Source organism: Vulpes vulpes, chromosome X, assembly GCF_048418805.1.
Source record: "Vulpes vulpes isolate BD-2025 chromosome X, VulVul3, whole genome shotgun sequence".
Taxonomy (NCBI): Eukaryota; Metazoa; Chordata; class Mammalia; order Carnivora; family Canidae; genus Vulpes; species Vulpes vulpes.
In genome coordinates, this window is record NC_132796.1 from 9,980,073 (window position 1) to 10,101,968 (window position 121,896).

The following is a 121,896-nucleotide window of genomic DNA, read 5'->3' on the forward strand; positions in this document are numbered from 1 at the left end:
CTGCCCTGCGCTGCACCCGCCGCCCTGCGCTCCCTCCGCGCCCCGCGCTGCACCCCCAGGCCTGCGCTGCTCCCCCAGCCCTGCGCTGCTCCTTCTGGCCTTTGCGCCTCCCTCTCCCCTCCACCCCTCCCTCCGGCCTGTGCTGCTCCCTCCGCGGCCCGCGCTGCACCCGCAGGCCTGTGCTGCTCCCTATGCCCCGCGCTGCCCCCTTCTTCCCGCGCTGCTGCCTCACGCCTGCGCTGCTCCCCCTGTCCTGCGCTGCACCCACCGCCCTGCGCTCCCTCCGCGCCCCGCGCTGCACCCCCAGGCCTGCGCTGCTCCCCCAGCCCTGCGCTGCTCCCTATGCCCTGCGCTGCTCCTTCTGGCCTTTGCAGCTCCCTCTCCCCTCCACCCTGTCCCTCAGGCCTGTGTTGCTCCCTCTCGTGTGCGCTGCTCCTTCCACTGCTCCCTGCGGCCTGTGCTGCTCGCCTGCGCTGCTCGCTCTGCCCTGCGCTGCTCCCTCTGGCCTTTGCTCCTCCCTCTCCCCCGCTCTCCTCTCTGTGGCGTGCGCCGCTCCCTCCGGCCCGTGCTGCTCCGTCCGTCCTGCCCTGTTCTCTCCCGCCTGCGCTGCCTCTGGTCTCCGCTTCACCCCCTGGCCGCCTCTGCTGCCTAAGGTCGGTGCTGCTCCGACCGCATGTGCTGCTCCCACTGCCTGTTGTCCTCCACTGCCCGCTGCGGGCCCGCAGCCCGCTGTGCGCCCACTGCCTGCGCGGCGCCGACGACATGCTCTGCGCCCGAGGCCTGCACTGCCACCACAGACTGTGTTGCGCCCGCTGCCTTCGCTGCCCGTCTGGCCACCGCTGCACCCTATGGCCTGAGCTGCTCCGTCCGACCTGCGTTGCACACACTCCCCTGCGCCGCTCTGACTGGCCCGGGCTGCTTCCTCAAGCCACCAGAGCTCCATCGGCCTGCGCTGCTCCCTCTGGCCACCGCTGCTCCCTAGGGTCCGTGCTGCTCTGACCGACGTGCGCCGCTCCCACCGGCCCGTGCTGCTTCCTCAGGCCGCCATGCTCCCCTGGCCCGCCGTGCTCCCGTTGGCCGACGCTGCTGCCGAGGATCTGCGTTTCTCTGACCGGCCTCTGCTGCTCCCACTGCCTGTTGTGCTGCCACGGCTTGTTGCCTCCCCACTGCCGGTTGCGAGCCCAACGCCTGCTGTCCTCTCACTGCCTGCTGTGCTCCCGCCGCCTGTCGCGCGCACCGCTGCCTGCCGTGCTCCCGAGGCCGGCTGCACGCCCACTGCGTGCGCTGCGCCGCGCCACTGCCTGCGCTCGCCAACGGCCCTGGACGGCTTCCTCCTGGCACCCCTGCTGCCTCGGATCTGTGCTGCTCTGACCGGCCTGTGCTGCTCCCACAGCCTGTTGTCCCCCCCACAGACAGCCTGTTGTCGCCCCGCAGCCTGTTGTGCCCCCCCACAGGCTGTGGTGCCCCCACTGCCTGTTGTGCCCCGACAGCCCGTTGCGGCCCCCCCCCACAGCCTGTTGTGCCCCCCCCAGCCTGTTGTGCCCCCCGCAGCCTGTTGTCCCCCCACAGCCTGTGGTGCCCCCCCAGTTGTACCCCACCCCCCGCCTGTTGTACTCATACTGCCTGCCGTATTCCCGCAGCCTGCGCTGTGCCCACTGCCTGCAATACTCCCTGAGGCCACTGCTGCTGCCTGTGCCCTGTGCTGCTCCCCAACCTGCTCACCCCACGGCGACCTGTGCTGCTCCCACTGGCCTGTGCTGGTTCGTCGGCCACCGCAGCCCTTTGGCCTGCACTGCATCCTCTGGCCTGCGCCGTGCCCTCCGGGCACCGCTGCTCCCTCTGGCCACCGCTGCTGCCTCCGGTCTACGCTGCTCTGACCGACCTGCGCTACGCACAGTGACGTGCGCTGCTCTGCCTGGCCTGGGCTGCTTCCTTAAGCCCCCGCCGCTCCATTGGCCTGCGCTGCTCCCTCTCGCCTGCGCTGCTCCCTCCGGCCACCACCGCTCCCTGTGATCCTCGCTGCTCTGATCGACCTGCGCTGCTCCCACTGGCCCGTGCTGCTTCCTCAGGCCACCATGCTCCGTTCGCCTGCCGCGCTCCCGTTGGCCACCGCTGCTGCCGATGCTGCGTGCTGCTCTGCCCGGCCTGTGCTGCTCCCACTGCCTGTCGGGCTCCCACTGCCTTTTGAAGATCCCCCTGCCCGTTGCGTGCCCGCTGCCCTTTGTGCGCCCGCTGGCTTCCGAGCTCCCGCGGCCTGTTGAGCGTCCGCTGCGCGCTGTGGGCCCGCTGCCTGCGCTGCGCCCGCGATCTCTCCTGCGCCCACCGCCTTCGCTGACCGTCTGGCCACCGCCGCGCTCTATGGCCTGTGCTGCTCCATCCGACCTGCGTTGCACACGCTCACGTGCGCTGCTCCGATTGGCCTGGGCTGCTGCTGCCTTAAGCCACGGGGGCTCGGTTGGCCTGCGCTGCTCCCCGTGGCCACCGCTGCACCCTCAGCCAGCACGTCTCCCTCTGGCCACCGCTGCTTCCTGTCGTCTCTGCTGCTCTGAGCAGCCTGCGTTGCGCACAGCTGCCCTGCTCTGTTCCCGCTGGCCTGGGCGGCTTCCGTGGGCCACCGTGCTCCATTGGCCTGCCCTGCCCTCGCTGGCCACCGCCGCTGCCGGTGGTGTGCGCTGCTCGACCGGCCTGGGCCGCTCCCCCTGGCTGCTGCGCGCCCGCTGCCTGCGCTCGCCAACGGCCCTGCACTGCTTCCTCCTGGCACTCCTGCTGCCTGTCATCTGTGCTGCTCTGACTGGCCTGTGCTGCTCCCACTGCCTGTTGTCCCCCCCACTGCCTGTTGTCTCCCCCACTGCCTGTTGTCCCCCCACTGCCTGTCGTGCTCCCCCTTCCTGCTGTCCTCCCACACTGCCTGCCGTCCTCCCACTGCCTGCAGTCCTCCCTGAGGCCACTGCTGCTGCCTGTGCTCTGTGCTGCTCCCCAGCCTGGTCTCCCCGCAGCGGCCTGTGCTGGTCCCTTCGGCCACCATTGTCGGTTGGCCTGCGCTGTTCCCTCTGGTCACCGCTGCTGCCTGTTACCTGTGCTGCTCTGAGCAGCCCGTAGTGCTGCCACTGCCTGCTGTGCCCCCACTGCCCGGCGTCGTCACTGCCTGCTGTGCGCCCACTGCCGGCTGAGGTCCCACAGCCCGCTGTGCTCCCACTGCCCGCTGTGCGCCCGCTGCCCGCGCCGGGCCCCTGCCCGCGCCGCGCCCTCTGCCTGTGCTACGCCGCTGCCTGCGCTCCTCCTTCCGGGCCCCGCTGCTCCCTCCGCTACTGCCATCAGCCTGCGCTACTCCTAACGCCCTGCGCTGCTCCCACCACCCTGCCCGGCTCCGGTGGGATGCACTCCTCCCTCTGGCTTGCGCCGCTCCCTTTGCTCTGCGCTGCTCCCTCTGCTCTGCGCTGCTGCTGCTCCGCGTGGCCTTCCTCCTCCCTCTCACCTCCGCTGTAGCCCCGGTCTGCGCCGAACCCCCAAGGCTGCGCTGCTCGCTGCAGCCGGTCCGCTCGCCCCGCCTGCGCTGCTTCTTGACTCCGCTTCTCTCTCTGTCTGCCTCTCTCTGTCTCTCTTTCTCCCTCTCTGTCTCTCTGTCTCTCTGTCTCTCTCTCTCTCTCTCTCTGTCTCTCCTGTGCTGCTCCCACTGACCTGCGCTGCTCCCAGGGACCTCTGTTGCTCCCTCTGTCTTGGGCTCCTTCCGCAGGCGTGCGCTTCCACCTGCGGGCTGAGCTGCTTCCTCTGGCCCGCGCTGCTCCCTCCGGCCTGCGCTGCTCCCACCGCCCTGCGCTGCACCCCCAGGCCCGCGCTGCTCCCCCTGCCCTGCGCTGCACCCACCGCGCTGCGCTCCCTCCCAGGCCGCGCTGCACCCGCGGGCCTGTGCTGCTCCCTTCGTCCCGCGCTGCTGCCTCACGCCTGCCCTGCTACCCCTGCCCTGCGCTGCACCCGCCGCCCTGCGCTCCCTCCGCGCCCCGCGCTGCACCCCCAGGCCTGCGCTGCTCCCCCAGCCCTGCGCTGCTCCTTCTGGCCTTTGCGCCTCCCTCTCCCCTCCACCCCTCCCTCCGGCCTGTGCTGCTCCCTCCGCGGCCCGCGCTGCACCCGCAGGCCTGTGCTGCTCCCTATGCCCCGCGCTGCCCCCTTCTTCCCGCGCTGCTGCCTCACGCCTGCGCTGCTCCCCCTGTCCTGCGCTGCACCCACCGCCCTGCGCTCCCTCCGCGCCCCGCGCTGCACCCCCAGGCCTGCGCTGCTCCCCCAGCCCTGCGCTGCTCCCTATGCCCTGCGCTGCTCCTTCTGGCCTTTGCAGCTCCCTCTCCCCTCCACCCTGTCCCTCAGGCCTGTGTTGCTCCCTCTCGTGTGCGCTGCTCCTTCCACTGCTCCCTGCGGCCTGTGCTGCTCGCCTGCGCTGCTCGCTCTGCCCTGCGCTGCTCCCTCTGGCCTTTGCTCCTCCCTCTCCCCCGCTCTCCTCTCTGTGGCGTGCGCCGCTCCCTCCGGCCCGTGCTGCTCCGTCCGTCCTGCCCTGTTCTCTCCCGCCTGCGCTGCCTCTGGTCTCCGCTTCACCCCCTGGCCGCCTCTGCTGCCTAAGGTCGGTGCTGCTCCGACCGCATGTGCTGCTCCCACTGCCTGTTGTCCTCCACTGCCCGCTGCGGGCCCGCAGCCCGCTGTGCGCCCACTGCCTGCGCGGCGCCGACGACATGCTCTGCGCCCGAGGCCTGCACTGCCACCACAGACTGTGTTGCGCCCGCTGCCTTCGCTGCCCGTCTGGCCACCGCTGCACCCTATGGCCTGAGCTGCTCCGTCCGACCTGCGTTGCACACACTCCCCTGCGCCGCTCTGACTGGCCCGGGCTGCTTCCTCAAGCCACCAGAGCTCCATCGGCCTGCGCTGCTCCCTCTGGCCACCGCTGCTCCCTAGGGTCCGTGCTGCTCTGACCGACGTGCGCCGCTCCCACCGGCCCGTGCTGCTTCCTCAGGCCGCCATGCTCCCCTGGCCCGCCGTGCTCCCGTTGGCCGACGCTGCTGCCGAGGATCTGCGTTTCTCTGACCGGCCTCTGCTGCTCCCACTGCCTGTTGTGCTGCCACGGCTTGTTGCCTCCCCACTGCCGGTTGCGAGCCCAACGCCTGCTGTCCTCTCACTGCCTGCTGTGCTCCCGCCGCCTGTCGCGCGCCCGCTGCCTGCCGTGCTCCCGAGGCCGGCTGCACGCCCACTGCGTGCGCTGCGCCGCGCCACTGCCTGCGCTCGCCAACGGCCCTGGACGGCTTCCTCCTGGCACCCCTGCTGCCTCGGATCTGTGCTGCTCTGACCGGCCTGTGCTGCTCCCACAGCCTGTTGTCCCCCCCACAGACAGCCTGTTGTCGCCCCGCAGCCTGTTGTGCCCCCCCACAGGCTGTGGTGCCCCCACTGCCTGTTGTGCCCCGACAGCCCGTTGCGGCCCCCCCCCACAGCCTGTTGTGCCCCCCCCAGCCTGTTGTGCCCCCCGCAGCCTGTTGTCCCCCCACAGCCTGTGGTGCCCCCCCAGTTGTACCCCACCCCCCGCCTGTTGTACTCATACTGCCTGCCGTATTCCCGCAGCCTGCGCTGTGCCCACTGCCTGCAATACTCCCTGAGGCCACTGCTGCTGCCTGTGCCCTGTGCTGCTCCCCAACCTGCTCACCCCACGGCGACCTGTGCTGCTCCCACTGGCCTGTGCTGGTTCGTCGGCCACCGCAGCCCTTTGGCCTGCACTGCATCCTCTGGCCTGCGCCGTGCCCTCCGGGCACCGCTGCTCCCTCTGGCCACCGCTGCTGCCTCCGGTCTACGCTGCTCTGACCGACCTGCGCTACGCACAGTGACGTGCGCTGCTCTGCCTGGCCTGGGCTGCTTCCTTAAGCCCCCGCCGCTCCATTGGCCTGCGCTGCTCCCTCTCGCCTGCGCTGCTCCCTCCGGCCACCACCGCTCCCTGTGATCCTCGCTGCTCTGATCGACCTGCGCTGCTCCCACTGGCCCGTGCTGCTTCCTCAGGCCACCATGCTCCGTTCGCCTGCCGCGCTCCCGTTGGCCACCGCTGCTGCCGATGCTGCGTGCTGCTCTGCCCGGCCTGTGCTGCTCCCACTGCCTGTCGGGCTCCCACTGCCTTTTGAAGATCCCCCTGCCCGTTGCGTGCCCGCTGCCCTTTGTGCGCCCGCTGGCTTCCGAGCTCCCGCGGCCTGTTGAGCGTCCGCTGCGCGCTGTGGGCCCGCTGCCTGCGCTGCGCCCGCGATCTCTCCTGCGCCCACCGCCTTCGCTGACCGTCTGGCCACCGCCGCGCTCTATGGCCTGTGCTGCTCCATCCGACCTGCGTTGCACACGCTCACGTGCGCTGCTCCGATTGGCCTGGGCTGCTGCTGCCTTAAGCCACGGGGGCTCGGTTGGCCTGCGCTGCTCCCCGTGGCCACCGCTGCACCCTCAGCCAGCACGTCTCCCTCTGGCCACCGCTGCTTCCTGTCGTCTCTGCTGCTCTGAGCAGCCTGCGTTGCGCACAGCTGCCCTGCTCTGTTCCCGCTGGCCTGGGCGGCTTCCGTGGGCCACCGTGCTCCATTGGCCTGCCCTGCCCTCGCTGGCCACCGCCGCTGCCGGTGGTGTGCGCTGCTCGACCGGCCTGGGCCGCTCCCCCTGGCTGCTGCGCGCCCGCTGCCTGCGCTCGCCAACGGCCCTGCACTGCTTCCTCCTGGCACTCCTGCTGCCTGTCATCTGTGCTGCTCTGACTGGCCTGTGCTGCTCCCACTGCCTGTTGTCCCCCCCACTGCCTGTTGTCTCCCCCACTGCCTGTTGTCCCCCCACTGCCTGTCGTGCTCCCCCTTCCTGCTGTCCTCCCACACTGCCTGCCGTCCTCCCACTGCCTGCAGTCCTCCCTGAGGCCACTGCTGCTGCCTGTGCTCTGTGCTGCTCCCCAGCCTGGTCTCCCCGCAGCGGCCTGTGCTGGTCCCTTCGGCCACCATTGTCGGTTGGCCTGCGCTGTTCCCTCTGGTCACCGCTGCTGCCTGTTACCTGTGCTGCTCTGAGCAGCCCGTAGTGCTGCCACTGCCTGCTGTGCCCCCACTGCCCGGCGTCGTCACTGCCTGCTGTGCGCCCACTGCCGGCTGAGGTCCCACAGCCCGCTGTGCTCCCACTGCCCGCTGTGCGCCCGCTGCCCGCGCCGGGCCCCTGCCCGCGCCGCGCCCTCTGCCTGTGCTACGCCGCTGCCTGCGCTCCTCCTTCCGGGCCCCGCTGCTCCCTCCGCTACTGCCATCAGCCTGCGCTACTCCTAACGCCCTGCGCTGCTCCCACCACCCTGCCCGGCTCCGGTGGGATGCACTCCTCCCTCTGGCTTGCGCCGCTCCCTTTGCTCTGCGCTGCTCCCTCTGCTCTGCGCTGCTGCTGCTCCGCGTGGCCTTCCTCCTCCCTCTCACCTCCGCTGTAGCCCCGGTCTGCGCCGAACCCCCAAGGCTGCGCTGCTCGCTGCAGCCGGTCCGCTCGCCCCGCCTGCGCTGCTTCTTGACTCCGCTTCTCTCTCTGTCTGCCTCTCTCTGTCTCTCTTTCTCCCTCTCTCTGTCTCTCTGTCTCTCTGTCTCTCTCTCTCTCTCTCTGTCTCTCCTGTGCTGCTCCCACTGACCTGCGCTGCTCCCAGGGACCTCTGTTGCTCCCTCTGTCTTGGGCTCCTTCCGCAGGCGTGCGCTTCCACCTGCGGGCTGAGCTGCTTCCTCTGGCCCGCGCTGCTCCCTCCGGCCTGCGCTGCTCCCACCGCCCTGCGCTGCACCCCCAGGCCCGCGCTGCTCCCCCTGCCCTGCGCTGCACCCACCGCGCTGCGCTCCCTCCCAGGCCGCGCTGCACCCGCGGGCCTGTGCTGCTCCCTTCGTCCCGCGCTGCTGCCTCACGCCTGCCCTGCTACCCCTGCCCTGCGCTGCACCCGCCGCCCTGCGCTCCCTCCGCGCCCCGCGCTGCACCCCCAGGCCTGCGCTGCTCCCCCAGCCCTGCGCTGCTCCTTCTGGCCTTTGCGCCTCCCTCTCCCCTCCACCCCTCCCTCCGGCCTGTGCTGCTCCCTCCGCGGCCCGCGCTGCACCCGCAGGCCTGTGCTGCTCCCTATGCCCCGCGCTGCCCCCTTCTTCCCGCGCTGCTGCCTCACGCCTGCGCTGCTCCCCCTGTCCTGCGCTGCACCCACCGCCCTGCGCTCCCTCCGCGCCCCGCGCTGCACCCCCAGGCCTGCGCTGCTCCCCCAGCCCTGCGCTGCTCCCTATGCCCTGCGCTGCTCCTTCTGGCCTTTGCAGCTCCCTCTCCCCTCCACCCTGTCCCTCAGGCCTGTGTTGCTCCCTCTCGTGTGCGCTGCTCCTTCCACTGCTCCCTGCGGCCTGTGCTGCTCGCCTGCGCTGCTCGCTCTGCCCTGCGCTGCTCCCTCTGGCCTTTGCTCCTCCCTCTCCCCCGCTCTCCTCTCTGTGGCGTGCGCCGCTCCCTCCGGCCCGTGCTGCTCCGTCCGTCCTGCCCTGTTCTCTCCCGCCTGCGCTGCCTCTGGTCTCCGCTTCACCCCCTGGCCGCCTCTGCTGCCTAAGGTCGGTGCTGCTCCGACCGCATGTGCTGCTCCCACTGCCTGTTGTCCTCCACTGCCCGCTGCGGGCCCGCAGCCCGCTGTGCGCCCACTGCCTGCGCGGCGCCGACGACATGCTCTGCGCCCGAGGCCTGCACTGCCACCACAGACTGTGTTGCGCCCGCTGCCTTCGCTGCCCGTCTGGCCACCGCTGCACCCTATGGCCTGAGCTGCTCCGTCCGACCTGCGTTGCACACACTCCCCTGCGCCGCTCTGACTGGCCCGGGCTGCTTCCTCAAGCCACCAGAGCTCCATCGGCCTGCGCTGCTCCCTCTGGCCACCGCTGCTCCCTAGGGTCCGTGCTGCTCTGACCGACGTGCGCCGCTCCCACCGGCCCGTGCTGCTTCCTCAGGCCGCCATGCTCCCCTGGCCCGCCGTGCTCCCGTTGGCCGACGCTGCTGCCGAGGATCTGCGTTTCTCTGACCGGCCTCTGCTGCTCCCACTGCCTGTTGTGCTGCCACGGCTTGTTGCCTCCCCACTGCCGGTTGCGAGCCCAACGCCTGCTGTCCTCTCACTGCCTGCTGTGCTCCCGCCGCCTGTCGCGCGCCCGCTGCCTGCCGTGCTCCCGAGGCCGGCTGCACGCCCACTGCGTGCGCTGCGCCGCGCCACTGCCTGCGCTCGCCAACGGCCCTGGACGGCTTCCTCCTGGCACCCCTGCTGCCTCGGATCTGTGCTGCTCTGACCGGCCTGTGCTGCTCCCACAGCCTGTTGTCCCCCCCACAGACAGCCTGTTGTCGCCCCGCAGCCTGTTGTGCCCCCCCACAGGCTGTGGTGCCCCCACTGCCTGTTGTGCCCCGACAGCCCGTTGCGGCCCCCCCCCACAGCCTGTTGTGCCCCCCCCAGCCTGTTGTGCCCCCCGCAGCCTGTTGTCCCCCCACAGCCTGTGGTGCCCCCCCAGTTGTACCCCACCCCCCGCCTGTTGTACTCATACTGCCTGCCGTATTCCCGCAGCCTGCGCTGTGCCCACTGCCTGCAATACTCCCTGAGGCCACTGCTGCTGCCTGTGCCCTGTGCTGCTCCCCAACCTGCTCACCCCACGGCGACCTGTGCTGCTCCCACTGGCCTGTGCTGGTTCGTCGGCCACCGCAGCCCTTTGGCCTGCACTGCATCCTCTGGCCTGCGCCGTGCCCTCCGGGCACCGCTGCTCCCTCTGGCCACCGCTGCTGCCTCCGGTCTACGCTGCTCTGACCGACCTGCGCTACGCACAGTGACGTGCGCTGCTCTGCCTGGCCTGGGCTGCTTCCTTAAGCCCCCGCCGCTCCATTGGCCTGCGCTGCTCCCTCTCGCCTGCGCTGCTCCCTCCGGCCACCACCGCTCCCTGTGATCCTCGCTGCTCTGATCGACCTGCGCTGCTCCCACTGGCCCGTGCTGCTTCCTCAGGCCACCATGCTCCGTTCGCCTGCCGCGCTCCCGTTGGCCACCGCTGCTGCCGATGCTGCGTGCTGCTCTGCCCGGCCTGTGCTGCTCCCACTGCCTGTCGGGCTCCCACTGCCTTTTGAAGATCCCCCTGCCCGTTGCGTGCCCGCTGCCCTTTGTGCGCCCGCTGGCTTCCGAGCTCCCGCGGCCTGTTGAGCGTCCGCTGCGCGCTGTGGGCCCGCTGCCTGCGCTGCGCCCGCGATCTCTCCTGCGCCCACCGCCTTCGCTGACCGTCTGGCCACCGCCGCGCTCTATGGCCTGTGCTGCTCCATCCGACCTGCGTTGCACACGCTCACGTGCGCTGCTCCGATTGGCCTGGGCTGCTGCTGCCTTAAGCCACGGGGGCTCGGTTGGCCTGCGCTGCTCCCCGTGGCCACCGCTGCACCCTCAGCCAGCACGTCTCCCTCTGGCCACCGCTGCTTCCTGTCGTCTCTGCTGCTCTGAGCAGCCTGCGTTGCGCACAGCTGCCCTGCTCTGTTCCCGCTGGCCTGGGCGGCTTCCGTGGGCCACCGTGCTCCATTGGCCTGCCCTGCCCTCGCTGGCCACCGCCGCTGCCGGTGGTGTGCGCTGCTCGACCGGCCTGGGCCGCTCCCCCTGGCTGCTGCGCGCCCGCTGCCTGCGCTCGCCAACGGCCCTGCACTGCTTCCTCCTGGCACTCCTGCTGCCTGTCATCTGTGCTGCTCTGACTGGCCTGTGCTGCTCCCACTGCCTGTTGTCCCCCCCACTGCCTGTTGTCTCCCCCACTGCCTGTTGTCCCCCCACTGCCTGTCGTGCTCCCCCTTCCTGCTGTCCTCCCACACTGCCTGCCGTCCTCCCACTGCCTGCAGTCCTCCCTGAGGCCACTGCTGCTGCCTGTGCTCTGTGCTGCTCCCCAGCCTGGTCTCCCCGCAGCGGCCTGTGCTGGTCCCTTCGGCCACCATTGTCGGTTGGCCTGCGCTGTTCCCTCTGGTCACCGCTGCTGCCTGTTACCTGTGCTGCTCTGAGCAGCCCGTAGTGCTGCCACTGCCTGCTGTGCCCCCACTGCCCGGCGTCGTCACTGCCTGCTGTGCGCCCACTGCCGGCTGAGGTCCCACAGCCCGCTGTGCTCCCACTGCCCGCTGTGCGCCCGCTGCCCGCGCCGGGCCCCTGCCCGCGCCGCGCCCTCTGCCTGTGCTACGCCGCTGCCTGCGCTCCTCCTTCCGGGCCCCGCTGCTCCCTCCGCTACTGCCATCAGCCTGCGCTACTCCTAACGCCCTGCGCTGCTCCCACCACCCTGCCCGGCTCCGGTGGGATGCACTCCTCCCTCTGGCTTGCGCCGCTCCCTTTGCTCTGCGCTGCTCCCTCTGCTCTGCGCTGCTGCTGCTCCGCGTGGCCTTCCTCCTCCCTCTCACCTCCGCTGTAGCCCCGGTCTGCGCCGAACCCCCAAGGCTGCGCTGCTCGCTGCAGCCGGTCCGCTCGCCCCGCCTGCGCTGCTTCTTGACTCCGCTTCTCTCTCTGTCTGCCTCTCTCTGTCTCTCTTTCTCCCTCTCTCTGTCTCTCTGTCTCTCTGTCTCTCTCTCTCTCTCTCTGTCTCTCCTGTGCTGCTCCCACTGACCTGCGCTGCTCCCAGGGACCTCTGTTGCTCCCTCTGTCTTGCGCTCCTTCCGCAGGCGTGCGCTTCCACCTGCGGGCTGAGCTGCTTCCCCTGGCCCGCGCTGCTCCCTCCGGCCTGCGCTGCTCCCACCGCCCTGCGCTGCACCCCCAGGCCCGCGCTGCTCCCCCTGCCCTGCGCTGCACCCACCGCGCTGCGCTCCCTCCCAGGCCGCGCTGCACCCGCGGGCCTGTGCTGCTCCCTTCGTCCCGCGCTGCTGCCTCACGCCTGCCCTGCTACCCCTGCCCTGCGCTGCACCCGCCGCCCTGCGCTCCCTCCGCGCCCCGCGCTGCACCCCCAGGCCTGCGCTGCTCCCCCAGCCCTGCGCTGCTCCTTCTGGCCTTTGCGCCTCCCTCTCCCCTCCACCCCTCCCTCCGGCCTGTGCTGCTCCCTCCGCGGCCCGCGCTGCACCCGCAGGCCTGTGCTGCTCCCTATGCCCCGCGCTGCCCCCTTCTTCCCGCGCTGCTGCCTCACGCCTGCGCTGCTCCCCCTGTCCTGCGCTGCACCCACCGCCCTGCGCTCCCTCCGCGCCCCGCGCTGCACCCCCAGGCCTGCGCTGCTCCCCCAGCCCTGCGCTGCTCCCTATGCCCTGCGCTGCTCCTTCTGGCCTTTGCAGCTCCCTCTCCCCTCCACCCTGTCCCTCAGGCCTGTGTTGCTCCCTCTCGTGTGCGCTGCTCCTTCCACTGCTCCCTGCGGCCTGTGCTGCTCGCCTGCGCTGCTCGCTCTGCCCTGCGCTGCTCCCTCTGGCCTTTGCTCCTCCCTCTCCCCCGCTCTCCTCTCTGTGGCGTGCGCCGCTCCCTCCGGCCCGTGCTGCTCCGTCCGTCCTGCCCTGTTCTCTCCCGCCTGCGCTGCCTCTGGTCTCCGCTTCACCCCCTGGCCGCCTCTGCTGCCTAAGGTCGGTGCTGCTCCGACCGCATGTGCTGCTCCCACTGCCTGTTGTCCTCCACTGCCCGCTGCGGGCCCGCAGCCCGCTGTGCGCCCACTGCCTGCGCGGCGCCGACGACATGCTCTGCGCCCGAGGCCTGCACTGCCACCACAGACTGTGTTGCGCCCGCTGCCTTCGCTGCCCGTCTGGCCACCGCTGCACCCTATGGCCTGAGCTGCTCCGTCCGACCTGCGTTGCACACACTCCCCTGCGCCGCTCTGACTGGCCCGGGCTGCTTCCTCAAGCCACCAGAGCTCCATCGGCCTGCGCTGCTCCCTCTGGCCACCGCTGCTCCCTAGGGTCCGTGCTGCTCTGACCGACGTGCGCCGCTCCCACCGGCCCGTGCTGCTTCCTCAGGCCGCCATGCTCCCCTGGCCCGCCGTGCTCCCGTTGGCCGACGCTGCTGCCGAGGATCTGCGTTTCTCTGACCGGCCTCTGCTGCTCCCACTGCCTGTTGTGCTGCCACGGCTTGTTGCCTCCCCACTGCCGGTTGCGAGCCCAACGCCTGCTGTCCTCTCACTGCCTGCTGTGCTCCCGCCGCCTGTCGCGCGCCCGCTGCCTGCCGTGCTCCCGAGGCCGGCTGCACGCCCACTGCGTGCGCTGCGCCGCGCCACTGCCTGCGCTCGCCAACGGCCCTGGACGGCTTCCTCCTGGCACCCCTGCTGCCTCGGATCTGTGCTGCTCTGACCGGCCTGTGCTGCTCCCACAGCCTGTTGTCCCCCCCACAGACAGCCTGTTGTCGCCCCGCAGCCTGTTGTGCCCCCCCACAGGCTGTGGTGCCCCCACTGCCTGTTGTGCCCCGACAGCCCGTTGCGGCCCCCCCCACAGCCTGTTGTGCCCCCCCCAGCCTGTTGTGCCCCCCGCAGCCTGTTGTCCCCCCACAGCCTGTGGTGCCCCCCCAGTTGTACCCCACCCCCCGCCTGTTGTACTCATACTGCCTGCCGTATTCCCGCAGCCTGCGCTGTGCCCACTGCCTGCAATACTCCCTGAGGCCACTGCTGCTGCCTGTGCCCTGTGCTGCTCCCCAACCTGCTCACCCCACGGCGACCTGTGCTGCTCCCACTGGCCTGTGCTGGTTCGTCGGCCACCGCAGCCCTTTGGCCTGCACTGCATCCTCTGGCCTGCGCCGTGCCCTCCGGGCACCGCTGCTCCCTCTGGCCACCGCTGCTGCCTCCGGTCTACGCTGCTCTGACCGACCTGCGCTACGCACAGTGACGTGCGCTGCTCTGCCTGGCCTGGGCTGCTTCCTTAAGCCCCCGCCGCTCCATTGGCCTGCGCTGCTCCCTCTCGCCTGCGCTGCTCCCTCCTGCCACCACCGCTCCCTGTGATCCTCGCTGCTCTGATCGACCTGCGCTGCTCCCACTGGCCCGTGCTGCTTCCTCAGGCCACCATGCTCCGTTCGCCTGCCGCGCTCCCGTTGGCCACCGCTGCTGCCGATGCTGCGTGCTGCTCTGCCCGGCCTGTGCTGCTCCCACTGCCTGTCGGGCTCCCACTGCCTTTTGAAGATCCCCCTGCCCGTTGCGTGCCCGCTGCCCTTTGTGCGCCCGCTGGCTTCCGAGCTCCCGCGGCCTGTTGAGCGTCCGCTGCGCGCTGTGGGCCCGCTGCCTGCGCTGCGCCCGCGATCTCTCCTGCGCCCACCGCCTTCGCTGACCGTCTGGCCACCGCCGCGCTCTATGGCCTGTGCTGCTCCATCCGACCTGCGTTGCACACGCTCACGTGCGCTGCTCCGATTGGCCTGGGCTGCTGCTGCCTTAAGCCACGGGGGCTCGGTTGGCCTGCGCTGCTCCCCGTGGCCACCGCTGCACCCTCAGCCAGCACGTCTCCCTCTGGCCACCGCTGCTTCCTGTCGTCTCTGCTGCTCTGAGCAGCCTGCGTTGCGCACAGCTGCCCTGCTCTGTTCCCGCTGGCCTGGGCGGCTTCCGTGGGCCACCGTGCTCCATTGGCCTGCCCTGCCCTCGCTGGCCACCGCCGCTGCCGGTGGTGTGCGCTGCTCGACCGGCCTGGGCCGCTCCCCCTGGCTGCTGCGCGCCCGCTGCCTGCGCTCGCCAACGGCCCTGCACTGCTTCCTCCTGGCACTCCTGCTGCCTGTCATCTGTGCTGCTCTGACTGGCCTGTGCTGCTCCCACTGCCTGTTGTCCCCCCCACTGCCTGTTGTCTCCCCCACTGCCTGTTGTCCCCCCACTGCCTGTCGTGCTCCCCCTTCCTGCTGTCCTCCCACACTGCCTGCCGTCCTCCCACTGCCTGCAGTCCTCCCTGAGGCCACTGCTGCTGCCTGTGCTCTGTGCTGCTCCCCAGCCTGGTCTCCCCGCAGCGGCCTGTGCTGGTCCCTTCGGCCACCATTGTCGGTTGGCCTGCGCTGTTCCCTCTGGTCACCGCTGCTGCCTGTTACCTGTGCTGCTCTGAGCAGCCCGTAGTGCTGCCACTGCCTGCTGTGCCCCCACTGCCCGGCGTCGTCACTGCCTGCTGTGCGCCCACTGCCGGCTGAGGTCCCACAGCCCGCTGTGCTCCCACTGCCCGCTGTGCGCCCGCTGCCCGCGCCGGGCCCCTGCCCGCGCCGCGCCCTCTGCCTGTGCTACGCCGCTGCCTGCGCTCCTCCTTCCGGGCCCCGCTGCTCCCTCCGCTACTGCCATCAGCCTGCGCTACTCCTAACGCCCTGCGCTGCTCCCACCACCCTGCCCTGCTCCCGTGGGATGCACTCCTCCCTCTGGCTTGCGCCGCTCCCTTTGCTCTGCGCTGCTCCCTCTGCTCTGCGCTGCTGCTGCTCCGCGTGGCCTTCCTCCTCCCTCTCACCTCCGCTGTAGCCCCGGTCTGCGCCGAACCCCCAAGGCTGCGCGGCTCGCTGCAGCCGGTCCGCTCGTCCCGCCTGCGCTGCTTCTTGACTCCGCTTCTCTCTCTGTCTGTCTCTCTCTGTCTCTGTCTCTCTCTCTCTCTGTCTCTGTCTCTAGCCTGTGCTGCTCTTGTGCTCCTTCTGCAGGCGTGCGCTTCCACCTCCTGGCTGAGCTGCTCCCTCCTGCCTGTTGTGCAGGCTCCTTCCTGTGCTGCTTCTTGTCTCTGCTTGTCCCTCTTGCCTGGGCTGCTGCCTCCTGTGTGGGTTGCTGTCTCTGGCCTGTGCTGCTCCCTGCGTCCTGCGCTGCTCCCCCTGCCCTCCTTCGGTTGCTCTTTTGCCTGGTCTTATTGCCTTTGTTCTGAGCTGCTGCCTCCTGCCTGAGATGCTCCCTATAGCCTGCGCTTCTCCCTCAGGCCTGCCCTGTTCTCTCTGCCTTCGCTGCTCCCCCTGCCCTGTGCTGCTCTCCCTGCCCTGCTTTGCTCCCTCAGGCCTGCGCTGCTCCCTCTGCCAGGCCTTTTTCCCTTTGTCCTGTGCTGGTTCCTCCCTCCTATGCTGCTCCCTCTGCCCTGTGCTTCTTCCTTCAGCCTGCACTGCTCCCTCCACTGCTCCCACTGGCCTGCGCAGCTCTCACTGGTCTGTGCTCCTCCCTCCAGCCTACCCTGCTCCCTCCCCCTGTGCTGCTCCCTTGGCTTGTGTTGCTCCCTCAGTCCTTGAGGCTCTCTCTGTCCTGCACTGCTCCGTCTGACCAGTGTTGCTTTCCCCACCCTGACTGCTCTTTCTGTGTGGTGCTACTCCCTCTGGCCTGTGCTGCTCTCTCCCGCCTGCACTGCTCCTTCTCATCACCGCTGCTCCCTTTGGCCATGCTGCTTGCTCTGGCCTCCACTGCTGCTTTTTGTCTCTGTTGTTCCTACTCCCCACTGCTGTTCCCTCTGGCTCTGCTGTTCCCTCTGTCCTGCCCTGCTCCCTCTGCCCTGCCCTGCTCCCACTGGCCTTGGCTATTCCCATTGGCCTGTGGAGCTCCCTCCGGTCTCTGCTACTCCCTGTGGCCTCCACTACTCCCTCAGGCCAGTGCTGCTCTTACCAGCCTGCACTGCTCCAACCGGCCTGCGCTGCTTCCTCAGGCTACTGCTGCTGCCTCAGGCCCGTGATGCCTCAGGTTGGCACTGCTGCCTCTTGCCTGCCTTCTTTCCTAAGGTCTCCTTTGTTCCCTCTGGCCTACACTCTTCCCACTGGTGTCTGCTTCTCCTATTGGCCTGCCCTTCTCTCTCTGGCCTCCAGTACTCTCTCAGGCCTGCAACCCTCCCTCAGACTCCCTCTGCTCCCTCAGACCACCCCTGCTCCCTCTGGCCTGGCCTGTGCGCCTCTCTATGGCCTGTGCCTCTACCTCAGTCCCCTGCTGCTCCCACTGGCCTCTGTTGCTGCCTGTCACCTCTGCTGATACCTTGGTCTCCACTGCTGCTTCTGGCCTCCACTGTTGCCATGGGCCTCTGTTGCTGCTGCTGGTCCTCCCTACTGCCAGGACCTTCTGGTGCCGCTGCCTAACTGCCCTTTTCCTCAGTATTCTACATTGTCTCCAAATTTTTTGTTGTTGTTTCTGATAATGTCCTATTGTCGCATTTCTCTTCTACATACCACTCCCTTGTTCCGGTGTCTCCCACAGTCCCCCCTTCTTTCTCCACTAGACTCTCTGCTTACTCCTGAGCGGAAGGCTGGACTCCCTCCCCCAACCCTAAGATCATGTGCTGAGCTGTAATCAATAGGCAGACGCTTAACTGACTGAGCCTCCCAGTTACCCCTGAAGCTTGGGGATATCTTTTTTTTTTTTTTTTTTTTTTTTTTTTTTTATGATAGTCACAGAGAGAGAGAGAGAGAGAGAGAGGCAGAGACACAGGCAGAGGGAGAAGCAGGCTCCATGCACCGGGAGCCCGACGTGGGATTCGATCCCAGGTCTCCAGGATCGCGCCCTGGGCCAAAGGCAGGCGCCGAACCGCTGCGCCACCCAGGGATCCCTTTTTTTTTTTAATAATAAATTTATTTTTTATTGTTTTTCATTTTGCCAACATACAGAATAACACCCAGTGCTCATCGCTTGGGGATATCTTAATCTAATGTTCTCTGCATCAGTGCTAGTAACAATGCAGATTACCCACAGTTGCTAGTTCACACTGTTCTCTCTGTGATGAGGAAAGAACCCTGTGCCACAAGAGAAAGCAATTTACTTCATCAAGAAAGTTGCTATGAAAAAGTCTTACAAACTAAGTCCTGCCTGGTAACATCAGATTTATGTTCTATTACAAGGTTCTTATCCCAGTTTCGACTTGCACTTGAGTCGCTCTGCCCTTAACTCACAGTCTAGATCCTGTTATATAATGAAGCAGTTGCTGAGTCAGTAGCAGGTACTAAAGGGATACAGGAATTAATGACCTGAAAAACCTCATTTACCCAAAAAATTGCTTGAAGAAAGCGAAACAAGTAGTTTGACAGAGATGGAGGATAGTACTGCTGCTCTAGGTGTGGCTGTGTGGTTTGCATCTCCTGGGAGCTTGTTAGAAATGCAGAATCTCCTCACACCCAGCCCCCCAACCCCCTGAACCAGAGTCCAAGTCTGAGTTGTAACGGATCTGTGTGCACAGTACAGATTGAGGGCTTTGGATACAGCCTTAATGTGGTTGTCAGGAAAGACTTCTCCAAGGAGGTGACATTTGAATGTTGAGCAGGACCCAGCCATGTAAATATCGGGACAAAGAGTCGTCCAAACAATGGGACCAGCAAAGGATGTCTTTCCACCATCAGAGTGAAGAAGACCAGTGGAGCCCTCGCAGAGTGTGGCCTGAGACACAGCCAGGTACCGCTTGCCCCACCCACCCTGCTTCTAGTCCAGGGATCCCTACTCACCGGGGCCCACCCTCTGCACTCAGAGGCCCTGTGTGTCTACATCACATCTCTATCGAGGACTGGGCTGCCTCACTCATTGATATAAATGCTACAAATCACACCCTCCCAGAGGTTATGTTTATTTAGTATTTTCAATAGTATAGCAACTGCAGAGCATATGCTATTGCTAATCCCATTTTTTGTGCTTTCTAATGATAGTCTTCTCAAATTCCTAGAAAAATTAATTTTCACTTGCTGTACCATTCAAAGAATGCTCTAAGATTGTGGATAACTATCTTTTAATTTAGATCAGCCCCAACTTAGTATCTGAACTCCAGCTTCATGCTTCTAGATGTTCACAGGACATCACCTGTTGAATGTTTCTCTAACTTAGAGCTGAACCCCTTTAGGACTAGACTCTATTTCTCTTACAAATACAATGCCTTTTTTTTTTTTTTCAGGCTTATTTTTTTGTGGGACGTTTCCAAAAGAAAAGTTTAAAATCACCTTTGACTTTTCCTACTCTTTTATCATTTATACCCATTATGTTATCAACTCTTACTGGGTTGGTTTTTTATTTTTCTTTGTTGTTGGGTTTTTTGCCTCCTTTGACCCTTTCCCTTCAATTCCTACCGCCAAAACCCTGAATCCTTCATTTTTCCAACAAGGTCTAGGCTCTCCACACTCATAGATTATAGTCCCTGGGACTCCCATTTCTAGGAATGAACAGGACACCTTGATGCTGTCTTAAAATGATTATTGCCTCTTAGACTTCAGGGTGAAATGGTCTGTCTCATATTTCTCCAGAAGTAAAATGCAGCCAGGGCACCTGGCTGGCTCAATTGGTAGAATATGTGACTCATGATCTTGGGGTTTTGAGTTCAAGTCTCACATGGAATGTAGAGATTATAAAGACACACTTTAATGAAAAACAGAAAACAGCTCTAAACTCAGGATAGCATCTCCACAACATAGAAATCATGGGATGCTGTCAAAATGTGTTTTTTTATTTCAAATACCAGTCCAACCTCCATCAGCTCTAATCTTCCCACCCAAAAACAAAACAAAACAAAACAAAAATAAAAACCTTTAAGCTCTCTAAAGTCTAACATTCCTGCCACTAGGTTTCTCTCCAAATAAAACTGCTTTCTGGCAACTTAAATGCCAAAGGCTCATATCAGCTACTTTCAGCAGCATAAAAAAAATCATTTAAGATTTTATTTATTTGACAGCACAAGGAGAGGGAACAGTAGACAGAGGGAGAGGGAGAAGCAGGTTCTCCATAGAGCATAGAGCAGAGAGCCTAACATAGGGCTCAATCCCAGGATCCTGGGATCACAACCCGAGCTGAAGACAGACACCCAACCGACTGAGCCACCCAGGTGCCCCTAAATGATTGATTTTTGAGTGTCAACATTTATGATCCTTAGAAGCCAACATTTGCAAAACCTTTGTATCTGTGTCCTATACAAATGACCAGGACCCTTGAGACATTTTAACATGACTCCTTTTTCTTATACATTAAGGACGGAGTGTTTACTAAAATGACAATCCTTTATCCTGACTATACAGTGGGAAAGGCATTTTAACAGGAAATAAAACCTTGTGATCCCTGATGAGGCCCTCACACCAAAATGCTTATCAGCCAGTTAAAAGTTTGGAACTCACACTTTAGAGTAACTACTGTGTTCTGTGTTTGAGGACTTTCCACAGATAAATATGAAGCAGTTTTGGTGTTTCCCCTAACTTCTTTCCCCCAAAAACTCAGACCAAATGGGATCCTTATTCACTTAAGCTTCAGTTCCCATTATATTGTGTTCTGTTTCAAGTTGAGAAAAATGTGTCTGTGTATTAAGAATGGCTTCCGGATCCCTGGGTGGCACAGCGGTTTGGCGCTTGCCTTTGGCCCAGGGCGCGATCCTGGAGACCCGGGATCGAATCCCACATCAGGCTCCCAGTGCATGGAGCCTGCTTCTCCCTCTGCCTGTGTCTCTGCCTCTCTCTCTCTCTCTCTTTGACTATCATAAATAAATAAAAATTAAAAAAAAAAAAAAAAAGAATGGCTTCCTTAAACCTTTGGAAAGCTCTTTGCAGTGTAATATTTAAAATTTTTAAATTTAACTTTAATTTAATTTAACTTTGCAGGAGACTTAAGTCTCTTCCAACTCTTACTCCAAGAGAGAGAGACCTGTCATAGCGGTGGACGAAATCATTTTCGGATTGCACGTCAAGGTTGGTTTGCTAAGACGTGGAAATGTGTAATGGCAGAAATAAAAGCATATGTAAATCTAACTGAGTGGGGTCAGTGGGTGATCTTCTGAAGCAGGATCAGCAAACTATGGTCCATGGGCCATATCCTGCCCACAATCTGTTTTTGTGCATTCTGGGAACTAAATGGTTTTTACATTTTTAAACAGTTGAAAAACCAAATATTTCTCAATACATAAAAATTACATGAAACAGAAATTTCTAGGTCCATAAATCTAGTTTTATTGGCACAGGACCTCATTCATTCATTTATATATAACCTGTGACTGCTTTTGTTCTACATCTGCAAAGTTGAGTAGTTAGGACAAAGACCACGGGACCTGCAAAGCCTGAATTATTTATTCTTTGGTCCGTTGCCAACAAGTTTGCCAACCCTATTACATAGGGTCATCTTTCTATTATCCTCTTCTCTTTGAGCTGCTGTGGCCAGAGCCCTGGGTTGTCTCCTGCTCGGAAGGTACGAATAGCATGTTCGCCTTCGTGGTTAAGTTGTGTAGATCTGCAGTAGCCTAGATCTTAAGCAAAAGAGTTCTTGAGGATTGTGTATATCCTAGACCAGGGTAGGAGTAGCGCCAGTGATGATGAGACAGAGCATGGATATTTGTCGGAGATGCTTAGCGTACTCCATTCCTCTCCAGACACATGCCAGGGTGAGGGGTTGGGCTGGGGTAGGGCAGTCATGGCAGGAACATGTTTGAAGATTTGCGGGCTTCTCATCTTTGTTGAGCACAATCAGCGGCCGAGCTGAGCCCACGGGTGATAAACAGAACCTCCCTGGAAGAATCTGTTCGATCAGGGTGGGTTTAGCCACCGTGTTGTGGAAAGCCCATGTGGGCAGGAGGCTGTGCAGCAGGCTCCTTCAGCATTGTGGTGGAGATACTGTGGGATATGGAGCGGGTGGTGAGACGGGGGGATGCTACAGTCAGCCTGTTGGACGGTGTGTGCATCTGTTTCTCTAGCCCCAATGTGTCTAGGTTCTCCAGCTTTCAGAGAGAACTCTTCATTTTCCAAATTATGGAAGCTCTCGGCCTCCTCAAATGGTGCAGTCCTGTCTTCCCAGTTCCCTTCCCAGTGCGTGGGAGCTTGGGCGTTGTGGAAGAGGCCTGTGCACCCCACCCCGCCCCTGCGCCCCTTTTGTCTGGGCCGCTGCTTATCTCTTTCACTGGAGCATAGCTTCAGGCTCCCTGCACCTCTCACCTTGTGACTTGCAGATCCTGCAGGCCGTTACTGACCTCACACCTCTCTGCCCTGGTCCCAGACGACTCTGTCCCACCTGGTGGGAGACACCGACTGTGCTCCGTGCATGTGCCCTTGGCGCCCTTGGCACCCTTTACATTTGGGGGGCACACCCTTTACATTTAATGTTTGCGGTGTGTGTCCCCTCTCAGTAGCACCTGCAATTCTTTGTGGGCAGAGCAGCAAGGGGCTCCGGTCCCGCCAGCTCTGTTTCCAGCACTAGCACTGAGTTTCCAGAAGAGTGGCTTCCTCTCTGAAGACCATCACACTTGCTCACAGATAGCATTTGGGCGGGGGGGGGGGGGGGGGGGGGGAGTGGAGCAAGAAGGTATAGAGGAAAATACGGAGGTAAGACTTGGAAGTATAATCTATAGGATTAAAAAAAAAGTCAATCTGTAAAGAGGAAATTAACACAAATTACTCTGGAAAGTAAATTGGTGGTAGACAAGTCTCCCCTCCTGACCATCAATATGACTGTCTCTCTCTCTCTCTCTCTCTCTCTCTCTCTCTCTCTCTCTGTCTGATAGCCTGAAAATAACTTAATTTGTATTTACCAAGCTGCCGGGGTGGGGGGCGGAGGTTGATCCTGATTTCTCTGCTTAACCACAAGGTGATTTGTGCAAGGTCTGGATCTCTTCAGACCTCAGTGTCCTACTGGGGGAAATGAGGATGATCAGAGTTCTTATGTCATAGGCTGTTCTGCTGGTCAAGTGCAAACGTGTGTGCCAAGGGCTTAGAGTCTGGCCCTTAGAAGGAGCTCACAGGGTAGCCATTGTTATCCTTCAGATGTCTTTCCCCTTCCTTTAAACCTATTTACAGACTTGTAATTTTACACTCACTCCTTCCCAAGCCATTGCACTTACTAAACTCAGTGGTACCTTAATATGTTGAATCACCCCAGGGGCTTTTCTAGAAATACTGATACCAGTATTATTATTATTATTATTATTATTTCTAATATTTTCTAGAAATACCAGGAAACCAGTGATCCACCTCCAACCAATTTAATCAGAATCTCTAGAGATAAATCCTAGGGTTTAACTCCCATTTTTGGTAGAGTTTGCCAGATGGTTCTAACGGACCGGCAGGATAGAGGAGCTGCTGTAACTGTAAGCAGGGTTCCTCCCCCCAGCCCCCTGGAACTGCATGGGAAAGCCTTCAGGGGCCTGCCTGCCTGCCCACCAATGGCCTTTTCCCCATCATCCTTGATCTCCTCGAATTTGTCAGCATAGTAGCCCTAGTTCTGACCTCTTGCGAGCCTGCAACTTGCAACTCTAGCCGCCCGTTAGACACCCTAGTGGTCCATCCAATTTAACCCGGCCTATCTCCTGATAAGAACCTTGGCTCTATGGGATCCCTGGGTGGCGCAGCGGTTTGGCGCCTGCCTTTGGCCCAGGGCGCGATCCTGGAGATCCGGGATCGAATCCCACATCGGGCTCCCGGTGCATGGAGCCTGCTTCTCCCTCTGCCTGTGTCTCTGCCTCTCTCTCTCTCTCTCTCTCTGTCTGTGACTGTGACTATCATAAATAAATAAAAATTAAAAAAAAAAAAAAAAGAACCTTGGCTCTGCCATTTATCAGCAGCGAGACCTTGGGCAGATCACGTAACCTCTCTGTGCCTCAGATTCCTTACCTGTAAAATGGAGCTAACGGCAATGTTTACTTCTTAGGTTTGCGTGAGGAATGAGGATTGAATTCGTTAATTCAGGGGTAAATTTAGACCAGTACCTGGCCCACAGGACTCCACAAACGGGAACAGGCTGTTGGTCTTTGTTACATTGGTAATGTGATGTGGATAACCATGTCCCAGTGCCCTGCACCTCCCGCCCCAGCACCACCAGCCCTATCTGTGAGCCACATACGCAGCAAGCTTGCTGTGGCACGAACGTCTTGGGAGGTTGTGTGTTAAGTCTCACAACCATCTTGGGAGTCAAGTAATATTATCCTCATTAACCTGGGCACCAGAGAGGTTGAGTAATTTGCCTAAGGCCACACAGCTGGTAAGATGCATGGCCAAAATTTGAGCCCAAGTTAGATTCCAAAGCCTATACTTTTTCTACTATAATATAAAGATGATTGAAAATTTAATATAATTATATTCAATATAGTTAGCTTTTTTTGGTAGCTCCTACCCAAGGTGACCAGTTCAGGTGACCCTGAACTCAGGGTTTTCCTAGGATGAAGGATTCTCAGTGCTAAACCAAAAAGCTCCAGGCAAACAGACAAATTGGTCCCCCTTATAATCAAACCTAAGCCCTCTCCCACACACTTCCAAAGAAGTTGATCTTGATCTAAATTACCTACAAAATGCCTTGACTCTGTCCACAAAGATAAAATGGTAGTATGATACTGTGACTCATAGTAAGAAATATATATTTGGTCTTCCATCTGAGTTCCTACATGATGAGAGCGATAAAAAGTATCGTTTGCTAAGTTAATGAGGTGACTTTGAGAAAGTTTTCAGGGATGGGGGCTCGTTGCTGGGGGATCCAATCAAGTGAGGAGAGGACTGGAACTCTCATTCCCACCTCCTGATCTCAGGAGGGGAGAGAGGCTAGAGATTGAGTTCAATCACCAATGGTTATTGATTTAATCAACCAAGCCTATGTAGCAGAGCCTCCATAAAAACCCAAGAGGGCAGGGTTTGGAGAGCTTCTGGGTTGGTGAACACATGTGGTTGCAGGGAGTGACCTGCTCAGCATAGAAGCTCTGAGCCCTTTCCCCACGCCTTGTCCTGTGCGTCTCTTTCACCCGGCTGTTCCACAGTTATATTTTTTTATGATACACTGGTGATGTAGTAAGGAAAATGCCTCTGAGCTCTGGGAGCTTGCTGTAGCAAGTTAATCAAACCCAACGAAGGGATCGTTGAAACCTCCGATCTACAGCTTATTGATCAGAAGCCCAGGCAACAACCTGGACTTGGGACTGGTGTGTGACATTGGTAGGGGCCGTCTTGTAGGACTGAGCCCTTAACCTGTGGAACTGGATGATATCTCTGGGTAGATTGTGTCAGAATCGAGTTGAATTTGTGGGACACTTGGTCAGTGTCCTTGGAGAACTGAGTGAATTGTTTGGTGGTATTGGGGGGAAAACACACACACGAGAGGTTTAATAACAGCTAGCCATATTATGTTAGTCTTTTTTTCACTTCTCTGCTGAGAAATCAATCTTCTCCTATCTTGTCATTTTATTTTTAAGTAATCTCTGTACCCAATGTGGGGCTCAAACTCACAACCTAGAGATCAAGAGTCCACTGTTCTATGGACTGAGCCAGCCAGGTACCCCTAAAATGTATTTCTATTTGAGTGAATTTGGGTGGGGGAGATACTTTGTTTTATTCAAATTTAAGAATTCTATCAGAGATAAGTGGAAATAAATCGTGATTTTTTTAAATAAACTGGTTTGGAAATCCCAGTTGATGAAAGTAATCAAGACTAAGTAGCAGCAACTGGGAATATTTAAAAAAATAAGATTAATTAAAGGAAATTTTTCAAAAAGTAAAATTATGACTCTGAAAAAAATGTAAGATGAGGGTCACCTGGATGGCTCCTTTGGTTGGGCTTCTGCCTTTGGCTCAGGTTATGATCCTGGGGTTCTGGGATCGAGCCCTGCATTGGGGCTCCATGTTCAGCAGGAGTCTGCTTCTCCCTCTCCCTTTGCCACTCCCCATGCCTGTGGTCTCTTTCTGTCAAATAAAATCTTTTTTAAAAATGTAAGACGAACACATGTTAAAGATCTTACTTAACTCATCACTGTGGGAACTAGAAGATATTACAGCTAATTCAAAGGAGAAACCAAAGAATAGACACATAGATCAGGAATGTTGAAACGAACTTGGAGGCAAAACTGGCGTCTTCCAGCATGGGGGAGGGAAGCCACTTGACCTTCAGGGCACAGGATGTACATGTCTATAGATATAAATGATTTTGCATTGTTAACAGTCATCTACAGCAGTAAAATAGCTCAAAGACTGAAAGCCAGAGTCAGAAAACCAGGAAGGGTGCAGTGTAAACAGCACGTTGCTTGCCATTGAAGCACAAATGGTTCTTTATGCCACCATATGAGAAAACATTTTTTGACTGAGTTTTCCCGCTGGCATGGCCATGAGTGTTGGGGACCTTATGTAGCTAAAGAATAAAACCTTAGTGGATTTATTCTGGGAAACGGGAGTTGTTTAATAAACTCTTTATGTTAGAAAGCATTACCAGAATTTTTGCAATAAATCCTGGCTTCCTATTTGTCAGGCTGCAGAAAATGAGCTCTCCCAAGATGCATACTTCTTTGGTATGCTAACCAATAGTTTAGCTGGGAGATTAATTCCTGTTTGACCCCAAACTCCAAAGCCACTGTTGATTTTGAAGATGGGCTGTAGTGCGGTGGTATGGAAAGAGCTGGTTGGCGCTCTCCAGTTGTGGGCTTTGGACACATCTCATAAAATACCATTCTAACTCTGATGACCTCTAACACTTGATGGGTTCTTACCTTGTACCAGGTACCACTCTAAGGTCTGAGTTTGTATTAACACGCTTAGCTGTACAATGACCCTGGGAGGTATCTTCTTCCTATTTCCCAGCTGAGGAAATGAAGAAACAAATTTAACTCTCTCCATCGCACCCCACCCCACCATGAGATACAGCTAGTAAGAGGTGGGGCCTTAACTTCAGTTTTTTGTGGGATTTTTCTTTTAAGATTTTATTTATTTATTCATGAGAGAGAGAGAGAGAGAGAGGCAGAGACATAGGCAGAGGGAGAGGCAGGCTCCCTGTGGGGAGCCTGATGTGGGACTTAATCCCAGATCATGTCCTGAGCCGCAGGCAGATGCTCAACCACTGAGCTACTTGGGCTTTCCCTGGGGGAAACCTTTGAACCAAAGAGCAAATAAAATGAATTTTTAATTATTATTATTATTTTTAAATATTTTATTTATTCATGAGAGACACACAGAGAGAGAGAGGAAGCAGGGACACAGGCAGAGGGTGAAGCAGGCTCCTCGAAGGGAGCCCGATGTGTGGAACTCGATCCCGGGACTCCGAGGATCACACCCTGAGCCAAAGGCAGACACTCAACTGCTAAGCCACCCAGGCGTCCCCAAAAATGAACTTTTTAAAAGTAAGCTTCATGTACAAACATTTCCATCAAACCCGTGTTGCATTATTAATTCCTGAATATATGCAAACATCTATAATGTTTTAGTAATTATCTTAATGGAGCCTGGTAGCAAACATGGGATATCTTATTTCCATAATATGGAGATTAACATCAATAAAATTTTAATACATATTTTTCTATTTAGCAAAGATATCTATGAATATATGATAATTATCATATTGTGTTTCTACCATAAGCTTTCAGTTGCATAAATTCTCTGGCATCCAAGCAGATTCAGGAGTTTGACAAAAGAAGGAAATACTAGAATTTACAGATACCATAAATCTGTCATTTAGGAAACTTATAGTGTACTTTATTATAGTGAGAAAAAAAATCTTTTAAGATTTTATTTTTTCATTCATGAGAGACAGAGACACTCAGAGAGAGAAGCAGGCTCTCTGCAGGGAACCCAATGCAAGACTTGATCCTTGGACTCCAGGATCATGCCCTGGCCAAAGGCAGGCACTCAACCACTGAGCCACCCAGGCGTCCCAAGAACAAAAAATTTTGTTTAGATTTTACTTATTTGACAGTGTGCACAAGCAAGGGGAACAGTAAGCAGAGGGAGAGGGAGAAGCAGGGAGTCCGATGCAGGGCTCCATCCCAGGACCCTGGGATCATGACCTGAACCGAGGGCAGACACTCAACCTCTGAGCCACCCAGGTGCCCCTGAGGACAAATTTTAAAAGATACATTTTCTTCACTTTGACACTATACAAATATTACACAGTACCAAAAACATGTTTGTAAGTTCAGTGAAGTGGAAGGTATGGGGCCATGCAGTGAACTCAGGATTAGATTTATGGACTTTTATGGGTTTTATAGTTTTGTTGGTTATAGTCAGACTAGGTTAAATAGAGTTGTATCAAAATGGCCACTTACAATCTAAAAAAAGACCAAAGTACCTCACAGTTCTGAAATTGGCCATGGGGAGCCTCAGAGTTCAAATGTACAATAGTTTATGTTAAATAGACTTAAAAGGAGATCCTCTAAGTTCAGATGGAAACTTTCTATTAGAATATACATAGGTGTCTTGGGGGTCTCCCCAGAGGCAAGGAGGTGAAGGCAAGGAGGTTATTTGGAAGGTGATCCCAGGAAATGTTAGCAAGGGAATGGGGAAGTTCGATGGGGAGGAGAAGGAAGCCAATAAAGAGTGAATTAGCAAGCCACTTTCCACACTAGGCATCTAGAGCTTCCATCCCCTGGGGAACACTGGGAGACCACGTAGAGTTCTCCCAACCAAGAGGTGAGGTGGTGGGGTGTAGAGTCACCAAATCCCTGTCCATCACATGACTAAAAGTCCTCCGATGAAGAGTGGTAAGTGTTCAAGATGAGCAGCCTTTGTCAATCAGTGGAGAAGCCAGAAAGCTAGGGGTGATGCCCTTGTAGCATCTGCTGCAATAGATTCTGAAAATTCAACTGATGAAACTGTCTTTCAGTTCTTCAGCGCATTTCCTTTTCCCAGTGAAAATAAACGAGTGGCAAGAAGAACGCCAATCAGGTGCCCTCATTCAATCCCCATTTTTATATCTTACTGCCTCTAACTTCTTAAGGCCAACTCCAGGCTGGAGCTCTCTGTACCCATTTACTCATCTGTAAAACAGAAGTCCTGTACGCCATGATCTTGAGCATCTCTTCCATCTTAAGATTCTGTGTTTGATGCAAATGGACCTCTTCTTTTCTTTACTTGAAAGGGTCAGTGCAGGCTGGCCAGACTGGGCAAAAGGTAGAAGGTGGGATGTAATAGTGCTTTAGTCAGGACTCCTCTGGATGCAGGAGATAAAAACGGACTATCTCAAGTTCAAAGAAAGTATATGAGAAGGATCCAGGAACTCCTAGAGATGGAGGGCAGCAGGTAGGTCTAGTCCTTAAAGGAAGAGAAGAATCCTCAAACTAGTTTGAGATAGTGATCTGATATAGACTGTGATAGAGAAACAGATGGTTATAAGTATAATTGTAGAAACAGAGATGTAGGGGCGCCTTGGTGGCTCAGTGGGTTAAGTGCCTGCCTTTAGTTCCGGTCATGATCCTGAGGTCGTGGGATGGAGCCTCACATCAAGCTCCCTGCTCGGCGGGGAGCCTACCCTTCCCTCTGCTCCCCCCCCTCCCCCCCCCGTCAAATTAACCTAAAAAGAGAGATTAAATATATACAAGTACTGTGATAACTATAGAGATATATAGTGAGAGAGGTATAGTGATAGTTATAGACATGTAGTTACAGATACAATATTAGTTATGGATATATAGAGAAATAAGCATACACGGATTGAGAGTGATAGACGTATATTTAGGGATGTATAGGTATAGGCAGGCATGGATATAATTACAGTTGTAGAGCAAGAGATACTGTGATACAGGTTTATATATGTGTAGCTAGATACATAGATTGTGTATAGATAGATACAGATATGGATGCAGATATACATGTAGATGCAGGTAAAGACTGATACAGGACCACCTAGTACCTAAGCATTTGCTCCCTTTCTACTCAGTAGCCTTGTTGCTCCTGCTCCTCCATCAGTCCCCTGCCCTAACTTCAGCTTGGACACGCCTTGACTTGTCCCACTGCAGTTCTCCAGCCCCTATTGTTGATTGATTAATGACCTTCGTGTCCCAGATCCACAGAGGAAAAGCATGGTGTTTATATCCACCCTGATCCAATCAGCTATGGCTGAGGACTGGTGAGTCACAGGGCACGACCACTGAGCCTACCATGTTAGTAAGATTGTAGGAGCTAGTTTTAAAATTTGGGGAACGTGGGGTATCTGGGCAGCTCAGTCAGTTGAGTGCCTGATTCTTAATTTTGTTTTCTTTATTGATTGATTGATTGATTCTTAATTTTGGCTCAGGTCATGATCTCAGGGTTGTCAGATCGAGCCCCACATTGGGCTCCATGCTCAGCAGGGAGTCTGCTTGAGATTTTCTCCCTCTGCCCCTCTCCCTGTTGGCTCACTCTCTCTCTCTAAAATAAAATGAATGAATAAAACCTTCAAGAAAACTAAAATTTGGGGAGGGAATGCTAAGATGTTCAAGCACCCAAAATATGTCTTATTACTCCTGAGGAGTGCTAGAGGCACTTAAAGAGGTACTTAAAGAGGATGAAGATGCTTGGGCTGCCAACGATTCAAGGAAAGTATTTTTAACTTTAATTCCAGTAAGGTAACATACAGTGTGATAGTAGTTTCAGGTGTACAACGTAGCGATTCACCAATCCTATACATTACTCGATACGCACCATGATCAGTACCATGATCGGTGTATGCTTAATCTGCTTCACCTATTTCACCCCATCCCCCTACCTACCTCCCTCCCTTCTGGCAACGAAGTTTGTTTTCTATAGATAAGAGTCTGATTTTATGTTTGTCTCTCTTGTTCTTTGTTCATTTGTTTTCCTTAAACTCCACATGAGTGAAATCCTATGCTGTTTGTCTTTCTCTGACTTATTTCACATAGCATTATCCTCTAGATCTATCCATGTTGCTACAATGGCAAAATTTCATTCTTTTTATGGCGGAGTAATATTCTATTGTGTATATATACCACATCTTCTTTATCCATTCATCTCTCGATGGATAGGCTGCTTCCATAGTTTGGCTATTATAAATAATACTGCAGTAAACATAAGATATATATATCTTTTCAAATTAGTGTTTTTGTATTCTTTGGGTAAATACCCAGTAATGGAATTACTGGATCTTATGGTAAATTCTATTTTTAATTTTTTTTAAACAGGAACTCTAAATTCTACACCCAACATGGGGCTCAAACACCCTGAGATCAAGAGTTCCATGCTCTAATGACTGAGCCAGCCAGGCACCCCTCTATTTTTAACTTTTTGGGGAACCTCCATACTATTTTCCACAGTGGCTGCACCAGTTTGCATTCCCACCAATAGTACATGACTTCTTTTTTCTCCACATCCTCAGCAACACTTGTGTCTTGTATTTTTTATTTTAGCCATCCTGATGACAGGTGTGAAAGGATATCTCATTGTGGTTTTTTTTAAAGATTTTATTTATTCAAAAAAAAAGATTTTATTTATTCATGAGAGGCAGAGACCTACTAGAGGGAGAAGTAGGCTCCTCCCAGGGAGCCTGATGTGGGACTCCTCCCTGACCCTGGGATCATAGGATCACGGGGATCACGCCTTGAGCATTAGGCAGACACTCAACTGCTGAGCCACCCTGGCGTCCCTCATTGTGCTTTTGGTTTGTATTTCAAGGAAAGTATTTTAAAGCAGCAGGAAAGTAATACTGAAAGGTGTATCTACCCATAATAAAAGCAAAGGAAAAAGAGGCAACCTATGCTAGACAAGGGGCTACAAGGCCCAGAGAATTTAAGAGAGAGAGCTTGGGATGCCATATCCCACCCCTTGCCCTAAGAAAGTGTATGTCTTCCAGAAGCAGACCCTGAGACATAAATATGAGACTAAGAGTGAAAATACCTTAGTTGCAGGTGATTCAAGGGAACAGTGGTAGGTAGGTAAGACAAGAAGGAAGCCATAAGCAGAGGGTGTATTTGGTGAGTTCTCCCTGTGGTCCCTGTCATGCTAGGCCAGCAGTTCTCAATAGGACCGGACCACCCTCATCTCATGATGGTGTACTGGAAGTGTATGAGTGTTTAGGTAGACATGACTGGGGGAACTAATGCCAGCCAATGCTAGACATCCTGAACTATGTTACCAACCCCTAGTGTTGTGCCTGGCACCAAGTGGGTACTAATTAAATTAATGCATATGTGCTAAAGATCTCACAGAATGTGTGGAATAAAGGCCAGAAGCAAAGCAGAATGAATGTTAGCCACGATGGAAGAGAAATTTCATTCACTCCTTTATCCATCCATTTATTCGTTGAATTAAGATCTCTTCCTTGCTGAAATTAGCCCAGCTTTTCAATTTCAAATACAGTCTTTTGGGTCATAGTTGATTTTTCTTCCCCCCTTTCCACAAAAGAAAATGTTAGAGTCATGGTACTTTAGAGAGAGACACTTAAAGATCCAGAATTTTTTGCAAACATGATACAGAAAGTGAAGCCCAAAGATATGAACTGGCTTGCCCAGGTTGAGGAAATTAGTAGAACCCTGAACTAAATCCTGATTCTTCTGATTTCCAACCCTGAGTTCTTTTTACCAAACTCACTCTTCCTCACTCTAGAGGAGCAGCACTCCTGTGGGTCTGGGGCCAGTTATTATCCGAGCAGACAATTTTTCAAGATTTCCTAATTTATAAAAATCTTGCTATTTGAAAATTGTTTAAGTAAACAATTCATGAACGTAGGGGATAATCCAGGAGCAGCATTTATACGTGTAGAACCTAAAGAATTTATATTCTTCCTTCCTTGTTTCCACAGCACCCCAAAGTACTTCTGTTAACACTTACACCATTAATTCTAATGTATTTACATGTCTGTCACCCAGGGCAAAGGATTATCTCTTAATCATCTTTACATCCCATCTGGGCACAGTGTCCACCCCATGATTGGCAAGAGGACAATAAGTGTTTGTTAAAGGAATAAGTCTATAAAGGATATGGAACTTTTTGCAAATAGGGAGGGGCATATGTAAAAAAAAGAAAAGCAATATTTTGTTCTGGCAAATTTTGCTACTTTTATCTTAAAGGAGGAATCACAAATATAGTTCCAATTTTACAGTCCACAGAACATTTCCCAACCAAGCTTTTTCAAGTCAAGTCGGAGTGGCTTTGAGTAAGCATCTGTACTTTTAAGGCCCATCTAAATGGAGTTGCCTGGCTTTCATTCTCAGAAATCATTGTATAGGATTTCTGTAGGACAAAATAAATAGACAAGCCCTGCAGGGGTATGCCAAGTTAATACATTCAATTGTGAACAGGAAAATAGCAAAGGATATTTACACGTGGAACAGGAAGGAAGTATACAGGGTGGACTCCAGCTGTACCACCTCCCAAGAAAGACAAAAAGAAAAGCCCTCGATGATTGAGTGCCTTCAGTTGGGAAGTCAAGGGCACTAACATTCAAACAATGAAATTTCATTCACTTGTAGACAAGGAGATTTTTCTATATAGTAGTGACATTTAAAGGGTCATAGATCATAGATTGGTCACTTAAAAATTAGACGAAAGCCATGCTGATCCTCACCGACATATAAAATTTTCACTGTTTCTGGTGGCAAACTGACCTTATCCCCCGCCCCCCACCAGGCCATGAATCCCTGCTGTGAAGAAGGAGGTCTGCCAGCAAAATGAACCACCAGTGAGCTCTGGCTCCCAAATCCACGTTTTTTCTGTTCCATTGACAGATGACCATATACGAGATGTAACTGCTCTAAACTTCACGAGCCTCATCTGTAAAACGGCGTGGTAATATCTTCCTTGTTGTCAGGAGTAGATAATCATTCTGAAATATCTAGCATATAACAATCCATAAATAAGTTTCTCTTCAATTATCAAGCAGGAGGTTTTTAGAGCTGGCAACACTTGAGGGGAAATGAATCATGGTGTTATTGTTTTTCCTCTTTTAATCTCACCTTCATTTTTTTCTGTTCCCCAAGAAGTGTGGTCCAGATGTTCTAAGAACCACAGGTTAGCTGGCCAGCCCAGGTCACCAGGGAGAAAAAAGCTAGAGACCATGCAGCGGACACATTTCTATCAAGCGGTCCCCACCGGGCCTGGCACTTTGTAGGTTACAGATAAACGTTTGAGCAAGAATGAGGGGAGAGGACAAAGAAGGAAGGAAGGAAGGAGGAGAGGTGGGGAAAAGAAAAGATTTTTTTTCTTCTACCATGGAGCTCCCAAGAACAGGGACTTTGACAGGCACAAAATGAAGAAAAGCAGTATGTACCCGAAGACACACCTTCCCACATAGAATTTAGCCGTGTCCCCTTCAAGAAGCTTACACGTCCTCGTTGACTCCTTTCGTGGAATAGTGAGAGAAAAACAGACTGGGAAAACCCATCCAATTTCTAGAACATGTCACTGCAATTAACATAAAAGAAGAATTAAGAGGTACCATTTTCTTCTTCAGAAGGAATGATGATCAAGAAAACGTGAAGTTTGGGGTGCCTGGGTGGCTCAGTCGGTTAAGTGGCCGACTCTTGATTTCTGCTTAGGTCATGAGCTCAGGGTCCTGGAATCCAGCTCCATAACGGCCTCCATGCTCAGTGGGGAGTCTACTTGAAAATTCTCTCTGGCCCTCCCCCAACTCGCACATGCTTGTGCTCTCTCTTAAATAATCTTTTTTTAAAAAAAAATGAAGTTTTAGGGGAAGGCCATGTGATGGAAACAAAGGTGTGAACTCACATCCTGTGTTGTGGCTTTGGGCAAGGTGCTTCACACATTGGAGCTTTTTCTCCACTTGTAAAATGTTAGAGTTGGTCCAAACAATGGTTCTCAAGCTTGGCTTGCCATTAGAACCACCAGGGAAAAAAAAAAAAAAAAAAAAGAACCACCAGGGAACTTTCTAAACTTTCTACAGGTCCCCACACTCAACCCATTGTTCGTACATTAGAAACTCTGGAGGTGGGGCTGGGGCACCAGGAGTTTCAAAGCTTCCCAGATGATCTCAGTGTGCAGCTGAACTTGAGAACTGCTCCTCCAGGGGATCTCTAGACTCTCACTACCCTAAGAGGTTCTCAGACAAGCACCATAGGCATCTTGAGATCTTTTTAGTAATCAAGACGCAGGTCTTACTCGAGAGCTATGCAATCAGAATCTGCATTTTAACAAGACCCTCAGCTAATTTGTAATGACCATAAAGTCTGAAAACTCTTCCCTTAGGCTCTCTTCCGTCCAGCCGTTTCATCTGCTAATGCTTTGCTTCTGATGCTGCTGTTTTGACGTAATTTTGGATCTCAGCGCCAGGCACAATGTAAGAAAAGTTCTCTATGTGTTACAGGTATATATTCAGAAGGCACAAAAATATCCTGTCACACCTGTACCACGCAGGGGGCTCAGTGAAACTAGATTGAAAACAAAAGTAGCACTGTAAAAGGTGCGGATGATTTTATGAGATTCTGATCAAAGATTGCTTTTCCTTTGTAGAATGCAGTGTGGGCCCCCTAAAGAGCGGTGCTCTTCAAAGTCAGCAACGCCACAGTGTTATTAAAAACACCTGCCTCTACATGGCAGTTCGTATCCAGTGTCTTCTCACCTGGCAACACATCACTTCCAGGTTCCTTCCCTTCATCATGCTCCCTGACGGCGCCTTGGTTCACAGCTCCCCTCAGGAAATAATAAGTGGGTCGGCCGAGGGGAGTTTGAACACCCGGGATGTTCATCACCTCTCTTAAGCCTACAGAAGAGAAGTCTGCTCTGATAAAAGCAAAAACCAGAAACTGCACCACTTTAGAACTTAGGGCTAAGAAGGCAGGATGGCCCCCACATGTTAGGCTACTCATGTTTTATTGGGACTTTTTGGAGTAATGGTTTATTTAAAGGAGAGAGTGGTCTGGATTTGCGTGTTTAGGGAGAAGTGGCATGGCCAAAAACTCATAATTGCGGATCGAATTCAGCCTCTAGAAATGAGGTAGCAGCCAATGTGGTGCCCGGCCCCTGCCCCCCCTGGGCCTGACCATTCCAGTAGGACATTGGTAGTCAGCATCTGCAACGCTGGGGGCTGCCTTTGGCTGTCAGCCCCCAGTCTGCCCTCACCATACCCCGCCAAAGTCCTAGGATCGGTTCCCTGCTAGGGCCTCCAGCAGTGACTGAATGCAAGTGCCTTTTGGATGAGCTCATGCAGAGACAGCTGGCTCTGGGAGATGCTCAGCAGCTCAGAGCTCCTGTTGCCCCCAGCCATGACCCCATGATCCATACTTGCTAGTTCCCTTCCTGACTTACTCCTCACTCCCCTGCCAAGGTCGTCTGCACCTCCAGAGAAAATTGCTTCCACTCCGCTCCTTGCTCCCATGGTCAGCTTGTGGGGAAAGCCACACTAAGATTTTAGATTCCATTTGCTTTAAGGTATTTGCAAGCACATGGTTCATCCCTTCTGTTCTTTCCTTTCAATTTTAGTATTTTCAGTAAACCAAACCGGTTTTGGGATGAAGAGTAATGGCCTTGAAGAGGTCATCTAATCGATTACCTTATTCATGAGACTCATTTGACATCTGAAGCCACCCGGGAGTAAGAAGACCAGCAAAAGGATTTCTCTATCAGCAGAGCCCCGGGGACAGGGGCCCTCCTTTCCAGTTCTACACTTGTTAGTTGCATGAGCTCGGGTGAGTCGCTTACCCTGACTCCGTTTCTTGACACTTCAGAAATGGGGGAACTAATAATCACTATCTATAGAATTGTGGGTGTTGAGCAAGATGATACACGCACAGTGTTTAGGACAGGGCCTGTCGCTATCATCTAGAAACAGCTCAGTGGTCTAGCTGGTTACTAACCAAGGACACCGAATCCATTAGGATACCTTCAACCATAAAACCAAAGATCCAGCATGACTTAGACAGGTAAGGAGATCTACTATGGTGTAAATGAAGAATCTGTGGCAAGAATCTTCCCCTTATCTCCACTCCTCACATTTTATTGGCTAGAATTAAGGCATATACTGACTACATAACCGGGAATTGAGCTTGTCAAGACAAACTTTCTTCATATTCTCCATTTAGTTTAAACTATTCTCCATCTAAAACTAGGTCACGGGGGGTGTTGAGAGCTATTGCTGAGTAACAGATTGTCACAGTAAGGCTTCCGCTTGGCTGACACTGCTGACCGTGACTGAGCTCATTCGTGGATCTGTGGGCTGGGCAACTCTAGGGTTGAGTAGATAGCTCTGTTCCACCTGTTCCTCCTTCTCCTTGGGTTGCCGTGCTGGCTGGGGCTTGGTCTCCTTGTGCCCATGAGAGAGTCTCGGGTGTCTCATGGCCTAGGCTTGGAACTGGCAACTCGTTAACCTCTGTGCGTATGCCATGGGTCAAAGCAAGTCACAGCCGAGTCCCGAGGGACAATGTGGGGTCATAGGTTCTGCCCACTGTGAAACCAAACGGTATAGAGGCAGGGAAGGGGTAGAGGAGGGACCAGTTGTGTTTCTGCACAGGTTACTATATCACAATATCGTCTTGTGGCCCCATGTGAGCAGGCTGTTGCAAATGAGCATGGGAGGTCACCTGTCAAATGAAGGGGTTGCACAGGACCTGGTGACCTTCCAGCTCTAGCAGCCCACGATTTGCAGTTTGTGGAAGAAAGCCTAGCAGAGTATGAAAACCTAAACAAAAGTCGTAAAGGAGTGTTCTGAACCAGCATCCTTGGTTCCCGCTTTGACTTAACCAAATTCTGAAATCCGAGCGCAGGTATCCCCGAAACCTGCCGCAAGCAGCTGTCTGAAACCTGGCACGACGGGGGACTCTGACCGGAGTGAAGTGAACCGAGTCGGGGGAAGGTTCCCCGGCGAGCGCGAGCGCGAGCGGGGAGGATGCGCGGGTCGGGCTGGAGGCGGGTCCCAGCCAGATGTGCACGGCCCGCCCCGCCCGCCCGCCAGCAGCACCCCGAGCCCGAGCCGAGCCGCGCCGGCGCCCCCACCGCCTGCTGGGACCGCGCGGGAGGAGCGGAGGAGCGGAGGCCCCGAGGGGACAGAGGACACGCAGCGGGAGGCCCCAGCCGAAGATGCCGCCGCCCTGGGCCCTGGCGTTCCCGCTGCTACTCCCCTGGGTGGCAGGTGGCTTAGGGAACGCGGCCAGGTGAGTGTGTGCTCTCGCCCGGCCCGAGCTCCTCGCGGCGGCGGCGGCCCTCCTCGGTCCCTCCTCGGCCCCTCCAGGCACCCCTGCCCGGGTGGGGGGCTGCCGCGCGCTGCGACGCCGTTTCCCCGGGTGCCGGCCCAGGGCGCGCGGGCTCTGCTCCCCGCGCCCCTTTGGCCGAGGCTTGCCCCCAGTCCCACTGCCCCAGCTGCACCCCACCTGGCGGCGGGCGGGTTGCGGGAGGAGGGCGGCCCTGGCTTGGTGGCCCCGCGCGAGCTGCTGTGCCGGCGGGGGTGCGAGTGCCAGTGGGTGGGTGGCATCCGTGCCCAGGGGGGGGTTTGTGCTTTCCCTTCTATCTGAAGGGCACCCACTGACGGTCAGTCGCTCTCTTTGCTGGGGGAGGAGGGGGAGAAACGGGAGCACAGAGGAAGCGTTTGCTGTGCTTGGGCTGAGCCGGCTGGGAAGGGGGCTCCTCTACTCAGTGCCTTTCTGATGGAGGTTAATGAACTGGAAAGAAAGGAAGCGGTTATCACATGAAATCGACTGATTTTTCTTGCCGTGGCAATTTAGAATCTGAAGCCGTGTCTCTACTGTTGATAAACTTCTCGAAGTCCCGAAACTTACTTTTCCTGAGATCAGCAAAACCACTTAGGAAGTACCTGCATCCTGTCCTGGCACTATTCTAAACACTTTAGGACTATTAACCCAGTGAAAAACCCATAAGTGTTCTGTATGAGAAGTACTATTATTGTAATCCTCGTGTGGCAGAGAAGAAAAACGAGGCACGGAGAAGTTGAAGGACTTGCCCAAGGAGGCACAGCCAGTGAGTGATGGAGCTGGCATTCGGACCCAGGCAGTCTGGCTCAGATCCCTGCCTTTCTCCCGTGCGCTAGGGCAGCCTTGTAGGAATCAGTCACTGGAAAAGCTTTCCTGGTTCTTTGGCTGCGGTATCTTGTTTTCTGAGGTGTCCACTAGAGCAGGGTTTCTCCTCCATGGCACTGTCAACCTTTTGGGCTGGGCTGGATAATTATTGGTTGGGGCTGGTTGGAAAGCTGTCCTGTGCGTTATAGGATTTTGAGCATTATCTGTGGCATCTACCCACTAGATGCCAGGAGCAATCTCTCCACCCAGAATGTCACCAGACGTTGCCCAAGGTAGGGGTGGAGGAGCAGTGGTTTGCAGAATCCCTGCCTTGTGGAGATTTTTCTAGTCGACAGTTCCTGGGGAGAGCCGCCTCAGAGCCTTGGTTTGGAACAGGCTTCTGAAAGGTGAGCCTGTCTATCTTTGTTTGACTTACAGAAAAAAAAAATCTTTCATCAGTCAGCCACAGTATTAAGGGATTTTGAAGTTCAAACAGAACAAACCTCAAACCAGGTTCTGAGAATGTATGATCGTAAGTTTCAATTTCCTTTCCACAATAAAAATGTAAGCAGATGCAATTTGCTCATAATCACTTTCTCCTTGAGCGTTGGAGGTTCTTGTATTGCTAGAAAGCCCACTTAAGAAAGACCAAATGCTTTTGGGAGATGAGATTAGCAGTTCCTTAGCAGCCGGCAAACGGACCTCCAAGAGCCTCACTTTCAAAGTGCCACCAAATTAAATTAAAAGCCGAAAAGCCCCCCAATAAACCAAGGAATATTAAAATGAAGAATCCGTGTCAGGATTCTGCAGTTTTGTGGTTTTCAAGATGTGAAATGTGCTTTCTTTGCACAATGTCAGGTTCACACGCTGGTGTGTTTATTATCTGCTCAACAGGCTTGGCAATGTCAAGTGGTCAGCTCTTCGGGAGCTGCCCAGACGCCGTGTTTCATCAACTCCAGCCTCCACATGAGGCTTTTCTCTGAGCCACCCAGGCTCCCCAGGGTTTTTTTTTTATTATTATTACTTAATTACTACATCATAATTTTAGTGATCCAGAGAATTGCATGCCACCTCAATGGTGCTTAGTGCATTGTAGATAGTTAACACTCATCAAATGAATAAACCATTAGCAGCATATATTTTCCTGATCATAAGCATTAGAATTTGGCTTGAACCCTATACTTTTTGTTTTTATTTCTATTTATTTGTTTATTTATTTACTAGACAAAGAACCTGATTAACCTTGTTTCAAACTTTATTCCCAGGCTTCGTCAGCTTAATTAGCTGCAAAGAATGAATTGTGTCTAAGCAAAAAGCTGAAAAAGAGCTACAGTGTCCAAAGCCAAGTACAGGCTTGGCTTTAAAAATATTTAGAGATCTAGGGGCACCTGGGTGGCTCAGTCACTTAAGTGTCTACCTTCGGCTTGGGTCATGATCCCAGGGTCGTGGGAGTGAGCCCCACATCAGGCTCTCTGTTCAGCAGGGAGTCTTGCTTCTCTCTCTCCCTTTGCCCCTTTCCCTGTTTGTGCTCTCTCTCTCTCTCTCTCTCTAATACATAAATAAAGTATTTTTTTAAAAAGTTTAAAAAACATTAGGGATCTAGATCTTATCAGAGCCATGAACAAAATTTTAGAAAAACACTCATAAAAATAACAGCTCCCAGTCACTTCTTCAAGTTCTCTCTTCTGCAGAGGTTGATACAATTCAACTTGCTTCATTCTTAGAAGCTTCGTCAAAATTCTCCCGAGGATCTGAGACTTCGCCGTCCTCCTCCCCGGTGGGCAGCGAGTGGTGCTTTCCCATCCACAGGGTGTGTGGGCAGAGCTTCAGCCAGTCTTCTTAAACTAGCCAGAGCGTCTGCACCCAGCTGGTGTAGGATCCTGGGGAGCATTTCTGTGGGCTGCTCTGTCTCAGTGCCGCCTGGAATGGACAAAGCGTCCGTCGCCGGGAACACCTGCACTTCAAGGTTGGGAAAGTGGATCCTAGTTCCCGGCTTTGTGAACATGTTCACTTCTCCAATACCAGAAGGTATTGTCTACCCCTAACTTCTTTCAGGAGAACTGAAGCTTTTTATCCCGTACTGTAGCGCTTCGGATGAACCACCTTCTTTCAGTGGCGGTTCCTTCCCCACCAATGCGCACCAGTGCTTGCATTTTGACGAGTTTCTCCTGGTTTGTGATAGTTTCTTCATCTTGCTGGAACAGAAATGGGGCTGCGCGGGGGACTAGGGTTGGCACACAGGGGTGTCGGGTGGATCAGCTGAGATTAAGTCGAACCTAGACTTTTTTTTTTAATTTTTAAAATTTTTGCACTTGAATTCAATTATTTATTTATTTTTATTTTTACATTTTTATTTAAATTCAATTTGCGAACGTATAGTATAATACCCAGTGCTCATCACACTACATGCCCTCCTTAGTGGCATAGGGTGGTCACCCCATTCCCCCTCCATCCTCCTCTTCCATAACCATTTGTTTGTTTCCCAGAGTTAGGAGTCTCTCATGGTTTGTCCTCCTCTCTAATTTTTTTTCAAACTGTATCCAGCTTTATTAAAGATACTTTTCATAAACAATCATAGTATTTCAGGCAGGAAATGGGCGGACGATCGTTAACAGTATACAACAACTTTCAAACTCCCTTCTTCAATGGATTACCAAAATCAGAAAGCCACCATAAAACCCAATGAAGTCTTCATGTGATGCTCTGAACAGGGAAAGTTTAGAGTGAGGGTTGACAGTTCACATTTAGCATGTTGTTTAACAACTTTTCACAAGCCGACCCTGACTTTCAGGAAATGAAATGAAAATGGCAGGATTATCAATCTGAAGATCCACAAGCTAAAAAAAAGGAACTCTTTTGAAGGACGCCATCTCAGTGGTGACACTGTAAAGTCCAGATTGCCTGACATATGGGAACCATTTCATGGGGTCAGGCTCCAACAGGTCTCTGGGTTTAAGGGAGTCAAGTCTATGTTGAAGGCGGAGAGGGAGAAGAGGACATAACTGAATTTTAGTTTTTCCACACCACCAAGGTGGCCCATGTGTGTCAACATCAAGGAATCCCTCCTCCTGGGAGCCAAGAGGAAGTTTCTCAAAACTAGAAGGGAAAGGTGTTTTCCCCCCTGTTACCAATCTAGCTTCCAAGATATTCTATTAGTGACATATACCCTTCCCCCAAAACAACAATGAAGTGTTCCATGTGCTAACAACATAGATTTAAAAAAAAGTAAAAGTAAAAAAAAAAGTCTGCATTTTTATAAAACTTGATAAAAAATAGTATTTCAAACTGTACAGTCACCAGAAGTACACAGTTATCAAAAATGCACACACTTCACTTGGCATCTCCAGCACCTTCAGCTTTCTGTGCCTGGTCTGTTTGGGCATCTCCATTTTCTGCAGGGTTATTTCCATCCTTGCCAACATCAGCTTTCCCCTTTTTCCCTTTGGGTGCTTCTCTCCCTTCTTTGCAGGGGCCTTTTTAGGCTTGGGCTCTTGCTTTGGAGGAGCGGATTTAGCAGATAACCTTGCAGATCTTCTCTGGGGCTCATCCTTCACCTTGGCTTCATCTCCTTTAGCATCCCCTTCAGCCTTTCTCTTGGGCATGGTGGCAACGGTGGCGGGACATTAAGTGCTGGATGTAGGGATGGAGCGGCACACAGGCTTTGGCTGGTCCGGGGGTCGTTCTCACCTCTTCTCCTCCTCCTCTCTAATTTTTTGCCACTCAGTTTCCCCCCCTTCCCTTATGGTCCCTTTCACTATTTCTTATATTCCACTTACGAGTGGAAGCATGTGATGATTGTCTTTCTCTGAATGACTTATTTCACTCAGCATAATACCCTCCAGTTCCATCCACGTTGATGTAAGTGGTAGGCATTCATCCTTTCTGATGGCTGAGTAGTATTCCGTTGTGTAGATATAGACCACATCTTTACCCATTCATCTGTCGAAGCACATCATGGCTCCTTCTGCAGTTTGGCTATTGTGGACATTGCTGCTGTGGACATTGCGGTGCAGGTGTCCCATCGCTTCACTACATCTGTATCTTTGGGGTAAATCCCCAGTAGTGTGATTGCTGGGTCATGGGGCAGATCTATTTTTAACTCTTTGAGGAACCTCCACAGGGTTTTCCAGAGTGGCTGCACCAGTTTGCATGCCCACCAGCAGTGCAAGAGGAACCCTAGGCTTTTTAAATGCCTTTTGGGCATTGGGGCTGTTTGCCAGTCTAGAGCATTTATTGATCTGAATTCCGTCTCCACAGGGTTCCAGGATCTAACACTGACATCTTTTGGCCTTGAGCATATAGGATAAATATTAATTTTGCTATTCTTTTCAAATTTCAGGTGATTCCCTATTTATAACATATTTCTGCTATACATTCTTTTCTCTCTATTGAAATCAAATTATATGAGATGAAGGAATGACTGGGTTTATGCTGAGGGTCTGCACTCAGGGAGAGATTCCTGCTTTCTATAAATCACACCTTTGTTGAGAACAGATTCTTCTCATAGCCCTGTTAAGGAAGTGCCACTGTAATAATTTTCCATGAGCTTTGTGGCTTTTAAAAAACACAGGTGGCAAGTGAGTATTAAGGGGCTAAAATTAAGGTGTTGGCAGAGCTGTTTCTTCTTGGAGGCTCCCGGGGAGAATCTGTTCCTTGTCTCTTATAGCTTCTAGAGACTTCCAACAATCTTAGGCTAGCAGCAACATCACTTCAGTCTCTTCTTTGTCACCTGGCCTTTTTATCCTCTTTCCTTTCCTCCCTTATCTATGAAGAAACCTGTGATTATACCAGGCCCACCGAGATAATCCAGGATGGTCTCCCTATCATAAGATCCTTAATTTGATCACATCTGCAGAGTCCCTTTTGCCATATAAGGTAGCGTTTACAGGTTCTGAGGATTAGGACCTGGACATCCTTGGGGAGGCCATTATTAAGCCTTGCACAAGAAGCGTGAACTGTGAGTCGGTTGCTCTTGGTTTTATGGGTTGAATCTTATTTTGAAACATGATTCTAGTGATTTGTGAGTGGTTGAGGTATCGCTCATCTCTTATTCTTAAAACTAAAATTTGTGAGAATATACCCAAATGTTCAGTTACAACATAGAAATAACTTCTGAGCAACTTTATTTCAATAGTTTCATAGGTTTAGAAGATATTATGGTCCTATTTATATGTGATTTATGTGCATAACCCAAGGTTGCATGAACATTAAAATGAAAATATTATCTAGTCTTCATAAATCAGATTGACGTTCAGCAAATATTCGTGAGCCTCTACTATGTGTCAACACTTTTCAGCATGATTTCAATCACTTTTCTCAACCCTAAGAAATAGATATTGTGCCTATTTGACAGACCTTGGGATGAAGAAACTTGAAGAAATTCAATGAATTTCCAAGAATTTTATTTGATTTTCTGCTTTAAGAGCAGTGACATTCCAGTGTTTCAAATTTATTTCTCGAAAGTATCGGATACTTAAAAAGCTGACATTTTTTCAAAATGCCTTCTCATACGTTATCACCAGTGATCTTGTTTAGCTTGACTCTTGCCCAGTATGATCCAGGGATGTGTGTAGAATAAGTGATGAATATCCGAGGCTCCACCCTCCCCAGTACCACCTCCTTCCTCTAAATTACATTCTCTCAGAACAGACCCTGAGATCAGGATTTGAGTGTACCTGGTTTGTTTGTGAAATGACCCCAGAAAGTTCTAGTAGGAAAAGAAATGTTATGGAAAGAAGTTATCACTGTGATTCAATCCTTCTGGGGAATTCCAGAAGACAGTAGGACACAAGCCTTAGAGCTATCTCTCCCGAAAGCAAGGGAACTGGGGTATTTATACTCTCATCAGTCATTGGTTGAGAGCTTTTGAGGAGGGGCCATGTAATAGGGATCTTATTACTTAGAAGGGGAGAACAGGTATTGAGGTACCACTTGCAATGTCAGCCATGTGTAAATTACACATCATATCCAATTTACGGATGAATAAACTAAGTTTCAAAAGAATAAAAGATTAAATGATTTGCCTAAAATATCACAGCGAACAGGTGGCAGATTGAGAAGCCATGATTCTCTCTTAAGGATAATTAGATCACTTTCCATGGGGTGTTTTGTTTAGTTTAATCAGCCGTACTCCCAGTTTCATCAGTTAACTTGCTGGGTCTCAACAGGTTTTAATAACCTGTTTTAAATCTGAAGATCTTGCTTTTGGAAACAAAAAGTGAGGCAGCCGGGGTGGCTCAGAGGTTTAGCGCCACCTTCAGCTCAGGACGTGATCCTGGAGCCCCAAGATCGAGTCCCACATTGGGCTCCCTGCATGGAGCCTGCTTCTCCCTCTGCCTGTGCCTCTGCCTCTCTCTCTCTCTCCTCTCTGTGTTTCTCATGAATAAATAAATAAAATCTTTTTTTTAAAAAAAGAAAACAAACAAAAAGCAAAAAAGCAATACTCCAAAAGTAGTTAAAGTTAATCTGCTTTAGTTCAACATTAATAGAACAAATGACATGCCCAAACATTCTCATGAATGCCAGAGATACATACCTTCCTGCTGCCCCCACTAGACAATGTTGTAGGGCAGGCAAACTATCTGTTGTTTTTGGTGAGTGGGGTGCAGAGTCAAGGTTGTAACTCTAGGTTCTAGCCCAGTTCCTGGCACATAGTAGGTGTTGAATAAAAAAATTGATGCATTAGTGAATGACCACAGGACTATGGTGGAGAGGCAAATAATGTTATTTACATACAAATAACATATGTTTATACTTCTATGTATATGAGCATTCAAAAGAATGAGTATGTATATTTATGTTTTTACATATTACAGTTGACCTATAACAGAGGTTTGAACTACAGAGGTCCACTTACACATCGATTCTTTTTACAGTATAGCACAGTAAATGTATTTTTTTCTTCCTTATGATTTCCTTAATAACATTTTCTTTTCTCTAGCTTCCTTTATTGGAAGAATACCATATAGAATACATAAACAAAATATGTGTTGATCAGCTGTTTTATGTTATTGGTAAGGTTCAGTCAACAGTAAGCTTTTTTTTTTTTTTGATGTTTTATTTATTTAACAAAGCGCACTAGCAGAGAAAGTGGCAGGCAGGTGGAGAGGGAGAAGCAGACACCCCGCTGAGCAAGGAGCCCAAAAGGGGCTCAACCCCAGGACCTTGGGATCATGACCTGAGCAGAAGGCAGACACTTAACCGACTGAGCCACCCAGGCGCCCCCAACAGTAAGCTTTTAGTAGTTAAATTTTGGGGGAGTCAAAAGTTAAACAAGGATCTTTGACTGCACCAGGGGTTGGCACCCCTAGCTCCCACGTTGTTCACAGATCAACTGTGTATATACACACATGTAAAACTATGTGTGTGTGTGTAGAGAGAGAGAGAGCGAGCATATAGAACATATGAAACATTCCATAGAAATCAGATAAGAGGACTGTAGTTCGCATGAGTCAGGGAAAGTGGAAGACAGGGGATGACATTTAGTTTGTTCTTGTGGAATGAACGTGAGCCCACCTGATAAAAAAAACAGAGGAGAAGATGATAATTGCAGTACTTACTTCATAATAGGTATTGCATAGGAATGAGTAAATGGCTGGCAGGACTGATACGTACCTGCAAACCGAATGTAAAAAGACTGGCTCCAGCTGGGAAGTGGACTGGCCAGCGCTGGGGGCATGAGCCAAGTGTTGGCAGAGAAGGCGGGCTGGAAATAGGCTGCAAGGAGCCCTGTGTGCTGAGCCAAGGAGCTCAGACTTTGCTGTGAGAGCCAAAAGCACTGCGGGCTCTGTTCTGTAAAGATGACCCCATCGTGACCAAAGCACGCTCAGAATGATCACCTGGTTGCACAGAATTATCTTTAAGGTAATGAACCATTGTTTAGTGGAATTGGCAGCATTTTTCCTTTCCAAATGCACATAATAGTGGTGCTTACAATCCACAGCATCTCGGATTTGATGAATAGAAATGCAAAATTAAAAAGCAACATACCAGAGCAGCAAACCTCTTTTCAAAGCTCACCCCCTTTACTCTTCCAGTATCCCCTTTGCTTGGTTTCTGCACCACGTGGATTAGTCATCTATTGCTATTCAGCAAAATATTCCAAAACTCAAGAGGTTTAAAACCACATTCAGGGAGCTCTGGAGCACTGTAGCTGGGTGAGGCTTGGGGCTTTTCAGGAGGGTGGGCCAGTGCTGGAGACCTCGAAGGGCTTGAGTCCAGAGGGGGCTCTGCTTGCAAGGTGGCTGCTCACCTGGCTCCCTAATGCAGGAGACCTGAGCTCCTCCCTGGCTGGTGGCAGGAAACCACAGCTCCTCGCCCCTTGAGTGTCCTCGGGCCCGGCAGCGGGCTTCCACATTGCAAGAAATCTGAGAGAGAAGGCCAGAGTTGCTCTCCCTTCTGTGCCCTCATCTGGGAGTTGCCCCCCATCACTCCCGCTGTGACCCCTTCGCATGAAGCCAGGCAGCAAGTCAGTCTAGGCCCACAGAAGGGGAGGGGAATTAGGCTTCACCTCTTGGAAGGTGGAATAGCAAAGAATTTGTGGGAGTATTTCAAAACATCAGGCTTTCTGGTTTTCCTTCTAAGTGTCTTTTACCAGCCTCTCTTTCCACAGAGCTCCGTCTCTAACCTGATTTCCTTCCTTGTCTCTACTTTCTCCAGGTGATCTTTCCAGTCCTGGCTTTTTCACCACCATGTGTATGTAGATGACTTGGAAATGTGAATCTCAAGTGCCAGGCTCTCTCTGCTGCATTTTTTTTTAAAGATTTTATTCGTGAGAGGGATCCCTGGGTGGCGCAGCGGTTTGGCGCCTGCCTTTGGCCCAGGGCGCGATCCTGGAGACCCGGGATCGAATCCCACATCGGGCTCCTGGTGCATGGAGCCTGCTTTCTCCCTCTGCCTGTGTCTCTGCCTCTCTCTCTCTCTCTGTGACTATCATAAATAAATAAAAATTAAAAAAAAAAAAAGATTTTATTCGTGAGAGACACAGAGAGGCAGAGACCTAGGCAGAAGGAGAAACAGGACTCAACCCCAGGATCACAATCTGAGCCAAAGGCAGATGCTCACACACTGAGCCATCCAGACTCCCTCTCTGTGTTGCATTCTTCACCTAGCCATTGGGATGTCCCGTTATGCTTAAGACATCCCAAACAGAGCTCCAGATCAGCTCTCAGAACTCACTGCCCCCATCTCCCCCATTCTCCCAATTCTGGAACAAACAGTATCCAGACTCTGGGGCAAGCCGAAAACCTGGGTGTCGTTCCTGACCACTCACTCTTGTCCCCACTTGTATTCAGTCTGGTACTAAATCCTGTCACAGACCGTGTCTTGAACCCATCTGCTCTCTCCCCTGCCTGTCCCCACCCCGCCACACACCATCTCTTTCACCTGAAGCCCGCAAGAGCTGCCCTTTGCTGCTGCTTTTGCCTCCTCTCGCTCACGGCCCAAAGTGCTCCTCTTAAAATTTAAATCATCGCATTAGCCCGTCTCCTTAAAGCCTTTCAGAGACTTTCCATTGGATTCAGAGTAAAATCTGTCCTATTTAAGATGGCATGCAGGGCCCCATGGATCTGGCGTTGCCTGTTTCTCCGACGCCCCATCCTGTGTCATTCTCCACCAGGCTTGCTGTGGGTGGAAGCTGAAGGAACTGTCTGGAGGACACCTGCTTCGTCGGCTACCTTCTCCTCCTCGTCTTGCTTCCGCACTCCCCTGCCTGCCTTTACCTTGTACACAAACCACTTGCACACACATCTTTGTCTCAGGCTGCGGCTGAGGGAACCCAAACCCAGACCCTCCCCATGCCCAATTCCACCTAGCTCCTGAGCCCAGAAGGTAAGGGAGAGAAATAGAGGAAGCAGCGAAGGCGTTGAGTTTGGCTCAAGCGTTCATGACATGGTACACAGCTGATAGCCAGGCATTTGTTGACGAGGCTCTTAAATGCCTACCCATCGGGGAAGGTGACATGCTTTGGGCATCGCTGGGCCCTTTGGGTTTGGACTCCGTATGTTGAAGATGGGCAGAGAAACCAGAATTCAGTCTTAACTGGTTCGGTACAGTGGACTTGCCGCACTGGGCGCTCTGATGAAAACAAAAGGAAATAGGACAAAGAACCCTCATGGCTGGACCTTATGGTCCCTATTCTGAAAAAAAAAAAATTACTTCATTCGTTTAGCCATATTTAAACATCAGCCAAAGAAGTTTTAACTTCTCAACTTGTCTTGGAGAAAGAATATCCTAAAGTTTCCTGGAACCTGACCGTAAACAACCACACTGAGAATTCTGGCACCGTATAGTTTTGCAGAAAATAAGGAACCCCATGAAGAAACACTACACTACTTACACAATCCCTGGAATGTTTTTAAATTAACTTCAGCTGTGCAGACGGCAATTCGTGATTAATTTGGTCAGTGTAGACAGCAAGCTGAGTAATGCAGTAGAGGAACTGGGACAATTCAGCATTCAGCGCAGACTCCCGCAGCTCTGGGCATCCTCTGCCAGAGACTTGCTCATCTACACGGACACCTCCGTGCCTCAGGACCAGGCTCCCTGGGCCTTCCGTGTGCCGAATGGTGCTTGGCAAGAGAGATGGGAGAAAGTGAGCTGCTGGCCGGCCCAGCCAGACCTCCTGAGATGGCAGGTGATGTGGCTGAGGTCATTTCGTTCCAAGATTAGGAGTTCTCTTTCTAGGTTCATAAATTCCTTTTGATTGATTACTTCATGTTTATCGGGTCCCATGAGGTTAGGTCAGTCCAGCTAAATGCACACTAGCTCGTTCTACTCAGACATCTACTCTATTCCAGTGACTGATACTATGCCAGAACCCTGCCTCCTTGATATCTTGGAATGCACTGCTCCAATTTTAAAAAATACGTGCTTTGCTAAATATGGAACTAAGTGCAATTCATATTGATAGTTTTATAAGATATTTATTTTTATTTTTTAGAGAGGGGGTAGTGCAGAGGAGAAGGAGAGAGAATCCCAAGCAGCCTCCACGCCCAGTGCGGAGCTCAATGCGGGGCTCGATCTCACAACCCTGAGATCATGGCCTGAGCCAAAATCAAGAGTTGGACACCCAACCGGCTAAGCCACCAGGGCGCCCCTTATAAACTTTTTTTTGGATGAATAAATTCACGTATGAGGAAAAAATCGTGTGCAGTAGACTTTAGGAAAAGAAATGATTTCTTGAAATTCTACTCTTTTGATCAGACTAGGCTAATTTCTACATCAAACCATCTCAAAATTGCGGTGGCTGGACACAGTAAAGTTTCCTTGCCTGCCTTCACGTCCAAGGCCTGTTTGGGAGAGTCTGCTGCATGCTTTCACACAGGGCCAGGCTCCGTCTTAAAGTGCCATTTCCTCCAGGTCAGCAGAGTCCTTTTTATTCAGTGAGCTGATAGAAAAGGAGCGTGTCAGAGATCCCACGGGAGGTTTTGTGAACAGGCTTGGAGGTGGTCTGCCCACTTTCCATTGGCCAACTGGTCATGTGGCCCCCCCTAACTGGCAGGCTGGCTGGGGAGCATAGTGCAGCTTTTGTGCCCAGGAGACACAGAAATGGATTTGCTGAGCACTAAACCTTCTCTTCCGTGATCACTAAATGGTAACATGAAATTACCGACATTTGGCCACTTTTAACTTCTAAAAGTTTCATGTAGTTTAATCGTTTATGCCCCTTATCCAGAATGCTCAACAAGCAGATATTAAAGTAAAAGAATAATTGAATTAATGACTGGGAAAGTTAATGATTGGGCAGGAATTAGAGCAAAGGACAGGGAGGAGGAGAGGGTGCCGGGGAAGTAATCTGAATAATTTGTTAACACTAACTTACAATGCGGTGTGAGGAGTATGTATGGAACTATAGGTTAAAGTTTTTAAAGCAGTTTTTAAAAGATTTTATAAGATAGTGTGCCCTGCTATTATTATCAATATCATGCTTGCCTGTGCTGGATTCCTTTCCTTCCCTCAATAATACTGTTTCAACTTAAACAGAACTAACTATTTTAATATTTACTTTTCTTTTTTATCCATAATTTTAAATGGCTGCATATGTGCATTAAAAAACTGGCAAGCTTAGACTGCAAAGCAGGATTCTTGGTGTAATAAATCAGTTTCCTCTGGCGTCTACAAATCAGCAAGTGATTATTAGCCATTTTATCCACCAGAGATTTTCCCCCCTTTAAACTGTTTTTTCCATTTTCATGACCAGATGTAGAATATGATGTTTAAACCACTAAAATCCCATTTGTGGCTGTCCCTTTGAAGCATCTCTCAAAACTGGGTGAATACAGGGTTGGCACACCCATTAATTACAAGGCATGTTGCTCATTTATGGACTTGCATGGTTCTCTGATGGTTTTTCCTACGATGTTGTTTCAAGCAGCTTGGTCTTCTCTAGGAAATATGCACAGAACATGTCCCTGCATCTACAGAGCAGCTGTGGGCTGAACTGGTGTTTTCTGGTTTTTGTGCAGTTGCCCAAACATCAGAATCCACTTTATGGTTCTAAGTCATGAGCTGATTCTTTACCATTGTTTCCTTTTTTTTTTTTTTTTTTTTTTAACAAATGAGAATAAGGCTAGATTCAATAACAAATTTCAGTTACTTTCTAACAAAACTGGAATACTAAGATGCCTTTGTGATGAGGAAGGGAATTCTTTATAGCAGATAAGAAATCTTAAAAAAAAAAAAAGATAAGAAATCTTACTCGATTAACACGTTTTTGATGGCCCAAGTGTTAGTCATTAACATTCTGAAGAGCTTTACAAGTGATACTTTGTACACTGTCAAAAATGATGACTTGGGAGAAATTGATACACCTCAGATTTCTCAGTTTCACCTTTTCACCTAAAGACAAGCATGTGAAAGCAATAAAACTCGAGAAAGAGGATTTCTCTGGAGGGCTGTGGTAGTGCACAAACAGTACATGAATTTCATCTTCTGGTAACTTTCTCCTGCTCCTTAACCCCAGCCAGTGTTCTTCACAATCAAAAGTAATTGGCTTTGACCAATACATGTGAAATGGGCTTGCCCACCTGTACAGAGCACCCTGGGCTCTTTCACCAAAGTTTTTAATTAGGCCTTTTAAAAAATATTGTATTTCAACCAATTTCAATTTTTTTTTTAATAGTAATTGCTCTTCATCTGAGAGCAATTTTTTTTTTAATTTTTTTTTTTTTTTTTTTATGATAGTCACAGAGAGAGAGAGAGAGAGAGAGGCAGAGACACAGGCAGAGGGAGAAGCAGGCTCCATGCACCGGGAGCCCGATGTGGGATTCGATCCCGGGTCTCCAGGATCGCGCCCTGGGCCAAAGGCAGGCGCCAAACCGCTGTGCCACCCAGGGATCAATTTCAATTTTTTTGTTGTGATTTCACATCCAACATTTTCGACGATCTTTTTTTTTTTTTTTGAGGTGTAACTGACATGTAACATTGTATTAGTTACAGGCGTACAACATAATGATTCATAATGATTCAATGAATATTCAATATTCAATATTCAATATTCATATATATTGCCACATGATCACAGTAGGTCAAGTTACTATCTGTCACCATACATTGTTACAAATTTTTTTCTTTTCCTTTTTTTTTAAGATTTTATTTATTTATTAATGAGAGACAGGGGCGGGGGCAGAGACACAGGCAGAGGGAGAAGCAGGCTTCACGCAGGGAGCCTGACGTGGGACTCGATCCCGCGACTCCAGGATCAGGCCCTGGGCTGAAGGCGGTGCCAAACCGCTGAGCCACCCAGGGATCCTCAAATTTTTTTCTTATGAGAACTTTTAAGTTTTATTCTCTTAGCATACTAAAAAATAAAAAGATTTATTCTCTTAGCAACTTTCAAATACACAAAATAGTATTGTTAACTACGGTCAGCATTTGTATCCCTATGACTTATTTTATAACTGGAAGTTTATACCTTTTGACCCATTTCACCCTCAACACCGCCCCCCCCACCTCCCTGTTTCTGGCAACTTACCAGTCTGTTCTCTGTATGTATGAGCTTGCTTTTAATTGTTCTTTGTTTTTTAGATTCCACATGTAAGTGAGCTCATATGATATTTGTCTTTCTCTGATTTATTTCACTTAGCATAACGCCCTCAAGGTCCATCCATGTTTTCATAAATGGCAAGATTTCTTTTTTTTTTTATGACTGAATAGTGTTCCATTGTGTATATATACCACATTTTCTTTATCCATCCAGCAGTGGACACTTAGGTTGTTTCCAGTTCTTGGCTACTGCATATGATGCTGCAGTGAACGTGGGGCGTGCGTGTATCTTTTCAAGCTAATGGCTTCATTTTCTTTGGATAAATATCCATAAGTGGGATTACAGGCAAATGGTAGTAAATTTTTGAAAAACCGCCATACTGTTTTCCATAGTGGAAAAGACATAGGCAGAGGGAGAAGCAGGCTCCATGCAGGGAGCCCGACGCGGGACTCGATCCTGGGCCTCCAGGATCACACCTTGGGCTGAAGGCAAAGATGCTCAACCGCCGAGCCACCCAGGTGTCCCCTTTTCCTATTTTTTAATCAGATTGGTCTTTTTGTTATTGAGTTGTATGAGTTCTTTCTATATTTTGGGCCTTACCTCTTGCCAGATATATGATGAGCAAATACTTTCTCCCCTTCAGTAAGATTGCCTTTTCATTTTATTGATGGCTTCCTTTGCTGCACAGAAGTTTTTAAGGTTGATATCCCACTTGTTAATTTTTGCTGTTGCTTTTGGTGTCAAGTTTCAGTAATGTCGCTGCTTATGGAATGCACCCCACTCCTATGGAGGCTGCTTTTGTTTTGCAATATCCCTGATGTTTCCAGCTGCTTAAAATCCTTCTATAACTCTCCAGAACCGTCAAGATGGACAAAATGTTTTGCATGGTCATAGGCCTTTACCTTGTGGCCTCTGCATATCTCCCTGCTATGTTCTCCTCCCCTCTATTTCCTATTCTCTCCACTTCCCTTCCCATCCCCTGCCCTAAACACACACCGCTTTCTATGCTCTAGTTTACAGGCCATGTCCTTAGTGGCTCCCTCCTTGGCACAGGCTGTTTTCTCTGCCTGGGACACGTTCCCCACCAAACAGCCTCCTCTCATTTTACCAAGGTAAGTTCTACCAGTGTCCAGAATTCATTATCAGGCCCCATTTCCTCCAGAAAACCCCTCACCCACTCCTCCATCCTAACAACTCCTACATCTTCCCCTCGCTCCTAAGACCTCCTCCTTCATGAGATTTGTCATGTTGCACTATAATTATCTGTTCACTTGCCCAGTTTCATCCCTAGACTGTAAGTTCTTTGTGGGCAGGGGCTGTTCTCATATATGTCTGCAGTCTCCATGCCTACTACAGTGCCTACCGTGTGTACTTACCTAATACATTTTGGGTGAACAAATGAAATGGATAGATGGATGAATGAATAATGCAGGGGAGGAAAAATAATTTTCCTTCTACCCTTCTAGGTCTTTGGCTGAGACCCCCCTATAATAAGAGACAAATTAATAGGAGAAAACTAAACAGAAGTAAATAACTTCCATACCTGCTGTACACCTGGGAGATACCCAGGAAAACCGAGTAACTCAGAATGGCACAAGCCACCCCCTTAATACCATCTCCAGCTAAAGAGAAAAGAGGTTGTTAGGGTTTAGGGGAGCAGGTTATGGGAGGTGACCAGGCAAAACACGGTAAATAAGGGTAAGATTGTTACACAGATTTAAGTCCTGGCCTTCTCTATCGATAAGTTTCTTGAGATTTAAAGTCGTCTCTCCCTGGCACAGAGAGGGAGGCACCCTTACAGATGGAGATTTCCCTTATAAATGAAAATGTCTCTTATCCAAGGGTAACTTCTACTCAGGTTTCAGAGCTGCTCGTGTGTCTGCTATTTCTTAAAAATTATCAGTCCCAAATCTGTATGCCAAAGAAGCATGTTTTGAGGTGGCAAGTCCTGTTCCTCTTCCATACTTTGGTAAAGCGTGTTCCCATCTGACTTCTTGTACCAAATGTAAAGTCACCTGGTCTTTTTCCTGGCCCTGGTTTCTTCGTGTGTAAAGTGATAGATTAGAACTGGCTAATGTCTAAGGACACTTTGTTTGAGGTGAAATTCTACAACAAGCTCCCCTTACAGCGAAAACTGATTCCTACATACATCAGCAAGTAAGGTCACGTGGAAACTGTGGCAGCCACCAGAATGTGCCTTGCAGACTTCCAACTGCCGGGAGTGTAATTAAGCCCGGGCCCCAGCTACAGTGCTCTTGGAAATCCATCACTGCATTTGAGCAAGGCCATGCTCCCACAGCTGCTCCTGCCAGGCCACCTTCCAGAAAGAGCATGGCAGGGATACTAAGGCACCACCTTTTGCAGAAGCTCCCACTGTGCTCTGAAGGTTACTTGTGGCTCCAGGACTCCCCTCAGTGTTGCCAGACCTTCCTTAGACTTCGCAGCAGCCTTGGACACTTCCTCCCAACCTGCCTTCCATCTTCCCTTCACTCGGGTTCAGACTTCCGTGGTAGTAGGATGGCTCTCCCCAGCCCTCCCCAGCTCTCTTGCCATTTTCTCTCACAGGTGTTTCCTGTAATAACATCCTTGCACATTTAATCCCCTCGTGACTTCTGCTTCTCAGGGGATGCAGACTAAAGCAGAAACCTAGTTCAAACTGAGATTCATTGATTATGAGTCAATGACAGTGTTTTTTTTCCTAAGATTTTATTTATCCATTCATGGGAAACACACACACACACAGAGAGAGAGGCAGAGACAGGCAGAGGGAGAAGCAGGCTCCCCATGTGGAGCCCAATATGGGACTCGATCCCAGGATCCTAGGATCACACCCTGAGCCCAAGGTAGACACTCAATCCTTGAGCCACCCAGGTGCCCCCCTCCTTTTTTATTTAAAGGTCAATGGCAGTTTTAAACTTTATACCTTACCCAACACATCTAATAACAATCTTAAAAAAGGATTAAAAAGGATTAAAAAAGTGACGAGTTAGGGAACATTTACTGTGTTACTCACTGTTCCAAGCCCTTTATGTATATTATGCCCTTTCATTGTCACAAAAACCCTTAAAGGAAAGACCCTTTTTGTCCCCATTTTACAGATGAGCTAGCTGAGGCATAGGAAGGTGAAGTAACTTGCTGAAAATCACAGGTTCATATATAATAAAGCCAAGATTCAGACTCAGGAAGGAGACCATAGTCCTAACCATCATATTTTACAGCCATTCAACATCAGAGCTGATCCTGCTTTTTCTAGAAACACTCCTCTGCATTTGACTTTCCTGACACTATTAACCTGGTGTTCCTTTTACCTTTCTGAGCATTGCCTGTGTCTCTTTCTGGACCTTTCTCTTCCTTGGCCCACCTCTTACATACCAGTTTCCTTAGGCCTGTACCCTAAGCCTTATTTTTCTTACACTATATACATTCCCATAGATTCAGTAACCAACTGCCTGAGGATAACTCCCAAATCCAGTCCTGCTTCCTGGACTTCCGGCCCAAATATCCAGCTTCCTACTCAGTATCTTCTCTTGGCTGTCTCTCTAATGAACTCTCAAAATTAACACGGCCCCAAGAGGACTCCTCATTTATCCTCTTCCTGAACATGGTCCTCCATCTGTATTCCCCATTCCAGAAATAACAGCACTGCTGTCCACCCAATTTTGCATCCCTCTCACACTCCAGATCAAATGACCAGAATATGACCTCCATGAGGGCAGAGATCTTAGGTTCCACATGGTTGCTGCTGAGCCTCTAGAGATTAACCCAATGCCTGATACATTGGAGGTTTTCAGCAAGTAAGGAATGAATGAATGAATGAATGAATGAATGCTGTAATCCTTTACCAAGTCTTTTGGTTCCACCTTGAATCTATCCATTTTTCCCCACTGCCCCTGCTACTGCTCCAGTCCAAAAGACCAGAATCTTCCAAGCCAACTGTATCCCTGCTTCCATTCTGCCTCCATCTCATCCATTTTCCAGACTGCTGCCATGATAATATTTTTCTAAGGAAAATGTTATCAAATAACCTTCCCTATTCAAAATCCCTCTGTGCTGCCCTATTACCATTCAGCTATCAGGCCTCATGACCCTAGCTTGACCAGCACGGCACACTGTCCTGTAACACATTCCTCTCCCTCTCTTTAGTCCACTCCTCTGGTCTTCTATTGGTTCTGTGATGTCTGCTTGGCTTTACCTCATTTCATGTGGTTGACTTCTGTTCATCTTCCGTTACGCTTGAAGTTTGCACCCTCTGAGAGGACATCTTGGATCCCTTCAGCCAGAGCATGTTTCTTTGTTTTAAGCCTCTCTCGCTGACTAAATATGTTTAGTCCTTCTGTTACCCTCACCCTCTTGTCTAAAAGCTCATTTTCATCACCGTGTCATCTGGGTATTCCCAGTACCTAGCACAGTGCTCCATACATAATCACGTTCCATTGACTAAACGGGGGTTTGGGGGACTAGGAAATAGGTAAGGCCTTCCCTCGCAAACCTACAGTCAAGAAGTTGGCAGGTCATCCTCAACGTTTTGGTAGATTGAAATTTAATTAAATCAACCCCACATTCCTTATAAAAATATGGAATTAAGGGCAGCCTGGGTGGTTCAGTCAGTTAAGTGTCTGCCATCAGCTCAGGTCATGATCTCAGGGTCCTGGGATTGAGCCCTGCATTGATCCTCTCCCTCTGCCCCCCCCCCACCTCCGCTCATGCTCGTTTGTTCTCTCAAATAAATAAATAAAACGTTTAAAAAGAAATATGGAATTAAAACCCCAGAGGCAGAATTGTCCCGCATATAGCTTTCCTATTTATCATGTTTTCTTTTTAAATCCAACTCCAATGTCAACATCCATTGTTAAACCTTCCTCTTCTTTCCCAGGCAGAGTTAGTTCCAAGCTCCACTCTGCTCCCCAGGCATCAGCTCTATGTTGTTAAAGAAGGAGAAAGTAAATGTGGGTGCTTTGTCAATGTTTGTTGTAGGCATGTGTAGCCAGGAAACGAACTCTGAAGATCTAGGTGGAAGAGTTTTTGCAGGGTGAGACAAAGCTACATCACCTTATTCACCAAGGTTTGGGGATAGCTGTTTTTACTGACTAGTTTCAGACCTGGTCTTCACATCTTAAGGACCTCAAGACAAATGATCCAATTTAAAAACGCACAAAGGACCAGAATAGATCTTTCTCCAAAGAAGATACACAAATGGCCAATCAACACATGAAAGATGCTCAACACCATTAGCCATCAGGGAAATGCAAATCCAAATTGCAGTAAGACACCACTTCCTACCCACTAGGATGGCTGTGATTTAAAAAATGGACACTAAACTAGTACTGGTGAGAATGGAGCAATCAGAACCCTCGTACACTGCTGGTGGGAATGAAAATGGAACAGTCATCTTGGAAAACAGTCTGGCAGTTCCTCAAAAAGTTAAGCATGGTTACCATAGGACTAACAATTCCACTCCTAGATATATATACCAAAGGGAAATGAAAACATATGTCCATACAAAAACTTGTACACTAATGTTCAGAGCAGCATTATTCAAAATAGCCAAAACATGGAAACCACCCAAATGTCCATCAGCTGACGACTGGATAAATGAACGTGGTCCATCCATACAATGCAAGGTTATTCATCCATAAAAAGGAATGGGGTCCTATACTATTAGATGCCACAGCATGGGCAGAACCTTGAAAGCATATCAAGCGAAAGAAGCCGGACCCAAAAATCCCATAGTGTATGATTACATTTCAGTGAAATGTCCAGAATAGGCAACTCCAGAGCCAAAAAGTAGATTTGTGGTGGCCAGGGATCGGAGGAAGGGGGAGATTGGGACTAACTGGTAATGGTATGGGGTTTCTTTGTGGAGGAATGGAAATGTTCTGCAATTAGATAATGGTGATGGTTGCATACTAAAGCCACTGCATTTTATTGTGTGAATTATATAATTTTTAAAATGCTAAACAAAGATTCCTACGTACATCATTCTGTGTGGACCGACTAGCACTTGTTTACTCAACACACTTTATGTTCAGTTGTCTGTGGTTTCTTGTTTGGGAATTGTTAGTTAGGTGCAGACTGGGTCAAGATTGTGGTATCCCCTACACAATTGTTGGTAATGCCCAGATTAGATTGTGACAGGGGACTGTATGATTTCTCAGTCAAAGCTCTGAGAGCATTGTAATGATACTTGCCATGCTATCCTCTCTGTAGTTTATCTGTTTATAATTGGGAGTTAAAGAAGAGAAAAAGATTGGGTCTTTTTCATCACTCTACATGTCTAAGTACTTTGAATAGCTCAAGTGCTGAATAAATGTTTCACTTGCAGTCGTACTTAACAGGGGACAGTCTAGCCCCCAGGGGACATTTGGCAATGCCTATAGGCCTTTTTGCCTGCCCTGACTGGAGAAGTGGGTGCTTCTGGCTCCTATGGGTAGAGGCCAGGGATGCTGGTGCATGTCCTATGATGCACAGGTGCTTGGTGTTCTCCATGAAATGTCCCAGACCTTATCTTTGTGGCTCTTAACTGAAGAACCACATTGGTGGGAGAGGCAGACCACAGGGGAAAACTGCAAGGCTGTGTCACTTCCTGACCTTGACTAAGGTATTATTAACTTGCAGAGAATTCAGTCTTTGCAGCAGAAGCACGTGTCTGGTAAAGAGCCCAGGGAATGTTTTACATCGTATTTAACATGGAGGAAACAACCCCAGCCCCCCACAAAATACACAAGTCTTTTCTTCCAGAAGCTGGGTAGCAACCTTGGCCAAACCCTAGGTCACTAAATACCTGTGAAGCGAGCTTCAGCTGTGGCCGGGCTCACTCCTTCAGGGCGGCAAGCTGCAGGCCGCAGGTCAAGGCTGGTGGCCCTCTGTTTTTATGTGACCAGTGAGCTGAGCGTGGTTTTTGCTTTTTAACTGATTAAAGCTAAACCAAAGGAAGAATGCTATTATGTGACATGTGAAAAGTATATTAAATTCAAATTTCGGTGTCCATAAAGAAGAGTCTTCCTGAACCCAGTTATGCCCATCTGTTTGCTGTTGACTACTATTGCCCATCTGGCTGCTCTTGTGCTTAGAGACCATCCGACCGTATTTATGGCAAAGCCTAAAATATTTACCATCTGACCCTTGATGCAAAGCATTTGCCAACTCCTGCCCTGCGGTTAAAGAGTTTAGCAGATGGTCTTCCTAGGAGGCAGTGAGGAAGGGGAACCCACCCTGGGCTGGAATCCCTGACACCTGGCTCTGCTGGGGACGTGGCTGTACCCGGTCGGGCTGGAGCCTCATCTGTGGCACAAGGGCTTCGCTGGAGGGTCTCTTGAGCCCTTCCAGCTCTTAACTGTCTACAGCGTGTGGAGATTCCAGTTTGTTTAGTGGGTCCCAGGTGGCCAAGGAGGTAAAAGGGTAGCATTCTTGCCTGGGACAAAGCCACAGGGCCCGGGCATCACAGCACCACACTCAGCACCGACACAGACTCAGACGCGGATCGCCACCATCTGTACAGAGCAGGTTGGAAAGTTGTCACTCTGCGGGGCTCGGAGACCAACTTCTGGCCACTCTCATGCACCCTCGTTTTATATGATTATGTAACCTGATTCTTTTAACCCCCGGGGGGAAAAAGAACCCACAAGGCTAATGACTGGGGAAGGCTGGGACCCAAAGTTCAGGCTTTCAGAATCTAATTTAGCCCTTGGGGCAGGTGTATTGAAATTCACCAGGTAATTGTCATCTCTCATTTATTGGCAGGAGCCAGTAAATTTATTTTTATTTATTAAAATAAATTATATAATTTAATAAATAAAAATAAAATAAATAAATAATATTTAATTTATATTATTTAATTTATAATATTATTTAATAAATAATAAATAAAATAAATAAATTTATTTATTAATTTATCCTGCTCATTTATTGGCAGGAGCGAGTCTCTGTTGCCCTTTCTGTGTTCTCAGTACTAACATGCATCTCTCTATCCACAGTCCCAAGGATCGTGGACTCTCGACGTTTGCACTGCAGCCTGGGCTCTGTCGCTATGGGGCTAAGCTGGCCTGCTGCTATGGCTGGAGAAGGAACAGCAAGGGAGCCTGTGAAGGTAATTGTGTAAAAACTCAGACCACCCTGTGCTCGAGTAGTAGGCCAGTGTCCTTAGTTTTTAATCTGTGACACCATAAACTGTCACCGAATTATTCACCGACAGTCACCAGATCCCTTAATCTGTTAAATAGGGTAAACACGCAACTGCATGTCCCATACACGTTAGGTATTGGTGTGGATCATGCTGGATTATAAACAGTAAAGCACAAAAATATTAGCTTTTTTTTTTTTTTAAAGAATTAACAGTACTACCTTCTTTCTGTCTCTGCCTCCAACTCCTCCTCTCTACCTGGTCCAAAAATATCGATATACCACAGGTGAAGACAGAACTTGAAAATATCTCGAATCTATAAACATCAAAAGGCACCACTAACGCTCTTACATGCACAATATCACACAAAACCTCCCACCATTAGTTTCCTTGTGACAAGATGACAAGAGTGTCGAGATACTAGAAAAAAAATATTTGCAGATCATTATTGCCTACTAGATAAAGTTAGAACATTCCCCTGGGGCTTTGTCAATTAAAAAAGAGGGTGGGTCCTCACACTGATTGGATTTGTAGTGTCACGATCAAGTCAGAATGATGTGCGTAGCCCTGGGCAACGCAGGTAAGCCAGCTGAGGCTCCGCTTCCTCTGCACTGTGGAGAGATTCATCCCTACTTCAGAGGGGGAGGTGTGTAAGCATTAAAGGGTAAGCTTGTCAGGCAGCCCGGTGGCTCTGCAGTTGAGCATCTGCCTTTGGCTCAGGGCATGGTCCTGGGGTCCTGGGATCAAGTCCCACGTTGGGCTCCCTGCATGGAGCCTGCTTTTCCCTCTGCCTGTGTCTCTGCCTCTCTCTCTCTCTCTCTCTCTCTCTCTCTCTCTCTCTCTCTCCTGTGTTTCTCATGAATAAGTAAATAAAATCTTAAAAAAAAAAGGGTATGCTTGTTACCTGGCATGCATAGAAAATATCTCCTAAATCACCCTTGATTTGAAAAGACCCATAAATCCCATCCCTTAAAGTGCACGTGATGCAGAAATTAAATGTTGCTGTATTCTTTTTCTAGACCTAGCACATTGTTATTTGAAGTCACTCAGGTGGAAAGGGGCAAAACCACTCGGAACGCATGATTTGGAATCCTACATTTGCATGAACCTCAGCACCTACTGCCGTAAAACTTACATGTCTCTGGTGAATAAATGAGGGCAAGCTTGGCTTTCTGTAAGGTCTACGCTGTAACTAAATCAGAGCAATTTGGCCTTGATGCAGACGGCCAGTCACATTCTTGATGTTTTTGTGGACAATATAATACCATAGGCAGGAAAGAATTTAAAGCAAGATGCTAAAAGACCAGGTGCAGGGACACCTGATGGCTCAGTAGTTGAGCATCTGCCTTGGGCCCAGGGTGTGATCCTGGGGTCCCGGGATCAGACTCCCCACAGGGAGCCTGCTTCTCCCTCTGCCTGTGTCTCTGCTTCTCTCTCTGTATCTCTCATGAATAAATAAATAAAACCTGAAAAAAATAAAGAGATAAAATAAAAGAGCACATGCAGAGGCTTCGAGCACAATGCTCAGTATGCACGGTTGGCAGGCTGAATTGCTCATCAGCACCCCTGCCGCCCCAGTGAGATGTTCAGGTATTAAATTGTAATGATTTTTATATCTAAAATCTATATTGTATTCTATCCGATTTGTATGGTCCTTCTTGACCGTAGAGTCATCTGCTCCCTTAGAAGCACAAAGTAACAGAGTGATTAGCCCCTGGCTACCGGATCTCTGACTCCCAAGCCAGAGTGTGGGCTACGTGGTCATGAGTTGAGAACTTGTGTCCACCTGCCCAAACAAGCAGAGTCACATCCCAGCCTGTGAGGTCCCAGTCTGCCTGGACTTCCCTTCCATCTGTCTGTTCACCCTTCATTCCTCCAGAGGCCCTGACTCCATGCTGGAGCTTTCTAGATCTTGGCCCCTGCCCCACCTAAATCTGCTCCCCAGTGCAGGATGGCTCGGCTCTGAATCATTAACCTTGGAGTGTATGTCACTTAGCAAGAGGAGGTAAAGAGTTATCTGTGAACAAATCCCACTGAAGGGCTGCAGATGGAGGATTTGGAGGGAGAATTGAACAAGAACTTTAGCTAAAATGCACTTAAATCTCAGGCCATTTTAGACATAAACTAAATTTCCCTGTGTTGTAGACTGGCCATTCAAGTCACAGATCCAAAAGCTCTGTAAATTGAAAACATCTTGCTGGAGCTTTGACCTGATAGCAGCAAGGGTATTATTCACCATTTCTCTTATGTTCTATTTGGCATTGATCCTGGCTTTCCTATCTGGCCCACATTAAAAATAACTTTCCAGGGAGCAATCAAAGGTATTCAAGGCTTAAAAAAGTAAAAAATTTATTTTTCTAACATCTAAACTTAAAGCTGCATCTCTAAGAGCATATCCATAACAAAATAGACACTGGAAAGCAAAATCCTCTTTTGTCTCCAGAAGGGAAAGAATTTTGCCGAGAAACATTTTTTCCTTACCTCGTCACTTATGATTTATCCAGAGCCATAAAATGTTTTTCTGTCAGAAGTTCTACACCTATGACTTTATTTATTATTTAAAACTATTTGAGTGTCTATGTGTCTACAACACTACCAAATGCAACAGGAGAAACAAAGATGAATGTTTATTTATTTATTTTTAAGATTTAATTTATTTATTCATGAGAGACACAGAGAGAGAGAGAGGCAGAGACACAGGCAGAGGGAGAAGCAGGCTCCATGCAGGGAGCCCGACGTGGGACTCAATCCCGGGTCTCCAGGATCAGGCCCTGGGCTGAAGGTGGCACCTAAACCACTGAGCCACCCGGGCTGCCCAAGATGAATGTTTAAATCCCTATTCTGAAGGTGCTGGGAATCTGATAGTAGACAGAAGTGAAGGATTGAAACCAAATATACGTCTAATTATTTAATAAGATGGAGCCTGATCAACTTCATGGGAGAGGCCTACCCAAGTTCTGTGGAACTCTCAAAGTTGAGTGGACGTTCTGACGTGGTGGGAGAAATCATTGAAGGCTTCTGGAAGGAGGGCTCATGCAAAATAGTTCTTGAAGGATCAGTAGGATGTTAACCATGGGAGAGTGGGGAAGGGGTGGCCAGAGTGAGGATAACAAAGGAAGAGGCAGAGAGGGCCGATTGAGAGAACAGCAAGCAATCTAGTTTGATCATAGTGTTGCCTATGGCTAGGGAACAGAGTAGGCCAAGGGCACAAACTAAGATGGAAGCCAGGTCATGGTGCTGATACCTGCACTATATTCAAAAGGCAATAAAGACTATTTGGTGCAAGGCATGATCAGAGCGTGCTTTTGGAATATCAGTTTCATGTCATATTTGACATCAGATTTCTTAGGAGCAGAGCCTATAAGTGGGAGTCTTGGGTCAATAATCTGTTGAGGGGTGCTCTCCAGAGAAATCTGTAAGGGAGTAAGGAAGCAGAGGAAGGAGCCAGGCAAAAATGTGGTTTCAAGAGAAGTCTAGCTTTGGCCTAATCCCACAGGGAGCTCTGGGGGTGTTAATTGCATCACAGAGTTGAGTTTGTCCCGCCTGGAAAACAGGGGCTGGGCCCTTAGACCCCGTATCAGTTAAGCACTGGGTCACAGGCTGTGACGGGGAGAAGGGGGAGAGGAAGAGGTGCACTGTAATCTCCCAGATATCTATGGGCAGCATGATTCCCATTAGCTAGATGAGTAGCTGTTCAGTGAATGACTTGGGTGGTAGAAGCAGGGATAGGATATTGTCACTGATTGGTTTGGGGACAAGAGAAGATAGAGATGATGGGGGTTTTGAGTCCAAGTGACTGGAAGATAAATGCTGACATAACAAAGAATAGGGTGTGGGGTCGAGGGAGCAGCTGCTGGGGTCTTTGGGAATAGGCTTGCATGGAGGTAGACCTACAGTGAGCCAGGGACTCCAGGGGAAGGGAAGTAGGCAGCATTCCTGGGCCATTGCGGAGTCATCCTTTCCGGTCCTGGCTAGTTCCTGAGCTCCTACTAGATCCAGAAGCTGCTGAGGGCTCCTGACTCCCTACAGACCTCCTTTCTCCCTCATTCATTGTTCTTTTGTCCTCTGCCCTTCTTCTCTTTGGATTTTCCCATATTCCTTTTGTCCCATCTACTGCCTTTTCTCCCTACCTCCTCCCTGTGAGCCAGACTCAGACTTCCCATCATTTTTTACTATTTTTTTCTTGCCCACCCCCCAACCCAGTCAAATATTCTGTCTTTGGTGTTTCTCCAACCATTTCTTTCATCAAGCAAATATTGATGGGGTGCTGAATTTGTGTCAGTTGTCTGGATACAGAAGAGAAAAAAAACAACAAAAAACAAATTCTGCCTTTATCATGCCACCATTCTCCTCCTCCTTCTCCTCATGATACTTCTAGTTCCCATCCTTAGGGCTGGAAGTTGCACCTCCCTGCCTTCAGTCTGTGGGTTGATCATTTTGACTGATGATACACAGCTTTAAAAATAGAATTTGATCATTTAGAAGAAAAATAGAAAAGAAAATATAGAAGACAAAAAAAGAGGCCAGTGACAGAAGGAAGGAGCACTTGATCCAGGATTATTCTGGAGTCTCTTCCAGCTCCCACATCTACTTCTTTTATTAAATATTTTTGTTTTATATGCAAACTAGCTGATGATGGTCTGGGATGCTTTGTTTTTCTTTGAATGCCACTTCGGGGCACGACAGTACTAAGCAAAGTTATAAACTCACACTCTTTGGGGCGGAAGGCTGTGGGGAGTGATCTAGTTCACAAGGAAAACACTGTCCAGTATCCCAAAGAGGAAAACAAAGGCTAGAGGGGAAGCAGATCATCCCTTCTCTGCCCCCATGAATTTCTCCCCCATAAGGAAGGCTGCTGAGTTGGACATACATGCATTTTCTGTGCTGACTACTCCTGTTCTTTTATCAACAAAACACCTTTCCTTTCCACAGCTACCTGCGAACCTGGATGCAAGTTCGGGGAGTGTGTGGGACCAAACAAATGTAGATGCTTTCCAGGATACACTGGGAAAACCTGCGGTCAAGGTCAGTACTACAGGCCAGCATCCTAGTACGGACGGACGGATGGACGGACCCCCGAGCTTTCCGAAGCCAAGGCGATCATTGCGGCAGGGTTTTTGATACACTACAGTGCCCGAGATATTGTCGATTTTAAGTTGAATCTTCAAATGAAAGTGGTTTCAGAATTAGATTTTTCCATCAATCTCTTCAAGAAAAATATAAAAGTCATTCAGATGTTTTCGTTAAGGTGCCAGATAAAAGGCCTTTTTTTCCTCCTCTAAAATAACTTTTTTCCCTAAAATATTGTCATTGTGTTTTTATGCTACCAAAGTAATGCATATTTTTTACTGGAAAAAAAACCCCAATGACATAAAAGGATTTAAATTAGAAATGGGAGTGTCCCCCCGACCCCCAGTCCATGCTCAAACCAGCATGAACAATTTGTCCCTGACCCCTGAAGTCAGGACAGTGCTCCTCTGCGTTGTTCCAGTTTTCCAGCGTGCACTGCCCAGGCGAGCACCTCGTGGTCTTTTTTCTGTGACGCTACAGACAGAAATGCTTCTCCTGGGCAGTTTTGCATGTCAGCACATACAGAGCTGGCTTATGCTTTTTAAGGCTGTATCCTTGGCCCTGATGCAAATGATGCAATATCATTTGTGTAAAAAATACTTTGTTGAACCATTCTCATCTGCCTGTCTCCAGTGTCTCACCATTATAGACAGGTGCTAAGTCAGACATCATTCTACACATATCCCTGCATCCTTGAGTATTTTTATAGGCTAAATGTCTAAAAATTGAATTTTGGGGTTGAATGACATGCATATTTTATGATAATTGACATATTTTAGAAGATACTTTATGACTTGTCATGAGCTGTTTATCTGAAGATCTTAAAGAGGGTATTTATACTATTGACAACAGTGGTTCTCAGCTTGGGCAGTTTTACTCCCCATTTACTTGCCAGAGAAAATACAGATCTCAAGTTAGATTTAAACTGCTGATAAACAACAGATAATTTTATAGGGTACATAGGTTTTAAATATTGCATAAGACATATGTCTCCTAAAGAAGTATTAGTCAATTATCTAAAATTCAAATTTAACTGGGCATTTTTATTTGCTCAATCTGGGAACCTTACCCCAGGGGACATCTGGCAGTGTCTTGAAGACGTTTGGGGGCTGCTACTGGCATCTAGTGGGTAGAGCCCAGAGATGCTGCTGAGCCTCTTACGGTGCACAGGGCAGCCCCATAACAGAATGATCTGACCCAGATGTTAGCAGTGCTAAGGCCAAGAGACCCTGGCTTGAGGAAACCTGCCATAATTAAGAAAGTGTCCCCAGTCCTATAATGCAGTTGAGCAAAGGGCAGCACATCAAGTTCAGCTGTCCTTAGGGCTGCCAGGGTTCCGGAGGGACAGATGGAGTCCCAGAGATGGGCAGGCAGTCCCTCCACTCTGCTCACCGCCCCCCGGGGCCTTGCTGCCAAGCCCAGAGGTTAGCTACCTAAACTGAAATAGCTGCCAGCCCTGCAGCCTCAGAGGGGAACTTGTGAATCTCTGATGTCCCAACACCAGCACAGAGGCCAGCGCCCTAAGGTGCTTCTTAGAAGCACATCCACCTGCTTGAGAGAAGTGCCAAGAATCGTGCTCTCCTAAGTAATAATCCAGCTGTATCCCTTACCCAGCAGGGTTCACACCAGAAAAACTGCTTCTCCATATTGTCTTGGATTCTGTACCAAGATGCCTTCTGCAGCGGTTTGGAATAGAGAAGATATTTTTCGTGTTGGCTTTCAATTCCCAGTAAAATATTAGTGTTGAGGGAGCAGTCTAGTTGGCTCGGGTTCTGGACTGTCTGTCTCCTCCCACAGCTTTCCTGGCCCTCTGGTGGCCTGATCAAAGTCCATGTAGATCTATTAATGGTGACAGGCCTCAGCCCTCCACTGTGCTGTCTTTCCCCCAAATGCTTCTTCCAAGCGACGAGTGGATCACCTCTGATTTAGGGCCAAGTGATGGGGTATTTATGGGTTTCCCATTAATGTCCAATCAGCTTTTTCCAGTTCCTCTTTTTGAACAAGTTAGAATCCACGCAGGACAAGGTAGAGTAGAGGGGATAAGCAATGGAGAAGGGCTTTCAAATATCCCACTAGGATGTCAAAAAATTCCTGTATAAGGTTCTTGTCAGAGGTGAAAGCAGCCACTTCTTTATTTTCAAGAAAGACATGCTTTGCCTGTCACCCTGCTGAATTTTGGGCTTGCGTAGAATTTGGTTCTTTGCTCCTTTCTGTGTTTTCCTTGAAGGAGTTAAGCCAAGAGGCATCCACATGACCACATTTCCAAAGATAAGCTCCTCTACCCATGATCGCTTTTGAAGTTTTATTTTCCTTCTATATCATTTTTTCTTTTAATAAAAAAGTAACTCTTTTTTGTTTTGTTTTGTTTTGTTTTTGAGAGAGAGAGAGAGGAGGGGCAGAAGGAGAGGGAGATATTCTCAAGCAGACTCCCCACTAAACGCAGAGCTCATTGCAGGGCTTGATCCCAGGACCTTGGGACCACCACCTGAGCCAAAATTAGGAGTCAGATGCTTAACTTGTGACCACCCAGGCACCCCAAAAAGGCATTCATTCTTAGTATTTAAACTCGTTTTAGAAAAAAAATTTAAAATAAAAAAATAAATTCGTTTTAGGGAATACTGTAAAGCTCAGAGAAGAAAGTCACCCTCAATCTTACCACCTGGAAATAACCATTATTGGCATTTAGAGCAGAGCCTCCCAGGCTTCCATGTTGTCCTGCAGCCTCACCATCCATAGCTGCCTGCCAGGGTCCCCTCTGTAAGGGTGTGAGCCAACACAAGTTCGCCCAGAACAGTTAACTGCTGAATGGAGGTGTTGCCGTGGGCGCCTGTCCTGGGCTGCCCGGGACAGTACTAAAGGCTAACGTGTCTACGTTGTATTGCTAGCTTTTATTCAAGTCTTACACACAGAGAATTGTGCATATATCAACAGCGTACTGCCCAATGAATTTTCAAATACATCCATGTAAGCAACGTGGAAGAAACGTAATAGCCTTCCTGAAGACCCCTCCCTCTCCCCTGCAGCGGCTTGCCCCCCACCCCCAATAAGGAACTCTATCTTGACCTTTTACATCACAGATTAGTTGGTCCTGACTTTTTTTTTTAAGATTTTATTTATTTATTTATTTATTTATTCATTCATTCATTCATTCATTCATTCATTCATTTATTAAAGTGAGCACAAGTAGAGGGGAAGGAGCAGAAGGAGAGGGAGGAGCAGGTTCCCCGCTGAGCAGGGAACCCAACACAGGACTCGATCCCAGGACCCTGAGATCATAACCTGAGCTGACAGCAGACAGTTAACCGACTAAGCCCCCCAGGCACCCCTGTGTCTGACCTTTTTCTAAAGATTTTATTTTTAAGTCCTCTGTATACCCAACGTGGGGCTCAGACTCACAACCCTGAGACCAAGAGCCACATGCTCCACTGACTGAGCCAGCCAGACATCCCTTGCCTGACTTTTTTTAAAGATTTTATTTATTTATTCATGAGAGACACAGAGAGAGAGAGAGAGAGGCAGAGACACAGGCAGAGGGAGAAGCAGGCTCCATGCAGGGAGCCCGACGTGGGACTCGATCCCAGGTCTCCAGGATCACGCCCTGGGCCAAAGGCGGCAGTAAACTGCTGGGCCACCCGGGCTGCCTCCTTGCCTGATTTTTAATGTACTCTTTCATCTCCAGCTTCTTCTACTCACTCTCCCAGTCTTGAGCTTCATGCATTGTTGCTTGGAGCTAGAGTTTGTCCAGCCTCGTTGCTATATCGTATTCCTTTGCACGAGTATACAAGTCCTCTATCCCGCCTCCTGTCCGGAGGTGTTTGGCTCCTCTCTAGCATGGGGCTATTAAGAACAGTGCTACAGTGATCATTTTAGTCCATGTTTTTTTTTGGTGGGGGCATATCCATGCCGCTGTTGGGGATCGACCCGGGAGCGGAATTGCTAGGTCATGGGTGTACGTGTCTCTAGCTAGAGCAGGTTCTACAAACAGTTTTCCAAAGTGGCTGTGGCCGTTTGCCTCCCCTGACAGTGCACTGTCCTTCGGTTTGCTCCACAGCTTCACTAGACCTTCAGAGTGGTACTTTTACTGGCGATTGGAGAGGAGGCGAGTCATTGCCCCCACGTAACCACCCCCCACCAGCAGGGGTGCAGGGAGGCCAACATAACTCTACATCTTGATATTATCTGATCCAGTTTGCCTTTCTTCTTTTCTGCCTCTCCCCTGCAGATGTGAACGAGTGTGGCATAAAGCCCCGGCCGTGCCAGCACAGATGTGTGAATACGCATGGGAGCTATAAGTGCTTTTGCCTCAGCGGCCACATGCTCATGCCGGATGCCACATGTGCAAGTGAGTTTCAACAGCCAGGCGGCTCATGGTCATCCTTGGAGACTTGATTGTTTGTCATACGAACAATCTTTTTTTAAAAAGGAACATCATGGTAAAATACATATAACATGAAATTCACCATTTTAAACTGTACAATTCAGTGGTGTTTAGTACACTTACAGTGTTGTACGAATATCACCACTATCTAATTCTAGAACATCCTCATCACCCCAAAAGAAAACCCTGTGCCCGTTAGCAATCACTCCCCATGCTTCCTCCCCAGCACCACCACCGCCACCCCCACCCCGAGACCACTAACCTACTATCTGTCTCTGGATTTGCCTGTCCTGGACACCTGCTTTTTAAAGAAAGGCTAATTGGGGAGAAAAGTAAATGCTGTACATCTCTCTGTATACAGGGTTGTATGGGGTTTCCTCATGAAAATAAGCGTATTGTTTTAGGAAGGTGATACATTTAAATTCCATCTCGGGACATCAGTTCTTCCCACCAACTGCCTTTCTCACGCCCCTTGCCCCATGCTCAAAGATCAGTGACTCCTGTTGGAAATACATTCCGATTCACATTCCTGAAAAGAAAAGCCCTTCTGTGATAAAGAGAAACCCATGTCCTGTGGGAGGTAAGAGTATATCCATTCATTTATCCAGAGGGAAGGCTTTTCAGGTTTTCTGTTGCAGCTGAAAGACAAACCCATCCTCCCTGCCTGTCTCCCTTCCTCCCCTCCTCCGTTCCTCCCTTCTTCTTTCCTCCCCCCTTCCATCTGTCTTTCCTCTGTAATACACCTCCCAACAAACCTGGACCTTACGGCCTCTGCTAGCTTCCTCTGGTTAGAGTTATGGACTCCCTAGGCCATCTGGGGCTTTGCTGCAGTTAGACAGTCTTGGCTGGTGCCCAGCTTGCTGCTCCCCGGGTTTGTCCTTATGCTTTCCATCCTTCGCAAAAGGCCCCAACACCACCAGTCACCTAGATCCTCTGTTGGCAGGAGGCTTAAGAGATAAAGCAGACATTCAAAGTCTTTTTAAAAAGACTTAATTTATTCTTATAAATTAAACAGAAACCTACAGGAGACAAATACACATATAATAGATATTATATATAACATAATACACAGTTGAACAAACTCTTATAAGGTGAGCACCCATGTAACCACTACCAAGAGAACTTTGCCAGAACCTCCCTCACTACCCCATCACGGGAACCACTATCTAGGTTTTTACAGTCATCACTTAACATTTTTAAAAAGATCTATGCTAGTGGACGTTTTGAAACATTCCATGAAAGGCTAATCAGTGCCCCAAAAAGGGTATGTGATCCCAAATGGAAGGATAGAATTAGGTAAATTTTAAAAGAAGACAAAGAGAAAAGAGAATAAATGAGAAATGTTACCATTGGTAGGTGTTTGGTACCTTACGTTGACCTGTGTATCTATCCTTATTCCCTCTTTGCCTATAGCTGTATGTGGAAGGGTTGCCCAGGCCTCCCTGTTTATAGCTCCAAGTGTCCCGGGAGCCCTGGATATCTCTCCTGATTTTAATACACCTGGTCCCTGGCAGTCTCTTCTGCCCACTGGGTGATGGACATGTTACGGATGGCGCTGGATAAAGGAAGTGTACTCACTGCACTTGCCTGTTGGAGATACTTGTGATCCATATATAGCAGACTTCTGCTAAGGAAGTGCATTTTTGTGGGAAAAGTTGTGTTTGGCAACAAGTGACAGAAAAATCCACCTAAATTATCTCATTTATGAAAAAAGCTGGAGGCAGGCTGTTCCCGCCTGCACGGCTCAGCAAGGACTCACTGCCTGCCATCCTCAGGGTACTGATTTTATTCTCATGTTTGTTGCCTCATTGTCACAAGATGGCTGCCCCAGCTCCAGATTATCACACATACATTTAAGGGACGCCTGACAAAGGGGAAAGGAACAATGCCAAGGAATGAATGAATGACTCTTTCACGCTTCTCCCTTTCATCACGCAGCAGCATCTTTTCCAGAAGCCCCACTCCCTCCAGCAGACTTATTTTTATATCTCTTCGGCCACAGCTGCGTCCTGTGGCCACCCTTTGTTGCTGCAAGGGAAGCTGGGATGAAGACTAGTAATTGGCATTCTAGCTTCAATGATGGTTGTGACGAGAGGACAAGGGGTCCTGGATGGCTTTTGGGCAGTCAGTCGGTCATACTTGCCGCATGTTTTAATACAGGCATGTAAACGACCAGGTCCCATGGCTTGAGTGACTCTCACTGAGGCTAGGTATGTATGGAGAGATCTGTAGGATGGATTTTTTTGACCCTAATTACTCAGATTGATCATCTCCATCAGAGGTTGCATTTCCCCCGAGAGAGGCCACCCAGGTAACATCAAGGTGTGATGAGAGAATATATGAGAGAAAAATGAGTCTTTGATAGCCAAGGGGTGCAGGCCCCGCTTAAAGACAGGCAAATTTAACACACCAGCCAATAAAACAGACCGTGGGGCTCCCAAGACACCACCCTTGCCCGGGTTCCATGTGGGTCTTAGGCAATGACGCTTATCCAATACATCCCACGTATTGCCCCCGAATGTCCTAGAATGCAGAGATCATTTGTCAGTGAGTGCTTTTGTACCAGCTCGGGAGGAAAAGGCTAATGCTTGCCTACATTTTCAGACTCCAGGACGTGTGCCATGACAAACTGCCAGTACAGCTGCGAAGACACGGAGGAAGGGCCGCGCTGTCTCTGTCCATCCTCGGGCCTCCTCCTGGCTCCAAATGGAAGAGTTTGCATAGGTAGGGCAGCAGGACTCACCTCTCCTCCTCCTTCCCCCTCCACTGAATTCCTTCTTTGCCATTCAGCACAATCTGCTTGTTATCTATACTGAAAGTTCCTGAAAGTTCCGATTTATGCCCATTTCTGAGACGAGTAGCAACATCGACTCTAGACACACTTTGGGATGCCAGAAAGAATACTTCTCTGTCCCTTTGGGATTGACTAGTGCCATAGTGGAAAAGGGGTTTTATTTTAGTATATTTACCCTGCATGTTTTACTTCAGTTACCACAGAAACCTGCTACTTACTGTCATCTGTCATTCAGTGAATAAAGTCCCAAGGGCCATTGGGGCTCATTTTGGGTTCTAGCTAATATCTTCCTACAAAAATGCATTCACTTATTATTTTTTTTTAGATCTAAGACTATAGAGAATATCTATATCCTTTCTACATTGTTTATGTTAGCAAGTAACTAATTTCCCATTGTCTTTAAAGGTTGCTCTAAGAGATAAGAACTAAGTATTCTAAAATCATTTCTGCTTGGAGGGATGAGCAGATTAAATCCATGATATTCAAGGAGGAGACAGAACCATCCTTTATAACTTTGAATTTAGTTAAATCAGTGGATTAGAATTTGGTCTCTTGCTCTCCCCTGTCTTATTTTGGGTCTTAGTTTTGAGTCCCACAGAAGTGATCCTGAGCAAGTAGTTGATTTGGGAGGTGAACCCAGGGAATGCTGGTTGAGGAGGAGGTGAGGGAAGGCTCCACCAGGGAGTGAATTGAAGGAGCAGGTTGAGCATCTATGCCCCTCTAGGAGACAGGGTGGAGGTGGGAGGGGGATGGTGTGGGAGGGGGATGGGGGGTAGCTACCACCAGGTTTCCTCCTGGGTCAAGGGCACTGGGGATTTATGCACCAACTCCTGTTTATTGTGGGGAAGAGGGGTATGTGGCAGTGTTGGGGGGGGGGGCAGGGGCCTCAATCCTCAGTGACTAAGGCAACACTTTCTGCCTTAGTTCCCTTGTGGATTTGCATTCTGTTCAGGAACCAAACTGTATATACTCGTAGCTCTGTGCTTATATGCAAGTGGGCCAATAGCATCAGTAAAGGATAGCAAATCAAATCAGAATGTTGGAAGAGTTCTTACTCTTTTTTGCTTAAATAAGCAAATATCACTGCAATTTCATATTCTTATTTATTCACTGCAATAGAAATATTTCTCAAAAAAAAATATTTCTCAGTCAAGGTGCTGGACATTTATTTATCCCAAATGAATTGTGTATCTGTTTCATACCTTGATAAGCTGCATTTAGAAAGTTCAGCCAGATAGGTCCTAAATCAGTGAAATACTTTTAAAAAATCCCTGTAAAATTAAAATTTTGGCCCTGCTCTTCTGAGAGTAATCAGATTTCATTAGATTCACAGGGTTCTTCGGTGAAATAAGATTTCTATGACAAGGCTCATGCTTGACCAAACTGAATCCAGTTTTTATCTGCACGAAAGTGGTCACTGCAGAATTATTTTGGTCAATCCAGCACGTATTTAGGATTTTAAGAATGCAAAGAGAACAGTAAGCCAGCACCAACTTGCATGTTTAACCACAGGTCCGAATTAACAACATACAACATCTATTCGATTTGTCATCTTAAAGTGAAAGCAAAGCCTGAGTCTGGATATTTTGGCCAACGTAGCTGCCAGCCCCCTGGTAACCTGACTCTCAAGGAAAGCAAGGAAGCCTATTGTCTGCTAAGTTACATCATGGCATCATTACACTTGACCCACCCTTTATGTTTAAGTGCCGACGTAGGAAACTACCTCTCGGGTACTTGGGTCAGTATTGTAGGAGCCTTGGGGAGCTTGCTAATAATTCTTCCGTAGAAGATAGTATTTAAGGTGTGTATCTGTTTGCTTAACATGTAGTTCAAAAATTGTGCACACTATACAATATTTATAGCTGGAAAAATATTACTTCCATCAACAAGCATGTAATGTCTCCGTACCAAGTGCCAGACATGTGCTCCCAGCCCCAAAAGAGCCAGGGCCTACCAGATGTGAATGTGAGTAGTGACAGGACAGTGAGACAATGTCTCTAAAACGAGATGTACAACGCCATGGAAACACATAAAAGGAGGAGCTGTGAGTGTGCTGAGGGCATCTAGAATGCTTTCCAGAGGGTACACGTTGGCAAGCAGAATAATCAGAATTTTCTACCAAAGAAACTGCGTGTGTGTGTTTGTGTGTGTGCGCACACGCATGTGTTTTGGGGGGAGAACACTTTTCTTGCTATCACTGACACCTTCTGGTTCTACATCCTAGACGTTGATGAATGTGCCTCCAGTAAAGCCGTCTGCCCTTATAATCGGAGATGTGTGAACACGTTCGGAAGCTACTACTGCAAATGTCATGTTGGTTTTGAACTGAAATATGTCAGGGGCCGATACGACTGTGTAGGTGAGTCGGTGACACCCTCTCCTTTTTCCCTCTCCCCACCAAACCTGTAGGCTTTGTCTACAGCTATCTTGAGGTCGATTCAGTCTAGTAGTTGAACAGTCTACTGTACTCACTAGTTTAACAATACGAGAAAAGTCACTTTTTTTGTTTCTGGCTTTTAAAAAATTTTTTTAATATTTTATTTATTTATTCATGAGAGACACACAGAGAGGCAGAGACACAGGCAGAGGGAGAAGCAGGCTCCCTGCAGGGAGCCCAATGTGGATCACAGGATCACGTCTGGAGCCGAAGGCAGATGCTCAACCACTAAGCCACCCAGGCATTCCATGTTTCTGGCTTTTAGGGAACTCTGGTGAGATGAATTGGATGACACCAGACCAGTAAAGGTCTAAAGTAAGGAACTGCAGTGGATATAGTTTTGTTATGTGGGCAGATATCTTGAGATGATTTTTGTGGGTTTTTTAAAAAAAATTGGTTGGTTTTATTTTTTGATTCTCCAGATATGTAGCTAAAAATGAGAAAAATACACAAAAGGAGGGGGAAAAAGGCCTATTTGATCTTGATCTCAGTGATCTGTTCATAGCCATTTCTTTTAGGAGAGGCTTTAGAAAAATGTGTGAGGGAGATGAAGGCACATGCCCCTTCCTCTTTTGGCCCTTTCATGGTTCCAGCTCCAGATCCCCTAAAATGTTCCCTTTCTGGGTCCCTGAAGCCACTCTCTGAGTCTGGTCTGTCAGCTATTGGCCTGATCTGTGTGAAATAAAATATTTTGGCCCTTAGTGAAGGGATTCCAAGCCTGAACGAGCAAATGAAGTGGCGTGTTTGGGAGCCCTTGGGATGCATTCACTCTGCTCTTGATGGAACGTGGGATGGGGCTTGCACTACGGTGAAGGGAGATCCAGGCTCCCTGTTATTCATGTTACACTTATAGCAAATGTTTATACAATGAGGAAAGCTAATGGGTTGGGGGCCAAGTAGGATTTCTCTCACGTTCCATCCAGAGCATCCCAGGAGGTGTCCTGTGTAACTGCTTTGTGGCAACAGTTGGTTCCAGCATCTTGGACCATCTTGTGAACCCTCTGTAGCTCTTCACTCAGATATTTTTAAACACAAAGGCCAACCTAAGCAGGCTGGTAAAAATCCATGTTTCTTGTGGGCTTGGACCCATCCAGCTCATAACCCACTGATGCTGTGTCACAGAGAAGAAGCCTGTTTCCTGATCCCTAGGAAGTTCCACTGGGCAGGGTGGGAATGCACGGGGTGAGCTTCTAAGAGAAACACATCTTGTGATTCTAAGTGAATCAGATTAGCATCTGAGCTCCTTTGGTGGCTAAATTAAAAACAATGGGCTCTTTTGTCTGCATGTGTCTCCCAAAGCATAGAGAGCAGGTGAGATGGAAAGGAGGGCTAATGAACTTCTCACTTGGGTAGGATTCGGCAAACTTTCCTGGTCTCCATCCAGCAGACCAGCTCAGACCAGCCTGACCCCGCTCCTGGCAGCCTTTGAACAAAATGCCTATGAATTCAGATGATGTCAATGGGTCATAGCCCACCTCATCCTCTGCTGGTTAGGAGTGTTAAGCCCTTCCACGTGTAGAATTTATTTTCTGATAGTGTTATTTAATTTTGGATTAGACGGATGAAAAAGTAAAGAAACTGAAATGTCTTACGGATGTCAGTAGTATTGATAAGCAGTCAAGATTGCCGTGGGGTGGTGAGCTGCAGGGAGCTCCCCCACTCCCTGTGTCCTGGTGTCAGACAAAGACCGGGCTCGGAGCCAAGGCGTCGGGCTTGGAACACCTCTCAGTTCTCAGGCCCCACTCGGATTGTTGGCAGTGTTGAGTGGTTGGTCTGGGAGTTGCTCAAGCGTAAGGGATACTCTTTTTGTTCATGGGAAACCTTCACGTTTTCAGATATAAATGAATGTGCCGTGAATACCCACACATGCAGCCTCCATGCCAATTGCCTCAATACCCCAGGATCCTTCAAGTGTAAATGCAAGCAGGGATACAAAGGCAGTGGACTTCAGTGTTCTGGTAAGTAGCATTTGCTCACGGGGTCATAGTAGAACATTCTCGCATATCTATTTCCTTCTTCCTTTCACTTCTCTCTCTCTCTCTCTCTCTCTGCGTCTTTTTGTGTGTGCACGTATGATAGCGTGTGTGTGCAATCTTTGAAAATTTTAACTCTGCCTCAGTCCTGTCTTCTCTGCTAATCGGTCCACATCTTCATTAACTCACTAAAGTTTTAGGCACTAAAGCTTCAACACTGGCAAAGGTTCTGGATATTTATCTGGTCACAACTTACTCTCAAATACCGAAAATAAGATTTAAGGACAAATGGCACTGTGTGAATGCTATCTGTCAGGATAGGGTAGGTTACTGTGCAGTAACAAACAATCCTAAAGTGGCAGTGGCTTAGGACCACAAACTCTTCAACCACACAAATCAGAACTCTTTCCAGAGTACACAACGTAAAGAATACGGTGAAGCTGATGTCACTTTATCTGTCATCACCAAACCTAGATTGACAATATTTTTTAAAGATTTTATTTATTTATTCATGAGAGACACAAAGAGAGAGGCAGAGACACAGGCAGAGGGAGAAGCAGGCTCCATGCAGGGAGCCTGACGTGGGGCTCAATCCCGGGACCCCAGGATCACACCCTGGGCCGAAGGCAGGCGCTAAACCACTGAGCCACCCAGGGATCCCCTAGATCGACAATTTTTTAAAGATTTTATTTATTTATTTGAGAGAGAGAACATGAGCAGGGGGAGGGGCAGAGGAAGAGGAAGAAGCAGACTCCTCACTGAGCAGGGAACCTGCCATGGGGCTTGATCCCAGCACCCTGGGGTCATAACCTGAACTGAAGGCAGACGCTTTACCAACGGAACTACCCAGGTGCCCCGGATTCACATTTTTAGCAAAGATTCTCATTGTTCTTGTTGGTGAATTCTTTAATGTTTAGGTGATTAAAAAAGTTTAAATTGATAAACCAAATATTTAACCAGAAAATGCCCCTGCTGTGGAGCTATGACAACAACAGTAGCTTATTTCTCATTCATACTGTGTCTAAAGAGAGTCATCAGGTGTTTATTCTCATTGCGGTCACTGAGGGAGCCACGTGGCAGAAGCTCCATCATCTTAATGATACCCCAATATCAGTCTGAGGCCTTAGGGTTTGTCACAGCAGGGAAAGAAGCATGGACAACCACACAGCAGCTCTCAGTTCAGTTAGCTTGAAAGTAGGGGCAAAAAATACATCATCCTGCTGCATGTACGAAAAGAGCTAGAAATCCTGATGAGTATTGGAATGTCTACCGAGGCGAGTCAACAGTGATTTCAGTACATTCACTCTCCAATGTTCAAAGTCATGCAGGTTTATCCTTCTGCTCTTGAGCCTTTTAGCCCTGGCTCATCGTGTGCCTAGATTTGTTTGCTGCCCCAACTCCACTCTCCTGTATACCCCTTAGCAGAGCTCCCACATCCTCCCACGCCTTGTGGCTGCAGGTAGTGCCTTGACCTGTCCCAAGTCCTCGTGTGGCCAGTACTCCTGATGACACAGCACAGCGGCCCCCCTGATGGCAAAAAGAAAGTGTCCACCCCGTGAGAGACACTGAGCAGCACAGCCGTAAAAGGTCACAGTATCCCAGTGGCTGTGCTTGAGTGCCACTGGACGAGAGTGCGTACAAAAGGAAGAGGAGTCTGGAAGTCAAGCTCTCTGAAGAGGTGCCAAAAGTACTGGGCAGCGTTTCATCTGGAAGAAACTGTGGAAGAGTATAAATGACGCCTGTAGATCTTTTAAGGAACGGGAAAGAAAAGTGACTTCCCAAAGCAGACTCGGAGCAGTGGGTGGAGGCTCCATCCCTTCACAAATGCCAGCCAGGTGGCCGAGAGTGGGGTCGGGAGCCCTGCCAGGGGCACATTCCACCACGCGCGGCCCTCGGCGAGACCCCTGCGTTGGGCTGAACGTGGGATTACAGAGCCACTCAGTCTCTGGCAACTCTGTGCTGTGGTTTCTATCCCACTGAGCGCTGTGCTCCTTCTAGAACTTTATTCAAAGACAGAGAAAGAGAGATTGGCTGCCTGCGCAGGGCTGTGCATGCATGGATCGGAAGGGGGGATGCCATAACCTGGAGAGGCCCCTGCAGAGAAAACTGAGTGAATCAGCTTTCTGTATTGGATGATGGTCAAGGGCTCCTTCTCGCCACCGGGTTCAGCTCAGCTGTTGGTCATTACCCCAAATGGCCCAAGACAAGTGAGGCTGGGATATACACGTTCAGATTTGGTAGCAGAAGGGAGCCCCTTGACCATCAGATTCAGTCTGAGCTCTGCCCCTTACTGCCTGTGACCTAATAAGGTTTTTATAAACTTCTAAGCTCCATTTTCAGGGCGCCTGGGTGGCTCAGTGGTTGAGCATCTGCCTTCGGCTCAGGTTATGACCCTGGGGTCCTGGGATAGAGTCCCACACCGGGCTCCCCATAGGGAGCCTGCTTCTCCCTCTGCCTGTGTCTCTGTTCCTCTCTCTGAGTTGCTTATGAATAACTAAATAAAATCTTTAAAAATAAATAAATAAATAAACAAACAAACAAACAAACTCCGTTGTCTCCTGTGCAGCTTGTGATGAGCCAGGCCCCAGTCCCTGGGCACTCCCTAATTTCAGCAAGGCAGGGTAAACAGTTCCCTGCAGATCCTTATCTCCAGTGAGGCGGGCTCCCTGCAGGTGGCCATGCACTTTCTCTAGAATGCTGCTCAGCCCCTTTGAAAAGACAGCCCTCAACCGCTGGATGGTGGGTGCCAGGAGTCTGGTTAAGGACCGCAAATGGTCGCAGGATGGGATAGTTTCAAGGTCTGTTCTGCATTGGTTCCCAGATGTCCCCAACAGGATGGAGCCTGTTACCCACAGTGATTACCTGCCCATTGAGGCACCATCTTTAGCTTTTCTCCCTTCCTGTCTTGCTCTCCTCCTTCCACCACCCCCGCCTCCTGGGATCACCTCCCAGATAAACCCTCTGTACCCAAATCCTTGTTTCAGATTTCTGCTTGGGGGAACCCTCATTAAAACAGGTACCTCTCAAGTACATTGTAAGGTTTGAATGGAGGTAATAGAGGTAGAGAGCTTAGTTCAACTGAGCACATAGTAGATGCTCAATAAAGTTACAATAAAGTTACTTATGGTTATTAATCGTGCCATTTCAAAGAACTGTTTCTAAAGGCCAGCTACTCCTTAATCTGAAATTCTGTAAAGGTAGATGCACAAATGCTATTGCATGCAAAAGAGATGCCTCAGGAAAACACTTGTTTCAACAAGTGGACAGCTCACCTCCACATACCCATCCCTGGCCTCAGGCCTAAGAATCAAAGTAAAAACTGCCCAGAATAAACCTGGAGTCACTTTCCTTCCTGATCATTTAACGCCCTCGAAACCCCAATGTGTCATTTTTTAAAAAGATTTTACTTATTTATTTTAGGAAGAGAACGTGTGAGTGGGTGGAGGGGCAGAGGGAGAAAGAATCGCAAGCAGACTCCTTGCTGAGCGTGGAGCCCAATGTGGGGCTCAATCTCACGACCCCAAGATCATGACCTGAGCCAAGATCAAGAGTCAGACACTTAACCAACTGAGCCACCCAGGGACCCTCATAGTGTGTTATTAATGTCCGAATGAAGGCAGCACCCCTAAGCATGCAGCAGAATAGCTGTTTGCAGCTCACATTTTCTGTATTGTCCTCCAGCATTTTTAAATTCTAAATCCCACATCAACACAAACACTTCTTATGTCAAGAGGACTTCTGTTTTAGTCTGGCCATCCAGCTTTAGGCATATTCTTGGGTAAAACAAATTTTTCTTTATTCTCTGAGACCTCAAACTCATCACAATGTTCTGTTTGATACCCTGAAACCATTTTGTTTCTGTCCATTCTGCAACTGAATTTTTTCTTTCATCTTTCACCAGTGTTTATTTAAAAGAGAAAATGATCTTTGGGTCATTCACTGTAGTACTTGCCCAGCCCTTTCCGGTCTGCTTTGATTCTCTGTAAAATAAATAGCCATGTCTCTGTTGAAAATTGATCCTAACAGACTCCTAACCACACTGCTTAAAGGATGGCCCAAAATTCACTCTTCTGTGCATAGGAAAGTCATACAAAAAAAACTGAGAGACTCGCATCTAATTACCATACAGCATCATAAAATGTTATGTTGTAAAATACATTTGTATGCACATAAATTGTTATAATTTATAATATACGGCATAATATATGGTATAATATACGGCATTAATATACCAACTTTTGAGTTCGTTTTTTTTTTTTTTCAAAGATTTTATTTATTTATTCATGAGAGACACAGAGAGAGAGAGAGAGGCAGAGACACAGGCAGAGGGAGAAGCAGGGTCCATGCAGGGAGCCCGATGTGGGACTCGATCCTGGAACTCCAAGATCACGCCCTGGGCCAAAGGCAGGCACTAAACCGCTGAGCCACCCAGGGATCCCCCGAGTTCATTGTTTTTGCAAAAGTCCAGACTCTGTGTTACAATACAGAGGAGGAGTTAGGGCCTGGGTGGCTGTCAGGTAAGCAACCAACTCTTGATTTCGGCTCAGGTCATTGATCTCAGGGTGGTTAGATGGAGCCCCACATTGGGCTCTGCGCTAGGCATTGAGCTTGCTTAAGATTTTTTCTCTCCCTCTCATCCTCCCTCAAACAAGAAAAAAAAAGAGGAGTTAGTAAGATTGTCCTTATGCACATATGTACCCAGGGGAAGGAGTTCCCTAAATGTAGACATGTATGGATTTTTCCTGGTCTAATATATGTGAGTGTTAACAATACACTGTTAGATAATTTGGTCTTAATTTGACAGTAGCTCTACTTATTCTAAGCAAATCAAAACTTTGATAATTATCTGACTTGAGTAGTAGGTCAATTTAGGAAAGGAAACTGTCATTTTTTTACTAGCATGGCTTCTAGAATCCCATTACCTTGGCTTAACTCTTGGCTCCCTGGCATACTATCTGTGGGCTGTAAACAATTTAACCTTTAGTGCTTTGGTTCCCACATCTGAAAAATAAATATAATAGTATCTGGCCCTTAATATTCTTTTGATGATTACATGAAATAGTCCATACAAAATAAATAAATGTTCATATAAAGGGCTTAGTTCCAGCCCAGAATATATTAAATACTCAATAATTGTGCGCTAGTAGTAAGAGTAATAGTGGTAATGGCTTCTTTACCAGAATTCAACAGTTGTTCCCATTGAAAAAAAAAAAAAAGGTGGGAGGCAGCCCCGGTGGCCCAGCGGTTTAGTGCCTGCCTTTGGCCCAGGGCCTGATCCTGGAGACCGGGGATTGAGTCCCACGTCAGGCTCTCTGCATGGGGCCTGCTTCTCACTCTGCCTGTGTCTCTGCCTCTCTCTCTCTCTCTCTCATGAATAAATAAATAAATAAAATCTTTAAAAAAAAAAAAAAACAATTTCCTTAGTCATTAGAAAGGTGCTTCTTTTTTTTAATAATAAATTTATTTTTTATTGGTGTTCAATTTACCAACATACAGAATAACACCCAGTGCTCATCCCTCAAGTGCCCCCCTCAGTGCCCGTCACCCTTTCACCCCCACCCCCCGCCCTCCTCCCCTTCCATCACCCCTAGTTCGTTTCCCATAGTTAGGAGTCTTTATGTTCTGTCTCCCTTTCTGATATTTCCCACACATTAGAAATGTGCTTCTGATTTAATTCAATTTATAGACTGCATATTCAAGATCATAGGCATTGCTACAAAGGGCCATTCCAATTTTCTTCTTTCAATTATGATATAAACATTAGAAGTTTGGGTGTATGTCCTAGAAAAGATATCTTTTTAACTCACAGATTTTAAATATTCTGGTGGTGAATTTTAAAAAGTAATAGCAAACGGGCATTTTGGTGGCTCAGTCGGTTAAGCATCTGACTCTTGGTTTTGGTTCAGGTCATGATCTCAGCGTCATAGGATCGAGTCCCACATTGGGTTCTGTGCTCAGCTCAGAGTCTGCCTCAGATTCTCTCTTCTTCTCCCTCCAGCTCACACAGACACCCTCTCTCAAATAAAATCTTTTAAAAATAAATTAATAAAAATAATAGCAAACAGGCCAAAACTATGTTGGGCACTCATTGTAGTAATTGACGTGTATTTGCTCATTTATTTTATTTTTAAAAGATTTTATTTATTTATTCATGAGAGACACACTGAGAGAGAGAGGCAGAGACACAGGCAAGAGGGAGAAGCCAGCTCCCTGGGGGAGCCCAATGTGGGACTCGATCCCAGGACCCTGGAATCACGACCTGAGCGGAAGGCAGACACTCAACCACTGAGCCACCCAGGTGCTCCTAATCGAGAAACTTTTAAGAAAAACAATCACCAATTAAGTCAAGTTGGAACCACCAATACCTAGATAAAGCCACATCTATCCATTGATAGTCATGCACATGCCTAGCTTTTATCCCTTGCCCCAGCTCTTTTTACATACTACAGGAGTAAAATTGTTGACACCACAAGGGTTGCAATGGTTTGATTTTTTTTTTCAATAGGAAAAATCAAAACTTCAAAGCAGAAACTGCAAGCAGATGTTTAGGTTTGCCTGATGTGGGTTGAAACCCTCTTCCTATTTATTTAGTAAAGGCCCTTAGTTTTATGTTACTGATTGCATGAAGGAAATTTCCAGGGAATGAATGTTTCCTGTTAATTTTTCATGCGAGGACTCCGGAAAAGATTCAGGGAACTGTCGACAAAATCACATAATGGGACCTCCAGAGGAAGGTCCATATGATCAGCACCAGTCAAAACTTAACATGCAACCTCTTGCAGAGAAGCTGAAACAGGCCATCTGAAGGTCAGGAAAATGAGTAATGATGCGTTACTTGTAGTACTAGGCGTTGGTTTCCAACCCGTATCTACTGCCACACTGATAAATAGCTAGACGGTTTCATTGAAAAGGGAAATGTACTTCTTGCCATAACAGCTTTAGGTTGATTTCAAAGTAAAAGCAATGTATTAAGAGCTATATATATATTTTTAAAGCATCGTTCTTTCTTCTTTTGATTTTCCAAAATAGTATAGACTTTGCCTCATTTATTTTTCTACCCCTTTGGTAGAGATTGAATCAGCCAAACGATGGAGAAGGAACTGAGTGGGAGAAGAGACTAGAAGATTGCCAAGAAAAATATTCCAATAAAATCCCAATCCAATTTATTTTTCTAGCATTCTTTGTAGGCACTGAACTTAATGTCTCCTCCCTTATATCGTTTTCCTCTTTAACTATGTCCAAGTAGTAGAATTGAGTGAACTGGTTCGGGTGTCGTTAGACCCTTTCTTGCCTAGTCTTAGACTGGCATATGCCTAGATATTTTATAAAAGGACAATATATCTGATGTTAAAGATCAGTGTTTTTAATTCTTTTTTTAAAGATTTTATTTATGTATTCATGAGAGAGACAGAGAGAGGCAGAGACACAGGCAAAGGGAGAAGCAAGCTCCATGCGGGGAGCCCGATGTGGGACTCGATTCCGGGTCTCCAGGATCACGCCCTGGGCTGAAAGCGGTGCTAAACCGCTGAGCCACCCGGGCTGCCCAATTCTTTAAAAATTACTTTTTTTTTTTACATCAGTTCTTAATTATCATGAGTAGATCCCTGGAAAGGAGACATGCATCTTTGAACTCTAGATCTCAAGGAATTTGAACCAGTCTAGAGAAAAGTAACCCTTAACCTTAAAGCAGGAATAAACCATTGGGCTGGAAAAGGAGTCATTCATCTTCTTGACACCTCAAATTCTAACTCTGCCCCAGGTAGCTGAGTGACTTTAGGCAAGTGACTCAACATCACCCAGTTGTCTCATCTACAAAACAAAGGTGCTGGGCTAAATGACCATTCTTCTACCTCTTGTATTCATCTACATTCTGTGTCCCTCTCCCCACCCCCCCACATTGGTCCACTAGAGGGTAAGAGGAATCAACCTAGAAGTGCATTATTTTATTTTATTTTTTTAGCAGTGCATTTAAAAAAAAAATATTTTACTTATTTATTCATGAGAAACACAGAGGCAAAGACACAGGCAGAGGGAGAAGCAGGCTCCCTGCAGGGAGCCTAATGTGGGACTCCATCCTGGGACTCCCGGGATCACGCCCTGAGCCAAAGGCAGATGCTCAACCACGGAGCCACCGAGGTGTCCCAGAAGTGTATTTTTAAAAGCAACTTAATTTAGTGGTGAGAAATAAAAAATGAGTATAAGATAGTAAATACAGCAGTCTCTCTAAATATTCAATAAATAAAATCATTTAGTTTTAGATAGTAGTTGATTGAGATGAAGAGATTCAAAGGGGAGAGAGAATAGGGAAGAACAATTGGATATGTATACATTGAACCATAAGCCCCCATTTATGTATTACAAGTGGTCCATTATTGGCAACTTATATGGTCCGACCTATTGCTAGAGCTATAATCTTGGTACGTCAAATTTGGACAAATCAGTAGGGTTGCTGGACAACACCAGCATTGAAGAATACCAGTGTGAACACAGAAATAGTAGAGGACCCTGGAAAATCCATCACTGTGGAATCTGTAGCCCACCCTGGGGCAAGCAGGTATTCATTTGATTTTCGTGATCTCTGAGGCAAAACAAAACTGTGTCCTGTAATGAAAGATATGGAAGATACTACCATAACATTGGAACTGCTTTAAATATAGTTCTTCCTAAAATATCAAGTGGTGGCGGAGTGCCTGGCTGGCTCAGTTGGTAAAGCGCATGACTCTCGGCCTCAGGGTTGTGAGTTCACACCCTATGTTGGATGGGAGCCAACTTCAAAAAAATTAAGATACTGAGTGATAGAGCCTCATGTGGGTTGATTCTGGAAGCATTCATCGACCGCACTTTAAATGCTCCTTTTTTCATGAGTGACCTAATTAACAGCCAAATGGAAACTTCTCACCTTTCTTATTTATTTTAGTAATCCCTGAAAATTCTGTGAAGGAAGTCCTCAGAGCACCTGGTACCATCAAAGACAGAATCAAGAAGTTGCTGGCTCACAAAAACAGCATGAAAAAGAAGGTAAAAATTAAAAATGTCATCACAGAACCTTCTGGAACCCCTGCGCCAAAGGTTAACTTGTGGCCCCTCAACCCTGAAGAGACTGTTTCCAGAGCTAGGACCTCTAATGGAGGAAAGAAACAGAAAGAAGAGAGAAAGAAAGGGGGGCTTGAGGAAGAGGAAAAAAATGAGAAAGCCCTGAAGAACCACGTGGAGCAAGAGCAAAGCCTTCGAGGCGATGTGTTCTGTGAGTAACACTTTTGTTATTTTACACATTTTATGAAAAATGAATTGTGATTTCTCCTGACAAGTGAAAGAAGATGAGACAGCTCCATGCCTGAAGTAAAATTGGGTTCGGTGCTGATGCTTAAGAAGCAGGGTTCTCTGTAAGGTCTGGAAATTAACATCTTCTGCAGATCCCAAATCAAATTTGCTGCTGTGGGAAACAAGGAGGATAGAAGTCCTTCCCCTTCCCCCGGGGGGTTTCCTATTTGATGCAGACCCTCTTTCTGCTCTCAGCCAAGCACAGTTGCTTGCCCCATGAACACAGTTGTCTGACTCCCCACCTCCCCACACAGCACACCCCCAAACCAGAGAGACCCCGGATCCAGGTGGATCTGCCAAGCTCCACCTTTTTACTTTTTTTTTTTTTTTTAAGATTTTATTTATTTATCCATGAGAGACCCAGAGGGAGAGGCAGAGACATAGGCAGAGGGAGAAGCAGGCTCCATGCAGGGAGCCCGATGTGGGACTCGATCCTGTGACTCCAGGATCACACCCTAAGTGGAAGACAGACACTCAGCCGCTGAGCCACCCAGGCATCCCCGCCTTTTTACTTCTTGAAGGCACTTTTGACAGGTCCACTGGTGCAAGGGGAATTTCACAGTTGTGTGACTACACTTTAAATAGCCCAAATCAGGGCAGCCCCGGTGGCTCAGCAGTTTAGCGCCGCCTTCGGCCCAGGGCCTGATCCTGGAGACCCGGATCGAGTCTCATATTGGGCTCCCTGCATATGGCCTGCTTCTCCCCCTGCCTGTGTCTCTGCCTCTCTCTCGTTCTCTCTGTGTCTCTCATAAATAAATGAAATCTTTAAAAATAAGTAGCCCAAATGACTGTTGTAGGGAGGAACATTCTATAGAAGAGCTTAAGTTTTCTCCATGAATTGGCTGACTGCCCTTCTCACTGGCTGCTCTGTGGAACCCACCATAAGTCTCAGCCCCTCCAGGGTACTTTCCATATTAACCCCTCAACGTCCCCACGCTGAGACTTTGCATTTCTTTCTCACTGGGCATTTGTTGCTGCCTCTGGGGTGTTTTTGCCTTGTCTGTCCTTGGCTCCATAGCTGTTCGATTGAACCAAATGAACGGTTTACCCAGGCCCACCTCTGCAAGAACTAGCATACCAATGGCATCATCTCCTCTAACAGAGAGTGAAAATCTCGAGAAAGCACACTTCCAAACCTGGAGAGAAGGGACACGTTACTAGTGTAGGTGTTTAGGACATCTTGGAAAATGATGTTCTAGACGAGGAAACTGGAACCAATGTGAATGCTTTGGGAATGTTAAGGGAACTGCCCTTCCATATTCTATAATTAGAATACATGATAAAACTCTCTCCATTCATTCATTCATTCATTCATTCATTCTTAGCATGTGAGGGTTCAGGGTTTTTCTTAACTGATCAAATGTTGTTTATTAGCCCCTAAGGTGAATGAAGCGGGTGAATTGGGTCTCGTTCTGGCCCACGGAAAACCTGTAACATCCAGACTGGAACACAAAGGTAAATAATCCTTTGTCTCAAGAGTATGCCCTTCTGCAGCATCCCACATCGTTTTTAATTTCTTTGTACAATGAGATCATTATTTAGGAATCACTGCTTCATTCCTAAAGACCCAAGGGAAAAGTCACTACACCTTGACACACCGTGCCCGTCTGAAAATAGTGGGTCCTTACGTGATTTGTAAGGTTGATATGGGAAGGCTGTCTTCTCTCCGCCGCTCTTGCCTGACACCTAGAGCGATGGGTTGAGGCAGATGGTATATATTTGAAGATGGGAGGGATCCCTGGGTGGCTCAGCGGTTTGGTGCCTGCCTTCGACCCAGGGCGTGATCCTGGAGTCCTGGGATCAAATCCCACATCAGGCTCCTGTGTGGAGCCTGCTTCTCCCCCTGCCTGTGTCTCTGCCTCTCTCTGTCTCTCTGTGTGTCTCTCATGAATAAATAAAATCTTTAAAAAAAAAAAAAAAGAAGAAGATGAGAGAAAAGGACTCATTTGCTTCAACCTCCACACCTGAGGGCCCACTGAAAATTACCATGGACTAAATTCCAAGCCCAAGTGCCTGTGTCTGTTACCTACTGTCACAGTAGCGCTGCATAATAAACAACCACAGACCCTCAGACCTACAGTATTAAATGTTTATTTTTACTTATGAGTCTGTGGATCAGCTGGGTAGTTCTGGTCCGAGTTGGTCTGGGTGGGTCTGGGTAGGGCTTACCCATGTGTCTGCAGTCAGCTGTGGACCTACTCAGTGACTTTGCTGATCTGAGCTGTGCTCTTGCATGTGCCTAGGGCCTTAGTTGGGACAACAGGGTGACTCGGCTGTGCTCTATGTAGTGTCTCATTCTCCAGCAGGCCAGCCAAGATGGTGGCAGGGTTCCAAGAAAGAGCAGTAGCACACAGGCCTTTTGAGGTCTAGGCTCAGAAGTGGCACAGCATCACTTCCATATTCTGTTGGCCAAGGCAAGTCACAAGGCCGGGTTGGATTCAAGAGCCAGGGAAGGTGCTACAAAGTCATATTGCAAAGAGCATGGATACTGGGAGTAATTTTTTTTAAGATCACAACAGAATTTGTCCAGAATGACCTCACAGATTTAAACCGAAACACAGTATCTGCTATGACATTATCCTGAAGGCCATTTCATTTGCCATGATCTGTACTCCATGCAGTTGTTCTGACTTTGTTAGATTAATAATGGTTTAAAAAGGCCACAAGAGAGATTGAGAGAGAGATATTTGTTACTCACGGGGCCTGGAGGATCACAGCACACTTTGAGCACTACACAGGGAAGTTGAGGCAGGGTGCTTAAAGAGAGAGACAGACAGGACCTAGGGCACACACCCTTATTAATGTTCATGTGCGGAGTACTTTGGGGTTCTGGGCTGAAGCTGGATTGGTCAATTCAAACCAGAAAGATCAGGGTCTTATTGAGCTCTAGGGGAGTCCTGTTTTTTTAATGATTAGTTTATTTATTTATGAGATATATATAGAGAGAGTATGAGCAGGGGAGAAGAACAGGAGAGGGAGAAGCAGACTCACTGCTGAGCAGGGAGCCCGATGAGGGGCTTGATCCCAGGACCCCGGATCATGACCTGAGCCGAAGGCAGATGCCTAACCGACTGAGCCACCCAGGTGCCCCGCTCTGAGGGAGTCTTATCTAAGGAGTACACCTTTAGGGTCCTCTAAGAGGATGGCCCTAGGAGCAGGGGAGGCCTGTTGATCACAAGGGATGTTGGGAAGTCATATCAAGAACTTATATTTCCTTGTGACTTGGCAGGCTGCTCTCTGTGGCTTCCACTAGCATGAGGGGTGAAGGTCAGTTTTAGGGTATTTGGCCAAACAAAATGGTTGCCAAGGCAGCAACACCATAAGCTACTCCCTCAGCTCAATACTCGACGGCAACTGGAAACATCACATTGCCTTCCAGAGCTCCAAATGTTAGACATGTTTCTAATGCTCTGAATGATTATGAAATGTACCCTCGTTCTTCACAGATTTAAATATCTCCATAGACTGCAGCTTTGACCATGGGGTCTGTGACTGGAAACAGGATATAGAAGATGACTTTGACTGGAATCCTGCTGATCGAAATAATGGTATTGAGATTTTGTTCTTTTGTGTTCTGTGATACAGCACGGGTAAAGAAGCCTCTCCAGTGATACAGGAGAGGTATCACTCCTCTTATTATTATCCTTATGATTCCTAGGTCTTGCTAGGTCAGGGTTGTTTGTCATGTTTGGAAACTTTTAGACCTTCCTGAAATCTCTCCTGATGAATGGCTGAGTTGGTTCAGCATATATGCTCCACCTTATTACCCTCTTACCCTGCCCACCCACACACAGGATGTTCCAGCAAAACTCTTCCATAGTCATTCCTGCTGCTGAGAGAGAGAGAGATGTTGGAATTAATGTACATTTTTAAAAAAGAGTTTTATTTTTTTTTTTAATTTTTTTTTATTTTTTTATTTTTTTATGTATGATAGTCACAGAGAGAGAGAGAGGCAGAGACACAGGCAGAGGGAGAAGCAGGCTCCATGCACCGGGAGCCCGACGTGGGATTCGATCCCGGGTCTCCAGGATCGCGCCCTGGGCCAAAGGCAGGCGCTAAACCGCTGCGCCACCCAGGGATCCCTAAAAAAGAGTTTTGTTGTTTTTTTTTTTTAAACATTTTTTTTAATCTTTATTTATTTATGATAGTCACACAGAGAGAGAGAGAGGCAGAGACACAGGCAGAGGGAGAAGCAGGCTCCATGCACCGGGAGCCCGATGTGGGATTCGATCCCGGGTCTCCAGGATCGCGCCCTGGGCCAAAGGCAGGCGCCAAACCGCTGCGCCACCCAGGGATCCCTGCTAAAAAAGAGTTTTAAAGGAAACTATTTTTTAAAGTAATTTCTGTGCCCCACATGGGGCTCAAACTCACAACCCCGAGATCCAGAGTTGCAAGCTCTGCCAGCGGAGCCAGCCGGGTGCCCCAGAATTCATGTACCTTTTAAGAGCACGGGGGGGGGGGGGGGGGGGGGGGGGGGGGGGGGGAGGTAGAAAGACATTGTTCCTTTTCCCGGTTTGCCAGCTAATGGTGCTCTGTAGCTTTTGTTTAGTTTTTTTTTTTTTTTTTTTTTTTTTTTTTGTGGGAAAATAAATCTGGAAAGGAAATATGACCTCTGCCTATATCTGAAGTTTTAGTGAAGTCACCCCTCAAAGTCTCCACACCGGAATGAGCCATCAGGTCAGCAACCTGAACTTTCCCCTCTATTGTTTGCAGATTTCCTTCTGGGCACTTAAACTGGGACTTTTTCAACTTCGGCTCAGAGCTGTGGCATTCCAGCCCTTTCCACTTCTTGGTTCAACACTATTGATGGGCCCCGTCTTTCCCCTTGGGTAGAACATTTGGCTGGCAGATCCCATTCGGAGCATAAATGGAATCCCTGTCTCCTGACGCTGACCATGTAGTTAGAGACAGCTCTGGTTCTCAGGTTCTTTACAAATCCATTTATTTATTTGAGGATCTACCAATTCAGCCCTCATTTATAAGATCCTCCTATATCCTTCCTCTAGATTAATTCTTCCTTTAGATCTCTCCTTTCACATGCAACCAGGAAACCTGGATATCCCCTAACAAAAATTCCTTGTAAAACTTGAGATTAGGGTAGAGGGGATACACATCCCATGAAGCAAGTTGTGTGAGTGAGACTGTCCCCAAAGATTCAGGGCAAGCACAGGGCGAGCTTAACCAGTCTGGAGACAGTACGTCTTCGGAGAGCCTGTCGTGTCGGTAGTTAACTTGAGTTCCTCCTTCTTCCATCGTGGCATCTCCAAGTTTACGTCTGCCAGGGCTGTATGACACAGGGATCCCGTGGGTCATTCCAGGATCTCGACAGTTTGCACAGTCAGTACGTCTTAGGTTGGGTTTCCCAGCAATGGGAAGTCCCGTGTTGACAAACACGATTCACAAAAGGCCCCAGGGTTGTCAGCCTTCCTGTCACTCACATGATACTTTCCTCCCTCCTGCTGCACCCCCTAGGGTGGTAGGTGGGCTTGTCTCTCCCTGCAGAGTTAAACATAAGAAAGAAAAACGTGGGATGAATCAGCATTTTTAGAATGATAAAATCTCCAGGACAGATCAAGATGGGCTTTAGTGGAGAGAGGAGAAATCTGCCACAGCGGGTCCCAGAAGAGAGGGTGTCTGTGGTAGGGTGGCTAGACAAAGCGCAGCATGCCTACATTTCAGATGAGCAGCGAATATTTTTCAGTATATCTCAGACATGTGCTGATCTGAAATGCAAACTCTCCTGAGCCTCCTGTATCTTTATTTGCTGAATCTGGCAATTTTACTAGCTGGAGAAGAAGACCAGACAGTCTCTGAGTCCAGTGAAAACTAAGGCAGTGTCAACCTGGCTCCTGCAAGTGTCTCTGGGAAGGTGCTAGCAGAAGACTCGAGCCCCTACCCCCAGCCCCCAGTGTATTCCTCCTGACTTCCACAGGAATTCCTTCTTTGCATTCAGACCCCACTCTGTGAGACCCCATCTATGAGACCTCACTCTATGAGACCCCACTCTGTGAGACCCCACTCTGTGAGACCTCACTCTATGAGACCCCACTCTGTGAGACCCCATCTATGAGACCTCACTCTGTGAGACCCCACTCTGTGAGACCCCATTCTATGAGAATGTTTGCCCAAGTTCATCAAAGCCACAGCCAGAGGCTGGGAGGTGAGCAATGTGCACTACCACTGGTTAAAAGATACTTAGGAGGTGGATCTTGGAAACAGGAGACGTGTTCCTGGCATCCTGAACTGGAACTCAGAGTGATACGTTACGAGTGGTGGTTGAGCTCCATGAAACCATGAGTACAGATTCACGTATGTTGTGGACTAGATGCACACCGCCTACATAGCTGGCCATCACACGTATCATTGACTCTGTGGGAAAATGCATTCCAAGCCTCAGACAACCAAGGTGGAAGGTTTTGGAACACACATTCTCCATCAGCTGGAAATTCCCCGCAGTGTTGAAAGACTCTTCCATTAGATTCTTACGCCAGGTCTGCTACCACCACACTTCGGGAACGTGGACAAATTCCTCAGTTTCTCTGACCCTTAATTTCCTTTTCTGTATCACGAAGGCTTTCGTCTCTGTGATCCCAAATATCCATTTTAGCATGTAAATTTTGTTCCTGTGTTTGAAATGAAAAGGACTTCAGCTTTCCCTATAGGAGACTATCATTCGTTTTCTTTTTGTTTATGGTTTTTTTTTTTTTAAATTCCAGTTTTCTGGAATTAGCCAGACCCTTCACAATGGCTTCACTAACTGTGCGTTTTTCTTCTCCTGAAGCTGTTGGCTACTATATGGCAGTTCCAGCCCTGGCGGGCCATAAGAAGGATGTGGGCCGGTTGAAACTCCTCCTCCCGGACCTGCAGGCCCAAAGCAACTTGTGTTTGCTCTTTAATTACCGGCTGGCTGGAGTCAAAGTAGGGAAACTGCGAGTGTTTGTGAAAAACAGTAACAATGCCCTGGCCTGGGAGGAGACTGGAAGTGAGGATGAAAGGTGGAAGACTGGGAAAATTCAGTTGTATCAAGGAACTGGCACTACCAAAAGTGTAAGTGGAAAACCAGTGTTCCATGAGATACATGTGCTTTTTCAGTGATTCAACAAACACAACAAAACACTCAGGTACCCAGGCCCTGGGGCCACAAGGATGAGTAAGACTTTCCCCCTCTGCCTGAAGAGTTTCTGTTCTGGAGCAAAATAAGCAAGGCAATTAGTCAGCACCAGGAGCGCTGTCAGGTGCCTGCATATCACACACTCTAGGAAGGATCTGTGTGTGTGTCAGACTCCTCACCCACAGCCTCTCAAACCAGACCATACGATCCTTAATACATCAAAGAATGTCTTATTCTTTTGTTCTGTGCCCAGCACTTATCACAATGAGTGAAAGCTAGAAGGTCATTTTTTAAAAGATGTTATTTATTTATCTGAGAGAGAGAGAGGTAGAGAGAGAGAGAGAGAGAGTGCACGAGCAGGGGGGCGGGGCAGAGGGAGAGGGAAAAGCAGACTCCCCACTGAGCAGGGAGTCTGACATAGGGCTTGATCCCAGGACCCCGGGATCATGACCTGAGCTAAAGGCAGACGCTTCACCAACTGAGACACCCAGGTGCCCTAGAAGCTCATTTTTAAATTTTTTTTATTTTTTAAGATGTTATTTATTTATTCACGAGAGACAGAGAGAGAGAGACAGAGACACAAGCAGAGGGAGGAGAAGCAGGCTCCATGCAGGGAGCCTGATGCGGGACTCGATCCCAGGACTCCAGGATCTCGCCCTGAGCCCAAGGCAGATGCTCAACCACTGAGCCGCCCAGGCATCCCTAAAATGTTTTTTAAATTAAACTGAAATTGTGGCTATTGCCTGGGATCCCAAGACAGTCAGGATCTATGGTTCCCTCGGAGGACTCACAGAATTCAGAGAAGCTGTCCTATTCGGGATTGCAGTTTATTACAGTGAAAGGATAGTGAATGAAGTCAGCAGAGGGAAAGGGCGTGTGAGGCAGAGTCCAGGAGAGGGGGTACAAGCCTGCGGTATTCCTCTGCCGTAGAATCAGATGGCTGGCTCTCCGTTCTCTCAGCAGTGATGCGTGACAATGCTCACAGAGTGTGGCCCACCGGCGAAGCTCACCCAAGCCCTGGCATTCTGGGTTTTTGTTGGGGGTCGGTCTGCGCACATAGCTGATCTTAGAGTTACTCAGTCTCCAGCCTCTCCAGAGGTCAGGCTGTATCTGTGTGATGCGGGGCTCTCACGGTAATGCACGTTGTTGGCCTAAATTATCTAGCATGAGCAAAGACACTCTTGAGAGGCAAGTATTCCAAGGACTTAGAGGTTATCTCCCAGGAACCAGTCAAGAGCCATACCTTCTTTAGAATGTTCAGGGTCTGGCCAACCTGGACCTCCTGGATTCATCCTTTTCTGTACAGTGGGTTTATTTATTTATTTTTTAAAGATTTTATTTACTTATTCATGAGAGACATAGTGAGAGAGAGAGAGGCAGAGACACAGGCAGAGGGAGAAGCGGGCTCCATGCAGGGAGCCCGATGCGGGACTCGATCCTGGGACTCCAGGATGACGCCCTGGGCCGAAGGCAGGCAATAAACCACTGAGCCACCCAGGGATCCCCCAAATCTTTTAAAAAAAAGTTTGGTTGAGGTGAGAAGAGGTGAGGTGGAACCTAGAAGGGGATACACGAAAAGCTGAGTACCGACTAATGGTTTCAAGAGGAAGAGCGATTAGTAGATTCATGAAGTGGGATCTTCCACTGCTTTACAATGTTTAGTGCTAATGAACACAGCAATTCTAGTTTATGCTCATTTCAACATATTCGTATCAATACAAATCTAATCCACATATTTACAGTGTTGTGTGTGTAGCATTGTTTGGGGACCATGACACTGAGCTGTGCTGTGTAGAGTTGACATCCGATTGGAAAATTGAAATATGCCTCTGCACAGCATTCGCAATGACCTCCATGACTGAATTTATATACTGAGAAATATTTCCTATAATGTGGTAGCTTGGGGGTGAGTAGTAGTATGTGCCATAAAAACAGTGACTTTTTTTTTAAATACACAATTTTGCAAATATGCCCCCAAAGAACCTGGCCAGCAAGGACACTCTAACACAGCACAGCTCCATCAAGAGGGATGCTCAGACCCCGCCAGGCCCTGATTGCAGGCACCTGTGCCCTGTACTTTTCCAGTGTGAGAGGAACCCTTACTGGGCCACACTGGGGGCAGGAAGGGGATGCTGAATAACCTAGAGTAAAGCATGCATACCACTTTGTCAGTGTCCTATTGGCCGTGGATATTTGTAGCCGACGCAACTCTTATTCCATAAACAAGGCATACAAGGTAAAGCACATTACTTCCTCTAAATCAAATTCTATCTGAATCCAAAGCTGCATCCCTAATGTGGCAGGAGGGTGAGGTGGGATTCAAGCTCTGCTATTTGCTCATGCCACCCCGGCGCCCCTCCCGTTACTACTTTTTTAAAATTTTAATTCCAGTGTAGTTAACATACGGTGTTATTTCAGTTTCAAGTGCACAATATAGTGACTCAACAATTCTATGCTCAGTGCCCATCATGGTAAGTGTGCTCTGCATCCTCGTCACCTCCTTCCAGGACTGTGTTGAATGACAGTGGTGAGAGTGGACATCCTTGTCTTGTTCCTGATCTTAGGGGGAAAGCTCTCGGTTGTTCACCATTATGATGTTAACTGTGGGGTTTTCATGTATGGCCTTTATTATGCTGCGATATGTTCCCTCTAAACCTGCTTCTGTTGAGGGTTTTTATCATGAATGGATGTTGTACTTTGTCAAATGCTTTTTCTGCATCTATTGAAATGATCCTATGGTTTTTCTCTTTTCTCTTGTTGATGTGGATCCCATTGATTGAGTAAATCCCACTTGATCACGGTGAATGATTTTCTTAATATATTGTTGGATTCTGTTGGCTAACATTTTGTTGAGAATTTTTGCATCTATGTTCATCAGAGATACTGGCCTGTTCTCTTTTCTTGTGGTGTCTTTATCTGGCTTTGGTCACAGGGCAATGCTGGCCTCATAGAATGAGTTTGGAAGCTTTCTTTCCTCTTCCATTTTTTGAAATATTTTGAGAAGACTAGGAATTAACTCTTCCTTAAATGTTTGGAAGAATTCACCTCTGGAGTTGTCTGATCCTGGACTTAACTGTTTCTTGAGAGTTTTTTGATTACTAATTAATTATCATCACTGGTAATCAGTTTGTTCAAATTTTCTAATTCTTTCTAAGTATTGGAAGGTTACGTGTTTCTAGGAATTTAGCGATTTCTTCTATGTGGTCTAGTTTGTTGCTTATCTTTTCAAAGAACTGGCTTCTGGTTTCATTGACCTTTTTTTTTTCTATTTTATTTCTGCTTTAATCGTATTTCCTTCCTTCTAGTGGTTTTAGGTTTTATTTGTTCTTCTTTTCCTAGCTCCTGTAGGTGTACTGTTAGGTTGTTTATTTCAGATTTGTCTTGCTTCTTGAGGTAGGCCTCTGTTGCTATAAACTCCCCTCATAGAACAGCTTTGCTGCATCCCACAGATTTTGGACCATTGTGTTTTCATTTTCATCTGTCTCCATGTAATTTTTAAAATTTCTTCTTTGATCTCTTAGTTGACCCGACCCATTCATTGTTTAGTAGCATGTTACTAAACCTCCATACTTGCTAAATGATGTTTATAAGTTTTTTGGCCATTGTAGTATTTTTTTAAAAATAGGTCATATTGGGGCACCTGGGTGGCTCAGTTGGTTAAATGTCTACCTTCGGCTCAGGTCATGATCCCAGAGTCCTGAGATTGAGTCCCGCATCGGCCTCCCTGTGCACCCCACTTGTCTCTCTCCTCCCTGCTCATCCTCTATCTCTGTCTCTCGCTCTCAAATAAATAAATATAATCTTTAAAAATATATATCTTTAAAAAACAGATATTAGTTTTGTATTCAGAAAGACATTGTAATACCTAATTCAATGATTATGAAAATAATAATAGCTATAATTTATGGAGCATTATTAAATACCATGCGTTAAAAAAAATAAAATAAAATAAAATAAAATAAATACCATGCGTTGTAAGGAGAAATAATAGAGTAATATACCTAAGGGATTCCTTAATTTTTCAATTATCAATATCAGAAATATACAGATTTAGAGGACAGCAAAATGACTCTTTTTTCAAAGAGGACTAAGATTGTCCTGTAACAAAAGTTTTAGAGAGAAAAAAAATAATTTGGAAAATGTCATTCTTCTTTAAAGTGACACACACACCTATTTTATCAAAATGAATTCAATAGGGCAGCCCGGGTGGCTCAGCAGTTTAGCGCCACCTTCAGCCCAGGGGCTGATCCTGGAGACCTGGGATCAAGTCCTACGTCGGGCTCCCTGCATGGAGCCTGCTTCTCCCTCTGCCCGTGTCTCTACCCCTCTCTCTCTTTCTGTGTGTCTCTCATGAATAGATAAATAAAATATTTTTAAAAACGAATTCAAGGGGATCCCTGGGTGGCGCAGTGGTTTGGCGCCTGCCTTTGGCTCAGGGCGCGATCCTGGAGACCCGGGATCGAATCCCACATCGGGCTCCCAGTGCATGGAGCCTGCTTCTCCCTCTGCCTATGTCTCTGCCTCTCTCTCTCTCTCTCTCTGTGACTATCATAAATAAATAAAAAATTTTTTTAAAAATGAATTCAATAGCATGTACATACTGTGGTTATAAATAGATTAAATATGTGTTCATGTGGAAGGTAAAATGCAAAATATGGAAGGACTCATATTAATTATAGATGATAAATCTTTTTTTATAAAAGATTTTATTTATTCATTTGAGAGAGAGCATGAGTGACAGGGAGAGGCAGAGGGAGTGGGAGAAGCAGACTCCCCACTGAGCCGGGAGCTTGATGTGGGACCCTATCCCAGGACCTTGAGATCATGACCTGAGCTGAAGGCAGATGCTTAAGCAATTGAGCCACCCAGACACCCCCAATTATAAATCTTTACTTTCTTTTTTAACAAAGTGATTGTTGTCTTTTCTAAGCTTTTTAAAAACATATATAGATTCACACTTATAAAAATTAGCATTTTAAAGAAAGATGCTTTAAGAATCATACTCATATCAATACCATCATATAGCTATTCACCATCCCCACCAGCGTCTATTTTCTGCTTCATCAGTAATCCCCAAATAGTTTTGAAGGTGATAGAGATGAAGCACTTTAGGCTTGCTGTCTCTACTGTGTCCCGTTTTCTGTGGTTCTTCAAAGAGAAGAGGGGGAGCCTCAGAGGGACAAATGGGAGTGAAGAGACACTGCAACTGCCCACTGCCTAGGCTGCTCTCTATGGCTCTTACACTCCCTGGGTGCATTTTCTTAAGAACTGCTAGAGACAAGCTGTTGCTGAGCAGCGAGTGATAGCACAACTGGGTATAGAAGTTGCTTCCTCCTCCAGTCTCTTCTCAGGAAGGAACTACTTTTGGGAAGATGTTCCTTTAGGATAAGTTTTAAAAGCAGTGAACCCCAAAATAGACCCATCACAGCACCTACAATGGGTGGGATAACGACGGTGGGCATGTTTAGATCTTGAGATCTGGCAGCTTTTCCATCCCCGAAATCCCTGACAGATACCCCAGATAACTAAAAATAAATGTCTGGATAATTAATTGACATCCTAATTTGGGTTTATTTTTCATAGTATTTAGGCCTGCCCTGATACAAAAAAAAAAAAATAGACAAGCTTATTATGTTTTATCAAGAAGATGTGGGATATAACAATCAAAAGCAAGCGTTTCTAGGAAACCAACTCATTCCTGACGTTTGTTCCCTGAAAGCTTAGACTCTCTGAGTAGACTATTCTGGTAAAGGGCAGAGAGAAGTGCCTGTGAAGGACGGAAGCAGAAGCACTGATGGGGTAATGAGATTCTCCAGGACTTGGAAGCTGTACCATTGCATCTCTCTGGCAGAGCTCTGGGCAGGAAATGGTTGTCTGAGGTTTCCATTGAGGCTAGATTCTTAGCAACAAGACTCCAGCCTCAGTAAAGATTTCTGTGTACTGCCCAGGCATGGAAGTTGAAAAAATGAGTGACTTGGGGGTACCTGGGTGGCTCAGAGGTCGAGTGTCTGCCTTTGGCTCAAGTCATGATCCTGGGGTCCTGGGATTTAGTCCTGCGTGGGGCTCCCTGCATGGAGCCTGCTTCTCCCTCTGCCTGTGTCTCTGCCTCTCTGTGTGTCTCATGAACAAATAAATAAAATCTTTAAAAAATAAAAAAAGTTGTAGTAATGGAAAAAGAGAAAAACAGCATTCAGCTATTATTTATTTTAATAATATTTCTTTGTAAATAGTTTTGGATGAATGAATATAAAATAGTAATAGTATTAAAGATAATAGTATATCTTTGATTTTGTTAAATGGGTCACTCCTGTCATTTTGTGTGCAAATTCAAGATAAATATTCTAGTATTCATCCTCTCTCTGTTCTCTTTACATTAGACATTTCTAAAATATAAGGAAGTTTAGTTCTCTTTTGATTATTAATAGATAGTAGGTATTTTATTTGATCTATTTTGATTATTAGTAGAAATATTTTGATTTTTATCACAGATAAAAATTATTATAGCCTACTATGTAACATTTTTCAAAACATGAAAACAAGACATTCTCAAAAAAAAAAAGAAAACAAGACATTCTCAATAATTTCTAATATTAATGCCAATATTTTAAGAAAAAATGGCTATATTACTACAAATTACCAAAATCTGAATATATCAAAATCATTCACTCTCAACTATAGAGCTTTATATTAGATGTTCACAGGGAATGTTAAATTTCTTTTAGCTTTGTTTTTTGTTTTTTATACTAGCTTGGTTTTTGAAAAGAAAACCACATTATTGTTTTATTTTTCCTTTAAAAGGGAATTCCAAAATTTCCTTTTCAGCCATACCTTTCTCAGCTTTTCAGGACTGTCCAGATTCTTTTCGGTGTTGCAATAACCCTGTTTTCTCTGAATGTAATCCACTCAGTGCAGATACTGGCATCTGGAAAATACATTACTATATATGCAATCTCCATGCCTGCTCCTGTGCAGTAGACTGATGAATTCAGTTTTTTTTAAGATTTCATTTATTTATTCATGAGAGACACACAGAGAGAGAGGCAGAGACACAGGCAGAGGGAGAATCAGGCTCCATGCAGGGAGCCCGACATGGGACTTGATCCCCGGTCTCCAGGATCACGCCCTGGGCTGAAGGCAGTGCTAAACCGCTGAGCCACCCAGGCTACCCAGGTTTTTGTTTTGTTTTGTTTTGTTTTTGTTTGTTTTAAGTAATCTTTATGCACAGAGTGGGACTCAAACTCATGACCCAAGGTCAAGTCTCAGGCTCCATCCACTGAGTCAGCCAGGCGCCCTGAGTTCAATCCTTTTTAATAGCTATTAAATAGGGCCGCCTGGATGGCTCAGCAGTTGGGCATCTGCCTTTGGCTTAGGGCATGATCCAGGGGTCCTGGGATTGAGTCCCACATCGGGCTCCCCACAGGAAGCCTTCTTTTGCCTCTGCCTGTGTCTCTGCCTCTCTCTATGTCTCTCATGAATAAATAAATAAAATCTTTTTAAAAATACCTATTAAATAGTTTGGTCATGGGCAGCCCGGGTGGCTCAGTGGTTTAGCACCGTCTTCAGCCCAGGTCCTGATCCTGGGGACCTGGGATCGAATCCCATGTCAGGCTCCTTGCATGGAACCCGCCCCTCTCTGTGTCTTTGTGTGTCTCTCATGAATAAATAAATAAAATCTTTAAAATAATAAATAAATAAATAGGTCATATCATTGACTTGAATAATTTGAAGTAATATTTTTTATCTTCTCCATTATTAGATCATTTTTGAAGCAGAACGTGGCAAGGGCAAAACTGGAGAAATTGCAGTGGACGGCGTCTTGCTGGTTTCAGGCTTATGTCCAGATGGCCTTTTATCTGTGAATGGCTAAATGTTACTGTGCTCTTTTGTATCTTTATATTTAGCTTTTTTATGTCAGTTCTCTGTTTTCTAATATTACATCATAGATTGCCCCACTTTAGAAATGCAAACTGAAAAATTGTAATGTATCAGCAGAAACGTTATTGTAAGCTGCCTTTCTTACATAAGATATGCCAATATCTGCTTTAAGAACCACTTGTCACCTCATTCATTTCTGAATTTATAAAATGTAGAAATGTGGAAAAAGCTCAGCTTCGCCCCACCCCAGTATATCTGATTTGTCTACACAAGTTGATGGACCTCTATGTAACATTTTTAGAATTATAAAAATACAACAAACAAACAACAAAAACCCCACAGAGAATTGTTTCTCTGTTTGACTTTTCTGGCACTTCTTAGAAGCTGACATCACAGATTTTTATCTAAGTGGCTTAGCCTGATCGTTTACAGCCCAGCTTATATATTTAAATTCTTTGTAATAATATTCAAATAATCACCTGTGTCTTGGTTTAAGTTTTTTCTAAGTAAGAAAATGTGTTATTGGTGTTCTGTTTCAAAATGTATATAATTATTTGCTTTACTGGGAAATATAGGTTTCCTTCTTTTTCTTTGGAAATACTTTATATTCTTAAAATTCTTAAAATTCCTTCCTTTTGGGACGCCTGGGTTGCTCAGTGGTTGAGCATCTGCCTTCAGCTCAGGTCATGATCCCAGGATCCCGGGATCGAGTCCCACACCAGGCTCCCCACAGGGAGCCTGCTTCTCTCTCTGCCTCTCTGTGTGTCTCACATAAATAAATAAAATCTTTAAAAAAAATGTGTAGTCTCAGTCTTAAATTTTTTTAAACTGAAACTTTTAGTAATCTTTTATTTTAAAGAAAATCATAATCTCTTTTCAACAATGTTCTCTTTAATACAACCAACACATACATACAACCTTTTAAGATGTTAGGGGGAAAACACTGGGGTTTTTTTAGTGTGAAGTAATTTTGGCATACAAAGTCTTGTCTTCAAAGGTTGTCATTGCATCTGTTAGGATAACCTCTAGTTATAGCAACCCCCAAAATAGTCTTTCAAATGAGACCAGATGAAGATGTGCCAAGCTAAGTCAAATCAGCCTGCAGAATTGTGAGAGATAATAAAATGGCTGTTTTAAGACACTAAGATTCAGAGTGGTTTGTTCTGCAGCAAGAGCTAACTGGTACAGGTGATTTCTAAGACTGTGACACAACTCGAAGAAGAACCCCCTGTTCCTTCAGTGACCGAGGAAATTCAAGAGCACAGTTACAGCTTAGAATCAAGGAAGACAGAAGGGAGAACTTGGAACAAAGGACCAGTGTGTCCCAGTGATCCAGGTTAAAAGATGAGATGTTGAATCAAATGAAATAGGGAAGCCTGGGAATCAGGTTAGTTATGGGTAGAAAGTCATTAAATTCATTGCAAAAGGCTGAGTTAAGCAGAGTTAAATCATAGCATTTCATGTTTCTTTAAGATCTCTAGTGGAGATTTCTAGTTGCCTACACAATATCCATTCTTGAATTTTTTCCTTACTACTATGACCATGTAAAAAAATACTTACATGTGTGTGTGTTTGTGTGGGGTTTTTTTGTTTTGTTTTGTTTTTGGTTGGGGGAGTGGAATGTGCTGAATTAGAAGGCTGCATCTCCCGACCTCTCGGAGATGGAGAGCCTCCTGAAGTCATTGGTGGGGCTTCCAGGAAGGGTCATTAAAGAGAGCTGTCAGTTCGCCGCCCCTCTTGGCCTTTCTCTTCCTGTTCCTTCCTTCCTGCAGTGTGTTTGGTTGTGAAGGCAGGAGCTCTGTGAGCTACCTTGCAATCATGAGGTCAAAGGTCGTAGCTCACGGAGGAGCGCATAGCTGGAAGAAGCCTGGGTCCCGATAACCTTGTGGCATCCCTATTCCTGTCCCAAACCCGTCACTGGTCAACATTTTATAAATGAGAGAAAAACGAACCCTCTCTCGGCCTATCTAGGATTTAAAACAAAAAGCACAATCCAGACTCTGGTGATACTCTTCCCTGACCCCCGGGGGCTGCCCCTGCCATTCCCACCCCAGGACCGTAGTCTTGGGGGACTAGCTCTCTGGACCCCTAGATACCAACATACTGTCTGGGATTCCAGTCAACAGGCTACAGTGTCCTGGAGCTCCAGCCCGCACTAGCATTTTATCATACTTGGGTTCCTTTGGGGGAAGCTCGGCTCAAGTAATGTAGCCACGATGCGCGTCCGTTGTCCCTGGCACCGCTCAACCCGAAAGGCCCTTGTCATCCACCGCCTCCCGCGCTCAGCCCCACACCATTAGGGGCTTCTTCCTGGACACTAGCTTCACTCTTCCTGCCCTGTCCCCATCACACCTACTGCATCGTCCACTAAACAAACTCCCCTCCCTCACCCTCGGCTGAGCTGAGCTCTCTCCGGGCCTCCCTCCCCCCGTGCAGCCTTAGCAGACGAAGGCTGCTCATCCCTCCACGCTGCGCACACGCACGGCCCAGCTGAAGGTGGCACCTGGTCGCTCCACTCTTGGTCACAATCTCCTACTTCTCTACTTCACGGAAAAGCCACTGTTCCTTGAGGGTGCGCTTAAATAGCTCTACGGTCCTCTCTGCCCTTCCTCGCCATTGTCATCAACCGATGTGGGGACATCTATGCGTATGACCCATCCGATGTCCTAGCGTCACAGTTCTTTGACCTCTATTCCAGTTACCACAGTCTCCCCGGTCACTGCACCGTGGCCACCACCTTGGGCTTGATCGTCACCTCCGAGCTTGAACTCCAACATCAAACGCTCTAGTTTGTCTGGCTTTCTCGTAATCTCCTCATGCTGCTCCTTTGGACCTTTTTTTCCTTTGGACCTTTTGAAAGCCCCGTTCCCTTGACAACTTCATTTTCTTCCCATCTCCTGCCTTCCTATCTGGACTCTAATAAAACATAACCTCGATTCTAAGGCGCATCATCCCTTCAGAGACACTCCTGCCAATACCCCCACGGCCCACGCTCTTCTTCCACCACGGCCACCAAAGGGAGCCCCGACCTTGATTACCCCACTGGCTGCTTCTCTCTATCCCATCACTGGGCTGCTGAGCAGTGCTCCCCAAAAATGACACGTTGTGCACATCACTTCTTCAACAAAACCATGATCTCCAGCCCTCCCCAGACCCCGAGCGCTGCCCAAATCACCACTGAGTGGTGCTCGCCTATTCGCTGGCATAGGCGAGGTATCATTTACCAGGATGTCCCACATCCTCTGGTCTCATAGATTGACACATGGAAATGACAATGGCATGAGTCCCCATTCTAGCCTCCTCTCTGGGGCTGAACGTCAGGGGCTGACTAAAGCACCAAGTTGATTTTGAGAACCCATCCGGGCCTGTCATAAGCAGGGAGGGGTACTGGAAGACACTGGGGGTCCCTGCTCCAGGGGTTGGGAAAAGCCTCCTTGTGGCCAGGAAAGTCTATCCTGTCCCCCCCTTACAGACCTCAGGAGACTTCAGCCCCCGCGTGGGAGGTGCATCCTTCACCTCATCTGTGACAGCTGGGCCTTGGCCAACACCCCAACCCCTTCTGCTTGGGCTCTTGATGCCTCGCTGAGACCATACCCACCTGCGGGCGGACCCGAGGTAGCCGCTGTGTTTGGTCCTCTTCTTTTTTTCTTTCTTTCTTTTTTTTAAAGATTTATTTATTTGTGATAGACATAGAGAGAGAGAGAGAGGCAGAGACACAGGCAGAGGGAGAAGCAGGCCCCATGCAGGGAGCCTGACGTGGGACTCGATCCCAGGACCCCAGGATCACACCCTGGGCCAAAGGCAGGGGCCAAACCACTGAGCCACCCGGGGATCCCATCTCTTCTTTTTTTCCAGAAGAAAAAAAGAGGGATGACCACAGAATAGTCTGATTTCAGACGTTGAGATGTCACGTTGTCTTCAGATGCCAAGAACTACCCTCCTCCAGGCCAACACGTTGGCCTCTTCTGGTCTCATACATGCGGGTACGAAACAGAAGACTTGTGGGCCAGGGAGCTGGGCTTTGTCACTCACAGGACAAGAGGCGGCAGGAGGAGGCAGTCCAGGTGCCCCTGTGTCCCCCCCCCCCCCCAGCCGCCTCCTGCAGCAGGGACACTGCTGGGCCACGGGACATTAGGCAGGAACTGAATTCCTCTTTCCCTCTCAGTCATTTTGTTTTCAGAGCCTGTATATTTATTTTGCTGACGCTGTTGCTCAGGACACTTTGGGGATTGCCTTTTTCGGGTAGAAAAATCGTGTGAGATGGGGCAGCCCGGGGGAGGGGGGCAGGGGTTTAGCGCCACCTTCGGCCCAGGGCCTGATCCTGGAGACCCAAGATCGAGTCCCACATCAGGCTCCCTGCATGGAGCCTGCTTCTTCCTCTGCCTGTATCTCTGCGTCTCTCTCTCTCTCTCTCTGTCTCATGAATAAATACATAAAATCTTAAAAGTATTACCCACCCGGCCGCACCAAGCCGAGCCTCGTCTACCTGACTGTCCAGGTGACTTGGGACACCTCAAGTGGATTCACGCCTCCACACCAGGCAGGCTGTCACTGAAGTTCCACAGCCTCGTGTCTAATCCAGCCACCAACATTCTCACGCGGGGGACGGCCCCGGCTTGCCTCCCAGGACACCAGTGGGCCCTGGACATCAAGCTGGTTGCTGGAGGTCAACAGCATTGGAATTCTGAGGGGGCTGAAGCCTGAGGAGATACGCTTGCTGCCCAGAAAGCCTGAAACCCTCACCTTCCCCACATCTGTTGGTGTCTCTGGATGCCCATGGAAGTTTCTAGGTTCCCCTTTCCTATCCACGTCCCTTTAAAAATATTTTTCTTCGGGGGTCCAAGCTGCAGTCACACCGGCTGAACGGGAGGCACTTTGTGCTCTCCCTCATTTTTTGGCTCCTTCTCAGATTTCTAGCAGTGCCCTCTTGCGACAGCCTATGTGCACGGGTGTGGCTGCCACCAGGCAAACAGCAAAGAGAGCTGCCTTCAGCATCCCCTGCTCTCTCTCTCTGCTCTCTTTCTCCCCTCCTCAGTATCTTGTGAACTCATGCCTCTTTCTGGATACTTAGAACCTTCCATTTCAGTCACCCCTGAGATCTCAAAGAATCCAATCTTTCACACGTTTCATTCTTGCCCCTTTCACCCGTCAACACTCACTTGTCCTCTGTCCCATTGCGCTGGTCTCCGACAGGTGAAGAGAGGCCACGGGCATCAGATAACTCAGGTGTAGGGCATCAAGGGCTGCAAGTGTAACCTTTCTGATACCCGTTCCTTTATAATCGCAGCTGCCAATGCTTTAATCTGAAGGAGCGGGTGCGAAGGCAGTTTCAGCACCATCTAGGATCAGGGGTGCTCTTCTGATTGGCCCTCCGATCACATAGCTACATTAGGATGGGGGCCGTGTCAGCTAGTGTTTGCTGGTAGCAGGCCCCAGAACCAGACCTCGGCTAACGGCAAAGGGAAGTGATGGTAAGGAGACAGGAATGGGCAGGTGCACGGGGAGACCGGCACCCCAGCCTTGGAAACGGGCTGCTGGGCTGGAAGCGGACTGTGGGGAGAAGCCACTGCCGCCCAGAGGGCCAACATCACTGGGACGGTCTCGTGCCGCACTGGTCTCTGCATTACTCTGCTCAAAACTGACATATGGGGTGTGGGGGGGTATATAATGGGCCTGCTTGCTCGTGTGGCCACCCCGGATAACAGACAGCCGCCCCCGAATGGGTGTTCAGAAGGTGGGCCGAGGGATCCCTGGGTGGCGCAGCGGTTTGGCGCCTGCCTTTGGCCCAGGGTGCGATCCTGGAGACCCGGGATCGAATCCCACATCAGGCTCCCGGTGCATGGAGCCTGCTTCTCCCTCTGCCTGTGCCTCTGCCTCTCTCTCTCTGTGTGACTATCATAAATAAATAAAAATTAAAAAAAAAAAAAAGAAGGTGGGCCGAAAGCCACGTGGCCCAAACCCACCAAAGTCCCCCCCAACAGGTAAAAGCTGGTATCGAGTGCATGCAGTTGCCCCACCGCCTACCAGTTCAAGAGATTCCCTCCTGTCAGGGCAAAGAAGTTGACACCTTCGTTCTCTTCAGCAACTAGAAAACTAGGCAGTTTTGGGGTCGGGTTTGAAATACATAACTATGAACACTATTATCTGAGCCAAACGATGCAACACCTACAATCTGTTAGGTTGTTGCAGGGGGACAATGAGGCCGACGTGCAGATGTGCGTCTCGGGCACCGTCAATCAGAACGGCAGACTTCCAGCCACAGGTGTCTCCCCCCGAAGACTCAGAAGACCTGCAAGAAACATGGTTACCCTTTATATAGTCGTTTTTGATGAATGGCCCTTCGGGCAGCACACCCGGCTCACGCCACGGCAGGAGGGCTGTGGCCGATGTGTCCGGGGCCAGGCCATGAGGACAGGCCCTGAAGCCACATGGCGCAAGAATGAAAGAGGAAGTAGCAAAGACCGATGATTTCTAGTCCGATGCTGATGCCTTGCTCCTCCGATGAACTGTTGTTGCAAAAGACCTCCCTGTAAATGAAAAACCTGAGAACCAAAGTGAGGTGAGGCATTTCCTGGAGCAGCGCAAACAGGATCACCGGCCGACTGTCCTTCTGGCAATGGGCCGCACGGGCAGGATGAGATCCCACGCACGTAGCAGGCTTCGGCTCAGATTTCTTAGCAGAAATGCAAAAGGCAACTGAGGGGGCAGGCAGAGGTCTTTGAGCAGCATCAGGATCCTCTCATCCCACTGCTTTTTGTACCTTTTCTATATTTTTCTGAATAAATGGCACCTTTGAAGCATCCCTAGTAACAAAGTAGTATAAATGTTGTTTCGTTGCTTCTGGACGTCCGTCCTGTGATACGCACCACCAAGTGACAGGAGCCGTGCTTGCTGGCCTTGCACTTCTCTGCTAATCTGTGGTCATAAGTCTGTCGTAGAATGACTCATTCTAAAGAAATGAGCAAGAGGGACCAACAGCGTGGAAAATAAGCGGTATGGAAATGACCCCAGATTACGGCAGGTAGAAGGGGGTGTTAAATGAGACTTCTCTTGACTCAGGGTTTTGCCCAGGGCCCCAAAGTTGAGCATAGGGCTGAGTGCCCTCTGGTTCTAAAGAGACACAGTGTACCATCTGTACAGGCTAGGTGGAGAGCCCGAAACTACTTCTGCGTCCTGTGGTTCCTCACCCCTCCTTCAGCTCGTGTATAGGAGAAGGCAAGATTGCGAAAGGGCTTTTAGAATTCTAGACGTTTATCTTATTACTAGATGGTTAAAAAGGCCAGCCTAATCTAATATGGAAACTTCAATCAGTCATCCAATTCACAGCTCTGGCTCCCTCTCAGTTCAGGTGTGACCTGTAACTCTGTGGAAGAGCAAAGGGAATGTTATGTGGATTAAGTTCTTCACTCTCCTATTGCACACTTTCTGCACTATTTTCTGGTTTCTCCAGGGTAAGGGTGGCAGGAGGAAGGGATGGTAACACAGGTCTGTTTCGAGTCAAATGTCCACCTTTGTCTTCACATGACCTTCACTCAACCCCAGTGTCTTGTCTTCTCTTACAAGGATTGTCTCTCGTTGGATTTGGGGCCCAACCAGGTGATCCAGGATCCAGTTTCTTGTCCGTCCAGATCCTTAATTATATTTACAAAGCCCCCCCCCCCCCCCATTTTTTCCCAAGTAAAGTTGCCTGGACAGGTTTGGGGGAGGCAGATTTAGGAAGTGGCTGTATCTATCTTGGGGGCCGGGGCACCATTCAACGCACAACACTCATCAAATTGTTTCATTGAACCTGAAAGTGACCGGGAAAGCTGCGCGGTTTGCTCAAGCTCCAGCCCTGGAGCAGCCAAGGGGCAGGAGAGTCAACAGAGCAGCGGTGAGAAAAAATGAGTTTCTTGTTATACCCTATGGAGCGTCCCTGCTCAACCAATTAGATTCATAGGTGTCTCACTTAGTTCTTGTGATAGAAACCATCGTTCGGCAGTAAGAGCCCTTTGAAACTAAAGCCCCGAGTTTTACCGTCGCTTTGATTTTATCGGACCGTTGCAGGGAGAGTGCCCGGCTGAGCGGTGCCACGGCCACCTGGTGAATGTTCAGGACTTCCTTGCCAAGGGACGCGGGCTAGGGCTGCAATACATACTTGGTGATTAATTACTGCATGAAATCAATCGCACTTCCGGCCACCGTTTTGTCAACCGTTCAGCTGAGCACTGCCTTGACTGAAAGCACAAAGCGTACGTCGTGGAGTTAGTTCAACACACTTCGCGGCTGAAAAACGCTCCTGGGGGCGCTGCCTTCAACTCAGGCCCCGGGGCCACGCCGCCCGCCGCGCCCGGGGTCGCCCCACAGCGGGCGGCGGCGCCGCCTTGACGGCCGCCGGTCGCTCTGCGCAGACGCCACGTACCCAGCACGCATGCGCCCGGGCCGCGGTCTCCGGCCGCCGGCCTCGGATTGGTGGAGCCTCGGTGGCCCCGCCCCGCGTGCCGGAAGCTCTGTCCCGGCGCCGACGTCTCCGGAGATGCCCGGGCGTGTGCGCTTCTCGGTGAGCGACGCTCTAGGTTGTCGCGTGTGTGTGTGCCCGGCGGCGCTCGGGGACGCGCACCCCTCTTCGGGGACGCTCACCACTGCTCCGGGAGGGCGCGGGGGGCCGCGGTGCGTCCCGGGGCGGGCGGGCCCTGTCGCGCCCTCGCGCCTCTTCTCGGGCTGACGTCGCTGGGGTGGGCGGATCCCCGGGGCCGCCGCCGCCTCCGAGCTGGCGGCCCGCGCCCCTCTCCCGAACCCGAGCCCGGGCCCCCGCGGGCCCTTGCGCTGCTCCCTTCCGCCCTCTGCACCTGTGCCGGGGGGCGTCCTAACACGAAGGGACACTAGCGCAGTGTTGCGTGGCTGTTCGGAAACCGCGGCGCCCCGACCCAGCGTTTGGCATCGGTTCTCTCCCTGGGGGAAGGGGCTCCCCTGTGTAGCTGCAGAGCTGTACGTGGGTTATGACTAGAAACAAAATTGCTCTTTGATCGCTCGTGTCCCCCGGGGATTAAGCCAGATGTGTGCAGATGTGTGCAGCGTGCCCATATTAGTTAATATTAACAAGCTTTTATATGCATTCAGTCCACAGATACGTAGGCCCTGCTCCTGCCCGCCCGGCATAGACTCATTTTCATGTATATTCAGAAGCCGGGGCAATAGGTGTGCACGTAAGCGTCATCTGTATTAGCATATGCTCTACAGCTGTGTTGCCCCATAGGTAACCACGAGGTACATGGAGCGCTTGGAATGTTCCTGGTCCTAATTGAGATGCATCAGAGTGTCAAACAGCGAATTTGGGGGAAATAAGTATAAAAAAGAGAATGTAAAATATCAACAATTTGTTTTTATTGATTACATGTTGAAGTGGCAGTATTTTGGATACACTGCTTAGGTAACATGCCATTACCTTCACTCGTTTATTTTTTAACGTGGGTACTAGAAAATTTTAAATTTTATCTGTGGCTTGCGTTGTATTTCTGTTGGATAGCACTGCTTTAAAAGGGCTCAGCAAACTGTGGCCTACAGCCAAATCCAGCCTACCTGTCTTTGAAAAACATTGGAGCAAAGCCATACTCATTCTTTTATGTGTCGTCTATGGCTGTTGTTCCTGCTACCAGAGCAGCCGACTTGAGTAGTCCATACAGAGATTGGATGGCTTGCACAGCTTACAGGATTTACTATCTGGCCTTTTCCAGAAGAAGTTCGCCAACAAAGTTCTGTACAACAGTGCCTGCCATGGTAGATCCATGTCACATGAATCTTTTAATTATAGTCCTGTGTAATTGTCATGTAGGCTTACTGTGTGACAGGCATGGCTCTGAGGACTTTATAAGGACTATCTCATTTATTTCCCATATTAAACCTAAGATGCGGAATTTCCCCAGTTTTGTAGATGAAGAAGCTGAGGCACAGAATCATCAAGAAACTTACAGAACATGCTCAATGCCCCTCAGCTTCTGTGAACTCTAGCTTCTTGACCCTTCTTATCCCTGCAAGCTTGATCTCTGCAGTCCACTCAACCCACAGTGGGGACCATGGTGCTGCTGCTGCTACTGCTGCTACTCCTTTTTGTTTTGTCTTACATAACTTTTCGAGCTAGAATTGAGATGAGGTTGGCTCATGTGGGAGAAGCTGAGGGGCAGTGAGCTTAGGTGCAGTGGGTACAAGCAAGCTGGTCTGTAGTGGAAAGAATGAAGTATACAGGGGCGCCTGGGTGGCTCAGTCAGTTAGGCGTCTGCCTTTGGCTCAGGTCATGCTCTTGAGGTCCTGGGATCCAGCCACGCGTCAGGCTCCATGCTCAGGGGTGTGTCTGCTTCTCCCTCTGCCTCTGCCCCTCCCCTCTGGTTGTGCTCCACCCCAAATAAATAAGAAAATCTTAAAAAAAAAAAAAAAGAATGGGGCGTACTAGCAGAGAGGAGAGGAAGTACTCTGGATCCTCTTTTCTCATTTAATAAGAATTTGTTGAGTAATAGTAAGAACTGGCCAGGTGTCTGCCGGGCGTGTCTCAGTGAGTGAAACAGACATCATTCTCTTATGGTCTTGTGGGGAAAGCAGACAATAAAAAACATTTTAGGGACGCCTGGGTGGCTCAGTGGTTGAGTGTCTGCCTTCGGCTCAGGGCGTGATCCTGGGGTCCTGGGATCAAGTCCTGCATCAGGCTCCACGCAGGGAGCCTGCTTCTCCCTCTGCCTGTGTCTCTGGGTCACTCTCTGTGTGTCTCTCGTGATTAAATAAGGAAAATATTTTTAAAAATAATTTTAATATAGTCCGCACAATGAAAAACCATCACAAATATTTGATTATTTTAAAGACTTTTTTAAATTAAAAAAAATTTTATGATTTTTTTTTTAACAGGCTTCCTCATCTGGAAGATGGAGATAAGCCGTATACCTGACTTGGGATCTTCGCAAGGATGCAGATGACATACATGTGTGTGGCACGTACAGTTCAATAAATGTACATTGCCTTCTGTTGTTAAGAGGTAAGGGAGGGAATAAGTCCAGGGAACTGGGTGCATCGTGACGCTTAAGACATTGCAACCACCAGTTATAATTGTAGAGAAGAGTCTCAGGTGAGCTATGCACAGGAGGTGTTTTTAATATTTCCTAATGGGGCTCAGTCAGCAAAATCCAAAAGCAGGGAAGTTCTATACATTCACTGGAGGAGCAGGTCAGGAGCTGTCTTTGGGCTGATGGCAGTGTAACTGAGTCGGTCCTGTCGCAGGAGGGTCTTGTGCTAGTGTGTGTATAGAGCAGTGGCAGCAGCTCTGCTTTAAATCAGAGTCACTTGAGCAGCTGAGAAAATAGCCAGGCCTACCCTCAGGGATTCCCATCCATTCTTTCTGGGACAAGGCCCTAGCATTGTTTTTGTTTTTGCTTTTTAATTTCTCCAGATGATTGAGGTTTATGGTCAGGCCTGATGCCACTTGTGGTGAGAATTAGGCTTAGCTCAGGGAGTTTCTGACAAAAGACAGAGAGCTGTGAAATGGGCAGTGCCTTTCTGTGGTTCAGTGAGGTCATGAGGAAGGCTGAAAGGGGCTTTTTTTTTTTTTTTTTTTTTTTTTGTAAAAGATTTTATTTACTTATTCATGAGAGACACACAGAAAAAGGCAGAGACAGGCAGAGGGAGAAGCAGGCTCCCCGTGGGGAGCCCAGTATGGAACTTGATCCCAGGATCCCGGGATCATGCCCTGAGCCGAAGGCAGACGCTCAACCACTGAGCCACCCAGGTGCCTCTGGAAGGAGTTTTTATTACCCATCCAAGGACCTTGGAGCACCATCCTGAGACCAGAGAGGAACCTTTGAAGGGCTTTAAGTGGGAAAATGAGGGAATGGCTTGATGAGATCTGTACTAGAGGATGATCCCTCTAACAAAGTGCCATGAATCAGAATGAATGCAGTGAAGAAGCTGTTAGAGCCAGCCCCCAGATGGTCGGAAACCCAGATTCGAGTCCAGTATTCCTGCTATGAATGTCCTCTAGCGGCCCCGTCTATCGTTTGGAGATACCCTGTGTTATAAGTGGCCAGTTTCTTGTCTGTATTCCTTCCACTGGGCTGTCCACTTCCTCAAAGCAGAGAATCTCTCTTTTTTAAATTTTTTTTAAAGATTTTATTTATTTATTCATAGAGACACACAGAGAGAGAGAGAAGCAGGCTCCATGCAGAGAGCCTGACGTGGGACTCGATTCCGGGTCTCCAGGATCAGGCCCTGGGCTGCAGGCGGCTCTAAACCGCTGAGCCACCGGGGCTGCCCGAGAATATCTCTTTAGGCTCAGCATCTAATATGTACTAGATACATAATAAATATTTATGAATGAACTCTGTAGAGCTGTAAACTGGATACACAGCTTACTTATCTTCTTAGAGCAATTCTCAAAATTTTGCGTCTCAGCTGCTTTCACAGTATTCCCTCCTAAGGGCAATAAATGCTTCATATCCACATCATTGTCCCATAGGGGGAATAGAAAGTTTGACAGGATTTTGGGCACCCCGGGTGGCTCAGCGGTTTAGTGCCGGCTTCCGCCCAGGGTGTGATCCTGGATGCCCAGGGTGTGATCCTGGAGATCCAGGATCGAGTCCCACCCACATCGGGCTCCCTGCAGGGAGCCTGCTTCTCCCTCTGCCTGTGTCACTGTCTCTGTCTCTCTCTGTGTATCTCTCGTGGATAAATAAATAAAATCTTAAAAAAAAAGTTTGACAGGATTTAAATGCTGTTAAAAATAATGGAGAAGAATGGAAAACAGTATGGCAGTTCCTCAAAAAATTGCAAGTAGAATTACCATATGACCCAGCAATCCCACTTCTGGGTATTTACCCAAAAACATTGAGAGCAGGGTCCCAAAGAGATACATGTATACCCATGTTCATAGCATTATTCACAATGGCCAAAGGGTGGAAGCAACTCAAGTGTTTATCAGTGGATGAATGGCTAAGTAACATGTGGACTATATATACCATGGAATATTAATAACATTCTTACTAATATTAATTTATTATTACTTATTTATATTTCTTTAATTCATTGATTTATTATTAATATTAATATTCCATTGCATGTATAGACCACTTGTTCCAGGACACATGCTACAATACAGGTGAACTTTGAGAACATTATACTAAGTGAAATAAGCCAGTCACAAAAAGCCAAATACTGTTTGATTCCACTCGCATGCAGTAGGTAGTCAAAATCATGGAGACGGAAAGTAGATTGATGGTTGCCAGGAGCTATGGGGGAGAAAGGAACAGGGAGTTGTTGTTTAATGGGTACAAAGTTTGTTTTGCAAGAGAATAAGTGGTCTGGAGGCTGGTTGCACAACAACATGAATGTACTTAACAATTGAACCATATGCTTAAAAATGGCTAAGATGACAAGGCGTCTTTTTTTTAAGATTTTATTTATTTATTCAGACACAGAGAGAGAGGCAGAAACACAGACAGAGGGAGAAGTAGGCTCCCTGTGGGGAGCCCTATGTGGAACTTGATCCTGGGTCTCCAGGATCACACCCTGGGCCGAAGGCAGGCGCTAAACTACTGAGCCACCCGGGGATCCCTAAGATGACAAGTCTATGGCATGTGTATTTTACCACAATTAGAAATGGAAAAGAAAGAAATGCGGAGGAGAGGTAAATAAAAGGACATGTGAAATAAAGAGCAGAGTGCTCATGCATGAATCCAGTAACGTCTATAGATTTATAGAAAGGAAAAAAAGAAGTTTTGCTGGTAAAACAAACTGCTGTTCTCATCGCACTGAAGCCCTGAAGCTATTCCCCTTCAGAATCTCCTTGAGACTCTGACCGTTTGTTGAGAAATTCTGACCTGAGTTAAATATTGCCTAACCTCTTTGTGGGCACTCTAGACCTCTCTCTGATTAACCACCTTGTCAACATCCAGCAAACGTCAATCCTGATTTCTTCAGTAGTGATGCCTATGGAATGAATATGGAATGCAGGCAAGATGAGTATTTCATGTTCGAGAGGAGATTCAACTGGTTTAGACTCAGCAATTGGAGTTACGATAGGAAATTGTGAATGCTAATCTGAAGGCAAAGCCACAGGTCACATAACACCTATATGATATTCTGATTCCAGAGGGAAGGTGGAAGACTGATCCATTTACTGTGCCATTTTCCAGTAGGCAAACATTTGTAAGTATGTGGAATTGGTCATGAAATTATAATGGATGAATCACTTTTCTGGTTATGAAAATAATATATACTCATCATAGAAAATCCAGGAAGGAATAAAAACAAACAAAAGTCATCTAAAAATCTTACCATTCAGAAAATGTCACTACCTAAAATTTTGTGTATCTGTTTTTGACCTTTTCTCTTCATATGTGATTCTTAAATAAAATTTGAATTAGACTCTATATGCTGTTTTTATTTATTTTTTATTTTTTTTTTAAAGATTTTATTTATTTAACAGAGAGAGAGCATGCAAGCAGGGGGAGCAGTAGGCAGCGGGAGAGGTAGAAACAGGCTACCCGAGGAGCAGAGACCCCGGTGCGGGGCTCAATCCCAGGACCCCAGAATCCTAACCTGAACCAAGGGCAGAGCCCCCAGGTGCCCCATATATGCTGTTTTTAAATGACAGCTTTATTCAGATACCATTTATACACCATACAATTCACCTCCTTAAAGTGTACACTTCAGTGATTTTTAGTATATTTACAGTTGTGCAGTTCACCACCACAGTCAACTTTAGAGAAGATTGCTTACTTTCTTCAAGAAAAACTCTGCACCTGTTGGCAGCCACCCCCCTTTCATTCCACCCCACTGCCCCCCTCATCCCTCCGCCCCAATCCTAGTCAACTACCAGTCTATTTTCCATCTCTATAGATTTGCCAATTCTGGACATTTCATATAAATGGAATCATACAATATGTGGTCTTCTGTGTTTTTAACTTAGTGTTTTCGAGGTTCATCCATGTTTTAGTATATATCAGAATTTCTTTTTTTTTTTTTTTTGGCCAAATACCATTCTATTGTATGGATAGGCTACATGTTTATCTATCAGTTGACAGGCATTCAGGTTGTTTCTACTTTTTGGCTATTAAGAATAATGCTGCTGTGCACATTTGTGTGCAAGTTTAGCCATTTGGGACCTTGCAGTTTCTTCAAAGTTTGAAGAAAATTCTTACATGTACAGCTTCCACATCTTTTGTTACCCTAATGTAAACTTACAGAAGTAGAATTGCTGACTAAAAGAACATTGCATTTTACAGAACTTGTCAGATGGTTTCTAAGAAGGCTGCATTAAAAAATAAAAAATAAGAAGGCTGCATTGATCTTCTCTGTGCTCCCTTCGGTGTTATTAGCCTATGTGCTTAGTGATGGGCTTTTTTTTGTTAAGATTTTATTTATTTATGTATTTAGAGAGAGTGCATGTGCGAGCAAGGGGAGGGGCAGAGGGGGAGGGAGAGGGAGTCCAGCAGACTCCCTCACTAAGGGCAGAGCCCAAGATGGGCTCTATCCCACGACTCTGAGACCATGCATGACCTGAGCCAAAACCAAGAGTCAGATGCCCAACTGACTGAGCCACCCAGGGGACCCAGTGATGGGCATTTAATATCAAGTGCTATAAAATGGAAGCCCATGAGTTTTTGAAAAGACAGGGTCCCTGGCATCAAGATGCATATGTCCATTTTTAGACCAGATGAGCAGATGTAGGTACAAGGGTATTAGGTAGCAAGGTTATGTACATTATAAGGAGAGAAAAATAGAATGGTTAGATAAAGTAAACACCTGCCTGGGATGAGATTCACACAGATATAATCATCAAACAACTTTTTATACCTAGAAGCTAAGCGAAAAAGTTAATGGAACCAAACTGGCCTACGACTAGTTGGTCCAAAGTCATAAAATATCCAGATTGCTTAGTCTGAATGCTTACCCTGTTTTTCAGAAGACTCGGATATCAGCACAGTGCCCATTGGCTCTTCGGGCTTATCAGATCTGGCTCCGGCTGCTTTGCAGCCTCTATTATCTCACGATTTCGTCACATTCCTTGGAACATCTAAATAGCATCCCCTTATTGCCCTGTTTCTCATTCTTGTATATTCAGAAAAGTACCAATTAAAGATGATAAAATCCACAAGTAGTTCAGCTTTATAACTGAATATGGGGAGAAATGGGCCAGCCTTGCTCAGACTTACCCTGTTGATGCTGACACTGGCATGATCTCATGCCCAATGTGACCACCAAATTCCATCCAAAGCAATTGACCCATCTGGATCCAGAAAGACTTAATCTGTAAAATTTGGGATGGAAAAAGTTATAGAGCTCTTCCAACAAGCTTCTTTTAAGCAACCGTTAATGCGGAAGCTGGTTACAGTGCCGCTTTTTTTTTTTTTCCAACTACTGAGACTCAGCCTTTTGAAACTAAACCATACCACATTGCAGATTCCATTTTCTAACAGGTCACACCCACTTGTGTTACACAACTCTTTCAGAAAACACCACATAGGTAGTTGGCAGAAAGTGCCCTGCTATCATCAGGAAGTTTGACTGGCAAACACAAGCTTGAAAAAACCAGAAACCTCTTTTCTCTTTTCCTTGCAGCTGTAAAGATGTCTGACAAGAACCAGATAGCTGCCAGCGCCTCCCTTATTGAGCAACTGCTGTCTAAAAGGAATTTTGAGGATCTTGGCAACCACCTTACTGACCTGGAGACTCTGTGTGTGACGAAAGAAGATCTCCAGGAGACCATTGTGGTCAGGGCTGTGTACAGAGTCCTCAAACACTGCCCCTTGGTGGCTTTGAAAAAGAAAGCCAAGCACTTGCTGTCAGAATGGAAAGCTCTTTATAAAAAGGATCTCCACTTCAAACCGAGGGACAAATCTTTCCCTACGGGTAGAAATGAAGAAAACTCAAGACTTTCTCATGACCCAAGTCAGGATGAGCTATCAGGCGGCTCCAGCTCTAATTCTTCATCCCACAGTGTTGCAGAAGCCATTGAAATGATTGTGCCTGAAAATAGCACAAGTCAGACGGAACCTACGGAGGAGCATTTCAGGGGCGGTGACCCTAAATCCACTGCCCAGAGATCCAGTGAGTTGCTGGATCCCATGGTACCTGTGAGAGCTAAATGCACAGAGCTTCTTTATGAAGCTTTAACTAGTCCTTTCACAGAGCAGCCCAAAGCTGATGTGTGGCGAAACTTTGCAAGAGAAATTGAAGAGCACATTTTTACCCTTCATTCCAAGAACCTCAAAAAATACAAAACTTGTGTGAGAAGCAAAGTTGCCAATCTGAGGAACCCCAAAAATTCTCACTTACAACAAAACCTGCTCTCTGGGACCATGTCTCCAAGAGAATTCGCCAAGATGACTGTGATGGAAATGGCAAACAAGGAACTGAAGCAGTTGAGAGCCTCCTACACGGAATCTTGCATACAGGAGCATCACCTTCCCCAAGCGATCGAGGGCACACACACAAGAAAAATAAAATGCAGACGCTGTGAGAAGTTCAATTGCAAGGTCACCGTAATCGCCAGAGGCACACTTTTCCTTCCAAGTTGGGTACGGAATTCAAATCCAGATGAGGAGATGATGACCTATGTGATCTGTAACGAATGTGGGGAGCAGTGGTACCATAGCAAGTGGGTGTGCTTATAATTGTAAATAAATGTTCTCTTAACCAAGAACCAGAGTGATACCTTTTTTTTGATACCACCCTGTTATGCTTGCTTTTAAAATCTAATACAGGGGGGAAGCCCGGGTGGCTCAGCAGTTTAGCCCCTGCCTTCAGCCCAGGGCGTGATCCTGGAGTCCCGGGGTCGAGTCCCACGTCAGACTCCCTGCGTGGAACCTGCTTCTCCCTCTGCCTGTGTCTCTGCCTCTCTCTCTCTCTCTCTCTCTCTGTCTCTCATGAATAAATAAATAAAATCTTTTTAAAAAATTTTTAAAAATAATAATAAAATAAAATCTAATACACACTATGTTCTTAAAACAACCCTAAGAAGAAGGAAGGAAAGTCATTCGTTCAAGCTCACACCACAATCACTAAAATGTGACTGTTTGGGGAGAGAGTTGATGACTTTTTGTTTTGTGGCCACATATTACTCTGCTGTTCTCTGAGTGTGGCTGAGAGCAGCTCCTCCTGCCCTAGAGCCTGTTAGAAATGCAGAGTCCCAGGCCTCGCACTCCTGAGTCCCAACTCTGCATTTTGGCAGAGCCCCGGGTGATCCTGTTCAAGATGGTTTGAGAAGTGCTGCTTTCTCAGTAGGCCTGTAGTCCTGGGCAGCTGCCTATGAGAGTCCTCTGGGGAGCCTTGACAACCCACAGATGCTCAGGGCCCTCCCCAGAGCAATTGAATCCAAATGCATGGGCTGCAACCCCAGGCATCACCATTACTTTTTTTTAATTCCTCAAGGTGTTTTGAGATGCAGTCAGAGTTGAGAACTGCTCACACACAGGCTCTCACTTGATTGTCTCACAGCTCTAAGAAAAGAATGTCGCTCTGTATGATAGAGTTTTTGAATATACATAGGTGAGGTCCCGAGCCCCATGGCCAGTCTTTGGTGCAAAATAGTGGTTTTATTAAAGCACAGGGGACAGGACCTCTGGGCAGAAGGAGCTGCTGCCCCAGGCTTGTGACACATGACTGATTATATACTTGGGAGTAGGGGGTAAGGAAAAAGAGGTTTTCTAAAGAATTTCTGTATGCACAAGAGGACCTATAAGATACTGGAGGCCTTGCCATTGTCAAGGTTGTTTTTCCCTGTAGTAAAGCATTAATATTAAGACAGTTGGGAGTTTCCTTCTGGAAGTTAGGTTATCGATAGGAATGCTTTTTTTTTTTTAAAGATTATATCTATTTGACAGAGAGAGAGAGCACAAGCAAGAGGAGCAGCAGAGGGAGAGGGAGAAGCAGACTCCCCGCTGAGCAGGGAGCCTGATGTGGGGCTGGATCCCAGGACTCCAGGATCATGACCTGAGGTGAAGGCAGATGCTTTACCGACTAAACCACCCAGGCGCCCCAAGAATGCTTTTCTCTTATAAATCACTGAGACATTCTGTAAAATGAGACCTGAGTAGACTCAGGTCTACTGGACTATATAAGTTAACCATTTGTTTCTCCTTTCCTATAGCTTTAGGGCAGCCAGGAGTGCCTAGGGAATGTCACACACATCCCACTCTGGGGGGGCCGGGGTCATGGAGGTGTCAACTTGTGCTTTGTCCTCAGCTTGCCTTCTGCTCCCTCATCATGAGGAAACGGGTCCTCAAAGGTGCCGTGACTTGGCCGAGCCATACAGCCTTAGCCAGCCCCACTCCAACGGCTCCCACACTGTCCTCCGAATTCTCCATGCAGGACCTTTAGGAATGGATTCCTGGCCATGTGGGACGAGATGAATAGTGTCTTTAGGCTCTGACGTTGGATAACCAGGGCTTGGTTACTTTCCCCTGTCTTTTCTCACTTTACAGGTGTCTCCCTTGAACCATGAAAGTTATCCTCTAACCTTGCAGTTAGAATTTTGCTTCTAGTCCCCTTGCCTAGTCAGAGGAGTCACATGTTTGTTTGTTTGGGTTGGGTTTTTTGTTTTGTTTTGTTTTGCACAAGTTCTCCGGAGTATCTAAACTGTTGATGAAGTTTGGTTTCTGATGGTAGGGAGTCTACATGTTCTCCAGGGCATGTGAATTTAGATCTGTAGGGGAGGAAAAAAGCTCTGCTAGGCTCTGAAGCCAGGACCCTGCAAATTAGACAATAGACAGACCAACAGGAGAAAATCTGTTTATTAACACATGGTGCGTGATGCATAGAGGAGAAACCTGGTGATGAAGAATTGCAGTGGAGATTAGAACGTGGGGTTGTGGGGCACCAGGGTGGCTCAGTGGTTGAGCGTCTGCCTTTGGCTCAGGGCGTGATCCCGGAGTTCTGGGATCGAGTCCCACATCGGGCTCCCTGTGGGGAGGCTGCTTCTCTCACTGCCTGTGTCTCTCATAAATAAATAAATAAAATCTTAAAAAAAAAAAAAGAACATGGGCTTGTATAGTAGCATCTTAACAAAGAATGAAATAAGACAAAGGCAAAGGGCTTTTAGGGGCAGCAGACTGTGGGAGGGTAAATATACGGGGATGGGGGTCATGGAACATAATGTCTGTGTAGTAAGGCCTGTTTCTGTGGACTTTTCTTGCTGCCACCCCGAGGAGGTGGTTTCCTCCTTCCTGATACAGAATTCACAGCAGGAGATTACGTTCTGCCCTTAGGCAGGTGGACGGAAGGCCCAGAGCTTGTGTGGACTCGGTCTGTTCTGTTCTCATGGGCCTTCAGCCTGGAATGATCATCATGCCCGGATGGCGTATTTGGGGGTCACATACTCTGAACCCTTTTAAAGATGTGAAGTTCCAATTCTCTTTATGTAAAAACAGGCCCCGATCTGTCAGAGGTCGTCCGTTGCCTCAGCCTTTGA

General features: G+C 48.4%; 2 protein-coding genes and 1 pseudogene across 8 annotated transcripts; 2 read left to right on the forward strand and 1 right to left on the reverse strand.

Annotated features, from left to right (window-relative positions):
- The first annotated feature begins 37,370 nt into the window (after window positions 1-37,370).
- Window positions 37,371-102,269, forward strand: EGFL6 (EGF like domain multiple 6). Its single transcript, XM_025986725.2, has 12 exons — window positions 37,371-37,551; window positions 60,367-60,479; window positions 65,445-65,537; window positions 69,805-69,924; window positions 72,565-72,684; window positions 74,979-75,113; window positions 77,027-77,149; window positions 86,082-86,408; window positions 87,860-87,940; window positions 89,932-90,033; window positions 93,267-93,532; window positions 101,353-102,269. The coding sequence occupies exons 1-12, from the start codon at window positions 37,478-37,480 to the stop codon at window positions 101,461-101,463; spliced, it is 1,665 nt and encodes a 554-aa protein (XP_025842510.2). The 5' UTR covers window positions 37,371-37,477; the 3' UTR covers window positions 101,464-102,269.
- Window positions 41,659-42,011, reverse strand: LOC112910547 (non-histone chromosomal protein HMG-17 pseudogene; annotated as a pseudogene).
- A 7,673-nt stretch (window positions 102,270-109,942) lies between the features above and the next one.
- TCEANC (transcription elongation factor A N-terminal and central domain containing) lies at window positions 109,943-119,130 on the forward strand. Of its 7 annotated transcripts, none has more exons than XM_025986692.2 (4): window positions 109,956-110,010; window positions 112,344-112,470; window positions 115,576-115,631; window positions 118,047-119,130. In XM_025986692.2, exon 4 carries the CDS (start codon window positions 118,055-118,057, stop codon window positions 119,099-119,101), a length of 1,047 nt encoding a protein of 348 aa, XP_025842477.1. In that variant the 5' UTR covers window positions 109,956-110,010; window positions 112,344-112,470; window positions 115,576-115,631; window positions 118,047-118,054; the 3' UTR covers window positions 119,102-119,130. The 7 variants fall into 7 exon arrangements, 6 of the variants coding, with proteins under 6 accessions (XP_025842476.1, XP_025842477.1, XP_072600133.1 ...); XM_072744032.1 differs by having other exon boundaries at window positions 112,344-112,445; XM_025986691.2 differs by lacking the exon at window positions 115,576-115,631 and having other exon boundaries at window positions 109,943-110,010.
- The last annotated feature ends 2,766 nt before the right edge of the window (window positions 119,131-121,896 follow it).

Excerpts from the sequence above, each read along its gene's own strand:
- TCEANC (XM_025986691.2), top strand. The coding sequence starts at position 118,055 with ATGTCTGACAAGAACCAGATAGCTGCCAGCGCCTCCCTTATTGAGCAA.
- EGFL6 (XM_025986725.2), top strand. The coding sequence starts at position 37,478 with ATGCCGCCGCCCTGGGCCCTGGCGTTCCCGCTGCTACTCCCCTGGGTG. Across the intron at positions 72,685-74,978 it reads AAATGGAAGAGTTTGCATAG|ACGTTGATGAATGTGCCTCC; the intron begins GTAGGGCAGCAG and ends TCTACATCCTAG. Across the intron at positions 77,150-86,081 it reads CAGTGGACTTCAGTGTTCTG|TAATCCCTGAAAATTCTGTG; the intron begins GTAAGTAGCATT and ends TATTTATTTTAG.